The following is a 141,200-nucleotide window of genomic DNA, read 5'->3' on the forward strand; positions in this document are numbered from 1 at the left end:
TATGCTCAAACTCCTGAAATCTGGGTTTGTTTCCATCGTCCTCACTGCCCCAAGACACCACAAAGGTCCAGGACTCCACAATCTCTGGACAACTTCCACAGCCTCCTAAATGCTCTCCTGATTTCTTTCCATGCCCTCCTACCTCCAATGCAGTGTATTCTCCACACAGCAGCCACTTTTTAGGCAAAGAAACTGGGAGTCAGCAGGGGTAACTAACTTGGCTATGACTATCATGGTAAGCATCAGAGCCTCGACGGGAACCCAACCAGTCTGACCTTGAATTAGTCGGTCACTGGTAAGAACAGTGCTTTGGGATAGAACTGGCCTGTGGGTAGATACCAGTTCTGCCATGCACTAGTGTAAGCTTCAGCACATGACTACCTTCTGTATTTTCAGTTTTCCTGCCTGTAAAATGGGCCAATAATAACGCCACAGAGTTTTAATGAGGAGCTAAAGAGGTCAGTTGCAGCAGGGGCTGTCAGGGCCCCCATAGCCTTACTAATTCAGAGTGCGGGCCAGTGTCTGCATCTTATTGACAGAGGGCTTTCTCCCAACCACCGACCTCCATGCACAGGTGGCACAGAAGCACTGAGGAGTCCACACATGTAGGGGCATCTTTCCACCACGACTGCTAGTATATAACTACCCCAGCTTCTTCTCCTCTTGGGTGAAATAATCCTGAGGTATGTGTTTTACATGTTTCTCAGAGCTCCCCAACAGAATTAAGACCCAGGTGCCCATCATGGTAACTGACTTGATAACATACTCTTTACTGGTTGTCTCCCCTTCCCTGTCTTGTTCCCTGACTACTCCATCAGTGCTTCCTGAGATCAGCTGTGTGCACTCAAATCTGCATCTCAGGGTCTGCTTCTGTGGAACCCAAATGAAGACTTAAAGCCATCATTTATTCATTCAACAAATATTTATTAAGCCATTCTATGAGCCAGACTCTGGGCTAGAGCCTGGGGATATTGCAGTGAACAAGACAGAATGTGTCCCTGCTTGCAAGGAGTTAAGAGTCTGGGAATAGGCAATGGCAAATTAAAAAAAAAAACACATGCTACTATTCTACATAGTGACAAGTATTGTGAAGCAAATGATGTGATAGTGATGGGAGCAGTTTATATGGGATGGTCCAAAGAGGCCTCTCTGCAGAGATGATATTTAAGCTGAGACATGAGGAATGAGAAGGGTCCAGCCATGAAACAATTTGGGGGAACATTCCAGAGAGAGAATAGTTAAGTACAATGGCTCTGAGATAAACATGGTTGGGGTATTGAGGGAGTAAAATAAAATGACGTAGTTGCAGTGTAGTCAAGTAGAGAGCACATGCTAGAAGTAAGCAGTAAGAAGGAAGGGATTGGAGAAGTACAAGTAAGCATAGGCCAGATTATGCAGGTCCTAGGACATAGTAAGAAATCTGGATTTTATTGCAAAGGCAATGGTAAGGCACTGGGAGTTTTCAGCAGAGGAGTGATGTGATCTGAGTTAAAAAGACAAACACACTCTCTTCAGCTGTGTGGGAAATTATCCGTAGGAGAAGAGGGCAAGGACAGAAGTAAGGAGACCAGTTAGCAGGCTATTGCAATCATGGCTGAGCTGGTGGTGGCATGGGAAGAATGGGAAAATGGGAAGTGGACAGATGGGAGACATTTTGGAGATAGAGATGACAGGACTCGCTGACAGATCGAGTGTGGAAATTGAGGGGAAGGGAACAAAAATGACTCCCAGTTTCTCAAAGTGCAACTGAGAGGATGCTTGGGTCATTTCCTGAGATGGGTCCGACTGGGCAGGAACAGGTTTTGGGTGAGGATGCGTGTGTGGAAATGACGAGTTCTATATTAAGTTAGAGATGGTCATTAGACACCCAAGCGGAGGTGCCACTTAGGCAGCTGAACTATGCATGGATCTGTAACTCCAAAGGGAGTCCAGGCTGGAGATGTGAATCCGGAAGTCTTTAACCCATAGCGCAGCGCTGTCCAAAAGAATGTGAAATAGAATGTGAGCCACGTATGTAATTTAAAACTTCCCAGTAGCCACGTTAAAAAGTAAAAAGAAACTGGTGAAATTAATTTAAATAATATATTAACTTAATTCAATATATCCCAAATATTACTTCAATACGTAATCAATATAAAAATTATTGATGAGCCGTTTTGCATTGTTTCTTCGACATCCAGTGTGTATTTCACATTTAACTCGCACTCACCCACCGCATTTCAAGCGCTCAGTTGTCACATGCAGGATACAGGGTGTCGGTTCATTGAGCGGTTGGAGGTTTTCCAAAGCCAGGAGCCGGGACTCCCCCGAACCATACAGAGGAGGCACTTCCGTTGGATCCACCCGGACGGAAATAGCGGCGGAACGGAAGTCCCGTATGTGCGCGGTCGCTGAGAGGAGAGAGCTGGGTCGGTTGAGCGGAGCTGTCGCTGCGGGATGCTGGACAATCGGGTTTCGGAAGGTGAGCCGCGCGTGGGGTGGAGGTGCCCGCGCACCTGCCCAGGCCCGCGCCGGAGGCAGGAGGGGCGGCGGAGGCCCGGAAATGCACGGTGTTCAGGGGGAGGATGGCGCGGTGGTCACCCGGCGGACCCTGGAGTCAGACTGGTGGAGTTCGCATCCCTCTGCCCCTCTGCCTACTCGCTTGTGACCTTGGGCAAGTCACCTTTCTTCACCCCGAGCCTTAGCTTCATCACCTGTGAAGTGGGGATGATAGTAGAACCTGCCTCACCGAGTTGCTGTGACAATTAAGTACGGTAATCCATTGTGACTACCCAATAAAATGTTTGGGATGCTTCACTGTTTATGTTTATTTATATTGAGAAGAGGCTGTTGTCTCATGGTTATTGCCAACAACTACCAATTTCTGCGCTCCCAAGAGGCCCATACATTGTGCTGTGCAAATATTTGTATTGTCACATTTGATCCTCACAACAGACGTAGAGGTAGGTCCTGTGTTAGATACTTTCCTTTTGGAGGAATTCAAAGGAAGATGGCCTCAGATAGTAAGTGGTTTTCATAGTTTTGGGAGGCAGTGTAGCAAGGTGGCAAGCTCTGCTGCTTACTAGCTGTGGAGGATTAGGTGAGTTCCTCGGCTGCTCTGTGTCTATTTCCTCATCTCTGAATGGGATAGTAATAGTGTCTGTTGCCTATGCTACTCAGGGTTGCTGTGAAGATTAATAAGTTAATATACTTAAAGCCCTTGGAACTGTTCCTGGCACAAGGTGCTACTTTATTTTGTCAGGGCTTCTTATCTCTACCATGCCTGTATTTTGAAAACAGACTGCCTAAATTTGCATCTAGTCTCTGGCACTCCTTTGTGTGGATTTGGACAAGTTGCCTCAGTTTTTTTCACTTTGTAAAACAGGGATAATATTATTAAAAGTACCTTTTTCTTGGGTTTTTGTGAGAATTAAATGTATTAATACACTTGAAGGCCTTAGAACAGTGCCCCGTACATAGTGTTCAATAAATACTGGTGATGTCTCATTCTTTTGCAGACTTTGGGCTGTGTTAGTACCATGAATCATTTACAATGTATCCTCCGAGCACAGAGGAGGCTGAGGTGGGGGCCCTTGGCCTCTGTGTCCTGGCTGCTGCTCAGGAGCTGCAGGACACACAGCAGTTTCTCCGGCGCTGCATGTCCCAGTGCAGAGGGACCGCAGGAGGATGGAGCTCAGAAGGATTTCAGTTCCAGGCTGGCCACTGGACCGACTTTTCAGCATTTTTTAAGAAGTACTGCAGTTCCTCAAGAGAAGCTGTCTTCTCCAGATGAGGAGGACTCACCCCCCTATCTCACAGTGGATGAACTTTTAGGAAGGCAGAAAAAAGGTGGGTTTTCCTTTTTTTCTCTCTTTGGGCATTCTGCTTTGCTCTTTTCCAGCATCCATGGCCTGCCTCTTAATGGTTTTATTACAGACCTGGCTTTGGAGGGTGAACAGTGTGGGAAGGCTGCTAAGTTATGGAATCAGCAAACTTGACCAACTAACATTCGCATAAAGAAACTTAAGAGTGTTGGTACACGTGACTGGGGATAGAATCCTGGGTAGTCCTCTTTGGTTACCTTTGGAAACCCTAGAATTTCTGTTCTGATTTTTAGATTGTCTTAAGTTATAAGGCAGCTTTCACAATTGGTGATGTAGACATTCACTCTGTATGTTTAGGCAGAGGTTTTCTTAGAAACATTATGTGATCAGTTAAATGCCTTAAGAAAATATTTGAAGAGACATTAAGGGATAATCTGACATTTCCCCCTTTGCCGTGTTTCAAAAACTATTTCCTTTGGAATTCTTAAAGATTTGGTTGCAATCATATGGTGAAAATTATTTGTAACTTGCTATTTTCATTTAAGATTTTTTCCAAATACTACAGTCTTTATAATTAAAATAAAAAAAATTTATTGCATTGTCAAAAGAAAGGCAGACTGCCACATGCAGCACTTCATTTGGATGTGTCTGGGGTCTTGGAAGCTTGACTACCCTTTGTTCTTCTACAAATGGGCCTTAAGTTCTTCTTTGGAAGTTCTAGCAGGGGAGCGCAGCTACTCGTATACCCTTGACCAAAGAATGGTCCTCTGGTCCTCCCCTCCATTGGGGAAAGTTGTCCTCTTCTACCCAGCATGCAGCTTTGGGAAGGACGCGCATGGCGCTGTGAGGGAGGAAGGGGACACCCACCTACCCAGCCAAATCAGCCCAGTCAGTCCTGGTGATCTGTGGGGTGACATGTCGTGGTCAGATGTCCCTCACATCCAGTCCATTTTTAAAAATTGGTACAAAATATCACGTTGTGCTGTACTATGATGTTTTCCAATCTGTCCCCTATAGTTGGACATTAGGTTGTTTCAAAAATTTTTGTTATAAAAAATACTATAAATGTCTCATCTCTATCTCTATGTATAGAGAGGGATATAGATATAGATAGATATATATTGCTTCTGTTAAATTTCTTTTTCAGAATAAATTTCTGGGAGTTGAATTAGTAAATCATGGAGTATGTACACCTTGTGACTCCTGCTAGGTATTTTGCAGTCCTGTATAATTTGTGTCATTCAGTCCCTCTCTGACATAAATATTGCTGGTTTCTTTTTAGACAAGGAAAGTGAGTCAAGGAAGGTTTTTAAAAAATCCTGACCTCCCTCCCCTCCCCTCCACATTACTGCTGTTTTCTATTGGTTTTCATATGATTCTTTGTCATTCAATTTTTAACTCTATTTGTTAATTAAAGTGTGCTGGTGGGAGCAGAAGTTGATACAGGAATTTAGTTTGAAGGAGCTTGCCCAGATGTGAAATTGATGTTCTTAAACCTTTGTGAAGTATGTTTTACGTCATTATAACCAAACATTTAAAATGTTTGAAGTTACTTTAGGAAGTTGCCTGTTTTTATTTTGTGGCTTTATGTACCTTCTGGTCACTGCGCTACCTCCAGAGGCTGGAGAACCTCATTTTGAGAAGGAGTATAACATATGTTTTAAATTTATTTTCCCCCTGGATTGATAATCAGTGCTGTCAGCTAGTCTCCACTTTTCTAATTGTTTTTACAGCCATAGTTCCTTGATGTCTTAGGTGCATATTTTCCCCATATTTTTAGTGATACAGCTTATAATTGATGTGTGTATATAATGTAGTATTCCTTTTGTTCTGAAAGGCTCTCATTAATTTTGTGGTACATCTGGCAATTAATAGTGTCTTAGTATTGAGGCAACAGGGGACTTAGTGGATAACCAGTTGGGTCAAGTGTTTCTGGGGCATTTGGGACGGAGACCTTTGGAGACATGCGGTTCCTTTTTTTCTGCCTATATGAATTCCCCTCTCTTTGCAGTGTACCTTGAGACCTACGGCTGCCAGATGAATGTGAATGACACAGAGATAGCCTGGTCCATCTTACAGAAAAGTGGCTACTTACGGACCAATAACCTCCAAGAGGTACACATATTTCCTGTTTCCCCGTGTTTCCTGAGCCTGGGTAAGACTCTGCATTTGTGCCAGTTCTCAGATGCAGTTTCAGGAACAGGGTATGGCCTGATGAGAGTGAGTTCCTTTGAGGAAAGTGTGTAGCACGGGACTGAAGTGTACATTTGTTCCAGTTATTTTTGAAATTTTTATGGTGGTGCTTGCTCACCTTCAGGCAAGGAACTGAGTTAAAAATGGACTGCAAGGAGAGGAAGAATGGGGGTTAGTGTTTAATGGGTACAGAGTTTTAGTTGGGGAAGATGAAATAGTACTGGAAGATTGATGGTTGTGATGGTTGCACAACAATGTGAATATATTTAATGCTACTGAGCTGTACACTTAAAATTGGGTAAAATGGTAAATGTTATGTATGTTTTTCCACAATGAAAAAAAGGGGAGGGGTGTGGCAGTGATTCTACAAGGCTAATTTCAAAGATCATAATTTTCTTTTTTTTCCTTGCTCTCCACTCAGGCTGATGTGATTCTCCTTGTCACTTGTTCTATCAGGTGGGAACTTGTTCTTATCTAGAAAGTGAATGTATCTTATATAATAATGCCAGAGTTAACAGTGCCAGGCTGGCCTACCTGTGGAGATGAGCCAGTGGATTGGCAATTTTCCAGCAGTGGAGACAGTAATGAGAGAACTAGTGGACATTTTCTGAGTACGTACTGTTTGTCAGGTCCTGCTGGGCACTATACATGCACTAAGTAACTCTCACAACAACTCTATGAGGCAGGTGCTGTTATCAAACCCATTTTATAGATGAAGAAACTGAGCGTGTGCTGAGTCACCCACCTTTTCCTAAGGTTTTTCTTGTAGCTCATGGCACATTTTTATGACGTAGTTCACATCGTAAGGGCTAGCGTGCAGTCAGTGGCTAGGGGACAGAGTTCTTCTAAACAGAGATCGGTGGCATTCATCAGAGGTGAATGTACCGTTTGTCACTTTGTTTCTATGTATAAGTCATATTAATGTCTGTTTTCTCAGCTGGCTATACAACCAATTAATTAATCCAACATTTTTGTTCTGAGGGTCTCTGCTGCCAGACACTGAACTAGGTGCTTTGGGAGATTCAGAAATGAACCCTTCATGGAGCCTGTCTTCAGGGAGCCTCATTTGATATGGGAACTAAGATAGATGCACAAATAGCCCTAACATCTGGTGGAAGGCACTAGGTTGGAAAAAAAAAAAATCAAGCAATGAAAAGGGGAAATTGCTAAGTATGGGGAGAAGAATAGTTACAGTGATAGGGTAGTTAAAAGGAAGCAGAATAAACTCCAACAGAGTCGAGTTGGGGAAGGCTTTATGAAGGACATTGTTTTTGTTTGGCTTAAAGCAGGGGTGACAAAACTTTTTTCGACGTTTTTTACCAAGGGCCATATGCGGTAAAATACACAAACAGCTGGGCCACTCACTCGAGGTGAAGTACATATTGCCTCACCTGGTTTATTTAAGTAAACTAAATATATTTTTGGAATTTGCTGCGGGGCAATTAGCAATGGATTGCGGACCGCAGTTGGCCCGCGGGCCGCAGTTTGGACACCCCTGGCTTCAAGGCTTGTTAGGACTTGGAGATGTTCAGGAAGGGCGTCATTCTAGGAATGAGGACTTAAGCAAGTGCTGCTGCTTCAGTTGACTCCCTGCCTGCCTTCCCTAAGCCTAAAGGGTAGATATTCATTTAAAGGGTTGAAGGTGGTTTTTATTTTCTTCATTGTCCTACTTTTTTAGATTGCTTTGTAGTTTATTTGCAGGTTCAGGTCTATCTCTTTTTGTTCCCTGTAGGGAAAAGGCTGAACAGACCATCTGGAATCGTTTACATCAGCTTAAAGTCCTGAAGACAAAACGGCCCCGCTCCCGAGGGCCTCTGAAGATTGGAATTCTAGGTATCCGGTAATTTGCAGATTTTGTGAGTTTTGAGACTTGGGCTCCATGTGGCTTTATGTGCTAGGGAGTCCCTTCAAGGCTGGATTCCCGGTTGTGAAGAAATCTTACATTTTATACTTAATGTTAGAGGCTGTAGGATTAAATGAGATAAAGCTCATAAAAGGGCTTTTCATGGTGCCTTGAAGTAGTAAGTACAGAAAGTCGTCCATCATGGCTGGAGTCTTATGTGGCTCTTGGGGGCGCAGAGTTATGGATAGCAGAGAGTTTGGGGCCTGAGGGCGCAGCATGCATTTACAGTGTAGGCACGTTTCACCTTGACTCCTGCAGCATACCCAAGTGACAGTCTAGATCTGCACTGACCAGGATGGTAGCCAGTAGCCACACGTGGTCATTTCAGTTTAATTAAACTTAAATAATATTAAAAATTTACTTCTTTTCAGTCTCACTAGCTGCATAGTGACTGCTCAGTAGCCACACTTGACTAGTGGCTACCAGTTTGAACAACACAGATAAAGAGCATTTCCATCATCGTAGAAAGGCTTGTTGGACAGCTCTGATCTAGATAACTAGACATCATTTCAAAAACAAATATTCTGTACCCTCTTGTTTCCAGAATTTCATTACTGTATTTAACCTTAAAACAGACTGTATCCAGTATAGAATAAATTAATTCCTCTTGATGATGCGTCAAAACATAGTTGAAACATATCCTGTTACACAGATTAATGTACTAAGTGATACAGGAAGATGGAAGGGTTAGCTGAAATGTTTTGTTCCATTTCAGTTCCTTCATTATAGAAGTCCCTGGGTATATATTGGTTAGGAATTTCAGAAATCTCCAAAATAGTTTTTTTAAGTGGTAAAATATGTAATATAAAATTAAACGTTTTAACCCCTATCACTCCTGCCCCGTTTTAGCCCTTTTCAAACGTACAGCCCAGTGGCATTAAGTACATTCACATAATTGTACAACCATCACCGCCATCCTTCTCCAGAACCTTTCCATCTTCCCCAGCTGAAATTCTGTCCCCATTACACAGTAACTGCCTATTCTCTTCCCTGTACCCCTGGGCAGCCACCGCTCTATTTTCTCAGTATGAATTTGACTGCTCTGGCTGCCTCGTGTAAGTGGAGTCACACAGTATGTGTCCTTTTGTGTCTGGCTTATTTCATTTGGCATAGTGTCCTCAGGTTCATCCATGTCAGAATTTCCTTCCTTCTTAAGGCTGAATAATATTCCATTGTATGTAGATACCACATCCATTGACAGACACTTGGGTGGCTTCTATCTTTTGGCTGTTGTGAATGATGCTGCTATGAACATGGGTGTATAACCAAGAATAGTTCTTAAACAGAGGTTTTCAAAGGGTGTTTGTAATGAAGTGGACTTTTTATTAATTTGATAGCCTTATTAATAACTGGTTTTTTAGGATATGGAAAATGCCAGCATGGATGGTAAACTCATTTCTAATACGTTTTACCAAGTATTATGGGCAAGAAGAGGGATAAAGAGTGTAAGTGCAGTTATGTATAAGTAAGTTTTATTTTAAAAAATAAGTTCCTGAGGTAAAATATTTTTTATTTGTAGTAACAAGTAATTTTCAGTTGAAAAAAGAGGTGGTTTATGTCTAGAGAGGTTTTTGGATGGTTTAATTTTTCCGGGCGTTTAATTGAATTGCTCTTGAGCCCTTTCCCAGTGGTTTTCTTGTATAGGAAGATGCATGTTCCAGTGCTGTGGAAGTGTTGGGCAAATTGGAGGGATGATGCTAAACTCTTAGAGAAGTTTCTGTGTCTTGGTCTCTTGGTCTTTGATCCAGCTGGAGACAATGTGTACTGAGAAGCCATGAGACCAAATGAATTTGGGAACTGGTGCTTATTTCATTTCCCTCCCAGGTTGTATGGCTGAGAGACTGAAGGAAGAGATCCTCAATAGGGAGAAAATGGTGGATATTTTGGCCGGTCCAGATGCCTATCGGGACCTCCCTCGGCTGCTGGCTGTTGCCGAGTCAGGCCAGCAAGCTGCCAACGTGCTGCTGTCTTTGGATGAGACCTATGCAGATGTCATGCCAGTCCAGACGAACCCCAGTGCTACTTCTGCTTTTGTGTGAGTCACTGATCAAGAGACAGGGAGTAAACTTTTTTCTCACTTTTAAAATAACATGTTAATTTTATTACATTAAAAAATTAATACATGTATGTAGTACAAAAGACAAAAAATGATGTTTAAGACTCCCTCACAGCTGTCATCCGCCGTCTCCTAAGCCACCTCTCAGAGGCAGCTGTGTTAGTAGTTTCTTGTACAATCCTTTGAGAAGTGTTTTGTGCATATACATTCATATACATAAAATGGGGTCTTTCCTACCTTCCCTTCTACACTCTTATTTTTTCACTTAAGAGAATATCTTGGGCTTTTCTGATTCTTTTTTTCCCCTCCCCTGATTTTTTAAGTTAAAAAAAGAAGTAAAGATCTGGTGACAAAATAGTTTGTATTTATTGAAGAATTATGTGGAAAAGATAAAAATACGTAAGGAAGAAAGTATTAATTACTTATACTCCTACCACCTAATAATTACCACTGTTATCATTTTGACGTATATCATTGCTGTCCTTTGCTTTGTGCTTATGTGTGTATGCTTTGTGTTTGTGTTCATAAAAATTGTCTCTTGGTGTACTTGGTTTTATAACCTTTTCTTATTTAAAATGGTGACTGTTTCTTATGGCATTAAATTTTCAATTGGCAAATTGGCCTACAGCCTTTTTTAGTAAATAAAGTTTTATTGAAATACAGCCACGTCCATTTCTTTACATACATATTGTCTGTGTCTGCTTTCACCACTAAAATAGAGTTGAGTAGTTGTGACAGACATGGCATGGTCTGCAAACCTTAAAATACTTACTTTCTGGTATTTTACAGAAAAAGTTTGCCAACCTCTATCATTTTAATGGCTAGCCAATACTGTATTGTTAGAATGCTTAATTAAGATAATAGACAACTTTTATTTAACAATTCTTCAGTGAATATCTTTGATGCATATCTGTCCATTATGATTTCCTTAAGATAAATTGAAGCTTTCATATACAGGATGCAAATGAAAGAAAGTAATTTAAGTTAGATACCTAGTATTTGGACCAGAAGTGAGAAATGCAGACCCCTGTGTTTTAAATCCAAAATCTTAGCTCTTTATACATACTTTACAATATTTATTTCTTTTTCTGGTCTAGATGTGAAAAGTTCAAACAATATATAAATATAAACAGTAGAAAGCCCACGTGTGATATGTCTGCACCCCATTCCTTCAGCACTGGTCCCTCAGGGTAACCACTGTTATCCACCAGTTATGGTTTGGTTTATATCCTGGGGTTAGATACTAGTTTTTTTTGGTTTGTTTGTTTTGTGTTTTTTTTTAACAGGGAACTTCCACATTCTTTTTTTTGGGGGGGTGGGGTGGGGAGAAGGGAACAGGACTTTATTGGGGAACAGTGTATACTTCCAGGATTTTTTTCTTTCTAAGTCGTTGTTGTCCTTTCAGTCTTAGTTGTGGAGGGCGCAGCTCAGCTCCAGGTCCAGTTGCTGTTGCTAGTTGCAGGGGGCGCAGCCCACCATCCCTTGCGGGACTTGAGGAGTTGAACCATCAACCTTGTGGTTGAGAGCTCACTGGCCCATGTGGGAATCGAACCGGCAGCCTTCGGAGTTAGGAGCATGGAGCTCTAACCGCCTGAGCCACTGGGCCGGCCAGGATACTAGTTTTTAAAGATAAAAAAATGTCTGCCTTCATGCTTCTTAGATCTCAGACTGGTCCAGTGTTAGCATGTTGCCAAGAGAATTCAGAACCAAAGGATAATGCCAAGGGAACTGTGATCTGCTCCTTGGGTGGGACCAAGACATCCTGCTGCTGTTACTAAGTTCTGGTGATTTCCTCCCCAGGTCTATTATGCGAGGCTGTGACAACATGTGCAGCTACTGCATTGTTCCTTTCACGCGTGGCCGGGAGAGGAGTCGGCCTGTTGCCTCCATTCTAGAGGAAGTGAGGAAGCTTTCTGAGCAGGTGAAAAGTCCTCCAGGCTTTCTTACTGAGACTGTGTTTGTGGGAGGATGAGGACAACTTTCTGGTTTTGCAGCCTGTGCTGTCTCTAACTGTACAATCTTAGAACCATCCCTGGCCAGAAAGAAATACCTAGGTGTAAATCTTTGGTTTGCAGCTCACAAATTATAGGCAGATCTGCTGCGAAGTTTACTTAGGAGGAAGCACAGTAGAATGGAGAGAGCATCAGTTTAGAATCAGATGATTATGAATTCTGGCTCCACCATTCTCTCTGGTTTGGTGCCCTGGCACCGGTCATTTAACTACCTTCTTTAAAACACACTTTCCCACCTATGAAAGAGGGTAAAATAATATCTACCTTGCAAGGTTAATGGAAGGATAATGGTAGTTTAAATGTTTTTAAATTACCTGGCCCATAGTAATTTTCCAGCGAATTACTTATTACTCTGTCCATTCTAGGGAAATCTCCCACATCTCTTGTTCATTTTACCACTGGGCTAGCTCACTAGTTGAGGGACAGAGAACAGATGAGGGTAGTGAAACAGATCAGAGGCCAGAGCGGAGATATCTGCTGTCTTCCTCCTATTGGGAGCTGGTCCCTCAACCCTTTAGGAAGTCTTTCCCTAACCCTAGGCCTGAATCTCCAGCCCTGCAGAATAGGACAGTATGAATATGGAACTTTTCTTCCACTAGAGTCTTCCTGTTCTTGCTTGGCTCAGGAACTGTAAGAGGCTAGCTAGCCCTTGCTCTAGTTCTAAGTCAGCAGTTTGCCTTTTTTCTCCTCCCATCCCCAGATTCTTAGTTTTCTGATTTGGTCTCTGGCTGCTCACAAATACTGTGAGGTATTCTCCACACCTTACCTCTAAGTGCTTCCTGGTCTAAAGTTGTCTCCTTCCTCTCCCCTTCCAGCTCCCCCACAGTACTAAACTCACTCATTAAGCATGGAGACCTTCTGTTTAAGTAAATTGAGGTGATGACAAAAAACTCCCTAACCTTTCTAAGGTATTTGCATATAAAAGAAGGAACTTAATAACATTAAAGTGAATCTTCGTGAATTCAAAGTGTTGACTTTTGAAAAATTAAGATTCTATACTGTTTTAACGTATCTGTTAGTGACTTATTTATTTGGCTTATAAAATAACTTTTTAAAAGATGTTTATTGCATTTAGATTTTTAGACTACAGTTGCAAAGAATACACAGTATTGGTCCTTTAACAGAACATTGTTTATTCATTCAAACAATGGTTACTGATTGGAAGTTGTTTAAGCAGCCTTTTTTTAAGCCTCTTTATTATCTTTTTATATGAAAAAAATTTAAATGCACAGAAAAGAGAATAGTATTATGACCCCTCTTCCCCAGCTAATAATCACTTAAATTTGATAATTGTTAAATTTTTGCCATATTTGCTTTATCTATTTTTTGTTGATAAAGTATTTCAAAGTATAGCAGGACATTTCACCCTTGAGTAATTATGCGTCTCTAAAAAATAAGGATATTTTCAATAATTATCCTTTCAAAAATTCTAACAAGATAACAAAAATTGCTAAATATCTCAATCCTAGTCTACCCATATTCAAATTTTTCCAGTTATCTGGTAACTCTTCTGCATTTGGTTCTTATGTCTTTTATATGTGTGTGTATATTACTTAGTTTTATATTCTGCCTTTTTTTTTCAAATAAACTTTCTGTTTTGGAATAACTTTAAATTTACACAAAAGTTGCAAAGATAGAGTTACCGCTAAATAGCATCTTAACTTTGGTGCGTTTGTCAAAACTAAAAGATTAATATTGGTACATTACTATTAACTAACTTCAAACTTTATTTTGATTTTGCCAATTTCCCCATTAATGCCTTTTTTTCTTTTTCAGGATCCAATCCAGGATCCACATTGTATTTGGTGTACCCTTTCTTTAAATTTAACATTATGTCACAACTTGTAAAAATAGTCTTTATGGAGATTAGAGTCACGACGATTAAATGTTTAACAATGTCCTGGAATGGGATTCTGATCAGGCAAAAAAGAAGTTACAGAAAAAGTTTATGTAGTTGTGATCTCACTGTCTAAGCAATTTTGTATCCTGTCTTTAATAATCGTGTGAGCACTTTCCCATGTCGTTAACAGCTTTTAACTTTGTTTTTGTAGTAGCTGTGAGGCCTTTCTTGCCATGGATGCACTGTGATTTACTGATAGGACAACAGCTTTCAGATTGCTTTTAATTCCTCCCCTGTTAAAACAATGCTGTGTTTGAATAAACCAGTCTCTGCATTTATATTTGTCCATGTTCATGGTTATATCCATAAGATAAATTCCTAGACATGCCATTAATGAAAAAGATTAAAAAAAAGTTATAAAGGACATTATTTTGGACAATTGGTAAAAATTTGATTTATGGAATGTTGGATTAGATAATAGTACTGTATCAATATTTCTGATTTTGATAATTGTCCTGTGATTATACAGGACAACGTTCTTATTTTTAGGAAATACATACTGACATATTTAGGGGTAAAGAGTATGATGTTTGCAGCTTATTCTCAGATGGCTCGTAAAAATGTGTGCTTGCATGTGTGTGTGGAGAGTGTGCATATATGAATGTGTGAATGTGAATGATAGATAAATGGGGTACAATGTTAATGATCAGTGAATATGGGCAAGGACTATATGGGAATTCTTTGTACTATTAAATTTCTCTGATGTCAAAGTAAAGCTACAAAAAATAGTCTTTATAGTAACCATTCTTTTTCTTTCTGAAAATTTGTATTGTAAATTTTCAAACAACACAAGTTGAAACAATGGTACAATAAACAACGTTTATTAACATTTTGTCATGTTTTATATGTCTATCTCTATCTTCATTTTTTCTGAACCTTCTGAAAGTAACTTGTAAACATCAGGCCACTTAACCCTGGATACTTCAGTATGCATCTTCTCAGAATAAGAAATTTTCCTTTCTTAACTATAATATATTGTACGTAATCACATGTAGGAAACTTAACAATATTATCTAATATGCAATCCATATTCAAAATTTATTGTCCCCAAATATCTTTTTTTTTTTCCCTCATCCCCTTACACACACCCCCCCCCACACACACACCCCCACCCCACCCCCGTTCAAGCCAATGTTTCTCAGTCTAGTTGTGTAGGACACAGCTCCCTGGCTCATGCTGGTATGATGAGCCTGGCGCTCCACCCGGCTGAGGCAGTCGGTCGCTGGTCATTGGTCAGCCGCTCATACCAAATATCTTATTGCTGTTTGATTTTCAAACCAAGATCCAGTCAAGATTTGTGTAGTTTCATTTGGTTGTTATATTTCTTCAATCTCTTAATCGAAAACAGCTCTTTCACTTTTTTTGTTGTTGTTTGCTTTAAATGATGCATTTACATTTTGAAGAGATCAGACATGTCTGGATTTGTTTGATTGCTTCCTCATTTAAACTGTTCCCCTGAATTCTGATAAACTGGAAGTTAGGTGTAAAAGCTTCATTCGATTTAGGCTAAATATTTTTGGCAAGAATACTTCATAGGTGATTATATAACAATTGCTTGATAGAATGTTTTCCTAATTTGATTGATGGTGTTATAAATTAACCATTATTGAACACTGAGTTTGCATCCAGCTTTTTGCTGCTCTAAAAAATGTTTTGAAGATTAACGTTTACGTAGGTTTTATTTTGAAGTTCTTCACAACAAGATGCCCAAGCATGAAATTATTAGGTAAAGGCAGAACACCTTTATGGATGGTTCTTGGTAGGTTCAGGCTAATTTTAATTAGTGATTTGGTATGAAGCTACCAAACTAGTGTTTAAATTGCTTCCAATATTTTGTCCTCTTTTCAGGGGCTGAAAGAAGTGACACTACTTGGTCAGAATGTTAATAGTTTTCGGGACAATTCAGAAGTCCAGTTTAACAATGCAGTGTCCACCAACCTCAGCCGTGGCTTCTCCACCAACTATAAAACCAAGCAGGGGGGCCTTCGTTTTGCTCACCTCCTGGATCAGGTCTCCAGAATAGATCCTGAAATGAGGATCCGTTTCACCTCTCCCCACCCCAAGGACTTTCCTGATGAGGTGAGTATCAGTAGTTAACTGTGCCAAACTGGTAACAGTATACTCAAGCATGTCAATCTGGGATAGACAGAGCATGGTTTGGGCAAAAGTAAAGGATTTGGTTAATTCATGTGTTTGGTTTAATTAACCTCGTAATTACTTGAAAATTAACCTTGGTGGAGAACAGTGGGGGTGGTATGCCTTGATGCAAGATTCTTTGGTGAGACTTTGATGACGTTTAATGTATTCTTTTTGATCAGGTTCTGCAGCTGATTCGTGAGAGAGACAATATCTGTAAACAGATCCATCTACCAGCCCAGAGTGGAAGCAGCCGTGTATTGGAGGCCATGCGGAGGGGGTCAGACTTGGTTGGGGATGGGGTTTCCTGCACCTTTCCATATTTCCTTAAGGACTAAACAGTGTCTAAGAACCTAGCATAGTGTGTGGCACATAGTAACTGCTCAGTAAATATTGTGTGATTGAACCCCTGGACATTGTAATTTGCTTTTGTTCCCTCTGTTAAGTATAGACGGAGGACTGGATTTTATTTGTTTAGCATGTTTTTCATTAAGCATCTACTGTGTGGCATATTCTGAGATATTAATCCTTTAGCTTTTTTTTTTTTTAAATCTCGTGATTTTTTTTTTTTTTGACGGGGGGATACTAGGGGAACAGTGTGTTTTTCCAGGGCCCATCAACTCCAAGTTGTTGTCCTTCAATCTAGTTGTGGAGGGTGCAGTTTGGCTCCAAGTTCAGTCGCCACTTTCAGTCTTAGTTGCTGGGGGCGCAGCCCATCATCCCATGTGGGAATTGAACTGTCAACCTTGTTAAGAGCTCGCACTCTAACCAGCTGAGCCATCCGGCCGCCCCAGTCCTTTAGCTTTTAACATTAAAGATTTTTAGGTCTTGGAATTTAAGCGTAGCTCTATGTGTTCACTCACTTTGGGAATAATAAATATTGCAGAGATAAGACTGGAAGGAGAATATGACTGATGGCAAGCTGTATGGACCTCGTGTTTTGCCTTGTTTTTGGCATTGGCAAATTTTAGAGATCCTCTTAAATGCTTAATCTGTGTTGGTATATTAGTTAAATACAAAAGGCTATTTAAAATAATTTATGTCCTTGAACTAAAAATTCATAGGCCCTAGATTAGGTTACAGTACAGGATTTGAATCATAAGTGATCTTTCAGGTATTTTAACCTGCTCTTGTACTGTCTTGTGTGGGTGAGAAGCAATGATGTGATAATTCATAGTGTTATCTTTTTATAGCATTTATTTAAAGAAGATTGGTTCACCTAAGCCTTTTCTTTTTGTTCTTTATTGTAGCTATTCAAGAGAAGCATATGTGGAGTTAATTCATCATATCAGAGAGTTTATTCCAGGTACATTAAAGAAATGTATTCACTGAGTATGTTACTCTACCAGTGACCACAGTCTTCTTGGTCAGATACAGGCAACACGTGTGGCAATACCTTGTGACACCTTTATACTTCTTTTGCTTCTCTTCATTTCTGTCTCTTTCTCTTCATTTTTTCCTGATTTTTTAATGTCTTGGTCTTGCTAGATATACTCAGAGGTGTGGATCAGCTTGAGGCCTCAAGACTAAAGAGATTCTTTTTCAATAGTTTTTGTGTTTGAGAACATATGGGAGAGACCTTGTATTTTTTATTAGCTGGCAAAGTTTTAGATAGTCTAAATTAGTTCTCATTTGGGGGCAATTGATATCTTTAAAAATGTATACTTAGAGGTAATTTGTTTCTTATTCATTATAACCTATGCTCTCTTTTTTTTCCTTTTCTTCTAATAAAATTACTCCGTAGTCTTTTAGTTTAGAGTTGGTTGACGATGTCTACACAGTTTCCAAATTTCTAATTATGATAACTTGTATTGTGCACAAATACTTTCATTTTGATGGAGCAGGACAGTGTGGAGGTTCTCTGGGCTGTAGTTTCCTCATCCATAAAATACAGCTAATAGTACTCACCTTGTTGGATTATTGGGATAATTAAGTAAGTTAGATAGTAAAGTGTAGCACTTACTAAGTATTCAGTAACTAGTAGTTATTGTTACTATCTTAAAGGAACATTGTGTTAAACTAACTTCAGAAGTATATTTGTATGGGACACTGCAAGATTTTCACCAGTGAAAACAGGACCGTTTGGAACATGTGGACTCCTTCCGTGTCCCTAAATCCCACATTTGCAGTGAAAATACCTTTTCTAGTGCTGAGGGGAATGTAGACTGAGAAGCCAGGTTCTGGTGTGGGAACACTGTAGAAAAGCAGGCGCATCCTCTGCTCTGCAGGGACAGTTCTGTCACACTTGCACATAGGCTGAAGAGCTACAGAAAAGGCCTTAATTGCTGTCCCTACCTCTGTAGCCCACAAGTGGCAAAGGCTTCTCTTGAAAGTAAGCAGCAGTGACTACTGTTCTTTGTCCTTATTGTGTGTCATAGGTGTCAGCCTCAGCAGTGATTTCATTGCTGGCTTTTGTGGTGAGACGGAGGAAGATCACCTCCAGACGGTGTCGTTGCTTCAGGAAGTTCAGTACAACACGGGCTTCCTCTTTTCCTACAGTATGAGACAGGTGAGTTCTGGGGTGGGGGAGGAGCTACGTCTGTGCTGAGGATGACATCATTCCTGACCGGTTTATCGACCGACGATAACTGGGAAGAAAAAGTGGCAGCAAGGCAGTCTTTGGGAAGCCACAAGTATCTTACCATTTGTTTCTTTATTTTTTCTGATCAACCTGTCTATTATTTTACACAGTTCAGCTATTTGAGATGGAAAATAATGAACTATGCCAATATTTTCTCTTTATTAGAATATTTTAAATTAGGTTGTTTAGAATTTGAATGTGGAGGGAGGGGCATTATTGTCTTTACAAAAAACCTAAAATTGTTTCTCAACATGCAGAGTGATTTGTTTTACAGACACCCCTTGTCACTCTCCCAGCCATCCTCAGCCATTTTTAGTTTCTATTTTTCTAGGCCAAGTGAACTCACTGATACTCCCTTTAGAGTTTCTCCTATAATACAGATTCCCAGGTGGAAGATGCAGAAGGAGATGAGCAAGGAAAGGGAGAGTAATTCATATGTATTTCCTGCAGAGAGGGGATAATCCTAGTCTGCTGCCATTTTCTTGGTGGTAGGGATGAATTGCCTGGGTCATTTCTCATCCCTGCAGTCACGTTGGGGGCAGCTTGCCTTGTGTTTGGGCTGGAGGCTGAGGAGCCTCTCTGGCCATGGACTCAGGAAAGCTGACTGATGAATGAATGAACCCGTGACTTTAGCACTGCTAACTCAGCAGCTATCCATCAAGCAATTCATGTCTTTAAAGCCCACTGCCTAGTGCTCTGCAGTGTAGCCCACTGCAGTGTAACTGGGCGAGTGTGTATGTTCGTGTCTCTTACAGAATTATTTTCAGGGATGAAGCTTCAGAGGAGCTGTTGGGTTCCATTTTGCTCCTTTTCCATGGACATCACAAACATGCAAGAGAAATTCTTTATAATGCTAGATTTGGGAAATGGGTTTTCAGTGTGTTGTGGAAGCATATCCTATGGGCATTGAATATAAGTGTTTACTTTGGGATTTAATTACTTGGTAGGAGTTAAGGTTATAGAGACTTATCAAGTAGCTTAGTGGATGAGAGCAAGCACTTACATTGCTCCTGTCACTTAATGACTGTGTGACCTTGGGAAATGTCCTTTGTTTCTTCATCTGTGAAATGGGGGATAAGATTTGTACCAACCTCAGGTTGTTTTGATGATTAAATAAGATAATATGTATAAAGCATTTAGAACAGTGCTTCATGATGTAAGTGTACAATAGAGGTAAGTTGTTAATAATAAGACAGAATAGAGTAAACCCTGTGAGAGAATTCTGTTTTAGGATTCTCTACCCATTCTCATTTTCCTCTGTGGATTTGGTCATTCTCTCAAAGGTAGATTGATTTGAATATCCAGACTTTGGTGTATTGGTCTTTCTCTTATTCTATACTTCTGTCTAGCGTAGTGGGCCTCCAACTGTATTATGAGCTCATGTGCATAGGTAAAGATATACATATATATGTATATGTATATATGCATACTGTGGTTTTGGATGATGTAAAGGCTTTTCAAAGATTAGTTTTAGTTTTCTTTTTTTTTTTTGGACTAGATGATACATGCTCATGGTATAAAATTCAAAAGGTCAAAATCATATGAAGTAAGAAGTTGTTCTTCCTTCTTCCCAGGTTGCTTAGTTTTTCAGCTCCTTCCTTGACGGTACCCATTCTTACAAATTTCTTCTGCAACGTTCCAGAGATAGTTCATGTATTTATAAACATATTTATATGTATTCTTTCTATACCAAAATTATACATGTTCATGTGTACCTTATTTCTGTTAAAAGTATATTTGGGAGAGCAATATTATCAGTATATATAAAGCTATTACATTCTTTTTAACAGCTGTGTAATTTTTTGTTATGTAAATAAACCATAATTTATTTTACTAGTTACCTATTGATAAACATTTAGGTTGCTTTGCATCTTGTGTTTTTATAAACTGTGTGGCTGAATAATTTAGTACATGAGTTATTTAGTATATGTACAAATGTAACCTTTATCCTTAAGGTAAAGGCTGTAGTCTTAGGGTATCCTAAGGATAAAGGTTACATTTGTACCCTATAAAAATCTTAACAATTTTGAGTCTATGATTTTTATGTGCTAAATTTAGAATTTAACCCTTGCAAAAAAACAGTGACTCAACTGCAGAGTTACCTTTTTCTCTTAGAAGGTTCCCAGAGCTAGAGAACCCTCATGGCATGGTTTGGGTTTGCTGTACATATCTACAACTTGCAGGGGGCAATGACCATGGTCCTGCTCTGTGCCTCAAGAATGGATTCTACAAGGCCTTGGCGACCTCTATCTCTCTCTCTTTTTTTTTTATAGAAGACACGGGCATACCACAGGCTGAAGGATGATGTCCCACAAGAGGTAAAATTAAGACGTTTGGAGGAACTTATCACCGTCTTCCGAGAAGAAGCGACAAAAGCCAATAAGACTTTTGTGGGTCGTACCCAGCTGGTGCTTGTGGAGGGGGTGAGACCATATGTATATACATATATTGTGTATGTTTTTTGTTTTTTACAACAAAATATGTCTCCTTTTATTTAGATTTTTGATTTCTTTTATCGGTTTTTGTAGTTTTCAGCGTACAGATCCAGTACAAGTTTTGTTAGATTTACACCTAAGTATTCTGAGTTATTTTTTAAATAGGTGTTGTAATTGCTGTTGTGTTTCTAATTTCGGGTGTCCATGTGTTCATTGCTATTACATAGAAATAATTGAGTTTTGTATGTTTATCTTGTATCCTGTGACCTTGCTGAATTCACTTAATAGTTCTAGGAGGTTTTTTTTTGGCAATTTCCTTGGAATTTTCTATGTAGATAATCATATCTTTGTGTTTTTTTTCCCCTTCTCATGTTCCAGGGTTCCTTCTTTTATTGTTTCCTTTCTGTTTAGAGAACTTTCTTTAGACACTCTGGCAGTAGATTCTTTTTGTCTTCCTTCATCTTAGAATGTCTTGATTGCCCTGTTACTTAGTGAAAGAATTAGGGAAAAATATGTCTGCTCCATCTTTCTGGAAGCAGTATCATATGTATATTTTTAGAATCAATTTTATCGTTTGTCTTTAATCCTTTTTAAAATCATACTTTCTTAGAAATTTACTGCATTTCTGGAAGTTTGTGGTTCCTGTAGGCTTCTGTGGTCAAGTCTGGGAACCTAGCCATCATTTAGAGAGAGCACTAAATGGATGGGATAAGGGTGAGTTTGGGACCCTAACCTTTTGTGAGGCTGCATGCTGCAGCCTGTGGAGAGGAGGGGAAAGAGAGAGACAGGGCCCTTTCTGTGACTTCTTCCAAGTCCTGGTTTGGGAAAGGAGAGTCCTGCTCCATACTGTAGGATATGGCAGCATTAAAGCCACCAATTGCCTGGTATTTGTGTTTGTTAGGACTCTCTGGTACTGAGTAATAGTGGGAAATGTGTTCAAGCCATTCAGCCTAAGTCAAAAAGAGGTGTTTTTTTTTTGTGTGTGTATATAAACCTCTAGGGGTATCTTATGGATCCCAAGGGAAGGATATTGCCAGGTGTCTAGAAGGGACTCTGTGCAGCCTGGGAAGCCCTTGAGGCTCAGATGTGCTTGTCTCTCCTCAGACCAGACTTTCCTGCTTCTTCATCTGTGTGGCAGAATATGGCAGTCGTATAGTTCTTCTGTTTGCATGCTATAGTTCCAGCTGTTCACAGACCAAAATTTTGTCTCCCAGCCCCAACTGAAATTTCTGAGAGGGAACCTGATCAATTCAACTTGGGTTAGGAGTTTTCCTGTGATCTGATCCAGCAGTGGATGTTGGGTGGTGATGCTGAGCTGGTGAAATACTCCAAAAAGTGTTTGCCTCACTAAATGCTTTATAATTTAGGGTGTCAGCTGTGATTCTGGAGATCTGTACATTTACATGTCTTTTTCCTGTCTGATTGAGGTGGCCAGGACTTCCAGCACCGTGTGGAATAAAAGTGGTGAAAGTGGATATCCTCGTCTTGTTCCTGATCTTAAGGAACCATTGAGTGTGATGTTAGCTGTGGGTTGGTCATATATGGCCTCTATTATGTTGAGGTATATTTCCTCTATTCCCACTTTGCTGAGAGTTTTTATTATAAATGGATTCTGGGTTTTGTCGAATGTTTTTTCTGCCTCTATTGATATGATCATAGGATTTTTTTACTTCACTTTTAATTATGTGGTGCATCACGTCATTTGGGTGTGGGACCAGCCCGTTTTGCATCTCCACATCTCCTACTAGTCTCGATATGGCTTTGTTTTTATGTCTTTAGTTATGGGAATTATGTTCAGCTAGTGTTCAAGTGGTTCTCAAGGGTGGTTGTTCTATGATTTAGCTGTAATTTTGATGTGGTTGTGGGAGGAGGCGAGCACAGCGTTTACCTACTCTGCCATCTGGACTGGAACTCCCTTGGTCTGTTTCTATTTCCTGATTTTTCTCCTGATTATGGGTCACATTTTTCTGCTTCTGAGCATATGTAGTGATGTTTGATTGGATGTTGGATACCATGATGTACATTTTTGAGTGTTTGGATTTTGTGTTGGGCTTTGTTCTGATAGGCAGATGTTACTTACAGTTCATTTTGATCCTTTCAAGGCTTGTTTTTAAGCTTTGTTAGAAGAGTTTTCTATCCTAGGGGTAGGTTAGCCTCATTACTAAGGTATGGCTCTTCTGGAGTTGCTACTGCATGTGCCAAGGAATCAATGAGGACTATTTGGTGGTAGATGAAATGATTCCCAGCCCCATGTGGGCTCTGGGAACTCATCAGCTGACAGTTCCAAGTTTACTTTCTTTGCCTGACTTCATGGAGTTTCACTCTACGGGAGCATGTAGTAGTATTCAGCAAAGACTCAAGGGATCCCTGCACATTTCTATGGCTCTTTTTCTGCTAGCTCCCTCCTATTTAGAACTTGTTCCGTGATTTCTAGTTGTTGCAGGCTCCCTAAATTCTGATCCCTCTTTCCTTATTTCAGAGAGAATCACCATCCTCTGCTTTGAGATTTCCCTTCCTGCTTTCTTTGCATTCTCGTCTGGCTCGTGCCTTCTGGCAAAAACTCAGGGATGGTTGGAAGGCTCATCTCATTTGTTTTCCTTCTCTCACACAACCTCTGTTGTCCAATACCTGAAAATAGCTGTTTTAGACATTTTGTCCAGTTTCCTAGTTATTTAAGGCTGGAGGATAAACTTGATTCTTCATTATGGCTGGAAGGGAAAGACTGTGTATATTCTAGAAGTTAATTCCATCATTCTAGTTTTATTATTCTTCTGGCCTTGTCTTCTGCATGTTGCGATGGAAACTCTGGCCATGAGCCTGCCTATTCATTATGGGAAAGTAACTCAGCCAAACAACTCCAGAACATTCTTAAGTGATCACTATGAGACAGGGTAAAGTGAAAGTGGATTTGCTAAGTGCATCACCCATATGTCTTTGGCTTTAGGCCTGTTGGAGGTCCATTCCTTTTGAAGGTAATTCTGCAATCCAAGACTCATTGACTGAGTCATTCATTAGTGTAGAGTCAGCAAAACTTTATTGAGTTTCTGTTCTGTGCCATGTCCTGCCCTTGTTGGTTGAGCAGCGATAAACACTTAGTCTTCTTCAGTGATTCTTTGGTTAAGGAATGCGCTACGAGTAAGACCCTTGGGGATCTGAGACAAGAGAAGGCGTAATTTCTGTCTTCCAGGAACTGATGACTGACAGACTCATAGAGTCTCCTCTGTTCCTTCTGCAGCTCAGTAAACGCTCTGCCACTGACCTGTGTGGCCGGAATGATGGAAACCTGAAGGTGATATTCCCTGATGTAGAGATGGAGGATGTCACTAACTCTGGGCTCAGGGTCAGAGCTCAGCCTGGGGACTACGTGCTGGTGAAGGTAAGGTGTCCTTTTGGTTTTTTTGCGTTGCACCGTGAAATGGCTGTTGGATTGGATAATTTGGGGAAATGAATTTTTTCCTGGAGAAATTTTTTTTTTTTTTTAAGATTTCATTGGGGAAGGGGAATAGGACTTTATTGGGAACAGTGTGTACTTCCAGGATTTTTTTTTCTAAGTCAAGTCGTTGTCCTTTCAATCTTAGTTGTGGAGGGCGCAGCTCAGCTCCAGGTCCAGTTGCCATTGCTAATTGCAGGGGGCGCAGCCCACCATCCCTTGCGGGACTTGAGGAATTGAACTGGCAACCTTGTAGTTGAGAGCCCACTGGCCCATGTGGGAATCGAACCGGCAGCCTTCGGAGTTAGGAGCATGGAGCTCCAACCGCCTGAGCCACCGGGCCGGCCTGAGAAATTTTTTAATAAAATAAAAATCTCTTCTCAACCTGAGCAATGGAAGGGCACTTTGAATTGAATTTTAGACTATTTCTAACTATTGCCTTCTTGTTTTTCTTCTCTCTTGCCCTGGAACGGTTCTTTTTGGGAATGTGGTGAGGTTGGAGTACACAGTAGTTTCTTGCTGCAGAAAGGCCAGGAAGTACAAGTGATTTGGAGTGAGTTGATAGTTCTCTCTGTCAGAGAGCGGCATGCCCTTTAAAGTCTCTGATGAGCCAGCATCCCTAACTGACGTGTGCTCCTGTTTTCTGGGTCCCTCCCTGGACTAGCAGATCTAGCTGAATGGCTGTGGGAAGGTTTCCTCTTTCTTTTCCCTCTTTCATTGGGGCTAGTCCTCCTTTCTTCCCTCTTCCCTTTCCTTTCCTTTTTCCTCCTTTTCTCCTTACACTACTGCTATTGCCATGTCCCTTTCTTTCTGGTCCTAATGTCTACTTTGCCCCAGAGCCAGAGGCAGGCAGGACACATACTGATGAGGTAGGCAGGAGCAAAGCTGCTTCTCCAGCACTGAGTTCTGGAGCGCCTACAAAAGAGAGAGTCATTATTTTTCTGCTGTTGTTGATCAGTACTTCCGGTACATGTTCGTACTGTCACCTCCATCTTGAGTCATGGGAGCCATGGTCCATGGCTTGTAGCTGAGTGAGGCTCATTCCTCTGGCTCATAACTTCTTTGGACTGGCCTAGACATTTTACCAACACTTAGAACTTTTCTGTCCATCTGACAAAAACTTAAAAACTTACAACACAATCAGTTTGCTGGTTGGTGACTTTATGATGTCATTCCCTTCTGTCCTTGTCGTGACTGGGAATTGTCTTACTTAAACATTACCTAGGAATTTCCTAGGTAGAGTAATTCCTACCAGGCAGCAGTGTGATTGATTTAGAAACAACCTGGCATAGCTTTCGCCATTTGTTCTTTTTCAAAAGTTTTTTGACACTATCTTATTTTCTTATTTCTCTCTCTTCTGAATGTTTGTTTCTTTGATTTTTAGTTTCTTTCCCATACGTCCTCCTACTCTCTTTCCACTCTAGCTAAGTGTTACTTGAAAAAAAGGAGAGATGTTGGTGGGTTGGGTTGTAGTGTTAGTATGATATCTTTTGTCAAATGAAAAGATTCCAGTTAAGAAGGGTAGAAAGGTTATGCTGCACCATTGCTTGGTGCTCTCGTTTGTTCTCCAGTGACATAAACCCCATAAGTGAGATTTCGTGGAAGGATGAAAATGAAGGAAGAGCTATGGAGCCGGGGATCTGTTGGCTGTTTTCTGTGTTGCTCATGCTGCTTCATTTCTCTCCAGTCAGAGTCTCTGGGCTGTGCTAGAACCACTCCCTCATAAATTGCACTTTCTGTCTCCTTCTCTTCTGTGGTGCTTATTTGGCTGAAGTCCAGCTCTGGTAAAAGTGGTAATCTGCTTCCTTTGCATCTGTGCCCTGTCATCTGAACATTGCTGGGGAAAAGCAGACAGTTAATCTGTATTAGATAGATTAGGTCAGATGATGGTGATTGAAAACTCAAAAGACAGGTAGGAGTTCTCATAAAAATCTATATATGCGAGGTCCAGGACTGGTGATTGTGATGGCTCCATGGTCATCAAGGGTCCAGGCTTCTTCTGTTTTTATTCTCTGTGTGTGGCCTCCATTCTCAAGGTACCCTCATGATCCAAGATGATTGCTCCAGCTACTATGTCCATATTCTAGGTAGGAGGAAGGAGGAAGGAAAGATGGGAAAGGCCCTCTTCCTTTCAAGACACTTTGCAGACGTTCCACACACTGTTTCCACCATAGTAACATACCACACCAGACTGCAAAGAATCTGAGAAGCGTGGTCTTCATTCTGAATGAACATGTGCCCAGTTAAAAATTGGGAGTTCTGTTACTGAGGAAGAAGAGGAGAAATGTTGGGGGATAAGTAACAGTCTCTTCTACATAAACCATCTGTACTCAGTTCAAATTCATGACCGTGAAACTCAAATGAGTATTGAGCCTTGAAATCCTGATGCTGTGATTTCCCTAGTACACTGACTTTCCCATTCTTTCTTCTTAAATCTTCATCTGCCTCTCCGAATCCTAGTCTCAGCGAATGTCTGACTTATATTCATAGAGAAAATAGATCAAGTCGGACAAAACCTCATTGTCTCATCATTATTTCCACCGGCTTATTCACATCTCTCCCCGTACATGCTGTCTGCTCACATGAGAGAGTGTAGGAAGTGTCTGTGTCTTCCGTCATCAGGGTCCCTTATACCTTCACTTCCAGCCCTTCCTACCTTCTCAAGAGATTTGTATTTATCTGCCTTCTCTCTTGCATCTTAAACTTAATGTGGCCAAAATAGAATGGATTCTTCCCACTTTCCTGCAATTTTCTTCTTTCCAAGCCTTCCCCAATTTCCGTAAATGGCACCACTCAGTTGCTCAAGCCGAAAATCTAGGAATCATCTTACACACTTGCTTTCCTGTACTCCCCATCAGCAGTCCACCTCTTTCGGTTTTTCCTATGGAATGTATCGTGAACCTGACCATTTCTCTCCATTTCTAAGCCACCGTCATTTCTGACTGGGAGAGTGCAGTATCTTTTTCACTGGCCTGCTTTTATATTTGAAGATAAATTATTTTATTGACGTATATCATAAATGTAGAAAATTGCCCACATTATCAATGTGCTACTTGATGAATTAAAGTGAACCTACCATGTAACTACCACCTAGATCAAGAAATAGAATATTCTCAGAACACTAGAACCCCCACAATGTTCCTACCAGTTGGCCTGCATCCTGGTTTCTTTTTTTTTTTTAAGGTTTAAAGAGTTCTTTTTTTTAAAATTTTATTTTATTAAATTTATTGGGGTGACAATTGTTGCATCCTGGTTTCTGATACCATAGTTTAGTTTTGACTGTTTTTGATTGTTACACAGTTGAATCATACAATGTGTATTTTTGGTACCTATCTTCTTTCCCTCTAACTTATGTCGTGCAATTCATCCATGATTTTATTTATTCATATTATATGACTATACCACAATTTATTTATGCATTGTACTGTTGTTGGCCATTTTGGTTGTTTCTAGTTTGGAGCTATTACAAATGGAATTGCTATGAATATTCCTGTACATGTGTTATAGTGCACATGTGTGTTTATTTCTGGTGGATATATGACTTGGACTTGCTGGGTCATAGGGTGTGTGTAATACAAATAGCTGAAGTGACCATACTGTTTTACATTCCTAAAGAGAATGCCAGAGGCTTCATATTCCCTGCTTTCATTCTTGCCCTCCTCTAGAATGTCTGCCCCACAGCAAGCAGTGTGATGTTTCTAAATCCGGTCACTCACTCCTCTTCTTGAGCCCTCCAGTGGTTTCTCATTGGAGCCAGCATAAGATGCAAGGTGTCCAAGGCCTTATATGATCTGCCCCAGCTATCTCTCCAGCCTCCCATTCCCTCCACTCTTCTTCTTTTCTCTCCTCCAGCACTGGTGGCATCCTTTTTATCCCTCAGACCTGGTCTTTGCACATGCTGTGTTACTTGGGAGACTCTTGATCTTTGCCTGGCTGATTTCTTTAAAACCTTCATGTTCTCCCTAAAATATCACCTCCTTGAGAGGCCCTCTCTGGCCAGTGTCCTGCTAAAGCAGCTTCCCTCCGCTTTGTTCTTGCCACTGTTTACCACAGCCCATTTTATCTTCATAGCACTTCTCAGTGCGTGAAATGTCCTTGTTTGTTTCTTCACATGTTTATTGTCTGTTTTCTCTTGAAAGCTCCTTTGAGGTCAGAGAAAGTATCTGTTTTGTTCATCTCGGTATCTCCAGCACCTGGGACTATACTTAGAACAGAATAAGCACTCAGTATATATTTACTAATGCGCTGACTTATTCTCATGGTAAGAAATGAGACCACTGGTGCCTTCAGGGTCACATGCTTTTAGCTCTCAATTAAAGAGGAAGGAAACCCTTTCTCAGCAAATTTGGGCTGTAAATATCCTAAGGAAGGATTTGACTGGCTCAGCCTGGATCACAGCTTACCCCCGGGGTTGGGAGGGCAGGGTCTGTGATGGGCAGCGCACCCCTGAACCTTATGGTTGGTGCTGGGGAGGAGCCAACTCCCAAGAGAAAAGAAAGTGGCTATTTGGGATTGACCTGTTTTATATGCATTACCATTGCATCGGACCTCTCTTCTTCTCAGGATTGGGGGCATACAGGAACCATGCAGTCTCTGCTGGCCTGTCATCTCCATCAGGTCCCTTTTGGTGGCCTCTCCTCTGGTGGTTCCTTATTAAGTCCCTGTAGTACCTTCTTGGTTACCTTGTCTTCTCCCGACTGGTTGTCTTTCAGATCACCTCTGCCAGCTCTCAGACCCTTAAAGGACATGTGCTCTGCAGGACCACTCTGAAGGACTCTTCAGCATATTGCTGACCTGAGGGTTGGCCTCGAGCTGACGTGGGCAGTCCTTCCACGTCACTAATGAAAGAGGTAATGAAGCTTTGAAGACAAACCACAAGTGGTGAAGCAACTTTATGTCAAATGGAAAATGCATCTCTTTGCTGCTACATGAACAGGCTTTATAATCATTAAATTTATCTAAACTGAAGTCGTACCTCGGTCTCTCTACTTTTACTTCATTTTTACCTTGGTTAATGTTTCTGGGATTTTCCCTATTTTCCCTGTATTAAGTGTTTCCCAACCTAATTCTGCTGTGGACACTGCTAACCTCTCTGGTTTTTCTCCCCTGGACTCTGGGCATTAGAGACTAAAGGGGAGGGGAAAGTAGAGAGAACCATTTGCTTGGGAAAAACTGCTCTAGATCTGTGTTATCATTTTGTTATGATGACGTTGACTCAGCTGCTTGTCCCTTCACTTTATTCTCAGATTTTACCTGAGGTTTTCCTTCAGGGACTTCTTTTTTAGCCTGTCAATTTATTCTTGGCCTTCAGCTCTGACAGCACTTGGAGTTTTGGAAGACATCGTCCCTTACTGGTAGGCTTTGAACACTCATTCTTGGCCCATTCCCTACCAAGTTTATGTCATTCTGTGGGTACCATGAAAAAAAACCCCAAAGGATGGTAGCATGGCGTGCTTAGAATCAGAAGGACTTTTGTTCAAGTCCCCACTCCATTGCTTAAGAGTTGTGTATCGTAAGTAGTTACTCTGGTCTTCTCTGCTTGGGTTTTCTCATGTGACATGGGGATAATGATAATAAAATGTTTATCCCATGCGGAGTTCAGTGACATTATACTTGTAAGGAGGTTAGCACTATCATGTTTGCTTCGGCAGCACATACACTAAAATTGGAACAATACAGAGAAGATTAGTGGCCCCTGTGCGAGGAGGACACCCAAACAGAAAAGAGGTTAACACTATCCATGGCACAATAAGTTCTTAGCAAACGGGAGCAATCATTGAATGATTTTGCTTCTAAAACAGACAGCATGTGTTAGGATGTTCCGAGGCTTTTATTGTGTGTCTGCCCTTGATCTCCTTTAGACCCTTTCCACTGACCTCCAAGACCGCCTTTGGGAACCCCAGGCTGGGAACCTCTTCTTCAGGTGCTGGTCCCAGAAGATTGGTTTCTGCTATCAAGATCCATCTTCTGAGGAAAACATTTGTTATGGCTCTTCACCTTCATTCTTTATTCAAAAGGCATTTTAAAACAAGTTTTAAAATTTTATTTTACTTTTTATGAAAAAATATATTGTGGTAAATAATTCAAACAATACAATAGGTATCTGTAATTGGTCAGGTTCCTTCCTACCGCTTTCTCCTAGTCCCTCTTACGAAAGCTAGCACTTTTATCATTTTCTAATGTCGTTTCAGAGACAACCTTCTGTATGTACAGTGATTAGTATGTATATTTGTTTTACACAAATGGTTAAATACCATATACATTATTAATAGCTTTATTGAGGTATGTGTGATTGATGTGCAACTGACATGCACATATTTAAAGTGTACAATTTGATGTTTTGACATATGTAGATACCCATGAAACCATCACCAAATCAAGACAGTGAATATACCCATCACACCTGAAATTTTTCTCATGTCCCTTGGTGATCCCTCTTTGATTCCTGATCCCCAAGCGACCATGGAATTTCCTGTCACACATTTTGACATGATGTATTTTCATTTTCATTAATTTCAAAATACTTTCTAATGTCCCTTTTGATTTCTTCTTTGACTCATGGGTTATTGACAACTGAATTATTTAATTTCCACATATTTGGGGATTTTGCTGAGAGGTCTTTATGATATTGATTTCTAATATAATTCCATTGTGGTCAGAGAACATACTTGGTATGATTTTAATCATTTGAATTTATTGAGACTTGTTTAATGGCTCAGAACATGATGTATCTTGGCAAATATTTAGTGCATACTGGAAAAGAGTATGTATGCTGCTGTTATTGGGTGTAGTGTTCTATAAATGCCAGTCAATTCAGATTGTTGTTCAAGTCTATAATACCCTTGCTTACTATCTCTCAAATTCTTCTATCAAATATTGAGGAGCAGTATTGAAATTTTTGATAATTACGGATTTGTCTCTTGTTTCTTCGCAGTTCTATCATGTTTTGCTTCATGTGTTTTGAAGCTCTGTTACTAGGTGAATAAACATTTAGAATTTTTATGTTCCCTTGACTGATTTCTTTATCATTATGAAACGACCTTCTTTAAACCTGAATATCTTTTGCTTTGAAATCTACATTGTCTAATGTTACTATAACCACTTTGGCTGACTCCCTCCCTTTTTATTGAGATTATAATTCACATAGCATTAATTTCACCATTTTAAAGTGTACAATTTGGTGGTTTTTAGTATATGCACAAGGCTGTGCAACTATCACCACTGTTGAATTCTAGAACATTTTCTCCCAAGAGAAACCCTATGGTCACTCCTTATTTTTCCTTCCCTCTCTCCATTGGCCAACATTCTAAACCTTTCTGTCTCTTGATTTGCCTATTTTGGACATTGTATATAAATGTAATCATACAATACGTAGACTGTATCTGGCTTCTTTCACTTAGCATGATGGTTTCAAAATTCATCCATGTTGCATAATGTGTCAGTATTTCATTCCTTTTTTATGGTTGAATAATGTCAATCAATGTAATGTTCAATCTTAATAGAATGGACTGATTACTAATTCAGTCTCCTTACTAATTCTAGGTCTGTTTTTATTTTTCATTTCTTCTTGAGTCAGATTTGGTAGTTTGTGTGTTTTGAGGAATGTGTTTGTTTCAAGCAGATTATCCAATTTGTTGGCATACAATTGATCATAATAAACTTTTATAACCCTTTTATTTCTCTAAGATTGGTTGTAATATCCTCACTCTCATTTCTGATTTAGTATCTTGAGTCTTCTCCTTTTCTTTGTCAGTCTAGCGAAAATTTTGTGAATTTTGTTGATATTTTCAAGGAATCAACTTTTGTTTTCATTGATTGTTTTGATTTTCTGTTCTCTATTTCATTTGACTCTGCTCTGATCTTTACTATTTCGTTCCTTCTACTTGCTTTGGGTTTAATTAGCTCTTTCTCTAATCCTTAAAATGGAAAGGAGGTTATTGATTTGAGATCTTTCTTCTTTGTCTTTTTAAAACAGGGCTTTATTTTTTTTTGAGAATTTTTAAAAAGTTTATAGAGATATCTACAGAACAATACAATAATAAAAATCGTTCAGAAATTAAAACAGCAATTTAGTGCAGAAATCAAAAGGAAAAGAAAGTTTGGTAGGAAAAAATGATTACGACTTGTTAGCTCTTTAGATATATTTCATATGGTTCTGTGGTGTTTTTTTTTAATTTTTAAAATTTATTGGGGTGACAATTGTTAGTAAAATTACATAGATTTAAGGTGTACAATTCTGTATTACATCATCTATAAATCCCATTGTGTGTTCACCACCCAGAGTCAGTTCTCCTTCCATCACCATATATTTGATCCCCCTTACCTTCATCTCCCACCCACCCCCACCCACCCCCACCCTCCTTACCCTCTGGTAACCACTAAACTATTGTCTGTGTCTATGAGTTTTTGTTTCTCATTTGTTTGTCTTGTTCTTAGGGCTTTATTTTTTTAGAGCAGGTTTACAGCAAGATTGACTGGAGCACAGAGAATTCCGTATACCTCTTTCCCCAACAAATGCAGATTCCCTCACTGTCAACATCCCACACCCGAATGGCACATTTGCTACAATTGATGAACCTAACTTGACTCATTGTTATTACCCAAAGTCCATAGTTTACACTAGGGTTCTCTCTTGGTGTTATATACTCTGTGGGTTTGGACAAATGTATAGTGACTTGTATCCACCATTATAGTATCATATAGAGTGGTTTCATTGCCCTAAAATTCCTCTGTGCTCTGCCTATTCGTCTTTTCACTTCCTCGCAAGCTCTGGCAACCACTGAATTTTTTACTGTCTGTATATTTTTACCTTTTTCAGAATGTCATAGAGTTGGGATCACACATTATGAGGCTTTTTCAGATTGGCTTCTTCCACGTAGTAATATGCATTTAAAGTTCCTCCATGTCTTCATGGCTTTGTAGCTCATTTCTTTTTAGTGCTGAATATTCCATTGTATGTATGTACCATAATAGCTGAATGTATTTATCCATTCACTTAACGAAAGACATCTTTGTTGCTTCCAGTTTGGGCAGTTATGGGTAAAGCTGCTGTAAACATCTGTGTATGAGTATTTGTGTGAACATAAGTTTACAACTTATTTGGGTAAATATCAAGGAACGTGATTGTTGAATCATGATAAGAGTATATTTAGTTTTGGAAGAAACTGCGAAACTGTTCTCCAAGGTGGCTGTACCATTTTGCATTTCCACCAGCAATGAGTAAGAGTTCCTGGGGCCAGCCCAGTGGCTCAGGCGGTTAGAGCTCCATGCTCCTAACTCCAAAGGCTGCCAGTTCGATTCCCACATGGGCCAGTGGGCTCTTAACCACAAGGTTGCCAGTTCGATTCCTCGACTCCCACAAGGGATGGTGGGCAGCGCCCCCTGCAACTAAAATTGAACACGGCACCTTGAGCTGAGCTGCTGCTGAGCTCCTGGATGGCTCAGTTGGTTGAAATGCGTCCTCTCAGCCACAAGGTTGCCAGTTCGCCTCCCGCAAGGGATGATGGGCTGTGCCCCCTGCAACTAGAAAAAGGGCAACTGGACCTGGAGCTGAGCTGCGCGCTCCATAACTAAGACTGAAAGAACAACAACTTAAAGCTGAACGGCACCCTCCACAACTAAGATTGAAGGGACAACAACTTGACTTGGAAAAAAGGCCTGGAAGTACACACTGTTCCCCAATAAAGTCCTGTTCCCCTTCCCCAATAAAATCTTAAAAAAAAATTAAAAAATCCTATTGCTCCACATCCTCGTCAGCATTTGGTATTTTCAGTGTTCTGGAATTTAGCCATTCTAATAGGTGTTTAGTGGTATCTCATTGTTGTTTTATTTACAGTTCCTAATGCTGACTTTCATATGCTTATTTGTCGTCTATGTGTCTTTGGTGAGGTGTCTGTTTTGATCTTTTGTTCACTTTTTAATCAGGTTGTTAATTTTCTTATTGTTGGATTTTAAGAGTTCTTTGTATATTTTGAATACCAGACCTTTATGAGATAAGTGTTTTATAAATATTTTCAAAATATTTGAAAGACTGTAGCTTGTCTTCTCATTCTCTTAACTGCATCTTTCAAAGAGCTAAAGGTTTTAATGAAGTTCAACTTACTAATGGTTTTTTTCTTGGATTTTGCCTTCGGTGTTTTACCTCAAAAATCATTGCCAAAATCATCTAGATTTTTCTTATGCTATTTTCTAGGATTTTTATAGCTTTACGTTTTATATTTAGCTATTCAATCCATTTTGAGTTAAATTTTGTGATGAGTGTAAGGTCTGTTTCTAGATTCATTTTTTTTTTTTTTTTTTTGGCATGTAGATGTCCAGTTGTTCCAGCACTGTTTGTTGAAAAGATAATCTTTTCCCATTGTATTGCCTTTGATTCTTTGTCAGAGATCAGTTGATTGTATTTATGCGGATCTATTTTGGGGCTCTCTGTTCTGTTCCATTCATCTGTTTGTCTATTTTTTTTTTTTTTTTTTTTTTGCCAATACTACACTGTCTTGATTATTGTAGCCTTACAGTAAGTTTAGATGTTGACTAGTGTCAGTCTTTGTTCTCCTTCATATGTGTTGGCTATTCTAGGTCCTCTGTGTTTCCATGTAAACTTTAGAATCAATTTGTCAGTATTCACAAAACAACTTGCTGGAATAATGTTGGGATTTTGTTAACTCTGTAGATCAGGTTGGGGAGAACTGACAATATGTTGACAATATTGAGTCTTCCTATGCAATGAACTTGGACTCTCTCTCCATTTATTTAGTTCTTTGATTTCCTTCCTGAGAATTTTGTAGTTTTCCCCTTATAGATCTTGTATATATTTTGTTAGATTTATACCTAAGTAGTTCCTTTTTGGGGGTGCTAATGTAAATTTGTTTGTAATTTGAAATTCCCGTAGTTAATTGGTGGTATGTAGGAAAGCAGTTGACTTTTACATATTAGTTTTGTATCCTGCAATCTTGGTATAATTACTTATTATGTCTGGGTTGCTGTTGTTTTTTTTGTCCATTCTGTCAGATTTTCTACATAGACAATCATGTCATCTGTGAACAAATACAGTTTTATTTCTTCTCAATTTCTGTACCTTTTACTCACTTCTCTTGTTTTATTTGGTAGGGCTTCCAGTAGGATGTTGGGCATGCTGCTTTTGGTTTTGGAAGGTTGTTAATTACTGATTAATTCAATTTCTTTAATAGACACAGGCCTATCCAAATTGTGTATTTCTTGTGTGAGTTTTGACAAACTGTCTTTCAAGGAATTGGTCGCTTTCATCTAGGCTATTAAATTTGTGGTCATAGAGTTGTTCATAATATTCATTTATTATTATTTTGATGTTCATAGGCTCTGTAGTGGTATCTCTGTTTATTTTTGATATTAGTAACTTATACCTTCTCTTTTTTTTTTTTTTAAAGATTTTATTGGTGAAGGGGAGCAGGACTTTATTGGGGAACAGTGTGTACTTCCAGGACTTTTTTCCAAGTCAAGTTGTCCTTTCAGTCTTAGTTGTGGAGGGCGCAGCTCAGCTCCAGGTCCAGTTGCCGTTGCTAGGGCAGCCCACCATCCCTTGCGGGAGTCGAACCGGCATCCTTGTGGTTGAGAGGACGCACTCCAACCAAATGAGCCATCTGGGAGGCAGCTCAGCTCAAGGTGCCGTGTTCAATTTTAGTTGCAGGGGGCGCTGCCCACCATCCCTTGCGGGAGTCGAGGAATTGAATTGGCAACCTTGCGGTTGAGAGCTCGTGCTCCAACCAACTGAGCCATCTGCGAGGCAGCTCAGCTCAAGGTGCTGTATTGAATCTTAGTTGCAGGGGGCGGAGCTCACCATCCCTTGCAGGACTTGAGGAGTTGAACCGGTAAACTTGTGGTTGAGAGCCCACTGGCCCATGTGGGAATCTCACCGGCAGCCTTCCGGGTTAGGAGCACGGAGCTCCAACGCTGGAGCCACCGGGCCGGCCCCCTTTCTCTCTTTTTTTCTTAGCCTGCCTAGAGGCTTATTAGTGTTATTGATCTTTTAAATGGTTTTGATCTTTTCAAGCTTTTGGTTTCATTACTTTATTAGTTTCCTGTTTTTATTTTTTATTGATTTCTGCGCTAATTTTTATTCTTTTTATTTTGGAAGAGAAAAAAAATTGGATTACTTTGGACTAATTTGCTCTTCTTTTTCTAGTTTCCTAAGATGGAAGCTTAGATTATTGATTCTACATCTTTCATCTGTCCTAATAAATTCATGTAATACCATAAGTTTCCTTCTAAGGATGCTTTTGCTGCATCCCCAAAAGTTTGATCAGTAGTATATTTATTTTCATTAAGTTCAAGTATTTAAAAATTTCTCTTGAGATTTCATCTTTGCAATTTCTTTCTTTTTTTTTTAATGTAGGCTTTTGTAGCTATAAATTTCCCCTGAGCACTGTTTTTACTGTATCCCTTATGTTTTGGTATGTTGTATTTTTGTTTTCATTCACATCAAAGTATTCTCTAATTTTTCCTTCTGATTTCTTTGACCCAGTGCTCAAGAGTTTATTGTTTAATTTCTACATATTTTTGTATTTTCCAAATTTTTTTCTGTTACAGATTTCAAGTTTCATTCCACTGTGGTCATTGAAGATACCTTGTGTGATTTAAATCTTTTTAAATGATTGAAAAATTGTTTTGTCATCTGACATATGGTCTATCCTAGAGAATGTTCCGTGTGCACTTGAGAAGAGTGTGTTATTCTGCTGTTGGTGGTAGAATGTTCTATATATGTTTGCTATATTTAGTTGTTTTATGGTGTTGCCCATATCTTCTATTTTCTTGTTTATCTTTTGTCTAATTGTTCTTTCCACTACTGAAAATGGAGTGTTGTAGTCTCCAGCTATTATTGTTGAACTATTTCTCCCTTCAATTCTGTCAGAGTTTGCTCCATCAATGTTGGGGCTCTATTGTTAGGTACATATATGTTTATAATTGTTATATCATTTTGATGTGGATTGCCCCTTTATTTTTATATAATGTCCTTTGTGTCTTGTAACATTTTTTTTCAACTACAGTTGACATTCATTATTATGTATTAGTTTCAGGGGTACAGCATAGTGGTTAGACATTTATATAATTTATGAAGTGATCCCCCCAATTAGTCTTGTACCCACTTGGCACTATGCATAGTTATTACAATATTATTGACTATATTCCCTATGCTGTACTTTACATCCCTGTGACTATTTTGTAACTATCAATCTGTGCTTCTTAATACCTTCACCTTTTCCACCCAACCCTCTATTCCCCCTCCCATGTGGTAACGATTAGTTTGTTGTCTGTATCTATGAGTCTGTTTCTGTTTTCTTTTTGTAACAATTTTTGTTTTAAAGTTTATTTTGTCTAATTTAAGTATAGCCTCCTCAGTTCTCTTTTGGTTAGCATTTGAATGAAATGTTTTTTTCTGTCAGTTCATTTTCACATTATTTATTTTTTTGGTTCTAAAGCGAGTTTGTTGTAGATAGCATTTGATTGTATTATATGGTTTTAATCCATTCAGCCAGTCTCTGCCTTTTTTTAAAGCTGTAACCTAGATCCTTGGCTGCCCTGTTTATGGTACCACCAGCTCTGACCTGCTCTGTCCCATCCAGCTTTTAGCATTTGGTGGTGCCTCTCGATGTTTAACATATGATGATGGAGACATTGGATTCTAGCCCCTGTGTGATTTTCATGTTGGGCCATTGGGAAAAGAAATCATTTGGAGTTGGAGAGGGGAGGGCAGAGATATGGGAAGGGAAGTCTTAAGTATCGTCATGATTGTCCCTTAGTGCACTAGATAAATTAATCCTGGGTTTGTTGCCTCATCTTTCATATTATTAATTTTTATGTCCCTAATATGTAGTGCTTTTGCTAGTCATAAAAATACGACCAAACTCCTCTTGGTAGGAATTGAAGACAACTGAGTCATTTGCTGCATGAAAATAGGTTCATTATTAAAGAGATGATTACAGAATGCCAAAAGTCCGTAGTCTCTCTTTTCGTGCTTTTGTTAATTCAAAATAACGTTGGTGAAATTCCAAAGGACAGTTGGCATGTTCAGAACACTATTCTACTTGGCTCCTTAATCATGAGGATGTCCTTGGCTCATTATTTTTTAGAGACGCTTCGGAGGGCTTTCATCCTTAAAGTTCTCTGGCATCACGTGTGCTGGGTTTAATTTGCTGCCTGAAGGTCATTTTGTGGGGAGATAAAACACAACTAATTACACTCTTTTTTTCTGTTTTCACCTTTGTTAGCATTTATTTTATGCTAAATTTACTCTTGGGCCATAAGTTTTTGTTTCTTCCGTTTGTTCTGGGATATCTTTTTCTTCTGTGTAGCCTCCTTTTCTGCTTTAGGAACAATCGGCTATTTTTTAGTGAGGATCGCCTCCCTCTGGCAGGAGAGCTCCTAATGCGTTAATCTGCCCGTGAGCTCTGTAACTTCTGTGCCACTTCCTGGGAGCTTTGTTCCCCTGAATGTGCTCAATGACCAAAGTCTACATGTAAACCCTTAAGTTCAGAATCACTCTCTGCATTTTTAAATATATACAGCAAAAATCAGCACTCTTTTTGGGCCACCAATCCTGTGTCCAGCGCTACTGGTTGTCCTGGGCACACCCAACAACGCCACCTTTGTAACGACGGACGGGCTCACAACGCTTCTGTAAAGTCACATCCTTCAGATACTTGGTGGCTTTTCAGATATGCATACCCTTGACGGCCAGGGCAGTTTCATGAGTGTTCTCAAAGTGAACGTGAAGATTTGAAACTCTTGGTTTGTATGATTTTGAGGGATTTTCTGGGTCAAGTGAATGGAGAATCATTTTCAGAGGTCACGTGAGGCTGATTACAGGAAAAGCCAACTAATTACACTCCTAAGTACATAAGCTGGCAGCAGGCACAGACCGAGCCAGCCAGTGCACTCCATGACCCTGACCAGAGCGCTTGCATCAAGGATGGGGACGTGGACCAAGTCAGGCCAGTGGGAGCCCCAGGGGTTATTCCTGGGTGATTGTCATTTGAGCAGTTCCAGAAAGAAAGGGACGGTGAAGCTCCTAGTGATTGGGGCCTCCATGTAGAGCCAAAGTAGATCCCACCCAGAAGTGTAGAGGCAAGAGATGGATTCTGGTGTCATCACTTAGGCCTTAAATCAAGCCCGTACTGAAGCTAACGCCATCTCTGGAGTTCAGTACATACAATTTTATTGTACCTGCTTAAACCAGTTTGTATTGTGCTTTTTGTCACTTGCAGCTGAAAGACAGATGGCATTCCTCTGAGCTAGTCTCTTCACTTGAAGTCTCACTATGGAGACGAAGTGACATGTCCAAGGCATCTCAGACCTATGGAGTGTAAAAGCAGGAGGTAGAAAACCAACACTGAATCAAATGCTGATTTTGTCACACTCTCCAGTCGAGTAATTGATCTGGCCACAGATACAGGGACATTTGTGGGTTAAGTACGAATGGAAATGTACAGCTTCTGAGGTTTGAGCCAACATGGAGGATGTTGAAATTTTCCTCATCAGATACACTAATTAAGCATGTTTATCATGAATAAAACATCTAAGGGTAATAGAGATTTTAAACTGCTTTACTCTCTCATACATCTTCCCTATTTCTACCCTCATCATTTACTATTTTCCTGGTGACAAATTTAAATAAAAATCCTATTCTTTTAATGGTTTTTTAATAATCAAAGCCTCCAGGGGTAGGAAAAGGCTTGCTGGCCAGGCTCTGTTTCTTCTACTGTGGGACTTGGCAGATGTCACCAATCTCCTGCTCTGGCCCTCACGGTGGCTGTCCCACCAAGGCCTATCATCGCTGTCTCCCGAATATGTTTGGGGACATTGGAGGGAATTTCTACTTCTCCGCCTCCCTGGTGAGAGGACCTGGGACTGCTCCTTGCTCAGGCTCCACACACGTGCACTTTTTATTTTGTTTTATTGGGGAAGGGGAACAGGACTTAATTGGGGAAAAGTGTGTACTTCCAAGCCTTTTTTTCCAAGTCAAGTTGTTGTCCTTTCAGTCTTAGTTGTGGAGGGCGCAGCTCAGCTCCAGGTCCAGTTGCTGCTTTCGAGTTGCAGGGGGCACAGCCCACCATCCCTTGCGGGAGTTGAACCAGCAACCTTGTGGTTGAGAGGACGCGCTCCAACCAACTGAGCCATCCGGGAGCTCAGCGGCAGCTCAGCTCAAGGTGCCGTGTTCAATCTTTAGTTGCAGGGGGCGGAGCCCACCATCCCTTGTGGGACTCCAGGAATTGAACTGGCAACCTTGTGGTTGAGAGCCCACTGGCCCATGTGGGAATCGAACTGGCAGCCTTCAGAGTTAGGAGCTCGGAGCTCCAACCACCTGAGCCGCCAGCCCAGCCCCGGTTCCCCCTTTCTTATGGACCCCAACACTTCTTTTTCCTGCTTCCTTCCTCCCTCTCGATGAGGGAACTTTTCCCATGTGTGCAGATTTTCCATGTGTCCTTTCTACACCCATCCCCTCAGGGCCTGGACTTTTGAAACTCGGGCTCTTTCTCCATGTTCTGAGGAACCTCCCTTCTCTGAGTCACTGAACACTGAATTCACAATACCTCTCTGAGGGGCCAGGGGAAAACGGGAACTGCTAGAGAGAAAAAACCCCTCCTCTACATATTTCAAGACTGCCGTGCTGCCTCCCAGAACCCCTTAGCAAACTCTGAACCAGTTATTTTCAGTAACTATGAGATGCTGTATGGATCTTTTCTATTTCCTCTCCAGCTTTAGAATTATCCATTTTCCCACAGAGTTCTGATTACTTTTATGAAGAGTGGTATCAGAAACCGATATCCGGATGCTAGTTATACTTGTTGCTACTGTTGGTTGGAAGGAGTTTTGTTTTTCAAATGAAGGTGAAATTTACATAACAAACCATGGTCCTTAACGATTGTCAATGGAACGGATGTAGTGGCATTTAGTGCATCCAGAATATTGTGCCAGCAGCACCACATCTACCTTGTTCCAAAACATTTCCTTCCATCACTCCGAACAACACCCCATACCTATTACGCAATTTCTCCTCCGTACTCCTGACAATCACCGCTTTGTATGGTATTCTGTTTCTATGGATTTAGCTATTCTCAATATTTTATATAAGCTGAATTGTACAATATGTGTTGTTTTGTGTATTGCTTCGTGCACTGAGCATAATCCTGAGACAGGGGCACAGCGTTTATGGTACCACCAGGCTCTGACCCGCTCTGTTCCATCCAGCTTTTAGCACTGGCCAGTGCCTCTCGGTGTTTAATGTGATGATGGGGATGTTGGATTCTAGCCCCTTGTGATTTTCATGTTGGGCCTTTAGGATAAGAAATCATTTGGAGTCGGAGAGGGGAGGGCAGAGATATGGGAAGGGAAGTCTTAATCATTGTCATGATTGTCCCTTAGTGCACTAGATAAATTAATCTTGGGTTTTGTTGCCTCATCATTCATATCACTAATTTTTGTATCTAATATGTAGTGCTCTTATTAGTCATGAACATACGACCAAACTCTTATTTGTAGGAATTGAAGACAACTGAGTCATTTGCTGCATGAAAATAGGTTCATTATTAAAGAGATGATTACAGAATGCCAAAAGTCCATAGTCTCGCTTTTCGTGCTTTTGTTAATTCAGAGTAACGTTGGTGAAATTCCAAAGGACAGTTGGCATGTTCAGAACACTATTCTACTTGGCTCCTTAATCATAAGGATGTCCTTGGCTCAATATTTTTTCAGAGAAGTTTCGGAGTGCTTTCATCCTGAAAGTTCTCTGGCATCACGTGTGCTGGGTTTAGTTTTCTGCCCGAAGGTCATTCTGTGGGGAGATAAAACACAACTCATTACACTCCTAAGTACATAAGCTGGCAGCAGGCACAGACCGAGCCAGCCAGTGCACTCCATGACCCTGACCAGAGCGCTTGCATCAAGGATGGGGACATGGACCAAGTCAGGCCAGTGGGAGCCCCAGGGGCTATTCCTGGGTGATTGTCATTTGAGCAGTTCCAGAAAGAAAGGGACGGTGAAGCTCCTAGTGATTGGGGCCTCCATGTAGAGCCAAAGTAGATCCCACCTAGAAGTATAGAGGCAAGAGATGGATTCTGGTGTCATCGTTGGGCCTTGAATCAAGCCACTGCCGAGCCTAACACCTTGTCTGGATGTTCAGTACCTCCATACAATTTTGTTGTTGTTTCCTAATCCGGTTGTGTTATGCTTTCTATCACCTGTTGCTGAAAGACAGGTGGCATTCATCTGATCCAATCTCTTGACTCAGGCTGACTTGGAGAGGCTAAGTGACCTGTCCAAGGTCACTCAGAGCTATGAGAGTAAGAGCAGGAGGTAGAAAACCAACACTGAATGAAATGCTGATTTTATCACACTCTCCGCTCTAGTACTTGATCTGGCCACAGATAGAGAGATTTGGGGCTAAGTAAAAATGGGAACGTACAGCTTCTGCGGTTTGAGCCAACATGAAGGAAGCTGATATTTGCCTGGTCAAATATACTTATTAAGCATGTTTCTCAAGAATGGGCCATTTAAGGGTGATAGAGATTTTAAACTTCTTTACTGTTTCATTCATCATCCCTAGTTTCATCCTCATCATTTTCCTGGTGACAGATTAAAATAAAAATCCCATCCTTTTAACTGTTTATCAGGAAGCAAGTTCTCCTTCACATTTCCTTTGGGTATCGGTTAGGTAGACGGGAAGAAGGGGGATATTTGAGTCAGGGTGGCAGAGGATGAGAGGTTCCAGCAGACATAAAGCGACACTGTGGATGAGTCAGGCACTTAGAGTGGAGATGTTTCCAAAGAAATGATTGAGGCATATTTAAAGAAGGCTGAGAGTCCTCCTGGGGACAGTACACAGATTACTTGGTTATATATGACCAAGAGTGTCTCAGTGTTAGGAGTTGTATGGTGATGAAAGGAACAGTAGGTAGTGTGTCTGCTTAGGAAAGAGTTGGGACATGGGATGGAGCTGTTAGGGCCGCCGGGAGCCAGGGAGCTGGCCCCATTGAGTACTCTGAAGATCGAAGTGCAGAGTGGGTTTAGTGCAAAGGGAAATATTTGTATTTCTCTCTTACCGATTTAATCAGTTTAACTTCGGCATTATTTAGAGAACTTGAGGTTATTCCCGGTGGAATATTCACTTGATTGAAAAATTCTGAAATGAAAAAGGGTCATCTTATGATACAAGTTGAAGGAAACAATGACAGGGCTGGGTTGTGTTAGCTACAGTCAACTGGAGGGATCTCTGGGGCAGCGTATAGCTCTAGGAGAGACTCCCTCTGCCCATTCAGTGGAGATACTTGAGTTAAGGCATTGTCTCTCTCAGTCTTTTGTGTGTGTGTGAGGGTGAGTTTGCAAGGATCAGAAGAGATCCCAGAACTAACTGGAAACCTGGTGGATATTCTGTGCACAAAGAATCGATACCAAGAGATATGCTTGTGTCTGCCCTCACTCCATTAAAACCAGAAGAAGTAGGCTCTGCTGTTTTGGTACCATTTGCACAATATGGAACCCCATTAGAGTTCATCATAGATATGTAAAGATGGCGTTTGGCACTGTCATCTCTTGATGGTCCTAAGGGTTATGACCTCAGGCTTTTGAATTTCCCTAGGTATCTGCATGACTAGGTGACCGTGGTCCGTCTCTCCTCTAAGTGGCATGATGCTTTTGTTCTAAAAATACCTATGGGGCTGGATTTCATTTGGATCTGTAGAACAGACATTTTGACTTGCTTTTCAGGTTTTGCCATCTCAAGATACTGAAGTCCCTATCTGAAAACAAAGAAGTGGTTCCTTGATCCAGACAGTGACACTGTGCTCGCTGCCATGACACATTCTGCAGTGTGGCTTCACACCCTGTACGTGTCTTGCGACACTGGCTCTTCTAGGTGTTCACATTACTAATGCCACATACCAATAATGTTAGACAGGAATTTCTTCATAACTGCAGACATCAGCTCTTGCGCCTCATCAATCTGGAAGAGATGGGAGGAACATTTTCATCAGTATATCTCCTAGTCCCCCAGCCAGTCCTCACATCAGGGGAAGCAGTCATGGGTGCCTCTGGATATGTGGGGTTTTTTCTAATGGAAGAAGTCTGTTAATGGACAAGGTTATATAGGGAGATGGATCTCAGCCTATCTCTCAGGCCTCTGATTCTTTGGAGATTTTCAAAGGGCCTTCAGCAGGTTTGAGTTCCTTAGGTGGCTCCCAACAAAGGTTTATTGGGTACTTGTTACGTTTCAGACAGTGTTGTAGGCACAGCTACGCAGCGGCATGCTGTCAGGACAACACTAAATTCAGTAATGGGGGGTTTGATGTTGCTGAATGCTTCCTCCGTGGTGTCCCATCCACGTTCCTCCTTGATGTGGTCCTCCATGCCGGTGCTCTGTTTCCTTCCTTCCTTTGCATTCCTCCCCTCATCAGGCCTCTGATTCCATGCTGCCGACTACCCTCCTCACATCTGTCCCTTCCACCTGGTGCACACTTTGGGTCTGCGGGCAACTCCTGCTCCTCCTTCGAGGCTGAGTGCAGGCAACGTTTTCTCATGAACCCACTCTGCCTCCCAGTTGGTCCTCCTCTACTCTGTCTTCTTCAGTTGACAGCTGTTTGCATACGTGTCAGTGTCCCTGTCAGGTAGGTAGTTACAGGAGGTCAGAGACCTGGCCTTCTGTGTTCCTTCCGCTGCACAGAGCCTGGCATGTCCCAGAGCTCCCTGGTAAAGATGAGCTGAAGGAACTCTCGGTTTGCAGTGACTCCCACGTTCTGCCTCTTGACTGACTCTCCCTTATCTCAGGGCCGACAAATGGGACACAGACAGTTCATCCATAGTCATGAGGTGGTTCACCTCTGGCTGCCCATCGTCTGCCCCCACCAACGTGTCAATCAATCTCTTAATGATTTACCTTATTTATTGTTTTAATCTCTGTCTTTCCACTTAAACTAGAGGGTCTCTCCTGGAGTCAGGGAGTTATATTTTTAGAGCCGGGCACACGGGGTACTCACTAAATGTCTGCAGGATGAAGGTATGAGCATGTGCAATGTCACAGGTTCAATGTGGGGCTGGTTGGTGACCCTTCTGTGAGTTTCCAGCTCTGTGCCTGGAGCCAGGTCCCTGCGTGCTACCCTCCCCCTCCCCACTTCCCTATCTCCTAGGCTCTCCTCTGGTGACCCAGGTGCTAGCTCCGTAGAATGTGGGTTGAAAACCTCTGATGGAGAAGGTGAGGCCGTGGGAGACTGGGTATGTAGTTGAGCAACTCCCATGAGCTGAGGCAAGATTAGAGTCTGGATCATCTTTTTACCCTTCCTGGTCCCCAAGACTTTCTGGTCCATCAGAATCAGCCATGGCATTAGGAAAACACAGACTTCAGGCCTTCATTCAGGTTATTGACTGAGTGTGGGACTGCAGCCATGGGCTTGGGGAGCTGATTTTAGGAGTTCCCCGGGAGGGCCTAGGCTTGGCACTTGCAGGTCTATTCCACATTGCATCTGTGATCTAGTCTAGCCTGTGTGACCTTTTCCTTTCCAGAGTCACTGTGTCGCTGAGTGTTTCGGTTTAAAATAATTTCTTGCATATCATAAATAAATATTTTTGAAAATCTAATCAACTTACAGTGTCAGGGGGTGTCATGCTGTGTTCAAAGCTGTCAGGAAAGAAAGTACAAGGAAAAATTACTTTCAAATAAAAAAATATTAACTAATTCTAAAATAGAGTTTACGTATTAGCTCAGTTACTTATTAAAGTCACTTATAAAATGTCAAAGGCATTTTAGAAGTAGGCTCTGCTGAGAAAGAGCAAAGTTAAGGTGAATGCAGTATGTAAGTAAAACTTTGTTCTGAGTTCCCTGTAATTATCCAAGTATTTCCCAAGGGCCTTTGTTCATTATCTTCTCATGTGACTTAATTGGGTTCTAGGTATTACTTCCTATACTGACAGCTGTCAAGAGGAGTTTGTAGTGCAGACAGTACCTCTCAATCTTGACGTCTACTTTCAGTTTGCCTTTTAAAATCTTGCACGTATAGGAGACGATTAGATTCTGCAGTAATACAAAACAAACGAGTTAAAAACAATACCTTGACCAGGCTACTCAGTACACATCTCAGAGTGTGATATGACCAACGAGGTCACAGGTCAGAGCTAGACACCCTGTTTATCTATTTTCCCCTGGCGGCTGAGCCCACCGGCCTGGTTGGTTTCCCTTGTCTTAGGGTCACCCAGGACTTCGTCCCTCAGTGTTGTGGTAGTAGCTCCCCCTTATCGAACACGCTTTTCCCCATGTAACCTTTGATCCTACTAGTTCCTCCTCCCAACTAAACCCTGATTTGTTTGTTACTCAGATCTCACCGTTTGTCCTGTGGCAAAGCTCTCACCATCTTTAGTCACGTTAACCCAATAAGTGTTTTGGACTTTGTTGTCCGGCTGGCTGGAGTAGACTATTCTGGCGAATTGTGTACCCAGGTCATTCATCTATTATAAAGAAATCATCGTTTAGAATGTGGAGAGGAGAGGATGAAGGACTGCAGCATGTTGCATTATGAGATATCCACACATCATTCAATTCATTTATTCAAATATTTCTTGATCCTGCAGTATGGGCTGTTCCCCTAGCTGGGTGCTGGCATGGCTGATAGAACCACACAGACAAGGTCTAATTCCAGACCTTGCTGTTTATCTCATTTCCTTGCTCCGAAGAACAGTGGTGCACATAACAGGTAAACTTTTACTTTTCTATTCTCATCCAGTTTAAAGTCCATTTCTTTCTATGCTCTAGTGGCAGACAGCTCTGTACATGATTAATCATTTTGGAAGACTCTGTTAAGGAAACATTGTACATTGCTCAACCCAGAGCCTGGCACATAGAAAGTACTCAGTGATTATTATTTTGTTATAACTCCTGCTACTATACTGCTACCACTGGGAACAAATGAATACCTCACAGTAGAAAAACCCAGTCCCTTGCTCATGCTGTGTGACTGTTGGTAAGTTGCCTGTCTCCGTTTGGTTATCTGTAAAATGGGAATAAGAATCCCTACTTCCCACATCTGTTGTGAGGATGAAATGTCATTAATTATGCAAAGACAACTGGCTTGTACCTGGCACCTAGAAGGCAGTCAGAAGACACTTGTCCTCCGATGCCCTTGTTCTCTGCTTTCCCCGATGTAAACACAGACCTACTCACATGATCATTAAAGGAAAATGTGTTTCCCGTTTCCTCACATTTGTCTCCGGAAGAATGTTCTGGGACCCACTTGCATTTCCGCCTGCCACACTTCGAGGTTGACAGACTAGGCTAAAGCACAGAGGAGCGTGGTCCCGGGGCCCACGCGGAGGACGCTTACCTGGATGGAGCTCTGCTTGGCGCTGTGAATGACGACTGCCCTGACCATTGTGCGGGATAGAGTTATGGAAACGTTGGCATTTTTAGGAATTGGAGGAAGGGGACTTCCAGGCATCGGGACTGCTTCCTTAAAAAAGGCCTAGGGGGAGAAAAATAGAAAAATCCTGTCAGCATGTGACGCTAACATCGATTTCAGTGCCTTTGGAGGCCCGGCTGACACGCTGCGGACTGAGGTGGCCCCGTGTGAGCGCTGCTGTGGATGACGTGACATGTGAAGAAGGGAAGAGGGATTCATATTTCTCTGAACTTTTCAAATTTCCTGCCATGTGGAGTTTGAATTTTATAAGCAGAGGGGAAAACGCATGTGAAGGAAGAGCAATTATTCAATGGAGGCCAGAATATCTATGAAAAGGTTTCATGGACAAGATGGCCCTTGAGCTTGACCAGGAGGTCCTTCCAGGTTGGGAGAACGTGTTTAAAAAGGTGGGAACTATGAGTTCATTTGTATACACAAATGCATACACATACACACCTTACTTGAAGCAACACTTAAGTTGGGGGATTCCCCTGAAAAATGAGGATTTGTGGCATCTCTTGAAAAATCAGAGGACTGGGGCCTGAGCCTCACAGGATGGCAGCTAATCAGAGGAAGAAGCAGCAGTGCTTCCTCCTTCACAAGGGGCTTCTGCTCTCCAGTCTCCACAAACCCCGCGACTACCCACAGAGGCTAGGGAGGTCTCCTGCTATTTGTTTTTCACGCTCATCAGTGGCCACACTGATATTTCTCCTTTTTTGTTGGCATACCTAACATCATTTTTGTTTTACTTTAAAAAATCAATAGTACTTTCATAAGCATTTCTGTATGCCATTACAATTTTTGAAAAATTTCTAATGATCTCGTACGTGGGTGAGTTATTTTCTTTTTGTTACTTCCTTTTTCCCCCTCCCTTCTCTCAGTGTTAATTCCTGTATTTCTTTGTCCTTAAATATACGTGCACTTAGGAGGCTTGTGCAGATGGATTCCCACAAGTGGGACTCATTAAGTGGGTCCAAAAACCTTCCATTTCTTCAGTACTCATCGTAGCCTACGTTTTGCATTCCCTGGTGGCTGGGATGGATGGGAGGAGTGAGTTAGTCCTGTTTATTTTCTTGCATATTATCCATCGAATGTCTAAACCTGTGTTGGCCACATCCTACTGGTCAAAAAGTGGTTGTCATTGTTGGAAAGCCTCTCAGGCAATGTACATTGGACTTAAATGGAAGGGAAAACATGGCAGGTGCTCAGGTGTTGGGGTGGAAGCCTGGGAGAGTCACCCCAGCCTTGGGATCTGAGAAGGGAGGAAGGCTGGTTTGTCATGTTATTGAGTCTATTTTATGAGTTCGGGGAGGTTCTCGGGCTTCCTACAGAATTTTATCATAAGAATAATGAGCACTTACGCAGTAGAGGATGGAAAGACCTTGTGCAGATGTCCGGAAACTTTTAATATGGTACGTGAACAAGCCAGTAGCTGCAGGTGAGAAGAGAGGGAGAGCATGAAGCGATCCCTACAGACTCCCGATGGGTGTTGTGCCCGGGTTCTCTGCCTGCTCTGCCCTCCAGAGCGAGGACCAGTGCGGCCCCCTCCCTTTCCCTCCGTCCCAGGCAGAAAGCTGGTGCCACACTGGCTTCTTTTCATGCATCTGTGACGAGGCTGCTAGGAGGAAGGTGACATGAGGACTCAGCTCTGTCCCTGATGTGCCAAAACGTCCAGGGGTAGGAAAAGGCTTGCTGGCCAGGCTCTGTTTCTTCTACTCTGGGACTTGGCAGATGTCACCAAGCTCCTGCTCTGGCCCTCACGGCGGCTGTCCCACCAAGGCCTATCATCCCTGTCTCCCGGATATGTTTGGGGACATTGGAGGGAATTTCTGCTTGTCCGCCTCCCTGGTGAGAGGACCTGGGACTGCTCCTTGCTCAGGCTCCACGCACGTGTACACTTGGTAAAACAGTTGGCACTGGGAGCTACCACGGAACTCCTAAGGGGTTTTGTCCTATGAGGTCCTGCATAATGAGTCACAGCGATTTGGAGAGGCAGGTGAGTTGGCACATTTTCTGCCCTGAGTGTGGCGAGGGGAGTTTGTTGGGCACTTGGAGGTTCACAGTGTTGCAGCTCACAGCCCCATCCTCTTCTGTGTGTCACCCAGCGGGGTCCCAAAGGAGGCGTAACTATCTCCCTCCATTGACCTGGGCAGCCCCCAAGGGGGCAGGTGTTTGTACTCACAGCTCTTGCATTCGTTGAAATCGCTGAAATCAATGTCACATGATTTTGATTTTTTTATCTGTGAATTAAGCACGAGTTAGCTTTGCGGAGGAAATGGCAGCAGGGTCATCCACCTCCTCTTCTCCTTCCCTGTGCTCCTTCCCTTCCCCCGGTCCTATTTCCCGGCCTTCTTCTTGGCCGAACTCCTCTTCTCCCTCCCGCCTGCCTGAGGCATTCTCCTATCCTGCTGCTGGTGTCTTTTGGCTCAGAGGGGCTGCTGCTTCCCCTAGGTTCCTACTTCTGAAGGCTGATGTCTCCTTCCCAGGTCTCTCCCAGCGTCAGGCCCTATCTGAGGAAAGGCCTTCTTCCTCTCCTCCCCCAATGACATAGACTTCTGTGGTGGTGCAACCCCCTCTCCCTCGCCTTCCCGTGACTTACATTCTCATTCATGTCAACCGTCAACACTTCAGAAACGATGTCATCTAAGGGCAGAGAGACAGGCAAAGCATCTGTGACCCTGGGAAAGAATCGTGTGGAGAGCCGTGTTATCCTTGCATTTCCGGATTTTGCCCAGACATTGACAATAACCCATCCATTGACGATACAGCTTCAGTATGTCCTGCAGCTCAAATTTTGTAAACACCTGAGACCTTTCACCTTCAGTTTTAGTCATTAAGGAAGATGCAAGGATACCTGGGAAAATGACTAATACAGACATCTGACCCAGCAATCCCCCACGGAGGAATTTACCCTTCGGATACCGTGCACTTTGGTGATCAGACTAGTCTAGGACCTTCCTAATTGAAGTAGGGCACAAAAGTTAATAATTGGACAAAATATTATTCTTTGATAAGGACTATTAAAAAAATTGTACTACATCATCATAATGCAGTATTGGGCAGAATTAAAATAAGAAGAAGCTATTTACATACTGATGCAACAGATTCCAAGCAATGTTTTCTATGTGAAATAATAGGACTGCAGACAAGAGTACATATATCTGCCCGTTTCTGGATGTGTATTCGTACCTGCAAATTTGCATATGCATATGCAAGTAATATCTCTAGAAACCAACTGAAGGGTCTGGATTCATTGGTTGCTTCCAGGGATAATTAGCCAGCTGGTGTACATGGGTGGGAGGGAGACTCACTCTATGGCTTTTTGTATCTTTTGAATTTTGATCCAGGGGAATGTATTGCGTATACCAAAAACTAGGTCAAAGTACAAAAGTATGCTTAGCGGGCAGCATGCAGACAGGTGAAGGAAGGCTGTTCTGAAACACACTGGGCCGTTCCCAAGCAGAGACCCCTCTCTGGGCCTCAGTTTCTTGATCATTCAGACCACTGGGTTGGCTGCGCTCATCTCTGAGGGTATCCCTGTGTACCAGTGGGGACATCCTGGCACACAGGCAAGCTGGTGCAGAAGCGAGAAGAATGGTCTCACGTACGCCTTCACCAAAAGGAGGTTCACTTCCTTGACCCTGATGTCCTTGTCCTGGACTCGGAGGTTGACGCATTGGGCATTGTTTGTGGAAATTCCAATTTTCAGAGTCACATCCGAATTCACTTGAAATCCCAGTATGCTGAGTACAGCTCCTAGCAGGCTGTGGAGAGCAAGATACAGGTGAGACCAGACCTGGCTGCAAGAAGTTGCTCAGCCAATGCGATAGGTACTTTGTGAGTCAGCCTCAGGTATTTGTCCAGGTTATTGGAGAGACGGAAAGTGTGGTGCTTTCCAGTGAGCATACCCAAGGTTGGTGGTGCCCTGGACACAGGATTCAGAGCCTGGCTCACGGGAGGGAAGAATTCCATACACATTGGAAACTCACTCTCCTGACCAGGCTTCAGAGGAACTTGTCTTTTGTTGGTGGCACCAGGCCGACAAGAACTAGATGCCCATTACAGGTTCACTTTTGTGCCCAGGACCTCCAGCTTTCTGTTGTGGGTGAGATAGCATAAGAAAACCCACCGTTTGCCAGAGCATGGCCTTGTTAAGGGTGGATGTTCTGCAGAAGACAAAGTCTCTTTGTGACGCTGCTCATTGTAGTGGTCACAAACATGGGTTCTGGAGGCAAAATGCCTGGATTCAAATCCTATCCCTGCCATTTTCAGCTGTGTGACTCTGAGTAAGGCTTATAACCGGTTGCTAGTCTCATCTGATTTCCCAGTCGTGAACAGGACTGCTCTCCTGATGAGGCTGTCAGGAGGCTTCAGGGCGTTCACTGTCTGAGTGAAGCCCCTGGGGGAGCTTGGTCATGGGGTATCCGTGCTGTGTGTGTTAGTGCAAGAAGTGTTCTTCTCCCCAGTGTGGATTCCTGCCCCTCCCATGGCCTCCGTGTGCCCTGGGCTATACTGTTAGCCTGTTCCTCCCTGGCTGTTGACTCTCCCTGAGGACGGGGACCACCTTTCGTCCTGCCTCTGTGCCCAGCGAGGCATCTGGTACAGAGTGATATTCACTAATACCTGTTAGGTGGATGAATGAACGTGTGCATGCATGCGTGCTTAAATCTGTGGCTTCCTTAGGGCAGTTACTCATCTCTGCCTCCCCCCACTGCCCAGGACAGTGTTTGTAAAGAGTGGGATGATTCTCCTTGGAGGGTCCAGATTATTGGGAAGGTTCATTTCCCCTAACACCAGTGCCGACAGTACAAGATGCATTCTGTGTGGTTTCTCTCTCCACGGGCCATGTGCATAATGTGCATATTTCATGGAATCTGGCTTTCTGGCTTTGCTTACACTCCTTGTGGGTGGGTCATTGTCCTGCCTGCTCCTCTGGGCTGGGGGAGAAGGGCATCTGTCCTGCTGCCTAATTTACCCATCCTGACACATCCTGCCTTACTCTGTCTTGTCTCTGCCTGGCACTGGTCACTGGATATTAAGGGCCTGGTCCAGGCCCACACAGGTGACTGATTTGGAGACAGGCTCACCCTTTTCCAGCTACGAAGGCGGTAGTCGTGGCTTGGACGAGGATCCCATCACCGGTCATGGTCAACTTCATGTTCTCCACAGTTGCTTTTTGAACCTCTAATCTGCAAAGTGACAGCATCCAGGTTAGTCCTGGCTCAAGGAATCAGCCTGGGCAGCAGAGAGATGCCTTTGAAGCAGCCAATTACCAATCTACCAACCCACCCATCTCCTGGACTCCCCAGTCCCCTTACCCGCCCAGTTCTTTAAACTCAAGAAGTCTTGTTCCTATTTCCCCCGAAAGGGCAGAGTTTCAGCACAGAGCTGGAATACTGCTTTGTGAAAACATGGTGGTCCCTTTGCATGCGATTGTGGGAGGTTGAACTTTGGCGCTCCCCAAGCAGCAGCTTTCTCGGATGCCATACCTTAGGGTCAGGAAGCACTTACCCTATCAGGAGATCTTTCAGGTCAATATTTCCCAGCCCACCTAAGAGCCCATCCGTGGTGCCAGCTGGCACCACACTCTCCAGCACGCCCTTGGTGGACTCTATGAGCTCGCCGACTTTGTTGCCCACGGCGCTCAGGGGCTGGAGGAGACTGGAGCCACGAGAAGCGTTGTCGTCAGGGCCCTGTCCATCGTTGGGTGTTATGCTGTTCAGGATCCCTTGGGCCTGGGGTAGCAGGTTAGTGACACCAGTGGCTTCTGAGAGTGGCGACTGTGGGGAATTTGAGGACTTGCTGCTACTCCCCTTGCCCAGGATACCACCAAGGCCACCACCGCCGAGGATATCGAGGGAGGAAGTGATATCTAACAAAGACAGCAGGTCCAAGTCGGTCACTGTCTCCAGCACTGTCCCAAGCAAACCGGCCAGATCCACCTCCGCACACATTAGCATCTTCTCGATCTGTGGGGGCACGGTGGCATTTAGATCTGAAAAGTACAAGAGACACGTTCCTTGGGTAGCTGCCCAGCTGGTCCAGCCAGGGGAGCCTTCCCAGCTGGAGAGCCGGCCCCATGGAATTGTGGGGCCAATAGGCACTGTTTATCGTGCCTCCTGAAAATAGGAATCCCTGCTTTTGTCAACGCTGAAGACAGCCTGGCTTTACAGAAATATACCTGCCCCCTGTTAAGAGTTAACCCTTATTCACACCCACCTGAGACCAGTCTGATTTTGAGTATATGACTTGGGCATGGAATGAAAGGACCTTGGTTAGCTTTTGAGCCCAGTAGCCGAGAATATAATATAATCTAGACCGTGCCCTTTGAAGGCTGAGTCTGAGCCTCTGCACCTATCCAGGGGTGCGTGACAGGGTCTGCAGCATGGCTCATTGGTCACGATGAAGAAAGTGATTGGCGTTTTAAGTGCAGAGTAGGACAGAAGGCAGCTGCTGGATATGGTGGAGGAGCAGACATATGTGGACTTTCCTGTTCTCCATCCGTTTGATTCTGTGCAAATCCCTTCCTTTCTCTGGCCTCATTTTCCCCTCGTGGGTGCTTGGGAGGACCTGCCACCTTTGACAAGTGGCCTCTACTAGAACTACACCAGCTCTCATGCTCCTGCAGCGTTGTTATCATCAGGGTACAGGAGGTGCTCAGCGGGGCCTTACCCCACACTGGAGAGAAGCAAGTCCGGAGAAGTGGGACCCCAGAAGATAGGGTGGGGGGCGGGAAGGAGGCTGAAGGGCCAGGTAGCAGAGCTGTGCCATCACAGGGTCTTATGCTATCATGGCGCTTTTGACGTCCTGAGGAAGGAGCTCAGAAGAGGAGCTGTCACCTGTGGATGGTGGTCCGCCTTGGCTGCCTCAGCCGAGAAGTGAATTGGACCGTGGACAACATCCTGGCCCAGTAGAGCAGCAGGAGGAAAAGTCCACTGGTTCCAGCCCCTGTTGAGTCACGACTTTTGGAGCTTTGCTGCTTCTTCCCATGCCCAGGACTCTGTGCGCTGGGAGCCTTTGCCTGTGTAGGGCGGTGAGGACGCACCCCCCTCCCTGGCTTATGCCCTAGAGAATCCGTTGCACATGTGAGCCTGGAGACCCGCACAAGAGTGTTTAGTCAGCACTGTTCGGAGTAGCACACAGCTGGGCAGACAGAACATTGAGAGACGTGGAAATCGTGCAGGATTCATCAGGTTGACTATCACAGTGAAAACAAATGGACAAACACTTCCCATTACAATGTGGATGAAACACAGAAGTATGAGAGATAATGTAAGCAGGCCACCTGTTAGAAAGGAGTAGCCATATGGCATAAAATAGAAATAAATGGCAAGGGAGAAATACTCAGGCCAGAGGCGTCCCCTGGAGGGGAGGCAGAGAGGAAGGGGAAGGGATATGCAGCCCCGTAGGCGTCTAGGGGCCTTCAGCCCCATGGCAGGATATTAGTTTTTATTCTAGATGTTCGGTGCAAAGGTGTTTGCTGTAGATATCTTTTCAGTTTTTAAATAAACTGCCACCACCACCAAATCACCGCTTGATGGGTACGCAGCTTGCTGTAGTACCAGTGTCTGAACTTTTCTGTATATTTGAAGTGTTTTGTAATAAGGCGGGATGGTTAGAAAAGTGGAACACGTGTTCCAGAAGAGGTTAAACGTGGTGGGTGTGCTGTGGGGCTGGGAAGTATGGTCACTAGGCAGGCGCCGAGTCACCCTCTGTCACCTGTCCTGTCATCCTGGAGGCAGACCTAGGCCATGGCTGCAGAATGACTTTAAGGGGAGCTCTGAGGCCCTCCCTGCTGGTGTTTGTTTGCTGATGGGTCTGTTCCCTTTTTGTTCCCCATAGGGAGTCACTTCTCTGCCAAGACTTAGAAAACCTGACTCCTCTGCCCTTAGGCCTGGGAGATGGTGGAGGACAGAATTCCACATCTTAAAGAGGAAGCTGAGACTGAGGAAGGACTGAGAAGGAAGCTTGGACAGCCCGAATCTGATCAAGAGGTTTAGAGGTGGACTTGGGTTTATTATTCTGTGGCTCCTGGTCCACCAGGTTGATGCTTTAAGCACCTGTGGTTGTCTGGGATGAGCTCGGGGCCCAGACACCCACGGGTGCCTAAAGTGAGATGCTGTGAGGTGTCCTGGCACAGTGGACCGGTGATAAGAGACATCTAAAAGGCAGGTAACCAGAGAGGTTGCTGGACCCACGGGGTTGCTTTGACCAGCGTACCCAACGTGTGGTCCGTGGACAAGCAGCCTCTGCATCGTCTTGGCTGTTACTAGAGTCCAGGTTTTCTGGTGCTTTGTGGTCCTGCTGCACTGGAATGTGTGGGAGAGGGGGCCCGGCAGCTGGTTTGTTAACTAGCTCCCGAGGTGATGCCAATACCAACTCCTCTTTGAGACCACTTGTTCAGAAAGCATATCTAGCCTTGGCTTTGGCAATGAGAAGCAAGTGTGAGGAGGTGGGAAGTCAGAGGTGTACAGGTGAAACAGTTCTTACTTACAGTCACGGAGTTTGTCACCAGACATGAAATATCTTGCCATAGGGTAACACTCGCGCTTTTGAGGCTGAGGTCGGTTTTCTGCGGTACGGGCGGCTCTTCGAACTGTTGGATAGTTGTAGACATTTCTGCGTCTGACTGGTAGATTACCGACAGGAAGTTGTTGCAGCACTGGAGGAGGGCTCAGCAGGTCAAGCGCTTCCGCCTGGAGGGCCAGTATGGTGGCCAGGGCCCAGAGGGTTCGCATCTCGGCACCAATATCTGCAAAGGAAGGCTTCGTCAGATACCACGTTTCGAATGGACCATAGGGCTGCCAGTTGGTCTGTATTGGATGTACATACAAGATCCTAGGTTTGTAGGAGGGTGCCATTCTCATTGTAGGTATTCTGGTCTGCATAGTGTATTCATGAGACAAGGTTACAGAACGTGGTAGTCAAGGTCTGGAGGAAGGTCCTGTGTTTCACCTTTGCATAAAGGTGTCTGTGGGCTGGTGGCACCTTTGAGTGCAGGCCAAGCCCTGGCTGTCGGCCTTACCTGTAGGGTCCCACCTGCCTGCCAGAATTCTTGACTCAACAGCCTTGGAGCGGTGTGAGTCACCATCTGGGGAATCGGAGAGGTTTGAACGATTCAACTACCAGTGTTACGTGTCCTGTGGTGGTCAAGGTCTCTGCCTGCTTCCGGCCAGATTATATATAGCAATGTCCTTGTTGGCGTGAGCTTACCCCGTGCCCGTCCCTTTGTGGAGTATATCAGCTGCTTTAAGTTCTGCACAACCCTGGGAGGAAAGGCCTATGGGTCCTCATTGTTCAGGGGGAGAAACTCGGGGTACAGAGCTGCAGTGGTGTTCATCTGTGCCCATTGTTGAGCCCCCCCGCTAGTAGTTTTGCCTGGTCAGGACTACCACCTGATCACCCAGGCTCAGGCCTGGCATCCTCCACCCCTTTGGTCATTGGGCCGCCTGGCATTTTAGGTCAGTGTGGAGAGGCCAGAATCATCTCCCTGTGGCGTGACAGTCTCAGGGCTACTCTGTCCTTTTAGGCCCGTTCTCAGGTTCCGGGAGAGCGCTGGCCTGGTCCAATCGGCATCGATCGTTTTCACTACTGTATTAATAGTCGGCGTAAAGCAGACACCCTGTGTGTGGAGTCAATGATTGAGTTGACCAGGTCACCCTGTTCTGTGGCCCCTTCCGTGTGCAGTGCACTGGCTGGTCCACCTGACCAGAGAGGCCATATGGCCTCTTCCTTTGGCTGCGGCTGAGCAGCCATAGCTGATGTGATTGTGTAAGTTGTGTAAGTCTCAGCTCTACTTCTGTGAGTCGGGAAGTTTCCTTCCATGGCTACTTCTGGAGCACTGGTCAGTATTCATACTGGTTAGTGTACTACCCTGTGCGACCTCTCATCCACTCCTCCCGGCAGATCCAGGCCTACATAGTATTATTAGCCCTCTTTGCAGCTGGGGAGCCTCAGCCCCAGCAAGCAGGCAGAGAGCTGGGTTCACACCCGGGCAGGAAGGCCCCCTTTGACTCTGAGCTCAGCTGTGTGACTCAGTGGAGATCACTTCCTTTTCTGGTGTCAGGTTCCTCCCTTTTCACGATTCTCTAAGTCTTTCTGTCTCTAACATTTTGGGTAACATGGAGCTTTGTGTCTTAGGGCATTTTCCCTCAGTGAAGCAAGTGGACCCTGGAGTTCCTCTCTGTTTGCCCATCTTCCCCAGACACGTTTTATAAAAGCAGGCTTGTCGGCCTTTGTACTTGCCATGGGTTGGTGGGCACTGTCCACATCACCTGCCTGCCATTTACCAAGACCATGAGAAGAGCCACCATTGCGGAAATGTTGGGAGGAATGTAATCGGAAACCAAGGATAATTCCTCACATTAAATAAACTGAATACATTAGGCTTTATGAAGAGAAAATCATCACATTTCCATTATTTTTCTTCTGTTACCCTCATCTGTGAGAAATTGCATTTAGTGTCTCAGGTGACATGTAAGTGTCCTGTGAGGAAAACTAATGTGCTCTCTGTGCCTCTGTGCCTGTGACTGATTTGATGGCAATATCGTTAGACATTATCTTGTTGGGGCCCTTGGAGAATCCCAGCTACAAATGTTCGTTTCCTATTAATAAAAGCTGTTGCGTAACTGGCGATTGTCACACTTATCGTGCTCGGCAGCGTGCTGTGCGTTTCAGCAGGGGCAGTGCATGTCTGAAGCGATTCTAAAGGCAAAACCCTAGTTTTTCGTCCTTTGATGAACCGTCCTATGCCTGTTTTGAGCTCCGCATTTCGACCTGTTCTTTTGTGAGTTTGCTTCAGCGAGTTCTTACCTTGCGCAGTGTCGATGGGTCGGTGTTGATGGGCGAATGTTTTCGGAAGCTGTCTCTCCTCCTGCTCTTCCTCGGAACTGACCGAGGGCAAGCTGCGCCCCACTTTTATAGACCAGTGTCTCTGAGGAAAGTGATGAGACCTGAAGGGACGCGTTCAAGTGTGCTGATAAGGGTGGTGTGAGACAGGCTCGTGTCCAAGATCCACACCTGCTAACGGCTGTGACATTTGTTCAGTGTCTGATTTCTGAGAGACGTTCAGGGTGCCTGGGATTTTCCATAGGGGCAGCCAGGGCACGTGTCTGTCCCCTTCGTATCTTAAACCTGTACAGGCCTGTTATCTTTGAGCCATGTGAGTGCTGTGAATGGCAGAGGAGCGGGATCTGTGAGGCTCCAGGTGGCAAGCCTCTGAGAGCCCTTTAAGGTGCCAGCACTGTGCCCTGTTCATAGTGGGCACTCTGCACTGATGAGTAACACTAAGGTGGGGTCAGGGAGAAGCATGGAGTCCCTTTGGACAGGAGTTTAGGGATGTTCTCTCTGTGAAGTGACATTTTATATCAGATGCGTGTGATGTGAAGTATCCAAACATGCACAGATTCAGGAGTCAAGTGATGGCTGCAGGAGGATTGCAAAGTACAGTGTCAGGTGGGCGAGAGCACGAATGCAGGCCTGGGTTTTTTGTTTTGTTTTGTTTTTTGTTTTTAAAAATATTTTATTGGGGAAGGGGAATCGGACATTATTGGAGAACAGTGTGTACTTCCAGGACTTTTTTCCAAGTCAAGTTGTTGTTCTTTCAATCTTAGTTGTGGAGGGCGCAGCTCAGCTCCAGGTCCAGTTTCTGTTGCTAGTTGCAGGGGCCACAGTTCACCATCCCTTGTGGGACTCGAGGAATCGAACTGGCAACCTTGTTGTTGAGAGCCCACTGGTCCATGTGGGAATCGAATCGGGAGGCTTCGGAGTTAGGATCATGGAGCTCTAACAGCCTGAGCCTCCGGGCCGACCCCAGGCCTGGGGCTTTTAATCATGGTTGTTAGAAAGTGTGCTCAGCCCTCTTTCTTATTCCTGATTGCCTGTGGAATGAGACTTGGTTTCATATGTGCGCCATTTTTCAATTTATATTTTAGAAATTTCAATCTCTATGCCAGACTTTCTCTCAGCTGTCACTTATAGAATGACTCCCCAAATTCTAGAGCCTATTCTCTGCGCCTCAGGCTTTCCCCCTATTTAAGACCAGGATATTCCAACGTCATCTGTTCAGTTCCTAGCACTGGAAGGCTTATGATTTTATACGCCTGTCATGATCTTGCTGTGTGGTGTTCTCACAGCTTTACAAAGCAGGAGTGTGGGAGCAGGAGATGATTTTTACTAAGAGGGTGGTCATGTCTGCCTTTGCTCACCTGACATGGGGGAGATTTGGTGGGACCCTGCCTTCAGGAGGCTCAGCATGTAAGCTGCCGGGCCCTCTCCAACCCCAGTGCGGTTCTCATGCTGTGAACTCAAGTATAGTTCCAGCTGCCAAAGGGCTTTGCTGCCATGTCAGATGCATGGAATAAATGACAGTTGACCTTTTCTCTGAGGGCTGAACTGAGAGTTTTACACATGGTGATAAGTCGAAGACAAACCCAGTTTTCTTGGGCCTTGTTTTACTTGGACATTTGAAGAAAATTAAGTAATTGTTTAGTTGAAATTGTGATACCCATTAGTGGGTGTGGACCTTGATTTAAGTGCCGCTAATGGTTTCTCTGGACCCAAAGAACGAACCTAACTGGAAAATAGGGAAGGGGCATATCCGGGATGCAGACTTTGATGGCCCCTTCCAGCTTCCGGGTTTTTTGTCTGTCTCTTTTCTTCAACTTCAGGAGGTGGGGCGGCCATTGAATTCTGTTAATCCAGGACCCACGCAGGCAGTTTCTCAGAGGGTGGCTTAGCAGGCTGAGCAATATGGCTAGCTTGTTCTCATGCCCTAAGTGATTTCTCCTGCCGACTCTTGAAAGCGAGGGCCCTTTGAAGGCTGGCCAAGGCTTGGCTGGGATCACAGTTGCAGGTGATAAGGCAGATCATGATTCCTAATGGCCTCTGTGTGAAGATGTCACATTAGCCCCTGTGGGTATCCTAGTGACGGAAACACCAGGATTTTGCCCTTTCATGGGTGTTTCTTTAGTGACATACACACACGTGTGTACACATTTGTACTTTTATTTGTGTATATGCTTGTCTGTGTCTATCTAGTTTTCTCCCACCAACCCCGTTCTTCCCCTGCCATAGGGGAGGAAAGGCCAGAGGCAGCATCTGACACAGACTCACTCTCCCACCTGGAGCAGCTCCCTTAACAGGGGGAGGCTCTTCCCCGAGAGCAGGTCCCTGACCAGCGACAGGTCAAGCCCACTGTTCTTCTTGGAGAGGACTTTCCTTACGAAGGGCAGATGGTCCAGGATGGCGACACCTTCACTTGTGGCACCCGGAACAGGTATCCTGGCCCTGCGGTCCAGAATGTGTGCTTCGAAAACAAGTCTGAAATGTCTGCAGACACAAGCCCTTCCTCAGCGTGGGGCTGACTCTCCATTCAGTCGTGCAACAAATGCCCGCTAGCACCTGCTCTGAATCAGCAAGTTAGGCAGTCACTTAGCAACAAGTCTTAAGTGCTTCTCTCCTCTGGGCTCCTGCCCTCAGAGTGTACCTTCTAGTGGGGGAGACAGGCAACAACTGAGCACTCAGATAAGCAAACATGACAATTTTTGAAAGGGACGAGTGCTACAAAGAAAATAAAGTGGCCAGGGAGACCCTCTCTGAGAAAGAGGCATTTGAGCTGAGACCTGAATAAAGTGAAGAAATCCACTATTGTAAGATCTGGGGAGACAGCAATGTAGGGAGAGGAAACAGCATGTGCAAAGGCCCTGAGGTGGTAATGAGTCCAATGAGTTTATGAAACAGACCAATGAGGTAGGACTATGGTACATGGGGCACAACAGGGAGCTCACAGCCAAAGGTTAAGAAGAGGGACAGATAAATAGATAGAACAAGTACAATACACTTGGATAAGGCCAGAGACAAGGCTTCGCCAAAGGGTTGTGGGAGTCCAGAGGAAGGAGATTCCTTTTACTTGGGGAAATTGGGAGGGATTCCCATCAGAGACACTATTAGAGCTTTGCCTTAAAGAATGACTCAGAATTCACCATGTTGAGAAGAAGGGAAAGAGCACAGTAGGCAGAAGGAACAACACAAGCAACGGAAGGAGGCTGGGAAGTCTGTGGGGGTGGTCAGGGCAGGTGGTGGTGGAAGAGTCTGGAGATAGAGGGCCTGAATGCCAGTAGGAGGAGCTTGGAGGTTCTTCTGAGGGTACTGGGGAGCCATAGCAAATGTTAGAGCAGGGGAAGGGTGGGGTCAGCGTGGGAAGGAAGGCAAATTCTGCAGGTGGTGAGGGGGAGGCCAGAAAGAAGCTTTGAGCATGGAGGTGATGCCATCTCCCACCCTTGCCACTCCCTGAATTCCTATCTCCCTTGTTGTACCCCTTAAATTTTACCAGTTTTCAGGTGTTCCTTGCTGACCTACAGGAAAAGCAGGTGCTGGACCTCCCCTTGGGCCTGGGGCAGCAGCCCCCAGCATAGCAATAACCCTTAGAACAGCAGCCTCCTGCTGGCCAGGACCTGTGGACACAGAGCTGGGAATCCCAGTGGCCACCTCCATGTCTTCACTGGGGACCCACGGCCTAGCACCTCCCAGCTCTGCCTCTCCTAGAACCATCTCTAGCTTTCCTTCCCTTGCTTCTCCCTCTAGTTCCAGCTCCACAGCCTGCACTGCTCACCGCCTCGCATTCCTGCTGTGGGTTCCCTCTGCCTGGAGTGCCCTTCCCCATTGTGTGGGCTGGCTTCAACTCTGGACTCTGCCTCTTCCTGACTGTGTGACCCTGATCAAGTTATTTGACCTCTCCGTGCCCCCGACTTCTTATCTGTAAAATGGGGATAAACATAGTTTGTTGTGAGGAATACATTCCACAATACGCAGCGAGCATTTGACAAGCAGTGGGCCTAACAGCTGCTAATGTGGCTGGGCTACATTGGGAGATGTTTATAAAGATGTAGTACTCCCTTTTAACCATGGAGGTTTTGGATCTTGAGAAGGATGGGTTGGCAGTCCTGGGGGAGGCATCACAGTGGGTGGGCTAGGCCCTGGGAGACTTGAAGCCTTGGCTCTTTACCAACTAGTAGGGAAATATTTCAATTAATACATTAGTACTGGTTCCTGCCAGATGAACTCCAGCCCTGAACAGGTGGCCAAAAGATCATAGTGAAGATCCGGGAGCCTGCAGGTGGGGGGCTCTCTAAGTGGGCAAAAGGGTACCACCAGGAGATGCAGCCTCTGATGCAGCAAGGCAGGGACCAGCTGGGATGCAGCCATCTCCAAGGCAGATGCTGGCATAAGCAGGGCCCACCGAGGGCCCACCACTGTACCCTCCCATGCCACACCCAGAAAGAAGCCACCCAGATGGTAAATGCTTCCCCTGAGCAAGAACAGGAGACCCCCAAAGGGGCTGAGCCTACTCTGCAGTGCCTGAGAAAATTCTGGCACTGCCTTGGATCAGCAACATCCAGGTATTTTGCTGCTTGGTGGCACAGGAGCTCAAAACCGTGATTAAATTGGGTAATAGAAAGAAAGGTTTGTTTGCTTATGCAGATTTTGTACTGGGAAATGTATACTCTTAGCATTAGCTATTCATATTTTGCTTCCAGGCTGATATAAAATTCACTCACCGTTTATCCAACCAGTGTTTAGTCAGTCACTATGTCAGGCACCTTTCTCAAGTCAGGTCTCTTGTCCCTTCCTGCCCTCAGTCAGGTTCACTCAAGTCAGGTCTCTCGTCCCTTCCTGCCCTCAGTACTTCACACCATCTTCCCACCCTCTCCATCTCTTGCTTTAAATCACCCACACTAGCCCCGACTTCTCCTTGAGTGCTTAGTATGTGGCAGACACCACACTAAGAGCTTTACAAGTTTCATCACATCCCTAAGTCCTCACAGAACAGTCAGGAGTCATTAGTAGCAGGCCCATTTTGTAGGTGACAAAACTGAAGCTCGGAGAGCAGAAATGAATTGCCCAAGGTCACACAGATAGTAGGTGGGAGAGCCTGGATTTGAATCCAGGTTGGCCTGGCACTAAGAGTGTATGCACCACTTCACCACATTTTTGTAGGCACTCGAGAAACATTGAGAAATGCTCTTGTTAGTCTCCTGGTCCTTAACGTCTCCAAGAATAGGGCTGTCTGGAATCTTTCTCTGACCTCTGCCTCTAGCTTCTAAGAAGGACAGCTTTTAGAACCAGAACTCTGAAGCCCGGGTGGGTGGGCTCAGGGCAGGAAATTCAACCCTTTGGGCGGGGCTGTGGTCAGAGGAGCTCTTCAGTGGGGGAGGGTCCTCTTGGCAAAGGGGCTTCTGGCCAAAACTGATAGGACCTGTCACTGAGGCTCTAAGGGCCAACATACCCCAGGGAGGACGAGACTCAGAGAGAAGCAGAAGACTTTTCCCTCCCCTAGCCCAGGAGGGGGGTGGGGTCTTGGCATTCCGGGTCTGGGGGCTCCTGCCTCAGGGATGCATGGATGGTGGTTGTGTTTCAGGGCTCAAATGGAAGGAGGGCGGCACAGAAGACACATTCTCCTTTATGGGGGAGGTGGAGAACCAAGGGCGAGTGGTGAAGTTGCAGAGAGTAGAGGGAGGCAGTGTGGATTAATGGTTAGGGGCTGCTTGGTAGTCGTGTTGTCAGAGCCTTAGTTTCCGTTTGTCAACTTGGGGTGCCATAGGCTGTGGGGAAGGCTGAGTGACTGAAGGCCCATAAGACCCTAAGCATGGTACCTGCAGAGCAAGTGCTTGTCTCGGTTTGGGTTCTCCAGAAGGATCTGAGTGCGGGTAGCTGATTTGGAAGGTGATCCCAGGAGACACTGGTCGGGGAGGGGGAAAGTGAGGGAAGAGACAGCTTGGAGAGGTGTGTTATCAGGCAAGTGACCCCAGGGCACCTGGGGTGCTGTGGGAGCCAGTCTGGAGTTGTTCCCTGCCCCCATGGGGTGAGCAAGGAGGGTTATATATTCACTGACCTCCAGGCAGTCCCAGAGGTTGTGGGTAGTTTGAAACCAGGAGCCATGGTCATGGCTATTTGGGGAAGTGCTCCCTCGTGGCCGGTTTGGGAGCTGCTCGTGGAGCCGCGCCCCTCTGACAGGATCATGTGGGCTGGGACAGAGATCCCTTCATCAGCACCAGATGGGACCCAAGATCATAGGTTCTGCCCATCTTTCAGGCTCCTCAGGAGCCCCCCAAAAGATCCTTGTATGACCCTACCCCAGACAAGATGGTGATTGACTTTCTCATCTTCCTTGTGAGTGGGGGTTCACACCCAAATTTAACAAGATTTAGAAAAGTGATGGAATGTGATGTGTGGGGACGCAGACCACCAAGTATGGCTGGGTGTCGGAGATGCCTGGGGAGCTGCAGCCCAGGGCTTAGAGCTCAGGAACTGCCCAGTAAGTGTTCGCTGACCGTGGTGTAAATGTCTCGTGCAGGGTCTCATCCTGGTCCCTCCGTGTCTCTCTTGGCCTAGCCCGTGTCTTGTAGATAGAGGCTCCTTCTGAGCTGCCTGTCCAGGCTGTAAGCTGTTCTTATGTCTGTTTAGGCCCTGAAGTTGGGTAACACCTTTTTCCGAAATGCCCCCGCATCCCTTCCCGCAAGGTCCCTTGTGTAACTGAAGGGCTCTGTGTGCTGGGCCAGGCCTGGAGTCTGGAAACAGGGGCCCTATTATCTGTCATGAACCTGCTGGCATCAGGGAGGCCAGAGAGACAATGGCAGTCATGGCAGTGTCCAAACAGGAAGGGCCTTCAGTGATAAGGCCCCAACATCCTGGAGTCTAGGTAACAACAGTGACGATGACATCACCCACGGATGACATTGCTTGAGTACCTCCCCTGTGCCAGGAACCATTCTCTCGTTTCATCCTCACTACAGCCCACCAAGGTGGGGACTATGATTCTCCCAATTTTATAAGAGAAGGAAACTGAGAACCAATGAGGGGAGGCCACCTCCCAGAGTTAGACACCATTGAAGGGGGCCAGGCCAGAACTCAAAACCTGCCTCCAGAGTCACACTGTTCAGAGAGCTGTCTACTCACCACACTGCCAAGATCAACAAGGCACCATAAGTGGAGGCCAACACAGAAGGCAGGAGGACACAACTGGCTTTCTTATTCTTGACGCCCAGGGAGGCGGCCAAGACCCTGCACGTTATCCACATGTGGTCCGATGTGGCCCAAACATAGCTCGGACGTGGCTCAGATTGGCTCAGAAGGGCCTGAACATGGCCCAGATGTGGCTTGGATGTCCAGCCCCCAAGACTTCCAGGGCCTGAGTTCGGACAAAGATACACTCCAGACTTCAGGAGTCACAGACAAGGGTTTATTGCAGAGAGAGACACCTACAGAGCCAGTTCCCACATTCCCACTGGGACCCCGTGTGCCCTGGATGGCCACTGTGCAAGTCTTCACTGGGAGAGAGGAGAGAGGTCCAAAGTTCTACGAGGACGCTGGGGTGACCACGAGGGCATCCTGGAATTGGAGGAGAAAGTCAAACGGGTTTTTTTTTTACCTCCTGCCTTGTGATTTATGCTGACTTGTCCTCCTCAAGGTGACCACTGCCATTGGGGGTCATGACCCTGAAGTCACTCATACAGAATTCTTGAAAGGATCAGAGGGGTAGGTTTGTGTGTGAACAGTGATGCCACGCGGGGGCTTGGGGCACAGGTAAAGTATCTGTGTGCAGAGTGTGATACTGTGCAGGCTTGTTGTCCCCAGTCCCAGCTGGTCACCAAAACTCCACCAAAAGTGTCATCAAATGCAGATTACTGGTCGTATCCATTGTGTCCCAGGCAGCTAAATTTTTAACAAGGCTCTTGCTTTTTTAAAAAAAGAAAACTAAATGTGATATGAGGAACTTAACCTATTAGATTTCCCCCAATATTGTATTGTGATCATTTTCAAACGTATAGCAAAGTTGAAAGAATTTTACAGTGAGCACTTGTATACTCATCCCTTAGATGTTACTATTAATTTTTGTAAAAAACCATACTTGCTTTATCTCATATCTATCCATTTACTCCTTAGACTACATTTTATTAGGTTGGTGCAAAAGTAACTGTGGTTTAAAAGGTTAAAAATAATTGTAAAAACCACAATTACTTTTGCACCAACCTAACAAAACATATTATAAAGCTATAAAAAGGAAATCCATGTGCTACTAGTCCAAAACAAATGAACAGAGCAAAACAGGAAATTTGGAAACAGATCCAAAGAATGAAATGATACCTTTCCAACCCAAACTGCAAATGATGGATTATGTGATGAAAGTTGATTAAAAAAAAAAAAAAAAAAAAAAAAAGGACAGTTGCTAAATTCCCCCTAATAAGAGATACGTGAAATAAACCAAGCTCTAGACATCCAGTTATATGGACACCAGTTGTCCACCCAACATGAATCAAATGCAGTATGTGTCTTAGATAAACTGCTTATATTAGAATTGGATCATTGCATTATAGTCCATTAATGCATGACCTGTGCGTTAAGATATCTGTTGGGTTTTACAGTTGAGGAAGCTGGGCTCAGAGAGGCCAGAGGACCTGCCTGAGGTTCCCTGGCTAGACAGAGGCAGCGCCGGGATTTGAACCAGTCCTCACATGCCTGAGTCTAGACTCTCAGCCTCCTTCGGTACCATTCACAGTATGTTCCCATTATTCTCCATCAAAGCCAGCTGCAGGGTGGACACGGTTTTTGAGATGGGCAGCTGATAATAAGTCACATGTCAACTTGCCTTTGAAGCCAGTTAACAAAGCCTCTTACCCTCCCCCTAAATTCAACCCTAGTGGGATAGGGGACATTTTTGAGACTTTGTTTCCTCTGGGGATTTCTCTGGAACTAAACAGCTCAGAAATTCAGTGGTGCCAGGCCACAGCTTTAGGCAAATCAGGACTAATAAGAGTTATAGGTTTGGTCCGAAGTGCCTCCTTGGCCTTTGGTTAGACACCCTGGCCATGGAAGAAAGGGCAGTTACTTGTGGGTTTTCTTAATTGTTTATCTGCTTTCAATGTCTCTCCCCCTCTAGAGTGGACTAGAAACTCCAAGAGGGCAGGAGTTTCTGTCTGTTTTGTTCATGGTAGTGATCAGTGACTGGCACACAGTAGGTGCTTAGTAAATGTCTGCTGGCCAGCTAACTGAGATAGAACCACCTCACTGTCTTTGGCTTGTGCGAGGTTGGGGTCCAAAGCAGGGGATTATCATGGCAGGAGCTGAATGCAAATCTCAACTGTGCCACCTACTGGGTGTATATCCTTGGAAATGGACTTGCCATCTTTGAGCCTCAGTTTCCCCATCTGTAAAATGGGGATGAAACAGGATCTACCACATGGGGTGGGTGTGAAGACTGAGTGAGATACTACCTATTACCCAGTGCCTGGCACAGAATGATTATGGACTGTTACTATTAATGATAATATTTGCAAATGGGGGTGATGCTGCTACATCTCCCCTCTCCAGAAGCTACCAAGGAAAGTCATATGCTCAATGAGCATTTATTGAGCATCTATTATATGCTGGGCTTTAGTGAATGAAAGAACAAATGAATGAGTGAATGACAGATAAAAGCTGGAGGTGTGTTGACCCCAGGCAAGGACAGTTACATTCTCCCACTTACAGATGAGGAACTGAGGCCCTGAGAGAAGAATGGACTTGCCCTAGGTCTCCCATGAATGACCAGAGGGGCCAGGGTTGGAGCACAGCCCCCCACCTCCCAGCCCAGGGCTCTCTCAGCGACTGTGCCTTCCCCGTGGCAGGATGTTTAACCCCACTCACCTTGGTCAGAGACCATGAAGCTTCCTCGAATCCCAAGGCATTCACCATCGACATCATGATCCCGGATCTTAATTTGCCTGAAATAACAAATGTGGTCAGAGACCGGTGGGGCCCGGGTGGGCCTGTGCGGCCGTGGGCAACCTCACAGTTTCCAGAGGGGAACATAGGACCTGGCACACCCGATTCAGACTGTCCCTTTTGCCTCCTCTCATCTGTTCTCCGGCCCAGCATCTACCCAGGCTCATCTCCCCAACCTTTGCCTCCAGCACTGGCTTCTGTCTGTTCCAAAGGGCATTCCTCACATCCTCTCCCACTCCTGCTCAGGAACCATCAGGGGCTCCCATCATCCACAGCAGCACTGTCTATACTTTGAAATTTCTCAGGCTAATAAAATAAAGACATGAAAAACGTGGGGCTGGCATAAGTTACCAATTTCCCCCACCCCCATGACCTGGGGCTTAATTAGAGTAATTTCACCTTTACCCTTGACTTCCTCCACTACTAACACAAATGACAATGCCAACAGCAGCAATGGCTAAGGAATGTTGAGCACTGACTGCGCCGGCACCTCCTCTCTGCCCCTATAAACATCATCTCTCTACTTCTGAGGAAGGTGCTTTTATTTCCCCATTGTACAGATGGAGAAACTGAGGCTCAGTATGATGAGGTAGCTTCTCTAAGGCTAGGCAGCCAGCAAGAGGGGAAATCAGGACTTGAACCCACGTTTAAGGCACATCAAGTGTGCTCTACAAGTAGTTGTCTATTTACACCTCTGTCTCTCCTGTTGTCAGCCCGGTAAGGCTGGGCATTACCTAGTTCATCTTTGCATGTCTAGGCTCTGGTACCAGGAAAGGAATTGGGTTGGGAATTTGGAGATGGGAGAGCTTATTTCCAGCTGGATGACCGGGAAGGCTTCCTGGAGGAGGTGGAATTTGAACAAGGCTCTGAGGATGGGTGGGAAATGATTGAGAGGGGCCCCAAATGGAGACTCAGGCAGGAGAAGTAAAGCTCCCACCCTCAAAACCTCGGGGAGTGGGAGGATGGATAGCAAAGAGACCCACCATTTTCATTTGGCAGCAGGACGGACATGAGGATCTCGGTGACGCTGTCTTTCAGAAGTTCAGGCTGTGAGACAGAAGGGACATCGTTACCTGGGCTGAGAAGCCAAAGTCCTCCTAGACATTCCTCGGATGGATACAGTCCAGCCCCACGGTGAGGGCAGCTGGTAGAGATACTGGAATCCCAAGTCCCCTGGCAATCAAAGCTACAAGGGAGGGTTCCTGAGAGTGGCACAAACCCAGCTGGCCCTGGGGCCTGGCAAGTGGGGGGGCTGGGGTGCATTGGAAGGATACACCCTTTTCCCCCCATTCTCAGGGGCTCTACTGGTCTGTTCCAGCAGAATTGCCCTGAGGAAATTTTGCCCTGTATATCCTGAGATTTTGACTTCTCGAGGGAAACCAGAAGTCCTGGTTTTCATGTGGAAACCTCCCCATTTAAAAATATTTGTGGGGGTGGGGTGGGAGATGAGGGTAAGGGGGATCGAATATGTGGTGATGGAAGGAGAACTGACTCTGGGTGATGAACACACAATGGGATTTATAGATGATGTAATACAGAATTGTACACCTGAAATCTATGTAATTTTACTAACAATTGTCACCCCAATAAATTTAATAAAAAGAAAAATAAAAAAATTAAAATAAAAAAATAAAATAAATAAAAAAAAATATTTGTAAACAAAACAAAAGAGAAACATAAGGAGCTCCCCCCCACCAAAAAAAACCCCCTAAAACCCACACCATGGCAGAAGACAGGATTCAACCAATTTGAGATGTCTGATTTCATCTGACTCAGATGGGGAAACTAAGGTCAAGAGGGAAGGGGTTGTGCAGTGTCACTGAGATGAGTCTACACGAGCAAAATGAGATTGTGATCAGAAGGGATTGGATTTCTAACGTGGGGTCAAAACTTCACAGAAGGAAAGTGAGTGTGTGTCTGTGTGTCTGTGAGTATGTGTGTGTTCTCAGCTGTGTTCGGCATACAGTAGCTGCTCAGTAAATGCCTGAACCAGGAGGTTGGATTCTGGCTGATAATGGGGAGGCCAACCAGCTCACCATGGGGCTGCCCACGGGGACCTTGGTCAAAGCACATTCTGGGCAGTGTCTGCTTTCGAAATGGATCATCCTGAGCTGTCCCGTGTCCCCAGGGACAAAGTGTTAATACTCACGTTGAACAGGCCAATGCCTGAGTTCATCAGGTGGATTCGATTAGTGCTGCAACAGAAGATACCCATGAGAGTGGTCCCTCAGAGTCTCATTCATTCATTCAACAACTATTTATTGAGCACCTACTGTGTACCAGACACAGTACCGGCTCTGCAGAAACAGCAGTGAACCAAATCAAATCCTTGCTTCATGCGGCTTACACTATAACTGGAGGTGGGGGAAGTGGGGAGACAGACAACAAATAGCTGCCTGAAGAACAGGAAAATCATCCTCTGGAGTAAGGACTGTGGCAAACAGGGCATCTCGGTTTCCTTCTAATGGGGGTACCTGATTCCATGTAGGCGTGCAGGCACACACAGCAGCCAGATACTCTGATTTTTATATTTTGGTAACTCATTTATATTAAAAAATACCTAACCCTATGTGAGCTGATAAAAAATACATCCATGCACTTGAGTTGTCCTAGAAGGGTCTAGTTTGCAGCCCCTGAGCTCTCTGGGGCAGCAGGAGGGTGGTGGGATCTGGGGAGAACAGGCAGGGACGCAGAGAGCTGGCGGTCTGAGCTTCGGGGCTGGGCTCCGTGGGTGCTCAGCGTCTGGGTATGAGTGTCATTGCCACTGTCTTGGAGGGGCCCAGAAGAGGCCACCCACGGCCAAGGGAATGGTGCTGGACAGGTTTTTCCCATCCCAGGGTCAGCTTGCCCAAGGGCTGCTACAAGGCCACTTCCCTTTCCTTCTCTGTCTCATACTTGGTCCTCGACAGCAGGACAGTTCAGGTAAGGCAGCGTTTCTGCCTGTCCTGGAGTAGCCTGCCCTGGATGCTCACACCCTAGAGATTCAAAACACTAGGTTTTTAAAGAAACCCAGTGGTCGCCAGGCAGGACTCATTTTCATCACCAGAATCTTCACAATGATTTGTTTACATGTTACCTGATGTCATTTAAGTTGAGCATAAGTCCGTCACCTTCGGTGTAAAACTGAGCTTCTAAGCTGGCTTCCTGCAACAAGAGAAGCCCAGGCACCATTTCTTTCAGAGGATGCATCAGGTGTGGGGTGTGGGGTTACGCAAGGAGGGTCTGGGGTCAAGCTGACACTTGAATCTCAGCTACTGGCTCTGTGACCTTGGAAAAGGGTTTGACCTCTGGCCTCACTTTCCTCATCTATTAAATGGGACATACCTGTACGCACTTCCCATTGAACAGATAGGATTGTTATGGGGAATGATGATGAGGAGGAGGATGACAGCAGCCGATATGCATGGAGCCCTCACTGGGTGTCAGGTAGTGTTTTAAGGAGTTTATATGATTTATATGATTATTTGATCCTCACAACCCAACGAAGTAGCTCCTATTATTACCCCATTATAGAGGTGAGGAAACTGAGGGACAAAGATCGGTAACCCCCTAGTAATATTAACCATTATTATCGGAAAGGTCAGAAGTGAAGCCAAGTCTCAAATACGGGTGCTAAACGTATGCATCAACTTGACCTGTGGGCTGGGGTGAGCCTGAGGGCAGAGTGTCAGGCTCCAGCTCCAGGTCGGTTGCACCCAGAAAACAAAGCGGTCCTGCAGACTTGGTGCAGGGACCTTTTGAAGAGTGCCTGCCATTCGCCATGGCAGGGCCAGATCTCCAGGGAGTGAGGCTGGCCCGGGCAGTCCATTCCCGTTGCTGGTTGGGGGATCAGAATATCCCTCAATACAGGAAGCCAGGGCACTGTGTATCCTGTCGTCTTTGTGAATGGCACCCCTGAAATTGTGTGTGGATAACCCGCACAGATGCACGCAGAGACTCTACTGGAAGGATAGTGTCAACATTAGCTTAACAACCAGGTACTGTCCAGACTCCTTGGTGAGGCATCCAGGGCCCAACCATGAATACTGCCATGTCTTTCTCTCTCCTTTGCCCTCTGTAGAGGGTGCGGTTGGTGCCCCACTCAGATCCTCTCTCTAGGGCCGGGCATCCATCCCTCTGTTGCTGAGCACTGCAGCTAACAGTCCACAGCCACCCCTTCTCTGGAGAAATGCTGTTGCTTGAACAGAGCTGGTTTGCTGGGAGGTTATGGCCTTCCTACCCCAGGGACCGTTGGTGGCCAGTAACTGACTAACAGGGGGGTACAAGAGGACTGAATGACTAGAAAAGTCACAGAGTCAGAGCTGGGCCCCCAAAGCTCCCGATTCTTGGTTTAGAGCTCCCCCTACTCCAATCCTACGGGGTAACAAGAGTGGAGGAAGTGTTTAGCAAAGCAAGAGAGGTGAATAGGAACAGCAAATGGGAGGGTCCCCCAGATTGCTGCCAATGTCACAGGCAATTGAACTTACCACGCCCAGGGTGAAGAGGGGGCGGCGAGCTTCATTGGTGGCAAATATTTCCAGCACGATCAGTTGGGCCACCTTGGCACTGCCCTTGTCCAGAAGAAGCTCTGGGCGCTCCTGGGTTAGAATCTTCGCTATCTGTGTGCGTCCCAGCTGATTCGCAGCCTGGAAGGACATCAGCCCTGCATGTGGCCTCCCAGGTGCCCCACCGTGGCCCACAGGTCCCATGTGGCCATATGGCACGGCCTGTGCCCAACTTCCTGGCCTCCCTGCTTTCTCTCTGCCCCAGCCACACGTCCTCTCAGATCCTGGATGGATTGTTGCCCTCCCCACCTCATAGCCTTTGGTTGTGCTTCTCCCTCTCTGGAATAGCCTTCCCTCCAGGGAAGCACTCCCTAGTTTCCCCAACTCTGTCAGGTACCCTGTAATGCTCTCATAATCCTTAGAGTCTGTGCTTTGTAACTGAAATATTATCTGTGTGATTGTATGCAGGTCAACCTGTCCTGTTAGACTGAAATCTCTGTGAGGACAGGGACCCGGTCTGTAAAAGTCACCAGTGCTGGAAAGAAAGAGCATGTTCCCACGGTATTTTATTCCCCGGAGGCCAGTGGACAGACCACAGCACACATCCGTCAAGCTGCAGATGGCCAGACTAACCTGTTCATTGATCACCTTGATGCTGGACTTCAGCCGACGGGCCAGCTCAGGAAGCTGAGGATGAGAGGAAGCCAGAGCAGGTCAGCTGGAGGGGACAGGGGAGACACACCTCCAGCAGCTCCACTGCTGAGATCCCAAGCACCCCAGAAAAGCTGAGGGGGTTGGTGGTCCAGGCTATGTGTTTGTCACTGGTGGAAAAGAGCTCTGTCAGCTGCTGTGGGGCACGGGGATTCCTGCTGGCCTGGACTTTTACTGTGTCTAGTGGTGGTTGTGGGTCTGTGGGCTGCTCTCTGCTCCCAGAGGACACAGAGAAATGATCCAATTCTTACTATAGTCATGAATGTGGTTGCCAGTGACCACTCCTCTTTTCTCACCATCTCAGCCCCTTACCCTGAGTTCTAATCCTCACAAGCTTGGTTATCTGTTGTCTGTCAGCTGACCTGAAGTCCTGACACCCTCCCATAACTTTGAGCCAACTCTTTCCCCCTGTGGGCCTCAGTTTCCCTACAAGTCACGCTGGAGGAGGAAGCACACTTTGGTTGACTGGTGGTGGTTGCCTGCTGTGCTGTGTTGATAAGGATTCCAAGGCTGTCTCGGCATCTGGGCTCAATAAGAAGGAGGGCCCTGATCAATTAGTGATGTCTGCTGCCGGCCCCATAGTGGGCAGCAGGAGCACAGCTGACATCCCCGGACCACTCAGTATCTAAGATGCCCTTTGGCTCGACAGTTCTGTTATTTGGCAGAGGAAGCAGGTTCCGGAGGGCAGAACTAAGACTGGGACCGGGTGTTACAGGGAAAGTTTCAGCTTTAGAGCCATATGTCAGAGGCAGAGACTGTTAAGGAAGAGTGAAAACTCTTCATTACTAGAGGGGTTTAAACTGAGCCTGATGAGATTCGTGCTGGCGGCTTCGGGGTCCTTGCACCCCCTTTGATACAGGAAATTCTCACGATACAGTAGCGATGGCTCCATCCTCTGTCCCACGTCAAGGCTTACCACATAGTCCAACAGGACCATGAGTTCTTCTGGAGGGAGCAAGGCAGCGATGGCAGCATTCATCACATCCTGCCTCACGGTGAGGCTGAAAGGGGCACTGCCCAGGGACGGTGTTGTCAGGGAAACTGCAGACTTATTGAACCAGTTGGTCACATTTCCCTGTGAGTCCAACAACTTGGCCTAAGGAGACACAGAGCAGAGAGTTGGCTGGGATCTTTAATTCCTCAGCTTACCCAATAACAACCTAGAAGGAAATGACATCACTCAGCCTGTTTCCCTTTTTGCACTTGCTTCCAGGATGCTTAGCTTGGAGGTCAGTGCCTTGCTGTAGGTAATGAGTTATCTCCGGTGCCTAGCAACATATACTCTCCCTGCACACCTCAGATAATCTCTGATTTTTAAAAAACCTTAGATATCTTATTTGGCATTTGCGTTTCAACTTCTCAGATACCTCACAAACACTTTGGATGAGGGGAAAATTCAAAACTGCAACAAAATCAATGGAAATGTTTGATGCTGCAGTTTTCCAAGGGACCCATGAAAACTGGTCTGAGATTCAAGCTGCCCAGGTTGGCATGCTCCTTTAGGGAGTCCAGCCCCCGTGGGAGTGTGTGGCTCCACATTTTACAGAGCATTGACAGTTACTGGGCTCCTCCTGCCTGCCAGACCCTATGCAGTCTCATTTCTTCCTCTCTTTGGTGATTATTATTATCTGCATTTTACACATGAGGCCACTGAGGCTCAGAGAGGTGAGGAAACTTGCCCAAAGTCACACAGCCAGGGAGTTGTGGAGCTGGGAGAGAAACTTAGGTCTGTGTAATCCTTGATGTGTTTTGATCCTGAGCTCTTGTTTCAAGGTAACCAGATATTTGGGGATTGGCAGGGGCTTGCCTGAGAGAAAGGCCAAGAGCCCCAGTGCACACACTCTGGCCCCTGACTGGGGAAATTAGGGTCAGAGGACAGATCACCAGGGTCTATGTTCTGTATGTGGCCCTTAGATTCCACCTGCTATTTTTTCTCCCTTAGAAGTGTTTACATGGGACATGTTCAGCTTGTGGAGATTTTTCTAAATCAGCCTGTGTGTCCTAATCATGACTGATGTTTTCTCCCCTGAAACAGAACCACGGTGTCTGACCTTGGTGGTCAGAGAAGGGCGGTGGTGTCCCCATTTTACTGTCAAGGTCCCATGACACTCACCCTCAGGTTGAGCTGGATGCCATTACCCTTGATGTGAGGAGACAGGAGGTCAAACTCCAGGTGGTCAGAGCTGAGGGAAACGGGCACTGCTCAGGAACGAGAAGAAAGTTCTGTGAGGATGGAGGGCAGTGCTGGCTGGGGTGGTTTGGGGGCTGCTTTTGGCTGGAGCTGCACGATTGCACGGTAAGTGTAATATCATTATCACGGGGCTAGTGGGGAGGAGCAGTAGGAATGATGATGTTGATAATGACGATGATGAAAATGATACTGACTGACATTTATTGAGCATCTATCAAGCGCCAGGTGCTGTGCTAAACCTTTACATGTGTCAGCTCACTTAACCCTCATAGTAACCTTAGGAGGTGGGTCCTAGTATTACCCCCATTTGACAGATGGGGGTACCAAGGCTCAGAAAAGTGGAATGATTGCTCATACTGTGAAAAGAATTGAACCCAGTGGGTCCTCTGCCATCGTCTTGGTTTGGAACGAAACTGACCTATTGCTTATAACTCGCCACCTCCCCGACTAGACTGTGATCTGCACCTGAGCAGCGTCTGGATCTGTCCACTGGATGCTCGTATTTGCCTCGTGATTCCCCACTTGGGCACCAAATTGTTGGGCGGAGAATGGGGAGGGCAGCAGAGGGGGCGCAGGGGCGGGCGGGGTGTTGGTCTTTGGCCCGACTATTCCCTCACCCTCCCTACCCCCCCACCTCCCACCCTGCTCTTGGGGAGCAGAGAAGCCAGAGAGATTTTGATGCTAGCCTTAGTAGCCTTGGGTAGTCTCTTCCCGCTTCAGCCTCAGTTTTCTCATCTCAAAATGGGAGTGTAATAGTAATACCTGCCTTGTAGGTTGTACACCTACTAAAGTTGGCTCAAATCTGAGCTACACCAGACTTGGAACTTGAAGAATTGGGTTTAAGCCTTCCCCTATCACTGACTTCCTCTGTGAATTTGGACAAATGACTTAATTTCTCTGAGTCTCAGTTTCCTCATCTGTGAAGTGAGGTAATGATCCCTGCTTCACGGAGTTGCCTGAGGAGTCAGCCAGACGGTGTATATAAAACACCCAATATTTGCTCTATGCGTGCACTGATTCCATTCTCTTCTACCCACTCCTCTTTGGTCACCCCTTTGAATGAGCCTCTTCAGATCCCAAAACAGTAGATGGTAGAATTTTCTTCTTCCCATCAATTCCCACTCCAAGGAGTCTGAGCACAGCAGAATTCTGAGGTGGGGGCAGAAACCTATGTTCTCCTATCTCTACTCTCAGGGAGGGAGAAATGTCCACCTTCCTAAGCACATATCTGGTCTCTTACCTGTTCCCTCTCTTCTAATAGCCCACAGTGGTTGCCGTATCATTCATTCATTTATCCATACAGCACACACTTGAAAACACTTCTCTGTGCCAGGCAGAGCACCTGCTAGGTGCCTGGAACTTTCCTGTAAATTTTTAATCCTCACTAACAATCCTGTGAGGTAGGATGTGTAAGTCCCATTTTACAGATGAGGAAACTGAGGATGAGGAGGTAGAATTGGCTTTCCCATAGTCACAGAACAAGGCAATGGGAGAGCTGGGGTTTGAACTCGGGTTTATCTGGGGCACCCGCTGGCTCACATGGAAACTTGCACATAGCAGGTACTGGTGAAGTCACAGTTGTGTTCAATTCCTATCTCATCCCAGGCAGGGATCGAATGATGCCCTTCCTATCTGCTGCTGGGCCGAGTTGCTGCTCAGGCCTGACTGGAGAGGTGCTGCCTGGGCAGAGCCAAGGCCTGGAGGCCGGCCCAGCAGTACAGGAAAAAGGTGAGAGAGAGCAGTGCACTTACCCCTCACCAGGCGCAGGAGGTCTGCATACATATCCTCAAAAGCCGCCTCGATCACGGGACACAGCTGTAACAGCACAAATGCAGGGGCTCCATCAGGGGCCAGCAAGACAGACCCAAGCAGACTCATGAACAATCTCTCTGTGCCTTTGGTGGGTTTCTAGCCCCAACGCATCCCTTTGCCCACTGAACTCTTCCTTTCCCAACCCCAATCGCCAGCAGTTCTTATCAGGAAGCAATTTTGTCCCCCAGGAGACATTTGGAAATTTCTGGAGACATTTTAATTATCACAGCTTGGGAGGTGATGTTACTGGCATCTGGTGGATACAGGCCAAGGATGCCTAAACACCCCACAGCACACAGGACAGCCCCACAGCAAAGAATTATCCACATGGGCTTTGGGCGATTATTAAGTAAAGTAAGGGTGACTTGAGCAGAAGCTCTATGATACCGTGACAATCTGATAACCAAGATGGCTACTAAATGACTAACGGGTGGGCAGCATATACAGCACGAAGATACTGGACAGAGGGATGATTCACATCCCGGGTGGGATGGAGCAGGACAGCTGGAGATTTCATCACGCTACTCAGAACAGCGCATAATTTAAAACTTATGAATTATTTATTTCCAGAATTTTCCATTTAATATTTTTGGACTACAATTGACCATGGGTAACTGAAACCTTGGAAAGTGAAACTGCAGATAAGGGGAGGACTACTGCATTTTAAAAGTCTTCCCAGGGGGTTCTGCTGTGGGAACTCAGGTTGGGACCCATGCGTTTATACTGACAGGGCTTCTGCATTTTCTAGATGGGCTCCTGCCAGATTTCAACATGCTGTAACTTTTCCCTTCACGTCAAGTAAAATATTCATATGACCATCGTATTAAATCCACTGAGTCGTGTTGGGAAACCATGATGACTAACGGAAAGCCAGTTCTCCCATTTTATTTACTATAGGTGGCTTTTCACCCTTAAAAGCAGATATTATGCAAAGAGCATTTTGTAATCCCAAGTTCGTACCATCTTTTCTAGTAAAAGTAAAATGTAGTAAATGTAAAAATACAGTTTTAGCTATTAAAGTATGATGACAGTTAGTGTGATTTTGCTGGAGGCTGGGAAGAAATTTCCAGCTGGGCCCTACTTTAAGAAACTCCCACTGTTAAATAGAAAAACATTTTTTCTTAAAAGAAAAATTATCTTATGTAAGAAAAGCCAAATTTTACAAAATATTCACTTTCAGATTCCTTTAAGAAGGCTCTCTGGACTGGTTTAGTAAAATATTAAATATGATGCTATTATAATAATTATGAATATTATACAGTGGCATAGAAAATAGACATAACTTAAAGAATATCAAATAGTATTGACACTGAGTGCAGCCACATAAAAATTTGAGTGCATGTGGATGGAGACTGGAAGGCAACATGCAAGAGAAAATGGCTGCCAAGTTGGAAACAACCAAAATGCCCATCAATAGACAATTGGAGGGCCGGCCCGGTGGCTCAGGCAGTTAGAGCTCCATGCTCCTAACTCTGAAGGCTGCCGGTTCGATTCCCACATGGGCCAGTGGGCTCTCAACTACAAGGCTGCCAGTTCGACTCCCGCAAGGGATGGTGGGCTGTGCCCCCTGCAACTAGCAATGGCAACTGGACCTGGAGCTGAGCTGCGCCCTCCACAACTAAGACTGAAAGGACAACAACTTGAAGCTGAACGGCACCCTCCACAACTAATATTGAAAGGACAACAACTTGACTTGGAAAAAAGGCCTGGAAGTACACACTGTTCCCCAGTAAAGTCCTGTTACCTTTCCCCAATAAAATCTTAAAAAAAAAAAAATAGACAATTGGAGAAAGAAATTGTTGTACATTGATACAATGGAGTATTACTCTGCCATAAAAAAGAATGAAATCTTACCATTTGCAACAACATGGATGGACCTAGAGGGTATTATTCTAAGTGAAATAAGTCAGACTGAGAAAGACAAATACCATTTATCTCACTTATATATGGAATCTAAAGAAAACATGCAAACAAAACAGAAGTCGACTCATAGATACAGAGAAAAAACTGATGGTTGCTAGATGGGAGGGGGATTGGGGGATGGGGAGAAGGCGAAGGGATTAGAAAGTACAAATTGGTAGTCACACAGATGTGAAATACAGTATGGGGAATATAATCAATAATGTTGTAAAGATTATGTAGGGTGTCAGATGAGACTGGATTTACTGTGGAGATCACTTCATAGATTATATAAATGCCTAATCACTGCACTATATACCTGAAACTAATATAAAATAATATTGAATGTCAATTATAATTAAATATATATATTTAACTATATATAATTATATATTTTTTATATATATATATATATATATATATATATATATATATATATAGTCACAGGATGTAAAGTACCGCATAGGGAATACAGTCAATGGTATTGTAATAACTATGTACGGTGTCAGAGGGGTAGTAGACTTGGGGGGTTATCACTTTGTGCGGGGTGTAAATGTCTAATCCAAATGTCTAATTCCATTATGTTGTTTTGTACACCTGAAACTAATAAAAAACAAGTAGCTGCCAAGTTAAGGTACAGGGATTATAAGTATTTCCCCCCCAAAGTTGTTTAGTTATTAGATCATCTTTTCATTTCAAAAAGTTTTATTGTAAAAAACATTTGCGTTATCTGACAAGGTGTTTTGAACTCCAGGAGGCCCACTGTTGTGAACACATCTTGGAATTTATAGTGGAAATCAATGGTCAAAGTGGATAAATTCAACTTGCACTTTTAGTTTACCTGTGGCATATAAGGAGCATATAAAATGAGATAGACCCATGTGTACTGATTCAAAAAATAAACCCAACAGGACCTGTGAGTGACAGACCCCTAAAACTGGCCTTGGAGGGAGGGTTTACACCAGAGAAATCAGCAAATGGTACAAATCTGGGCTCCCTCCCCTCGACCACTCAGAGTCCACTGTTAACGATGCATCACTGTTTACAGTCTCCGGGTTGACTTTTGGCACTTTCTTTACTCGGACCTCAATGATCCATTGCTGAAAGAATGATTCGGGCCCAGTTTCCCACTGAGGAGACACAAATTCCTTAGCACTGGTTTGCAGTTCCACCCAAGCCCCACAAGGGGAACAATCTTTGCAGGCCAGGGAGGCACTGATTCCACTCACCTGGCTTTTCACCAGTTTGGGCAGGGCTGGCACCAGGAGGTTCATGACCTTGTTGGCTAAGGAGTTGACCATGAAGGAGAGCCTTCCAGAGAGGAGAAGGGGAGAGAGATTAGGAAAGGTCAGAGAGGATCTCCTCTCCCCTGTTTTATAGAAGGGGAGTCTGAGTCCAGGGGAGGGAGGAACTTGCCCAAGATTACAGGCCTGTAAGAGACAGAGCTGGGAGTAGACCCTGAGCTAGGTGTAGGTGGTGGCAGAGCGTTCTCTGGGATTGGGCTGGGGGTTGTCACAGAAATTTGTGCTGGACTCCGGAGTGATGGCATTTGGCATTTCTCCCCATTGTCCCGGTAAGGAGAAGTGGAGAGAAGTGCTATGTTTTTGAGCCCCTGCTGTGTGCAGTGCACTCTGCCCAGCGCTTGCTTATGGCTGTGGCCTGAGCGAATCCTCTCCTTGCAGTTTGGCAGGTGAGGCACAGGGTGGCGACTTGCCCAGCAACACCCAGAGAGTAAATGGGGAGATGCATTTGTCTGAGACTCCAAAGCATGTTTTTACACATGGCTCCATGCAAGCCTGCCTGGGGTGGTGTGAGGGCCCTAGGAAGGGGGCTCCTCGCCACCTGTAAACGTTTGCCCCACTTCCTGGCGTGATGCCTGAAATCCCATCATTGTGGCTTCTACCCTTGATGTCTTGAACTTTCTTGGCATCACAAGTTCCCTGAAAGGAGCCCCAGATCTAGAGTCAGGAGAGATAGTCTCTTTCTGCCTCTGAGCGTCAGTGTTCTCCATCTGTAAAATGGGGCAAGGCCACCACCCCGCTTCCCTCCCAGGCACGGTGGGAGCCCAGTGGGAGGTGGCCACACTCACTTATGCAGCAGGCTGATGCGCAGGCTCCCATGACTGCTGGAGCATTTGTCGAGGACAAGACGGGCATCGCCCCCCTTGCTGGTGTCCACTCGGATGATGGCTTGGGCCTCCGTCTGCATGTGCATCTCCACAATGGTCTTGACCAGGGGCCTGGGAGTGGTGCCCGAAGCTGTGAGCACCATCCTAGCCCCCGGCTAGAGCACACCTCCTGTCCCTCTGCCTTCTGGCACCCTCACCTCCCTTCTCAAACTTTTGCTGGGTGCGCCTCGTCTCCCCAATTTTTTTTTTTACCCCAGCATGTCCTAGGCTCAGTTTTTTGATTCTTCTCCTGGTTTAAATCCACTGCATATGACAACAGCTTCCAAATTTATACCCAACCCCCTACTCAGATGTCTAACAGGCGTCTCAAATTTAACATGTCCAAAACATACAGTGGATCCTCCCCAAACCTGCTCTTCTCATGATCTTCCCCATCTTGATTGCTGGCCACTCCATCCTGCCCGTTGCACAGGCAGTCACCTTGGAGTCAGCCTTGACGCCTCCGTCTCTCCTTCTCTCTCTTCCGTCACATTCAATCATTAGGAAATCCTATTGTCTCTACCTCCCTCCAAAACATATCCAGAACCTGACCGCTTCTCACCACCTTCCTGACCCCAGGCCCTGGTCCAAGCTGTCATTGTCTCCTCTGAATTATTTCAATAGTTTCTGGATGGCCTCTCCGCCTCCACTCTTACCCTTATACACAGCATCCAGAAGATTATTCAAAATGTTAAAGCATGCCATGTCCCTCCTCTGCTCAGAACCCTCCATGGCTCCCATCTTCCCAGTAAAAGCCAGTCCTCACCTTGGTCCACAGGCCCTATGATCTGGCCTCGGCTGCCTGCTGGCCTCACCTCCCACCGTTCTCCCTCTCTTCTCCCCACCCCTTGCTATTCTTTGAACAGAGCACGTGTACTCTTGGCTCGGGGCCTTTGCACTTTCTCTTCCCTCTGCTTAGAACTCTTTTCCGTGCATGGAGGAAAGGGGGGAATGAGTGCATGAACGTGTCAGTCCTGCCGTACCTGACTGAAGGGATACTCACGTGTTGAATCCGGCCACCATGTCCAGGGGGACTTTGACCACCAGCTCCTGGTCATCAGCTGAGGGTTGCACCTGCAGCTGGAGGATGCTGGCTGAGGTGACTTTCAGCCTGGATGAGATGTGAGAGAGATGAGATTCATCTGACCATCATCCCCAAACTTAATCCTCTCTGTTGTTCCTGTCTCCCCTGGTGCCCAGCCAGCAGCTGGACCCAAGCCCAGTCCACTGACCCTCCCCAGCATGGTCTTGCCCTATCCCTCCCCCTGCCCCCTGCTCACAATACTCCGATGGTGCCCCCCTCACTAAGGAGATGAATCCCAGCTGCTTGGGCTGGGACCTTCTATGACCTGGCCTCACTGACCTCCCACTTGTCACCTTGGGCTTTGAGCGTCAGCCATGCCGACTGACTCCCACTCCTCTATGCCTTCGCCCAGGTCCCTCTACCTGGAATGCCATTTTCTTCTTGTCTCCTGGTGAGTCATTGGCTCCACTGAGAAGCGTCACCTTACCTCTTCACCCTCTCACCCCAGGTGACCTTCCTCTGGGGTCTCCCTGTTAGGGCTCCTGTGTGACTCTCTTATGGTTCTTGTTAACTCCTCTGGGAACTTCTGAGGAAGGAACTTCATTTGTTCTATTCTCTGTGGTCAGGCACAGAGCTGACACCAACTGATGCTTGTTGACTGGCTGGGTGTGCAAAGTGTGTCCTGGGCAGAGGTGTGGGCACGGAGCTCCCCGTTTGGTCCTGTTCCACTTACCAGATAATAACGTTCAGGACAGAGTTCACCAGGCTGCCCAGTATGCGGATGCCCCTGGCTGGCTCCTCCCTCACAGCGTTGAGCAGAGGCAGCTGCTGGAGGATGTTGACAGCATCGTGATTCTTCAGCTCCTGTGTCAGCCCTGGGAGCGGATTCCAGGGATTAGGGGACAGCAGGAGGAGCAAGAAGGATGGTTGGTGGGGCTTCCAGGCTGGGACAAGGCGTCCCTCAGGGCTACTCAGACCTGGACACACGGCAAGTATATGGATGGCTCTGTCCGAACCATCTCCTCTGTGGAGATGTGGCTTCGAGGACGATGGCCCAGATGGGTCATTTTCACATGACGACTGAAGCTGGGGCATGAGTGGGACCATTCACACCCCTGAGGATTGCCAGCCTCTGCCAGGAGCACTGGCCAGGACACTTGGCACATGGACATGCATCCCTCCCTCAGCCAGCGGCAAACAATTCCAGAGCCAACAGACAGAGAACCCATAAGGCCCTCTTTGGGGCTGTGTTGCTGCTAGAACACCCTTGCTAACAATTCTCTGGCACCTACATCCTATGGGCCTGTTGTTCAAAGAGCCTCAGGTGCTGAGCAGAGAAAGGAGGAGGCAAGATCAGGGGACCGTGATCCGGGAACCCTGCCGGACTCTTTCCCTGGCAGCCTGAGTCCGTCTGGCTGTGTGCAGAGCAGGTCAGAAGTGCTGGACAGCTGCTGCTTAGGAAGCAGCCCTCAGCCAATGACTGATGGGAATTGGTGTACAAACACCCCAGCACCCTCCACCCTCGGACAGGATGACCCACGTGTGTGTGCCCCACTGCGTCCCGGTGTCCCTGTGTGTCATTACCTCTCAGCAACAAAAGCACTCTTTTTGCCTGCTCTGTGATAATGGAGATGGGCCCTGTAAATATTCCTCCTTCGCCAGCTTGGTGCAATGTTAAGGTGAGCCCTGTCAGTAGGGGCTCTGGAGGGACATGGAGGCGGAGTGGGCTTCCCTTTCTGGCTCTGGTGTGCTCTTCTCGCCAGGATGCTTGTGGTGTCACCATCCATGGCTGTGAATTCCACAGCACTCCCGAGGGCAGCTAATGATACTGTGGACACCCCAGCTAGGCCCCAGGTAGTTTCCAGGAAACGGCTTCTCAGTGAGTCAACGGCAACCCCCTTCCTCAGGGGCAGCTTTCCAGAGGATTCCATTGACTCCCCGAAGGCAGTTTTCTACTCTCTGGCCTCAGCCTGCCAACTGTGGACCAGCTCTGACCTGTGACAACTCGGTGTGGAGTGGGCTTCAACCGCACTCCTCCCAGGAAGTCTGGGGAGGAGTCTCCCCCTCCAGGTTCATTCTGTCCTTGGATTAGCCTCCCAACCTCCTCAATTCCTGGGGAATTTTTGGAGTTCTTTTTTCCCTCCATCTTAGCCAATTCCCCATGGCTCCAATCCCTTGCTCATAATTCTTTGCACAAAACACCTATTGGGTTTATCGTGCGATTTCTGTCTCCTGACTGGCCCTAACTAACATAGTGATCCAGTAGGAGGGCTGGCTCCAGCTCCCAGCAGTAACTGGCCTGCCCTCACCTGACTTGCTTCCCACTCTCCTGCAGGTGTTTTCTGCGACCACTTCTAAAACCAACCACTTGCAAACAGCTCCTCAACTCAGATTCTGCTGCTGGGGAACCTAAACCATGTTTGTTCCTTCTGTCTGACATTCCATGTGCTTGCAGTCCACAGGATGGGCCCAGGGCACCTGTGCCCAGAACTCTCTGCTCCCTGTCCCTACTTGGGGATCCCTTCCCTGGCTACAGTGCCTGTGTGGCCCTGCGAGACCTGGCCCCGCTCCCCGCCCATCCAGCCCTGGCCCAGGCCCACTGCACGCAAAAGGCGGGTCTCTAAGTGCTTTAGATGGACCTCCAAGCCAGCTGGTTACCGTCCTTTCAAGGGACAACACTTCGGAGCAGTGGCTCTCAGCCAGGCTGATTCTAGCCCCGAGGAGACATCTGGCAATGTCTGGAGAGTTTGGGTTGTCACAGCTGGGCGGAGGCTGCCGCTAAACATCCTAGAATGCACAGGACAAGCTCCCCCAACAAAGTGATTTGGGCCACAAGGTCAGAAGTGCTGGGGTTAAGAAGCCCGACCATAGAGTTCTTGAAGCCCGACCATAGAGTTCTTAAAGCTCTTGTTCCTCCCTGTCCTATTGGAGAGTCCCAGCAACGGCGAGGCAGGCCCTCTTGTTTCTTTCCAGAGGAGGACCGGAGGCTCAGGGAATTGCCCAGGGCCAGAGCTGGAGGGTGAAAAAGCTGGGCCTGGGACCCAGGCTGCCAGACTCCCAGCCGAGGTTCTTTGCTCTGGGGACGGCTTGCGCACTGACGCTAATTCCAAGGAGGTGCTCTGCCCTCGGGGTTCTAGGCATGGATAAGTAGGAGAGGCAGGTGCATCACTGCACAGCGTCACACAGTCCTTCTGCTGGCTATGGAACCTCAGAGTAGTGGGGTTTTGGAATCATGGAATTTGAGATTGCATGGGGATCTTGGAATCATGGACTCTTGGGATCACAGACACTCCCAACCTTTAATAACTCACCCGCTTGAGTCTCACCCTAGACCTGGGGTCCCAGCCGTGCCTTGTACACCCCCAGTGTTGGGGAACTCCCTCTCTCATTCGAACAACTTCACCTGCTTGCCCCCTTTGCCTTGCGGTGCTGAGGCCTGGTGACCAAGACTTACTTTCTTTGATGACTTCTGAGCTGAGGCTGAGAGCCGCAGGGGGGCTGAGGGTGGCTCTGACCAAGGTGGCTGCCAGCAAACCACAGAGGAGAGTGAAGGTCCTTGAGCCGGCCATCTTCCTAGGGCTCAGTGAGCAGCAGGTGGCAGGCGCCTGAACCTGGGGTGAACACAAAGGGCCCTGTTAGCCAGGCAGAGGCCAAGGGCAGGCCCACCATACCTGGTGACTTGGGGCGTGGAGTCCAGGAGAGGCTGCTGAGTGAAGTGGTTAAGAGAGTGGGCTCTGGAGCCCGACTGTTTGCGTCTGTGTTCTGCCTCTGCTGACAGGTGCTAATTGTATGTCCTAGACAATCAATTTAACCTCTGTGCCTCAGTTTACTCACCTGGCAACTGGGTGTAATGAAGTAGTGCCCTACTTCATAGCGTTTGGCACTTAAAATACTCGATGGCCCAACCTCAGCCAACTCCACCTCCTGCTTACTCCCCTTTTGCTCTATGAAGTTCCAGTCATTCCAAGCTGCTTGAAGGTCCCAGAACATATCCCGTTCTCTCTTGTGTGCACCTTTGCCCTTGCTCATCCTTCTTCCTGTAATGCTTTCCCCTTTCTCAGCTCCCTGCTGAACTCCTATTCATCCTTTAGAACTTTGTTCACATGTCCCTTTTCCTCCATAAAGATTTCCCTCTCCAGTAGCGAGCGACCCTAGACCACACTTGGAGAAATATTGCCTTAGGGTTCCTGTGTGCCCAGGACAGGAAGTTTGAAGGCAGAAAGGACATGAGAATTCAGGTAAGACTCAAAGTGGCAGGAAAGCTGTTTGTTTAATCTGCAATTCTAAGGGGCCTGAGGAAGTAATTGGTGGCTGCTTGGAATGAGGAAGAGAAAGGCAGAGAGTGAGGGATAAGCCTATGGGTCTCTTGGGAGAGGAGCTGAGGGTATTCTGGCCCTTTTGCTGCACTGTCTTCTTCATGGAGTAGCTATAACTTGGTCCTGAGCTCCCCAGCTTGCGCTCGGGCTCAGCCTCTAACCCCCTATGGAAGCTTCTGCCTCCTGTCGACTGTTCTGCTTGAAGGGAAGGAAGATACTGACCCAGAGACCCAGGCCCTTGCTTGGCTCAGCATGTGGGTTTCTTGTTGCCAAAGACAAATGTGGCATCTGGATGACATGTGTCTTCTGTGAACTGGAACAGCGTGAGCTATTAGAGACACTTGTAATAATGAGTCAACATCCACCTTCCTGAACAGGCCATGAGCTCTGGGAGGGAGCGTTGGTTCTACCTGCTCCCCATAATGTCCGCAGTACCCAGCATAGTGCCTGAGACACAGTGGGCGTCTAATAAGTAAATTGTTGCTGAGTGAATGAATGGCCTCAAGGAGCCACAGAAGAATGGGGAACCCGAGCCTGCTTAACTGACAAGGTGTAAGCCATGGGGACCCCTGTTGAGTCACAGGACCCCCATTCCTGTGTGTCAGGAGGCCTGGGGGTGGAGGAGAAATATCATGGGACTCAGAATCAGACAGACCCAAGTTGGAGGACTGCCTCTACTACTTGCTGTGTGATCTTGGGCAAGTGACTTACCCACTCTGAGCCTTAGTTTTCTCATCTGTAAAATAAGGGGTAATAATAATACTTACATCACAGGTTTGTTGGGAGGATTAAATGAGACAATCCATTTGTGGCCTGGATGCCATAAGAGCTCAATGAATATTAGCTGTTATTATGATTATGACAGTTATTTTTACTAATACTGGGGTCAGAAAGAATCACCTTGCAGTCAAAGCCAGAAACAGAGATGACACCCTGCATCCTGCTCTTTTGCCCAGTAAGCCCCCCAACCCCCTCTGTAATCTTTTTCTTTCAAGCCCTATGGCCCTGTTTTCTCTCCACTCTGCACTCTATTCTCCTCTGCTCAGAGGTGCTCAGGGAACCAAGAGGATGATTTCCATTCCTGTGGAAAAGTATCTCCTCTCCAAATTCCAGCACCGTACACACACCCCTCACATTGTATCTTGCCGACTGGCCTTTGCTTATGCTCTTCCCTTCCCATGGGATGCCTTCTCTCCTTCTTTAACCAGCCTACTTCTACTCGCCTTCTCAACTGACATGTCACTTCTTTCAGGAAGCCTTCCCTGACTGCCCTCCACCACCATGTCCCTGGGCTTTCCTTAGGCACAGCACATACCACACTGGCCCATATTGGGAGTTCCCTGAGGGCCAAGACTGTCTGATACTTCTTGTCCCCTGAATCACCCCAGCACAGGGCTGAGCACAGAGGAATTGCTATGTGCAGAGTGGGTTTTAGTCATCAGGATGAAGTCAAGGTAAAGACTCAGCCAGTCTGACTCCTTATCACCACTCTTTGGTCTTCTGGATAACGGAGCTGGGCAGCTCTCTACCCCCTGGTCCTGACCCTCGGAGGGTCCTTAGCTCAGGGCCAAGCCTACCCTCTGCTCCTGACCTGACCCCAGCAGGTGTCTCCAATTCAGAACCTTCCTGGTGCCCTAGGCTTTCAGCCCCTTCCCTAAACCTTTACCTGGACACGCCACAGTCCTCAGCCTACTTCTCTCCTCACCTGGGCAGTGGGTCTGGAAGTCCTTATATCCTGCACACTCTGGGCTAGGCAGTCAACCTTTGCATTTGGGCCAAGACCTCAGACCGGGCCAAGGTCTCCAAGGAAAATATTTGTGGCTTCTGTTGAACCACGTCTTTGCCCAGAGGCAGCTCAGGACTCCAGCTTCCTGAGGTTTGGAGAAAGGAGGTCGTAGACTGGCATGAAGGGTGGGCGGGGTGCTGGGGCATGTGGCGGGCAGCTGGACTAGACATGTGTTGGCCCGTGCAGGGGGCTCCCTGCCCCCTGGGCAGTCCTTTCCATAGGGACAAGGATGAAAACAGTAGCTATGATGATGTATGAAGCACCTATGACGTGGCTGCTGCCTCACCAGGCTTTACATCGGTTGTCAGTGGAGTCTCAACCCCACCAGGGTCATCATTATTAGCCTGACTTTACCACAGAGGAACCAGCCACACACAGTCAGCAAATAGCAGGACCATTTGAATCAGGCTCTGACTTCAAAGCCCATCTAGGGATGTCTCCGCTGCTTGGTGGACACGGGAGTATCCTGGGGACAGACTGGGTTTGAATCCCGGCTCCACTGTATTCACGCTGTGTGACGAGGCACATTCCTTAACCTGTCCCAGTCTTGGTTTTACATCTATGAAATGGGAATAACGCTGACACTTACGACCTAGGCTGATGACAGGAACACAGTGAATGTGACTTGGAGCACAGGTCCTTGCACAGAGTCAGTGCTCAGTAAACGCGAGCGGTTGTTGCTGTTGTTATAAGTGCTCATAATAGGGTGAGCCTCTGTAGAGAAGTTATTATTATAGTTTAATTCAGATAATGAACTTGGGGGAAGGAAATTCTAGCCTTGCCCCATCTCTTATTCCTAAATGTACCCAAGGATTTAGGAATACACATCTCCATTAATTAATTCACTCAAGAAAATAGACTTGAATCCCATTTTTGCTACATCTTTGCTGTGTGACTCTGGACAAGGTACGTAAGCTCTGAGCCTCAATGTCCTCATCTGTAAAATGGGCTTAAGAGTATTACCTCCCTCACAGGTTGCTGAGAGCCTGAACTAAGGTACATGCTCACACAGCACTTAGCACACGCTTTTATTCCTTTCTTCTGCAGTGGTTAGCGCCCATTTCACCTTGCCTGTCTGTGCCTTCCAGAATCTCAGCGAATATCTGTGGAGTGAATGAATAATGAGACCTGACTATGAACCAAAAGGACAAATGAACAGCCCTCCAGGAACACCATCATCCATCGCCCAGGCACAGGCAGTGGCTCACTTAACCTGCACAGTCACCCGAGGGGCGGGGGGTGGTCAGCAGCCCTGACCCAGAGGAACCTGAGGGCATCTGAGGCTCAGAGAGGTGAGTGACTTGCTCCAGGTTCCATAGCCAGGAGTGCCAGAGCTGGGACTTGAACTCAGTCATTTAGTCCAGACCGCACGTTCTTTACTACCGTGCTCTGCTCTCCCAGTGACTCCAGCAGGGTGGGAGGCAAACATGGCCTTTTGGCATACTCTGGGGGAACATCCTTGCTGCCCGACTTCAGTCTAGAAGCCAGGTTGTGATTCAGAGCTGGGGGGGCCACTGCTGAACCTGTGTCCATGTGCAGGGGGACAAGAGAGGGGCAGAGAGCGCCCTGGAGCCATACAGTGTATGACTGGGTCCTGGCTGGTCTCCCCTTTCCGGAGTTTTGCAGGGGAATAAGGAAAGAGTGTTTGCCATTCTGCCATGTTCACATGCGCTGAAGTCCCTGAACTCCTAAGGGTGAGGCCTGCTGGGAAGGACCCCACCCATCCCTTGGGCACATCTCCAGAGAGGCAAATGTCCCCTCCTGGGCTTCCCGTCCTGGGCTGCTCAGCTGGCCACGCCTGCTGCCCATGGACAATGCCTCTCTGTGGGAGGCCTGAGCCCAGTGCCAGTGCTTGGGTCACCTCAGCTGCTGCATCCTGCCTCTCAGCCCCCGCACTCACTGGGGTCAGCAAGCACGACTGTGCCTCTATAGGTATGGCACATCATGGAACCCACGGGTCACTACAGTCCTGCCCTCAATGTGCTCAGCCACCCCTCAGATTCCCCAGGGCCTCTTTGTCCTGGCCTCACTCCTCCCCAGCTTCCAGGCCTTTGTGCTGTGTCCTCTTCCTGGAGTGCCTTGTCCACCTCCTGGCAACTGTGCCTTGGCCTGTGTGGGCAACAGAGCAGGGAAAGCCTCTGGAGTCCAACACACATGGCTCAGTCACTGCCCCTGGGCTGGGCAGCTGTGCTGTGCGGCTGGGAAAATGGCTTCTTCCCTCTGAGCATGTTTCCTCAATTGTAAAATGCGACTCAATTGTTTTGAGGGTGAAATGCTTAGAACATCTAAGAATTCAGTAAATGGTAAATATTGTTGTTATTATTATTATTGTTATTGAAATATTAACATCACTGAGCTTCAAGACACAATTCAGAAGGCAGGATCTGCATAAAGCTGCCTGACCACTGCCCCATCTGGACCTGATATCCTCTTGCCCTCCTGGGAGCCCCCAAAGTACTAACTACTTACTCTTTTGGAGCTTGGATCCCCCTCTGCCTTGAGGGATGTCCATTTTATCCATCCATCCATCCATCCATCCATCCATCCATCCATCCATCCATCCATCCATCCATTATTCATTATTCATTTACTCATCCCAGTCTCCTCTCCAGTCTCCCTCTTTCCACCCTTAGTCTCCACAACCAAAATCCAATTTCCACCCAACAGCCTTAGTTAACTTTTAAAAACATTACTCAGACCTTGTCACCCTCCTGCATATTAAAACCCTCTAAAAGCTTCTGCCGCACTTGCATAAAAATCCAAGCTCTACAAGGTCCCCACGTGGTTGGCTGCTGCCCACCTCTCAGAACCTCATCTATCATCACTTTGCCCCTCTCTCCATTCATACCTCAGGGCCTTTGCTTGTGCTGAGCCTTCTCCTAAGTGTGCTCTTCTCCCAGCCCTTCCTCCAGCTGGCTCTTTCTCATTCACCAAGTCTGTTAGTGTCCCTTCCTTGGAAAAGCCTTTCCTGGCTACCCTTTCTGAAGTAGGGCTCTTCCTCCTCTTTTCTCTGCCCACTGATGGGTGTCCTCACTAGCCCTTACTCAAATCTGAAAACTCAAGTGTCATCTGAAGCACCACAGTTCCACGGATGCTATATAGCAAGGAGAGTGGTCAGACCATAGGGCAAGCAGGTGGCCACGAACTGGCTGCAAAGCTCTGGGGTCCCTCATGTGAGGGTCCTGACCTAGCTTGAGGTGATAAAATGGTCAAGAGGGCAAAGGAGGAAGATCTGGGAAGATATTTCTTAGGAGAGCTATGGTCCCTCCTCTGACTCTTCCAGTGAGGAGAGCAGGGGTGCCTGCCCCTACTGCATGCCTAGACGGAGGGGGCTATCCAGGACCACTTAGGGGCATGAGGGTCTGTTCCCTGGAGTTAGGACATGAAATGTACTGGATTCTCTCTTGTCTGAGAGAAATAAACTGATGAGCTGAAGTCATGGTGGGGAGAGTGGCTTCTATGAGTGGAAAATTATTGCTCTCTGCTCCCTCTGGATGGGGCCAAAGCTTGCGTGTGTGTTTCCAAGGGCCTGGTGTGGACCCTACAGGAGAGAGAGCTGGTCTGGGGCTGGTTTAAGTCCTTCCCAATATCATCTCCTGAGCAGGTGAGGAAAGGGGTTGGGGGTGGCATGCAGGAGGTCAGTTGGAAAAGCGCTGTCCTTATCAGTGGTTACAGCCTGAGAGGCCTGGCAGAGAGGTTTGAAAATACTCCCACAAAGGTGTTCATGAGATTCAGCTCTAAACATTTTTGGGTCCCTAAGAGTAGGGAGCTAGTTATCAATGAGGGGAAACTTCCCCTGCCCTCTTTCCTCTCCTTCCTGCCAGAGAGAAAGGAAAAAGGTGTGTGTGTGTGTGTGTGTGTGTGTGTGTGTGTGTGTGTGTGAGAGAGAGAGAGAGAGAGAGAGAGAGAGAGAGAGAGAGAGAGAGAGAGAGACTCCTCTCTCCTGCCTCATAGAAACCTCAGTTAGGGGTTGGGGGAGAGAGTTTGATGTCCAGTTAAAGCTGGACACTCTGACACAGCGAAGTGGCAGAGTGGAGAAGGCCATCTCTATTCTATAGATCACCAAACTGAGGCCCAGATTGGAGAAAGTAGAGGTGTTATCATCCCCGTTTTCCACTTAAGGAAGATTCTTGGAGAAGGGAAGTGACTTGCCCAAAGTCCCACAGCCCTAAAATGTGGAGCCAGGATTTGGATCTAGTTCTGGCTGACTCTGGAGCGTGTGCTCTGCCCTCCATCCCAGCCCACCCCATCACCTCCAGCTGCGACTAGGGGCATCCACTTCTGGGAAGTCTGTGGTGCTGCAGAAAGACAGAAAGGGTCTCTGAGGACATGATAGGGTTGGACAAATGGAAATCAGGAGGACTTGTGGACTGTTACTGTCTCAGAAGGCAAGAAGGAAGCCATCTTGAAGAATTCACTTGAGTGGGCTCAAATCCACAATTTACAAAGTCTCTTAGTTGGCATCAGAGATGCCACAGAATGGCAGAAATACTTCACCTCTTGTGCCAATTCTCGTTGCCTGGTACTGGCTGTTGGACAAGTCTTCAGGGTCTGGACTCTGCAGAGGAGAGTGTGATGATTGACTAGCAATGTCTGCCATGAGCAGTACAGATGCTACATCCTTGCTGAAACCGCCTGCCTCCGTGTTGAAGATTTTGCATTCCTTTGCAAAGTATCAAAGAGGTAACAGAATGGGGGAGAAAAATCTCTAGACAACGCGGAGTAACGCGGAGTTTCCTAGTGCCTTTGGCAAGTCAGTTCTTATCTCTGGGTCTCAGTCTCCTCAACTGTGAGATGAGGATATGGGGGGTTCCTTGATGCTGTGGGTCAGGTTGGCTCTGATAACCTTTGCTTATAGTAAAGGGAACTCGGTAAATGTGCGTGAGGAATGGCCTGTTCCCAAGGACAAATTTGTTCTTAGGAAGACTCATACCCATTGACCCAGGGTCTGTGTAGTTTCTGTGTGCACTGGGAATTGCCCAGTGGTGCAGGCAAAATGATCATTACAGCGTTAGGTACAATAACCCTAAAGTAGGACCAGCTTAAATGTCCAGCAACAGGGGATTTATTAAATAAATTGTAGGCCACCCAACAACCATCACAAAACAATATAGACTAACGTATTGAAGGGTCTTAGCAAATGAAAACAGAAAACATTTTCTATTTTTTATTATATGAAAATAGAAAAATTGTATTATATGAAAAAAATATTTTTTTTCATAGCGAAAAAATACTGGAAGGAAATGTACCAAAACAATGCTTATTTCTTGGTGATGTCATCACAGGTGACTCGTACCATCTTCTTTGTATTTTTTAAATTAAAAAAAATTTTTACACTGAATGCATTTTTTTGATCAGCAAACAACCCCACAAACTAGCTTGAAAGTGAATAAATAATGGTTGGAAAGAGGACAAAGGAGTGGAAGAAGCCCCATTTCTTTCCCAGAGCCAACCCACAGACTCAGGATTCCAGAGAAACTCTGAGATGACGTGGCTGATAGCTGCAACAAAAGCCCAGTCACACTAGTCCCGGAACCACCAGGAAAGAAAGATCAAAATGCGAACTGGATACTCAGAGACATAATCCCTCTTTTGTAGCACAGGAATAAATAAGATTCAGTGCAAACACACCCTGGCTAAACCAGACTCCTAGCTCTTCCCCGCCCTTGTAGGGCTCACAGTCAAGGGGTGGGGGTTTGTCAGACAGGGACAGAAAGGTCAGGCGTTAAGTCATGATCAGGTTCAATGTAGGCAGAAGGCTAAGCGCTGTAATTCCCATGAATTCGGACAACATGTGACCTGGTGGAGGTCAGCTGGCCATTGGTAAGTGCCCAAAGAAAGGGAAACCCAGACAGAGTGATACATGCTCCCCATTCTTTTTAGTCACTCAAGACTGGGGGGACAGACACAGGCCAGTTGGACAGTCAGCTAATGGACCCAGTTCTGAGTGCCTTGGACATAACAGGGAGCAAACAAACCACCCCCTGCCCTCCCCAGGCTCACATTCTCCTGGGGAGACAGAGGGTGAACCAGAAATGGACAAAAAAATATGAAAACACAGAGGTCACAATTGTGTCAGTCGAGGGGACAAAGAACAAAAATAAATAACATGTATGGAAGGCTGGAGCTCTACCATCACAGCATTATGAGGGTTTAAGCAACTTTAGCCCCCTGGGAACTGGATGCCCTCCCCCAATATCCAATACACACACACACACACACACACACACACACACACATCCCCTGTGTAAAAGTCTTCTTGTTCAACTTTCACATGTAATGTGTTTGACTTTGGGAGTACAACTTAGGGGACTAATTATATATAAGAAAGGAGGGGCTGCCTAAAGTAAAGAATAGAAACAGTGCTACCATTTCTGAGAGCGCGGTACCTGCGTGCCAGGTGAAGCCCAGCCCGCAAGTTCACTTCTATTACCCACATTGTACAGATAAGGAAATGCAGGTGCAGAAAGGCCATATGACCTGCTCAAGGTCACACAGCCACCTGGACAAGAAGCCAGGATTGAAACTCTGGTCCGTCTGACTCTGGAACTTGCGTTCTTAATCTTTCAGCCATCGTCTCCCAAACACCTGTTGTCTGTGTACGGCCTTCACCTACTGGCCACGTCTTCCTTCACATTTTGCAACATCTGCCAACCCTGGGGGGTTGCTGCTGATTCACCATGCATTTTGGTAAATGGAATCATGTTTGAAAGCCTAACTATAGTTCGTTTTCTGTTTCTCACAGGAAAATGTATAACCCTACCAAAAGTGAAAAAGCAACATTGCTTCCCATGAATAGGTGACAACACAGCTATGGTGATGACAATAATGTCTATAGTTCAGCTTAAGAAGCGTTCGCACACCCTTTCCTTGCATTAACCCATCTGACTTCACACTGATGCCTAGAAGTGGGCACTGTTTTACTCTCATTTCACAGATGAGGTTTGGAGGAGCCCCCTTCGGAGAGGTGAAATATTTTTTTTAGTGTCACAGTGAAAACAAACAGAAACATGTTGCTGAGCTCTGGCTAGCTATATTGCCTGCTCGAGGTGCCTGGAGAGAACAGCCAATGGTTAGAGAGGTGTTGAAGACACACTAGCATTCCACCCAGCCTTTCATATTGGGAGGATTGAGGAAGAATAGGAAGGCCAATCACTTTCTCACTCCTGCCAGTGGGTGGGAGGCAGAGCCCTGCTTCTGGAAAACTCTGCACCAAGTTATCGATCATGCATCAAAAAATGTTTTAGGGGGCTGGCCCGGTGGCTCAGGCAGTTAGAGCTCCATGCTCCTAACTCGGAAGGCTGCCAGTTCGATTCCCACATGGGCTAGTGGGCTCTCAACCACAAGGTTGCCAGTTCAATTCCTCAAGTCCCTCAAGGGATGGTGGGCTCCGCACCCTGCAACTAAGATTGAACATGGCACCTTGAGTTGAGCTGCCGCTGAGCTCCCAGATGGCTCAGTTTGTTGGAGCGCGCCCTCTCAACCACAAGGTTGCCGGTTCGACTCCCACAAGGGATGGTGAACTGTGCCCCCTGCAACTAGAAAAACGGCAACTGGACCTGGAGCTGAGCTGCGCCCTCCACAACTAAGATTGAAAGGACAACAACTTGACTTGGAAAAAAGGTCTGGAAGTACACACTGTTCCCCAATAAAGTCATGTAACCTTTCCCCAATTAAAAAAAAAAATGTTTTAGAGCTCTTTCTGAGTGTGTGCGAGTCAGATTACAAATCTCTTACCTTGTGGGCAGTTGTGTCCAGTGGCACCAGTAAGGCTCTGAAATCCTAACGGAGTGAGTTCTCGAAACTCTGTACCTTATCTGGACTCACGACCTCCCTGGATTACGAATGTCTTGCTCTTTGCTTACTGGACTTCCTGGGGGCTGGGAAAGTAGGAGGGGGACCCATCGGGCACCTCCCTGGAAGTTACCCACGCGGAATTAGGTTTCTGTGCTAACATTTACTTACTTAGTCACACAGGCATCCAGGAGAGGAGAAAGAGGTAATTGGTGGGCAAACCAGGAGATGTATCTGAATGTAGGGGCACCTCAGGAACTCTTTTATGTCTTCCTTTGAGTTGGACAGGGACATTCAGGACTCCCCTCCCCCATCCTACTCTGCTTCTCTGTACTTTCAGTGTCTGCTGATCCTGAGAGAGGCCTCCTTGCACAGACAGCCTGACTTCTAGCCTCTTTCCACTCATTCTTCGCCTCCCCCTCACCTTTTACCTCTGCCACAATCATCCCGGCTCTCAAGGAGCCACACAGAGACAAAAAGAAGCAGAAAAACATTAAGCACAGTGCAACTATCAATTTTGATAGGATCATTAGCACTGCCAGGCAGATGCAGCACTGATCTTTAACCAGAGAACTCTCTGGAACCATTAAAGTGATCCTGGGGACTGTCCAGCCTATAGGCTGCAATGGAAAACATTTCAATATACGAGGTGTGATCAAACAATATGGTGAATGTTTAAATAAAAAAAAATATTACCATAAAAGACACATTGCCATTAACCCCACTCAAAATACTCTCCCTGGCTTTGAACACACATCCCATTGTTCTTGCCACTTTCTGAATCAGTTCTAGAAGTCCTCTTTTGTGAGTGTCTTTAGTTGCGCTGTTGTGGCTGCCTCAATGTCCTGAATTGATTCAAAACATTCATCTTTCATGGTCATTTTGACTTTGGGGAAGAGTCAGAAGTCATCACACGGTGCCAGATCCGGTGAATAGGTGGATGAGGACACACTGTAATGTTTTTGACAAAAATTTTGGTAGGCTAAAATGATGTGTGACAGGGAGCATTGTCACAATGGAGGGTGATTTATGGCACACTTTAAAACACACACTTTCAACTGTAGCTCACACCCGACTGATTGCAATGAACAAGTTGAAACTTGTCACACACCATTACTAAGGTTCGATGCACCACTTCCCATATTGAAGATCTTGCCTTTTTGTTGGATGGCACTCGGCTGCAGCATTCACCGTAATTTGTGATTGCAACGAAAAGGCTCTGTGTCACCCATTGCTTCTGATACACGGTAATTTCGGTCAAATAAAAACACTATGGTGTGTCCTCAACCACCTTGTTCACCAGATCTGGCACCGTGTGACTTCTTTCTTTACCTGAAGATAAACGAAATATTGAAAGGAAGATATTTTGTTGACATTCAGGACATCAAGGGTAATACAATGACAGCTCTGATGGCCACTCCAGAAAAGGAGTTCCAAAATTGCTTTGAAGGGTGGACTAGGCGCTGGGGTCAGTGCATAGCTTCCCAAGGGGAGTACTTCGACGGTGACCGGTGACCGTAGTGATGTTCAGCAATGAGGTATGTAGCACTTTTTCTAGGATGAGTTCAATTGTCAGATCTCATAAGCCTTTATGATAGACTCTGAAAAGAAGGGAACTAAACTGATAGTTCAGAGAAAAGGGGACTCCACCCATCTCCTAATCCACTTATAACCAGGAATGCCTGAGGCTGAGGTAATTGAAGGAAAAGAAAAAAAAAGACACTTTTAAAACCAAGCTGCTAATTCTCAAACCAGGCCCCCCACTCCTTGTTCCAGCCTCTTTGAAATTGTAGGGGCAATTTTAAGATCTTAGGACCTCTCTGCAATTGTTAATAATTCTGTTTATATGTATATGATTTCTGATACCTGTGCTTGTCTGTGTTTTATATAATAGTGCTTTTCCCTCTGGATGGTATTACCAGATTATATTTGATTGGCTTAAAGAAAAAAAGATTAAGTGCTTATATAAATATAAATAATAAAAATGAACTTAAATACTTTTCAGGATCATGTGATCTAAGAAAATATTTGATACTAAGGCTGGTTTAAATTTTGGTTAAATAGATATATTTTATATTTTAAGGTTATATTTTAAGGTTATTAACATCAAATATGGTATCTTTCGTTTTACCTGGGTTTACAAAAATAAATTCATGTTATCTCTGTTATAAAATTTGTCAAGAAAATAGCTTGGGTAATAATTACTATTGAAATCTCATAAAGTTAAGAGCTAATAAAATGTTAACTAAAAGAAGGGTTTAGATGAACTTTTCAGTAATAATTATATATAGTGTGGATGCTTGGATGTATTTTCCCAGCTTCTGTTGCTAACTTAAGATTTCAGTTTTACTAAGTTGTGTTAAATGATAAAAATTATTGAATAGGTATTTCAAAATAACAAAATGCTGAAATATTAATTATTGTATGAGTCTGAGTTCACCTACGTTTTGGTTTCTTGTCACAGGAAATCTGAAAAATAAACTATGATCTGTCAGTAAATGTGTTTTGTATTTTTTTGAAAATATAATTTAAAAAATTGGTAGCTATATTGCTAACAAAAACCTATACGTCTAGAGGATGCAAAATGGGTTTATGGATTTGCTAATAGAAATATTAGACACTTGCTTTTAGTTGTCAGTAAAAGTTAAGGTTCTGAAGGTTATGGATTCTAATTAATATTAAAGGAAATGATGTGTGTTTTCAAGGAAGGCATAGGCGTGTAAATGAAGTTGTGAAGGAACTGAAAGAAAGTAGTTTGTCCTAAGGATGTTTATTTCTGAATGTGTGAGAGGAGACAAACTAAGAGGTACTGTGAGAGTTATATTAGGTTGGTACAAAAGTAATAGCTGTTTAAAAGGTTAAAAATAATTGCAAATACCGCAATTACTTTTGCAACAACCTAGTAGAAGGCTTGTGAAGAAAAACCTTGAGAGAATTTTATATATGGTTAAGCTAAATGCGATTAAGTAAATAAATTTAAATATCAAAAGTAAGTTGGTACAAATTTAGTTAAATTTTCTCTCTCTGCTAAGTAAGACAACGTTTGTTAGACTATTGGTCTGCTACTGATATGAAAGAGTTTTCTGCCTGAAAAGCAAAGATTATATGTGTCATCAAAATAATTTTCTATGTTTTATATTGTATTAATTTGGTTACTCAAGAAAGCTAAATCTAAGAGTTTTGCTAATAGTTATGTAAACTTCTGCATTTTAGGATTGCTAGAGTTCATGTGTTCTCCTCCATTTCAGATATAGGCCAACGTAACGAAGCTTGTTTTCCCTAACCTAACAGGATATTATAATGGTTCTGGCCCACTGTTACACCCCTGATAAAGAGGCTCAGATCCTAAAAGAAGGCCAGGAAATTTGTTTAAATGTCTTTAATAACCAAGACAGGGAAAACGAGGAAAGAAAGGAACAGTGAGACTGTAGATGAGGCCAGAGGCAGGCCAGATTTTTGGCAGCAGTTAATAGACAGACGAAAGCCAGGGCCACCTCAGGGCCATCTCAGCAGCTCCAGAAGAGGAAACGGAGGCTGCTTTGGATGTGGAAGCCCAGGCCACTGGAATAAGGAATGTCCTAATCCTCCAAAGCAGCTGTGTTCCCTGTGCAAACTAAAGGGCACTGGAAGAGGGATTGTTCCCTGTTCTGAAGGGAGCGAGGATCAACTCCTTCCCTGCAAATGGCTGTAATTGACTGATGGACCTAAAGTGCCCAGTGGCTCCTGAGAAGAAAGAGGACATACTCATCACATGGGAGAAACTGCAGGTGACCCTTGACGTGGCAGGTAAGCCTGTTAATTTCCTGATTCATATGGGAGCCATTTATTCCGTCTTGACTGCTTACTCTGGGCCTGTTTCCTCTGAGACCTGCTCACTTGTGTGGAAAAATAAAGCCCCTAAATTTGGACTCATAATCGAGCCTGTTCCTTACCATTTGCCTATACCTTAGAGGAAGTGTAAAATGAGTAAATCAGACTCAAACAGGACTCTGGAAAAGTTTTGTCAGGAGGCCTCTAAAACCCCGGCTCTAATTGCTGCCCACTGCTTTGAATTCTGACCTCAATTCTGTTATGTCCTATGTTGTTAACTTGGGGGAGAGGTTCAGCAGTCAGTTAGGAAACATGGGGAACCAGCACCTCCCCCAGGCTGACCTGTCTACACATTATAGCCCCAGAAAGCCAGGGGACAAAGTACTATTAGAAGCCTAGAGGGGGAGGGGTCTCTAACAGATCAGTCAGCTCCTAAATGGAAGGGACCCTTTGCAGTTTTGCCGAACACCCCAGCTGTTCTTGGGCTTTAGAGAGTCAGTGGCTGGGTCCACTTCCCTCGAATCAAACTTACTTCATTTAAGTCTCCACAGGACTCCCCCCGAAGGAAGGCTGTCACTCCTGTCCCTGGGAGCCAACTGAAGACCTGAAGCTCCTCTTCAAACAGAACAGTGGGAGCTTCTCATTATTGCTTCTCTACCTGTGTTTCACCTGGGACGCCCATTGAATGCCTTTTGGCTCTCCTCTTCCCAGAGCGCCTCTGGGGAGAATAAGCTAACATAAGAGCTAGGTTCAATAGCCTTTCTGACTATTGGATATGCCATAAACAGCTTCCTTCCCACTATGACAGATTAGCAAGAAACTCTAGTGCCCATAGGCAGGGACGTCGCCCACTCTCAGCAGGAAGCAGCCAAGAATGGTCATTGTCGCCTACCCTTGCAACCATACTAATTTTATAGGAATAAAATGAACATAAGATGGGGGGCATTGAGGCAGAGCCCGGTCGGGACCCCCGTAGTAGAGGCCTCACTGCATCCCTGGCCTCACCTTTCCTTGATCTAATGCTTAGTAATAGATTATCTCCCTGCAGTTTGAGCTTGGCATGTCCCCTGTCCCAGTTCCTGAGTTTAGAATGTCCCCTGTCCCAGTTTCCTGCTTTAGATAATTACCCTGAAACTCATGCTTGCTTACTGCTCACAATACCCCACGCTTACTGCTCACAATACCCCATGCTTACTGGTTGCAATCCTTATGGCCTAGCATTCTTTCCAGGTTACTGTCATCACTACTCCAGGGTTGATGACCACGAAGGGGAGCCACATCGCCAGAGGGAAGGCTCCATGCGGACCCCCAGAACCATCACGTAGCCTCTGGAAGAACACCCAGATTTTCCTTTAAATACCCCAAGCTGCACTGAAAAGGTGAAGGCAGTTTTTGAAGGTGTTAACCTGCTGCCTTCTCAGACCACTGGTGCACTGATAATAAATGCTTATTCTATGACCCAGCTTCTGTGTTGATCTATGGGCTGAAGTGGCACAGGCAGCATGAGCCCCGGACTCATTTGGCCTCTGGTTTCATATTGGCCCAAGCTTTTTTTCCCCTCAACATTTAACAGGTCAGTTCATTTTTTCTCTGCTTTTACATGGGCTGGTTTTCTAGCCTGGAATGTGCTCTTGCCCTTACTCATCTGATGGCATCCCAATTGTCTTTTTAGGCTCATCTAAGGTGTTACCTGCTCCAGGAAGTCTTGCTGGACATCTCACTCATAGGAAGTCATTCCGTCCTTAGTGACATGAGGGTACCTTCCAGCTATTTCTCTTGCAGCTCTGATCACCCTGTTCTATAACTGTCTCACCTTCTAGACTGTGCGCTCTATGAGGGAAGACACCCATATGACTCACCCTGTGTCCTCAGCACCCAGCACTGGGTCTGCACATAGTAGAAGCTCAGGCTGCATTTAACAGCATTGGCAGCAGCAGCAGTGGCAATTAGAATAGCTGCTGATATTTGCTACATGCTCACGTGTGCTGGGCCCTGTGTGAAGCTCATCAACTCCTTTATTTAATGTTCACCACAACCCTGTGAGGCAGAGCTGTTACCATCCCTGTAACACAGATGACGAAACAGGCTGTGAGAGGTGAAGAGGCTTGTTCCAGGGAACAGTCAGGACTTGTCAAAGCTGGGATGTGTCTGGCCATCTTCTTACCGTTCAGGCATCTGCTCAAATGTCCTCTCCTTGGAGGGAACTTCTTACATTTCCTTCCTGCTCTCCCTGCCCTCAGCCTTATAATCCCTCTCCATTACATCTGCCCTCTTTTTGACCTGCATAGTCCCCATCGGCAGCCACCAATGATAATTTTTACTTACGCGTTCATGCTTATGTGCTTACCATCGGCACCCCATCCCCAACAGTAATCTCATGAGAACTGCAACTTTGTCATGTCCACTGTATTGCTCCAGCACACCGCCACACTGTGTGGCACACAGTAGGGGCTTAATAAGTGCTGGCTGAAAGTGGAGCAATGGACACCAGTACCGGCACTCTTTTAAAAAAAGTTTAAGAAAAGCAGGTATAAAAAAGAAACATAGATAGACTTGAAGATTTATGAATTTTATTCTATCTAAATTTTTCTTAAAGTTAAAGAACATAAACAGATACTGAACTCTAGTTAATGAAATGCATCCTGAAGTGTTTAAAGATAAAGTGAGCTGCTATCTGCAATTGACTTTGAAATGCATCAAAAAATAAGATGGTGGGATAGACAGAAGGACGGCTAGACAGGGCAAGCATAGCAAACTGTTAATTATAGAATCTAGGTTATGGGTATATGAGTGCTTATTATGCAATTATTTCAAACTTCCTGTATGTATGAATATTTTTATAATAAAATGTTGGGGGAAATGTCATACATGTACATGATAAAATTCCACCAGTACGGAAGGATGTTGAGTGAAACACAGACATACATTCTCCTCACCCCCAACCCACTCTACTCCCAGGAGTCTCCATCACTGCTAACACTTCCTTGCCTGTCCTTCCAGAAAGGACTTCTCCTTTTACAATAATCATAGAAGGATCAAACTACATCATGGTTTGCACCTTGTTCCCCCTTCTCTTATTAACATGTCTTGGAGATTTTTCCACATCAGCACATATAGTTTTAGTGTTTCATTTCACAGGATGTGTCATATCATGACTTTTCCCCTTGTCTCCAATAGTGGACATCTCACTCACGTGAGTTCACCCCCCCCCCCCAGAGCCCCAGTGGTATCTTCCAGCTATATCTACTGCAGTTCTCTTATGAGAGGGAGCCTAAGAACACACCACGGAGTTGTTTCACCTTGAGGCACAGGGGCTGGCATTTTTTTCCCCTTGGAAAGTTAGTCATTGGCTGTGGACTGTCCCTCAAGGTGGTGAGAGGCTCCTGTCGGTTGCAGGCAATTCTCTAGAGAAGGGGGAGGCTGGGAGTTGTTCGTGGCCACACTGACGCTCCTGGGGGTGAGTGCCCAGGAAAGGGGATCTGGGTGGGGCAATGCCAGTGTCTACAGTCTACCCATTGCACTGCTGGAATCCACTTACTTTTCAGCGTAATTTCACTCTATCCAAGCATGGCTGCTCCAGGATTCTGGTTCGTCATTGTTCTGGACTGAATTGTGTCCTGCCAAATTCATATGCCCTAATCCGCAGTACCTCAAAATGTGACTATATCTGGAGATAAGGCCTTTAGATAGGGAATTAAATTCAAATAGGGCCGTCAGAATGGGCCCTACTCCAATCTGACTGGTATCCTTATGAGAAGAGGTAATTAGCTATACTCAGAGAGATATCAGGGGCTGAGGGACGACCTTGTGAAGAGGCAGCGAGAGGGCAGCCATCCACCAGCCAAGGAGAGAGGCCTCAGAGGAAACCAACCCTGCCAGCACCTTGATCTTAGACTCCCAGCCTCCAGAACTGTGAGAAAATAGAGTTCTCTATTTTAAGGCACCCACAGTATTTTGTTATAGCCGCCCTAGCAAACTGATACACTCGTAATTGATGGGAAACTTATAATGCTAACTAGAGTCCCTGATGTTGCAATTGATCACAAGGCCTTAAGTCACTCATGATGTCCCTCCTCATTGTTCTACTCCTCAACACTTCCGCTGGTCCAAGTGGAGGGCTGGTCACCTGAATGGATGACACCATGTCAGAAACTCAGCATTGGTCTCTGCTGTTGGCAGGTCACACATTCAGTGGTAGTTACTACATCAGCCTCAGTGATCCCAGTCTTTAAATCTTATTTCTCCCAGGTCTTTGATTAAACTGGTAAGCCATTTGCCTCAGGCTATGAGACTATAAATAGTTGGCCATTTCTCTCTTTTCTCAAAGTGGATGACCAAGTGTGCAGCCTGAAGTTTTGCTCACGGGGAGGTTTTCTCTTATTCCTGTCTTTCAGAGTCACTCCAAGTGGGACTATAGTGAAACATCATCCACTTTCAGCTTATACCAACATGTGGAGCTGACCCATTCATGAACCAAGCTCAGGTTTCTTTCTCTCCTTCATCAGCTGATTGTGGGGAATACCTCATGTGGCCCTAGGTGTGAACTGTGGGAGAAGTGTCAGTGCAACACGAGGCTATGATACAGGTGACATGGTGGTGGGGGGGGATCTGGATCACCTATTCATGCTGTTTACTTATGCCCACTGGCCCTTCTTGAGCCTAAATTAGATGTACAATTTCTCCCTGGTAATGAATGGCTGTTGGTCCTGCCTGACCTTATGTCTTGGTGGATAATAGTGCTTAGTGCATAACAGAAAGTTCTGGTCTCATGATCACTTGATGGCCTGTGGCCCCACTCAAAACTAGCACAGAAGAGATGCTCAATAAATACTCCCCTCTGCGGGGAGATGGAGTACAGAGCAGGTGTTATAAATGCAAATACCTGTAGGGTAAGGTTGCCAGAAATAAATATAGGAAACCTGTTTAAATTTGAATATGAGATAAAGGTGAATAATCTTTTAGTTTAAGGCTGTGCCATGCAATATTTGGGACATTCTTACCCTAAAATTTACTCATTACTTATCTGAAATTCAAACTTAACTGGGTTTCTTGTGTGTTTATTGGTAAATCTGGCAACCCTACTTTAAGCACCAAGTGTTTAATAGCATATGACAATTTCATGTGGTGGGGGTTGGGGGAAATGGTGAAGGCATTTGTAATCATCACCCAGTTGGAGAATAATCAGCATTTAAATTGATTTAAAGTAAAAATGAAAAACAATTTGCCAGATTTGGCTTGAGGCTCTTGAATTTGCAACCTGTGGCAAAGAACTTGGTCTCTAGAGTTTGACTTTCAGGATTCGAATCCTGCATCTTACAAGTTGTATGACCTTGAGCCTAGCATCCTTATCTCTGTGAGGATTAAATAAAATCCTACATTTTAAAAAAGATTTTTATTAAAATAGAGCTAATGTACAATGTTATATTAGTTTCAGGTGTGCATCATAGCTATTCAACAGTACCCACATGGCACTATACATAGCTATTATCGTATTATTGATTATATTCCCTATGCTAAAGAAGTGATCCTCATGATAAGTTCAGCAACCATCTGACACTGTACTGCACTATCACACTATTTTTGAGTATATTTCTATGCTGTATATTATATCCCCAAGACTTATTGTTATCTATAAGTCTGTTTCTGTGTTGTTTGTTTATTTTGTTCTTTAGGTTCAACTTATAAGTGAAATCATATGACATTTGTCTTTTGCTGTCTGACTTATTCCACTCAGCACAATACCCTCTAGGTCCATCCATGTTGTCACAGATGGCAAGATTTCATTCTTTTTTACAGCTGAGTAATATTCCATTGTGTATATGTACCACCTCTTTATCCATTTATCCATTGATGGGCACCCAGGTTGCTTCCATATCTTGGCCATTGTAAATAATGCTTCAATAAACATATGGATGAGCACATTCCCTTGGAGTAGCATTTTGGGTTTTTTTGGATAAATACCCAGAAGTGGGATTACTAGGTCCGTCTTTGTCTCTTTGTTTTAAAGTCTATTTTGTATGGTATAAGTATTGCTACCCCAGGTTTTTTGTTTGTTTTTGTTTCCATTTTGATGAAATATCTTTTTTCATTCCTTTATTTTCAGTCTGTGTCTCTTTCGATCTGAAGTGAGTCTCTTGTAAGCAGCACGTGTAAGGGTCTTGTTTTCTTATCCATTCAGTTCCCCTATCTTTTGATTGGAGCATTTAATCCATTTCCATTGAAAGTAATTGTTAATAGGTATGTAATTATTGCCATTTTATTATTCATGTTATCTATCTATCTATCTATCTATCTATCTATCTATCTATATCTATCTATCTATCTATCTATCTATTTTTGTCTTAAAGAAGTCCAAGATTCCTCGTAATACTGGTTTGGTGGTGATGAACTCCTTTAGCTTTTTCTTGTCTGGGAAATTCTTTATCTGTCCTTTGATTTTAAATGATAGCCTTGCTGGGTAGAGTTATCTTCGTTGTAGATCCTTGCTTTTTATCATGTTGAATATTTTGTGCAAATCCCTTCTGGCCTGCAAATTTTCTGTTGAGAAATCAGCTGATTGTCTTATGGGAGCTCCCTTGTAGATAACTAACTGCTTTTCTCTTGCTGCTTTTAAGATTCTCTCTTTGTCTTTAACGTTTGGCATTTTAATTATGATATGTCTTGGTGTCGGCCTGTTTGGGTTCATCTTGATTGGGACTCTCTGTGCTTCCTGGGCTTGTATATTTATTTCCTTCACTAGGTTAGGGAAATTTTCTGTCATTATTTCTTCAAATAGGTTTTCAATTCCTTGCTCTCTCTCTTCTCCTTCTGGTACTCCTATAATGCAAATATTGGTACACTTGAGGTTGTCTCAGAGGCCCCTTAAACTCTCCTCAATTTTTTGGATTCTTTTTTCTTTTTGCTGTTCTGATTGGGTGTTTTCTGCTACCTTATCTTCTAAATTGCTGGTTCGATCCTCTGCTGCATCCATCATCTAATCTACTGTTGATTCCCTGTAATGTATTCTTCATTTCCGTTATTGTATTCCTTACTTCTGACTGGTTCTTTTTTATGTTTTCTATCTTCATTTTTATATTTCCTATCTCTTTGTTGAGGTTCTCCCTGAGATCGTTGAGCAGCCTTATAACAGTGTTTGGAACTCTGCATCTGGTAGATTGCTTGTCACCATTTTGTTTAGTTCTTTTTTCTGGAGCTTTGTTGTGTTCTTTTATTTGGGACATATTTCTTTGTCTCCCCAATTTAGCTGCCTCTCTGTGTTTCTATGTATTAGGTAGGGCTGCTATGTCTCCCAGTCTTAGCAGAGTGGCCTTATGTAGTAGGTGTGCTGTGGGGTTCGGAAGCGCAGTCTTCTGGTCACCTGAGCCATGCACTCCAGGTGTGTCCTGTGTGTGGGTTGTGTATACCCTCCTTTTGTAGTTGAGCCTTGGTTGCTATTTGCACATCAGTGGGAGGGATTGACCCTTGGGCTCCTTTGTTGCGAGGACTGAGCTTGACTACAGTGGAGGAGTTGTGGTGCAGGGGCTGACCCTACAGAGCAGGATCTGCCTCAGCAGGGCTCTAGTGCTTGCCCAATCTGTCCCTTGGGTGTATTGTTCTTGGAGGCAGTTGGGTGATGCTCCAGCTTGTTTAGAAGCTGGCCGCTGGGGGTGCCAGCCTGGGATGGGACCCTCTGCAGGTCAAATTCAGCCACAGCCCATGCCAACCCGGGGCCACCCAGCAGGAGTCACAAAAAAATCTGTAGATGGCTATCACCTATGCCATGCTTGGAAGCGCCTTGAGAGACCAAGCTGAGAACCAAGGCCAGCTGCCACTACTGCCAGCTTAGGGCTGCTCAGCCAGAGGTACAGGACATGCTCAAGCCAGGTGCTGCTCGTCTGGGTTCTGTGAACCTTTGAGAGGCGCTAGGAAAGTCTGCAGCATGAGTCAAAACAAGTGTTTTGTATGAAAAAGCCACCGGAAGCGGCTTCGGTGTGCCCGAAAGTTGGACAGGGCGGGGTCTTGAATCACCTGGTATAGCCAGCTTGATGGAGACTCAGATATGGTGGCTACCTGAGTCTGCATGCCAAGAAGGGACAGGGCTCAGCAAAGAAACAATGGCCTCCGCCAGCTCCTCCATTTAGGAGACAGCTGCCCTTCCAGCCCTCATCCTGAAGCCAGACAACTCAGTTCCCCACCATGTGTTCCTGCCACCTCTCCAGCTGCTGCCCCCAGTGTTGGGACTCAGAGCCAGTGATTCCAATGGTGGGTAAGTACGTGCATGGTCTCTTTAAGAGGAGTGGCTGGGAGTGAAGCCACTCTCTGTCTCACTCAGTCACAATCTCTGCTGGTTTTCATAGCCAGAAATTATGGGAATTTCTCTCCCCAGCACTGGAACCCTGGGCCGGAGAGAGGCTGGGACCCCTCGTTCTTCTGGGAGGACCTCCACAGCCAAGATATCCCTCCCAATTTTTAATGGTCACACGCGAGTGTGGGACCAACCCGTTCCACCTCTCTGCCTCTCCTACCAGTCTCAAGGTGGCTTCTTCTGCCTGTCCTTAGTTATATGACTTTGGATCAGCAAGACTTGGGGTGATTCTCAATGATGGTTATTTTGTAGTTTAGTTGTAATTTTGATGTGGTTGTGAGAGAAGGTAATTCCAGCGTTTAGCTACTGCTCCATCTTGACCGGAAATCCCCTAATATCCTACATATAAAGGGCTTAGCAAAGTTCTGGGTCCACCATTAAGGCTAAATAAATGTTAATCTTCAAGATGACTGTGGGGTTGCTATGCAACAGCTCCCTCTAGTGGTGATAGGAAATAAATGCAGGCACTGGTGCAAGGCTAGGATCCTGGTCTTGGTTCAGGATATCCATTAGCCACGCTAGTCAGGCATTGGAGGACAGGTCCCCAAGCTCCCTAGATAACAGTCATTTACATATCATCTCCATGATTTCTGCCACACACTAGCCACCATTACCTTTATTTACTAACAACTCTCCCTTTATTTACTAAAAACTCTCCCTATCTTTAAAGAAATCTGTAATAGGAAATGTTTACAATTTTCAGTTAAAAGCCCCAGCATAATTTTCAGAAATAGAAGGTAACCACAAGTAGATACAAATGAAACAGAAAAGTGTTGTTTTCCTGAATAATGTGGTGAGAAGAATTGGAAGCTCTCTCTCTCTCTCTCTCTCTCTCTCTCTCTCTCTCTCTCTCTCTCCTCTCTGATGATGAAACAAGGCTCAAATAATTTGCTTGAGATGCTATTCTGGGAAATAGTTGGCATGAATGATAATAACGGCTATGTTTCTTGAGCCCTGACTACGTGCCAGGCACTGTGATAGGCACACGTTTTGTCTGCATTAGCTGATTGAATCCCCACAAAATCCCTCTGAGATGGGGATTTTTGCAGATGAAGGGACTGGGGCTCAGCATCCCTGATCAATGAAATGTGAAGGAAGTGGTGCGTGCCACGTTCAGCCTGGCTCTTCATGACGTCCTGCCTGTCTTCTAGTCATCATTGCCCTGTCTTGCTGACCGTGGAGGCCATGCATTCCAGATGGTGTAGCTCCAAGATGAAACAGGGAGTGAATGTGTGACTGAAGAATTAAACTTTATTGTGTTAGGCCACTGAGGTTTCAGGGCTCCTTTGTTACTGCAGCACAGCCTTATTCTGTCCTAACTACTATTGTGGAAATTTAGATTCCAATTTTTTAAAACTGAGCAAATTCTGAGATGTTACTATTGATGATAATTAGAAGAAGGAAATAGGGAGTTGGGAATAGAAAAGAGAATGAAAGCAGATGGCAGAGAAACTGCTGAGGTTTTATGATGGTGACTTGGGATAGAAGGAGTCTGAGAGACAGTAGACCCAGTCCCTTGTGGGTAAGATGGTTGGGGGAGGAGGTGAGCAAGAGAGAGAAAACAAATCAAGTTGTTGAAGTTTGAAATTAATGATCAAATAGAGACGTGAAGCATGTTGTAAGGGCAAGAACTCAAGCACATTTCCTCCTCCCCACTGGCTGTCATTGAAGGCAGGTGTGACTCTGAATGGCTGGTCATTGTGAACGACCTGCCTGCCTCCTTTCCTCCTGAGGACATCTCTGTTAGCCATAGGTAGAATCCTGGGCTTGATAGAGCCAGTGCCTGCCCCCTAGTGGTCCAGAGCGTTCATGGTTATGGTGAGAACTGCAGTGACTTTACGCCCCCTGGTGGATCAATTCCAGCTCACTGAAGAGCTTTGACACTTGCCATGGGTGTCACACAGTCTTTAGTGGACTCGGTAGAGTATGAGAGGAAATGTCACTGGATAAGGCAGGCTCACAGAGGCCAGAATGATTTATTTATTGAATAAATAACTTCCAGATTGCAGCAAACCTTTGGTTAATTTCAAGAATTCTGAGAAAAGTTAGTTCTGACTTTTTGTCGTTGTTGTTGTTGTTGCTATTTTTCTCATTGCTTTTATGTAGGAGAGAATTTTCAAAGGCCTTTAACCTGCTGTTGTCACTGACATCCTTCTAAAGAGTTTTCAAAAATGTGAAAATGTCACTATTTAAAAGTCATAAATGTGTTCTGATTAACCTGGCCAACTCTCAGATTGTTTTGTACCCAGGGGAGTCTTACACTAGTTAGTTAGGAATTGAAATTGTTAGGGGAGGGGAAAGACTCGTCTGTGGGCTGCAGGAAGAAGTCCAGGGGAGCAGTGAGAAAATAGTATCCAGAGATGGGCAGTAGATGTGTGTCTAGGCAGGAATGAAGTTTGGTGCCATAGTAATGGGACAGTAGGATAAATGCTGATGCTCCCAGGTGCGTGTACCTGTCCTTATCTACCTTGATTTGGGGGGGGGGGGGGCTCAGCCAAGGACACTGTTTTTAAAAAATTTTTATTGAGGAATATTGGGGAACAGTGTGTTTCTCCAGGGCCAATCAGCTCCAAGTCATTGTCCTTCAATCTAGTTGTGGAGGGCGCAGCTCAGCTCCAAGTCCAGTCACTGTTTTCGATCTTAGTTGCAGGGGGTGCAGCAGAAATTGAACTGGCAACCTTGTTGTTGAGAGCTCGCGCTCTAACCAACTGAGCCATCCAGCTACCCCTCTGGCAGCTCAGCAGCAGCTCGTTGTCTTCAATCTAGTTGTGGAGGGCGCAGCTCACTGGCCCATGTGGGAATTGAACCGGCAACTCTGTTGTTCAGTGATCATACTCTAACAAACTGAGCCATCTGGCCACCCTGCCAAGGGCACTCTTACTCAACACTAATACCTGTCCAGAAAGGGCATGAAGGTAACTAATTCCTGGATTCTCCCCAAGCCCAATCAGATCCTGATTGCTTGTTCTGTCTGGAAGGTCCTTTTGTACTTCAGGTCACTGACTAGGTAGACATTCTCCACAATCACGCAGCTGTTTATGGAATTTAACTACTCATCCTGAGCTCAAAGATCTGCGGTTTCTGTGAGTGTGGAAGATGCTTCCTCCCTTTAATCCTCACCAGAAGACCCATGCTGATTTCCTACAATAAACCTTCCTGCAGTTCTGAACTCCAGGACTGTCTTCCCATGATACCATGTTGGGTAGTAGCAACAACAGGTGGAGACAGTGGTGGGTCTGGACGTGATGACAGATGTTTGGCAGGGGTTGAAAAACACCAACTTGAATCAGTCAGTGCATTTTCACAAGGTCGATGAGGTCTCCCAAAGAGCAAGGGACAAGGTTTTCTGTGAGGTCTGGGATGTTTCAGTCCTCGATTTGCCTTTTGGCCCTCTGTGACCTTGTGCAAGTCAATCACATACACCCCAATGCCTCAGTACCCTTATGTGTGGAATGAAAGGGTTGGACTAGTCCTCTAGATCTCAAAAAAAGCAAGAGTATATTTATTTTTTGTTTGAGAGGACCACCTTTCCCTACCTGGGCAGCTCTGTTCTTCTTCCTTCTCGCATCTAATTTTTTATAAATATTTGCGTTCAACTTCCTTACGTCCCTTCCTTTTCTCAGCTCCTTAAAATCAGCCTTTTTCCTCCAAAAATATGACTTTCACCCCGGGCATCAATAATCTTTTCATTTGCAACTCCAATGACCCTTTTCTATGGCCGTATATTTCAAGCCTTTCAGCAATGAACACTCTGGTCCAGTTTCTCCATCCTCCTACACCTCCGCTTTGTCATTTTAACTTCCTCTCACTGTGAGAACAGAAAAGAGGCCAATATTACTGGATACAAGTAAGCAAAGAGGAGAGGGAGATGACTTGTGTATCCGTCAGTGTTCTTGACTTTCTTGGGGTTCCCCAGGCACTTCCATGCAGTGTGGCCACAGCTGAAGGAGTAATCTTCCTTCTGGAATCAACTCATCCTCCCACATTTCTAGTTACTTTTGAGCTCCCCAACCTGAGACATCCATGTGAGTTTCACTTGCTCCCTCACCTACACTGTTCCAGGTCCACCTCCTGGACGTCTCTCAAGTCTGTCATTTTTACTTCTTGTGTATTAACCTGTGTGTCATCATCTCTGCCTGATGTGTTACATCTACCCCCAACCTCCTGTCCACCAGTCCTAAGGACCCAGAGTAGTCACTCTGAAATCCACACTAATCGACACATCTCTTTGTCCTGCTAAAGACCATTAAAGTCTCTGATATAAGGTCCAAACTCTGTTCTATGGCTCCAACCACCCAGGCCAGGACTCTTTCCAAGCTATGAGTCCTCAAGTGATGGTGAAGAATGACAAGGCCACTGTGCAGAGAAAGAGCAATTTTATTTGGTGAGGAACACGGAGCGTAACACAGGCCTGGTGGGAAAGGAGCGGGAGCAGTTTCCTTGGAGAGAAGGCTGCTCTGGTCCCCAAACAATGGCTGTGTCATTGTCCAGAACATGGGCAGCCTTCTGGGAGTCCTCAGAAGCTGGGAAGGGGGTGGATTGAGCAGCAGGAAATGGTTCTGTTGGGAGAAGACCCCAATAAGAATGGAGACTTGAGGTCACTGACTCTTATTGGTAATGGCACATAATCAGACCCACCCTCCAGAGGGAGGGAAGGAGGCTGAGGCCCTGGGCGATGAGCCTTGTCTCAGACATAGGCTGGGGGACAGGGGCTCCTTGTGCATGTGTTTTCAGTGAACGTGTGTCTGTGTATCCATGGATGATTGTGTGAGTTTGCTGGTGTGCACATGTGTGTATGTGCGTGAGTGTGCATGTCTCTGTATGTCTGCCTGAGTGACCATGTGTTGGGCATTTGTGTGTGTGTGTGTGTGTGTGTGTGTGTGTGTGTGTGTCCCTGACCATGTGTTTCTATTTGGGACTGTTGCAGTGCCACCTGTGTCTCTTTGGATGTCACTGTCCCAAGCCCCCTCCTCCCCTGTAGCAGGAGAAGAACAGCAGCCCCCAAGCACTGACCAACTCAGCAGAGGACAGGTCCCTTCCTGGAAGGCTTAGACCGTGATGACAACGTCTGACTTTTGGATTAGTTTATCTGGAAAATTAAAAAAACATCCACCACAGACCTGAGTGATAGTCTCAATGTGAAGGAGTTTGGGGATACCCCACGTTCTCCGCAAGGCCTGGAAATTCAACCAAGTTCAGGCAGGGCTTGGCAGGGGCAATGCCTCCTCCCATCCATCAGCCCAGCTGTTCTCAGTGTCGGGGGTGATGGGAGGAGACAGGGTCTATACCTCAACATTGTCTGGATAATTCAAGGCAAAAAGAAACCTGAAATGGGGTGAGGTAAGGCTGGAGGGATCCAGCTGTCCCATGGTGTGCAGGGACAGAGCTCTGATTCTGCAGAGGAGGAGAGCGGGCTCGGAAACGGGTACTTACTGGCAAGGTTATGCGCCAGGGTGATGTCCAACTGCCCAAGCAGCGTATTGACCAGAGGGCACACCTGACGCAGGGGCAGAGAGAGGAGTTAGGCAAAGTGGCACCTGTAGGGAGACCCTTGGAGCAGCATCAGCCTTGGGTGCATTATCTGGGGCAATTTTCTATCATTTTTCTGGGTCTGGGAGTGTTTGATTGTATACCACCCCACAGGTGATGGTATAGGGTGGGCCATATGGTATAGGGTGGAAGTAGAGTAGACTGCTCTTGGAGGGGTGAGTTTCTGGTTAGCACCCAAGTATAGGCTGGCACAGTGCTTATCTGCAGCCGCAGTGGGGGTGCACTCGGAGCTTCTCTGGGCAAGGCTAATCCATTTCAGCTGTAGGGTGGACACACACAGGGCCTGGCCCAAAGTAGTAACCAATCAAAGCATTTTGAAGGATGGAAAAAGAAACATGGAGAGATGGATCAATGGACAGATATGGATGGAATTTACTTATCAAACCATGGGGCTCAGAAAAGCTCACCCCAGTGGTCTCTTTCAGCATGAGAAGCTCTAAGGCCCAAGGTCCAGTAGCCCCCACTTTTACCTACTTACCTGGCTCTGCACCAGTGCAGGAAGGACACTAGAGAAGATACCGGTCAAGGAGTTCAGAAAGGCTTGAGTGAAGCGGAAGGCTTTTCTGAAAGAGAAAAGCCATGGGGTGGTACAGAGGCCTGGGGGGGGGCCTTCAGGGGGGCCACTGGGCCCATCACAGTCTCAGAACTAAGTAGCTGAAACTAGGCCTTGTCCATCCACACCCACATGCAGGCAAATACAAAGGGGCCTATCCAAAGGGAGTGACACCTGCATAGCAGTGCACACAGGAGGTACATGGAGAATAGACACACAGTTCCCGTGTACAGCAGATATTCTGTGAGACTTTGTACAATCCATAAATGAATGAACAGTGCTTAGTGTGTAGTTGTCATGAGGATTCAATGAGATGATACACGTGAATCACAATACATGTGTTCAGTAAATGTGAGGCATGATGGGAACAAGTTCTGTTTATTATGCATGACTCAGTATCCCTAGAGACCAGTAACTGAAATAAGTAACCCAGGTAGTCTCCATAGCTATTTTACCCCGTACGGGGACAAAGCACATTCACACCTATTATCTTAATGGATTCAATCAATAACCCCAAATGCAGCGACATGTTATAGTTAGCTGAGTAAGTTGAGACTCAAGTTGGGGAAGGATTGCCCAAGTTCACACTGGAAGCCCTCCATCTCTCCCCATACCTCTCTGGTAGATGGGACTTAAAGTCAGATTTCTTATTGCCTAATTCAGCTTAAAGTTGGTCAGCCCAATTTAAGAAGGAATAAGTAACTATTTGCCCAGCCATTTATCCATCCATCCATCCATCCACCCATCTTCCCACCTTTCCATCCTCCCCCTCATCCATTCTCCCATTGTTCCGTCTTCTCAACCATCCATCCTTCATCCCATCCTATTGTCTCTGGGCAGGAGAAGTCACCCCTCTGGTCTCACCCATTGAGCAGGGTGATTTTCAGGCCGCCAGGGGAGTGACTGCAGTCACCAACGACCAGGCGGGCCTTCCCTGCGTCATCTGTTACAGCCATGATTTCTGCAGTGATGTTTAGATCCATATTCACCTCAAGCAGATTTCCGATCAGGGGCCTGCAAAGGAGAGAGTCTGCTGCATCTGGGCCCACCACATTCCAAGGTAAAGGAGGTTTTTCTCTTTGCCAGAAATACCAACCTCACCTCATCCCGTCTTGCCCACAGCTGTACTCACCTCATTTCCCAGGAGGGGAAACCAAGCCCCAAAGAGGTCAAGTGAATTTTCCAAGTGTCCCCAGGTCATTCAGTATAGCGGCAAATGAATTGAACTTGGAGGCTCATATCTGTTAGACTCCAATAGGCTCTTTTTGGCTACCCATAGTCATCAGGGTTTCCTTTGGTGAGCCATCCTCCCATCCCCCCTTGGGATCCACTCACAGTTTCATATTGAAGACCAGGTTCAGAGGGAATGTGGCATAAAGACGACGGCCATCAGGGCTCGGCACAATGCCGAATTCCATCAGTCGAGCATCAATGATTTCTAAACTGCCCAGGAAGCAACATTGAAGGGAGAAACATTAGCTCTTCTAAACCTAAACCTAGAAACTACATTTAACCCAATCGAACCCATCCCAGAGGTGGAGCTACCCTTGAGGTGGGATGGAAGAGACAGGAGGGGGGTCTTGCAGCAAAAACCATGTGGGTTCTGAGTTGTACATCAGTCTTTCCCAACCTCGGCACCTGGCCAGATCCTGACACACTCATGGCCCTCTCCTCAACTTAACTCTATGAGGTATTCCAGGATAGAGGCTATGTATGCATTTTGTTTGCATTCTGTGTCTGGATTGTATTTATATTCTGTATGTCAGCTCAGAGCCTTACAAAGAAATGGGCTATTATACCACATTGGTTGACTTTGTGGATTGATGAGCAGGTGAGTAGATGAATACGTGAGTGGGTTCATAGAAGGGTAAGTGGTCAGGTAGAAGGAAGGATGGATGAATGGATGGATGGGTAAGTGGATGAGTGGATGATGTATGGACAAGTGGAGTAAGTTTCTCACAAACATTTATGGGTAGGAATCACTTATCCTGCCATGACCTTCAATGGCAGGTCAATCAACAATGTTTATCATGGAGACTAAGGAGCAGAAAGTAAGGGAGAATGGAGAGAGGATGGAAGTAAGCCTCTTCTCTGAGCCAGTCACTGTGCCAGGTCTCCCAACAGTTTTTCAGATCTTCCAACAGTTTTTCTCTGTGGGTACCATAATCTTCATTTTACAGATAGAGAAACTGAGTGGGACTGAGAAACCCAGACGGGCTGAGTGCCCAGTCCCAGGTCACCCAGCAAGTACATGGTGCATTTGGAAATCAAAGTCAAGGCTATCTGTCTGTCTTCAAGTCAGGGGCAAGCACCTGGGCAGGTAAGAATCTTGGAAATGACTTTGATCCAGCCCTATCAAGGACCCAGGCTTTGCCTGCATCAAACTTTCCATTATTGCTCTTTGCTTAGAGAGCTCTCTAATGGGAAATATCATATTAGATCATTCCATGGACATACGTTGGTGGTGTAATCGAGGAGAGTAGTTTACACTTTCTTGCTTACATCAAAGGTCGCCTGCATTCTAAGGGATTCCACAGATGAGGAGGACAAAATTGCCACGGATGGGGGGAAAACCTTGACTTTGGACTTAGGTAAATTAGAGTTAGATCCTTCACTCTGCCTCAGTCTAGTTGTGTGAGCCCAGGCATCTTTCTGTGCTTGTTTTTCCAACTGCAAACTGGGGATTATTAAGTCAACCTCACAGGGCTGTTGTGAGGATTATAGCTGATTCTGGGGACTCAGGACTGGGGGGCAATTGCTGGTTTCAAGAGGGCTGGTGTTTCCTGCCAGACTGTGAGAAGGGTCTCAGACAGAGTCCTGGCCTCACGTTCAGACCACCCCTCTCTCTCCTTCAGGGACACTGCCTGGGGCAGACAGATCTCCAGTGGAGGTTCTCTGGGGGATCAAGGCCCTACTTTAGGACTTACTCAACAATGTTCAGGAAAGAAGGCAGGTTCCCAAACAGGCTTGATTGATTCTGCAGTAAGTTCACGAGCGGAAGTTCTTTGATAGAGTTTAACACATCCTCAGAGACCAGGCCATTGCCGAGAGCTGGAAATGGATATAGAGGTCCTCAGGGGTCAGACATGACAATTCCAGATCCTCAGCCTCTCTTCCCCATTCATCCCTGTCCCCCGTCCCGGGATGGTTGGAGACACACACACACCTGAAAGAGGGTGTCACAGACTCTCACTTACCACTCTTCAAGCTTCCAAGAAGACCTTTGGAATCCTGGGCTACGGCTGGAGTCACGGACGGGGTCTGGTCCTGGGCCGTGGTCTGGGCCAGCAGCCCACAGAAGACAATGAGGCCCCCAATGTGAAACATCTTCTGTCTTGGTATCTGTAGACAAATGGCAGGCTCAACGTGGCATGGATATCAGAGAGGAATTCATCCACCACCTGCCCCCGGACCCCAGAACACCAGGAAGTGCATAGCAATAGCTAACACTACTCAGCATTTCCTTTGGGCCAGGCATCAGGCTGAGCACTCCACACTCGGTAACTGATTTCATCTGAACCACATCCTAAGATGTGGGCCTTTATCATCTGCATTGCTCAGGTGAGGAAACGGGGGTCTAGTGAGATTAGGTAGTTTTCCCCAAGATTACAAGTACATAGGGGAATAAGATTTAAAGCCAGGTCTGTCTGACCCAGAGGTCTGGCTGTTTAAATTAAGTGACCATCAGATTTACTCTAATCGGCCTGGCTTGCAATGGCTTGCATCATTGCTCCTAGTTCCTGCTCTTCAGACAAAGTAAAGAAAAGGCTTAAACACGTTAGTGGCTAAGGACCTGGACGACTTGCCCACCATCCCCGTTAAGTCTTTTGGTCCGGGGCTAGCTTGTGAGGGTTTGTGGAAGCCCTTGAAGTCACAGACTATCAGAGGTCACATGGCCATAGCCACCATCTCATCCAGACCAGTGATGGGGAAATCCCGAGCCATTCAAAGCCCTCATTGCATAAGGAGAATCAGGGGACCAGAGAAGGGTAGAAGGGTAGTAACTTTTTAAAGGTCACACAGCAAATTGATGGCAGAGCTGTGGTTCGAGATAGATCTCTGAACCCGCCCCTCACCCTACATGCAAATGGGCGCACACACATGCATATTTTTTCTCCACCTTTCTCTTTATCCTCAAGCTGACCTGGATGAACTTCTGGAGGAATCCTTAGCTGCCTTTTGCACCAGTCCCCTCCCAGATATCACCACCCTCTCATAGGCCTATATGGCAACTGGCAAAGGTGTCCAAACCTGGGGTTGGTACCTACACTTTGGAGACACCTGGCTATTGGGGTGAAATTTTGTCAACTGGTTGATTCAGTCAAAGCAACATCATTGTTAAGACCAACTGGAATCAAAAGGGATTTGGGGACCAATGAGACAGTTGTGACCTGCCCGGGGATTGGGCCTTGGGAATCTCTTGGGAAACAGACCTTTTATGAATCCAGTAGCAGCTAAGGACCCTAGTCCCAGAACAATGCATCAAAATGTACAAAACTGGGAGGATTTTAGGAGGATTGTGGATGATGGTCTGAATCCACAATGGCACCCTCAGGGTGAAACTTGTGCCATGGAGACTTTGGTTTAGGGGATGAAGAGCACGCACATGAAAGAAGCCCAGTGTGGAATTTCAGCAGCATTCACCTGCAGCCACATGCATCCCATCACCATTACATTCCCATTTCTACACTGAAATATTTCTACACTGATGTTCTTGGTCTCTTAGGGAAGCAGAGTGAATGGCCATCCCCATGCCTCTGAAAATAGCCAGCCCTGTTTCTCTCGGAAGGCACCCAGTGAGTGACCCTAAGTGCAGTCAGCCAGTGCCCGCCCCACAGTGAGGAGCCTGCCACCGCTGCCACCCAGGGCCGCAGAGTCAGAGCAGAACAGGCAGATCTTACCTGGGCTTCTCGGAGGTTCTGGTGGCTGTTCTGGTTCTCCACTCCTGCTTGCTTCTGTCGAGAATGCAGCCTCTTTTATAGAGTGAGAATGAGGAAGGATGCAATCGGATGATGGCTTCTAGAAAATTCAGAATTCTGCAATCTGATGGTATCTTTCAGGGCTCTCCAAAGTAAATAATTGCCCATTGCATTAGTAGGTAAGACAGTTAAGCCATTTAATTGACAAGTTAAACAGAGGAAAACTTGAGATGAGGATGTTACTCAAGATTTCATGGTTTCATGAGCAGGGCTGAGACTAGGGACCCATGCTCCAAGGTGGCCTAAAAGATCAAAATTGGAACACCAGAAGAGGGAGCCACCTGGAGGCCAGGATGGGACCTCAGTCTCCTATCTGTGCCCTTTTCCATTTCTAGTCCAATTCTTGTTCCCAAAATATCAAAAAGAGTCAAACTGCCTTTGATTTCCCTATATCTGGGGTCTCCCATTTTCTGAGCCCCTATTGCAGGACAGTCATGTGCTAGGGGCTATATAGTCTCACCAGAACCTGGGAGGGGTTGCTGTTCCTCCCTTGCACAGGAGGAAACTGAGGCCTAGTGGGGACAAGTGCCCAAAGACACAGAGAGCTCAACTCAGTACATAATAATAACAATAAAAACGGTGCCCGCAGCTAACACTTGCCAAGCCCTTGCTGTATGCTAGACCTGCCATTGTTTTTCACATGCAGCATCTCATGAATCCGCACAGCCCTGTGTGATGTAGGAATGAGTAGCCCCATTTTACAAGGAGGAAACTGAGGCTCTGAGCTCTAGTTGGCACATCTAGAGCTGCATAATGGGGCTGAGGCATTCACACTCCAGTCCTTTTTCTGAATTACTTGGCTGAATACTCACTGACTGTTTTGCTTTTCTACATCTGTAAATTTCATGCTGTCATGAAATTTCACTTTTATATCCTAGAAAAGTCTTTCCAGGTTTCCAAGCCCGAGGGATGCTGTGACATTCTGGTTTCTTTCTTTACCCTTTCTTCTTCCTTTCCCCAAGTAAAGTAAATAAGGCATTTGTCCCCACCACTTGGGCCTTGGGAATCTATTTTATAAATGAAAAAACTGAGGCATGGAGAGATTAAGGTCTTAGACCAGTGAGAGCAGCTCTTGCCTTGCAAAACTTAGCACCTTATAAGACACAGAGAGCAAAAGAGGAAATGCACATTTCTTGAGCACCTACTACATGCCAGGTGCTATCCATATTTGAACCTAATCTTCATCAGGAGTTGTTGGTATTGTCCCTCAAATGTCAGATAAGGGGGCCAAGGTTCAGAGAGGGTGACTACTTCCCAGGGACACACAGCCAGCAAGGAGTGGAGTCAGAACTCATCGCTGTGTCTTGTTGTTCCAGTAGTCTGTGAGCCACGCTGCCTTCCCTCATGCGAGGCCTGCCCTGGGACTGCTTCCACTTTCTGTGAGAGTCCGGCTGTTGCCTCCAAGGGGTCAGGGCGGTGGCTTTGAACTCAATTATCCATTCAAGCACTTGCTAGACTTTTCCCAGAGCTTGTATGTTGTCAGTCACTCTCAAAGGGGTAGGGGTCCTAGTTTTTGTTATGTCAGTTCAGCTCTCATGGGTTGGGTCAGGTTGTTACTATCTTTGTGGGAAAACTGGGGCAGATAAGTCAAAGAACTGATTGAAATTTGTGTAGCTAGTTACCGGAGAGCTAACAGCCTTTGGTTTGAAGCCAGAGTGAATTGGGGCACAGATTGCCCTGGTTCAAATCCTGTGACTCTGGGAAAGTCACTCCAATCCCGTGAACTTCACTTTTCCTCAATTGTCGCATTGTAATCTCTCCCTCACAGGAATCATGCCCGGGAGCTGGTATGAATCTTAGTTCATAAACTCATGTGTCTACACATTTTTCTTTCTAATGTATCTATAGTTTAGTTATAATACCATTTCAAGTGCCCTTTGCTGGGTAACAGAAACTTGCCCATTGCCCCTGGGGTTTTATTGCTGTTCCAGGGTCTTCGTTTGTGCCCTGGCATCCGGAGGAAGCTGTCCTGTCCCGGTTTTGACTGGAAATACAGAGACATCCGCATGCCATCTGGCCCCTGACTGCTGAGACTCTGTGTGTCCCTCCTGTCGAAAGGCCCCTTTGGATGTAACAGTTACTTCTTACTCCCTTGTTAAGACAGCCCAGATTGTTCTGCTGTTTCTCGATTCCTTGGGCCTCAGGCAGGACCAGGAGGCGCTACCCCAGCCCATCTGCCTGGACCCACCTAAACCCTCCAGTCACCTTCCTTCCCTGGGGTCTTCTCATCTCTCCTGGCTCAAAAGGGCACAGATGCCCTCTGTTCTTGAATCCTGCGCATCTCCTTGGTTTCTGTCGTCCCTCCTCCCATGCCAAGTTTTGCATGGAGAATAACAAAGGAATGAGACACTTTCGAGAACCCACCAGAACTATGTTCTCCTCAATTTCTCTTGGACTCTCACACTCTACCAACCCAACATGGGGAAGGGAATTTTCTAGTCTTGGGGCAGGAAACCTTGCTTCAGTTCAGTATATGCTTGTATGTGCTATTCTTGACGTCCCCTGTGCCCCAAGTTTTCAAATTGAAAAACCCAGACTTAATTTTTTTTTTAATTATCCCACAGTAAAATGGGCCTTTTATCTTTAGGTGTGTAGTGCAATGAATGTTAACGCGCCTACAGGTTTAGGTTAGCACCCTAATAATCGGGATGGCTCCCCAAACCCCTCCCTGCTGCCCTTTTAGAGCCACACCCTCCCACACCCACGGGCGAGTGCTGATCTGTTCTCTGTCACCACAGTTTTGTCAAAGACCCTGGCGTTGGAAACTCAAAAACCTTTCCTTGAAGCCACAGGTGCTGCATGACCCCATGCCCCGAGTAGGGCAAAGGTCATGGGGCATCAGGAAATGCAAAAGGACACACCACTAATATTCCAAGACAGTGTTTTACACATTGGTGATGTGAAGGCCTTCCAACCATGTTTCTCAGAAACTGTGGGTGGCGCCCTTTCCTCCCTCAGCATCTGATTGTGATTGTGGTTGGGAACCTTTATGGGCGGTGTTCTGTGAATCAAGAGATCCATTCTTAAGTGACAGAGTTAATTTTTCCAAGAGACTCTGACTTATGCAAGGTTTATTCTCCAGAACCCAGGAGTGGGACATTGGTTCTGTTCCCTGGGAGCAAGATCAAGAGGGCGCTGGATTTGAGGGGGGATCTTCAGATGGTCTTGGAAACCCCAGTGGTTTTGTTGAGGGGCAGAGGGCAAAAAGGGTTCACAGAGAGCTAGGCTCCCCAGCTTCGATGAGAAAATATATTTTTTTAAAGCAGAGTTTGCTTAACCTAAGTCCCACTTACCTTGGAGATTAATCTTCCCGCCTACATTTACAGCTACTACTAATGAAAGCTTTTTATGAGCCATTAGAACTTTATACCACTTCCAACAACACTGTGGGGACACTGACGCGCAGGAAGGACAGTCACCTGGCCAGGTTCATCTCAGCTAGGAAGAGGTGAAGTCAAGACTGTCGTCTGGGGCTGTCTGGCTTCAGTGCCCTTAACTTCAAGAGCAAGTTGACGTCACAGAATCTTCAGTTCAGAAAGTGCCTGCTCACGTCCTCTGCAGGCTTCCCATTCCTGAGAAATCAGACAGCCCTGCGTTTCAAACCTGGCTCAGCCGACGACTCTGGGCAAGATGCTTCCCTCTCTCCCAGACTCAGTTCCCTCACCTATAAAATGGAGTTGACTGCACCTACCTCCTAGGGCTGTGGAGAGAGTTAAATGGGGAAATAAATGTAGCTTGCCTCCCAACACCTGGCAGAATCAGATGCCTTCTAACAGAAGGGCATGGAAGTTACAAGGGATAGACAGGCAGGGTCTGGAGCAAGCTTCTGAGCATTTGGGGCTGAATTTCTGCTTAAATTACCTCCCACCCAGGTCCCCAGTGTCATAATAGGGGTCCAGTCAACAACAAGATCTCCCAGGAGAAAACGATGAGTCCACGGCTCCATGAACCTTAAAATGAAAACGAGAGAAACCTGAGGAGGCCCCTTGAGGAAGGAGGTCCCTGAGCCACCCGGAGGAGTCTGGGGGAAGACAGACAAAAGCTGCCTTCCCCAAGGGACCAGGCGACCTCTCTGGAGGATGGGGCCAGCCCTCCTGTGTTTACTCTTTGAGCCATGAGCAGGAAAAACCCCATAACCTCAATGCCGTCAGGGGGAATCATCCATGTGAACATGGGCGTGTAGGGTTGCAAATCCCCAGAAAAGGATACCGGATTAGGTAGTCTGAATTGAAAGATGGAGACATGAGCCTCTCTCGCCCTGTTCTCCGCTCTGAGCTGTTGACACTTCCTTGTTTGAGTTTTTCAATCCAGCTGAACACATATTTCATCATTTTCCCCTCTGTGTGTGTGTGTGTGTGTGTGTGTGTGTGTGTGTGTGTGTGTGTTGGAGTAGTGAGGGGTGTTAGAAGGAAGGGAGGAAAGACTGAAGGGAGGGTGGTCAAGTGTGTGCATCTATCTTCCTGAGTGCAGTCAACTTGGTCATTTCCAAGGTTGCTGTGTGACCTTGGGCAAGTAGCTTTCTCTCTCTGGGCCTCCGTGTCCTCATGGGTAAAACAGGATAGCAGTTCTGTACTTCATGGAGTTGCTGTGAGGATTTGATGAGCTGCTGCATGTGAGCATTGAGCACCAAGTTTGGCACATGCCAAGGGCTTAACGTGTGTGCTACTATTACTAATATGTGTGTTATTTCCCACTGATTTCTCAGTAGGCTCTCTCTAACCTGGGGTGGAGGAGGGCAGGAATTAATAGTTAAGAATTGAATAGTCATTAATCAAATAATTAACAATGAGTTAAGTGACATTTAATAAGCATACCCCATGGACTTAGCATACGCTAAACATATTGCAAGTGGTTTTCCTGCATGGTAAACATTTTTTATTTAAAAATTTTTTGTTCAAGTATAACATACCTAAGAAAAATGCTCAGAAGTGAATAGCTCAATGAATTTTCACAAACTAAACATCCTCCCCAGAACCAGCATCCAGATCCAGAACCAGAACATTGCCCCCCTCGTACCCCTCCCAGTCACTAACCCGCTCCCCAGGAATAACCAGCATCTTGACCTCTAACAGCATAGTTTAGTTTTGCTGTTTTGAGCTTCATATAAATGGGAGACGCAACATGAGCTCTTTTGTGTCTGGCGTTGTTAGTGGTGTGAGATTCATCTATGTGGTTGTGTGTAGTTGTAGTTCATTTTCGTTACTCTAGAGCATTCCGCTGGGTGACTGTCCCAACAAGACCTTCTATTTATCCATTCTTTTGATGGGCATTTCGGGAGTTTTCACTTTGGGGCCATTATGACCACTGCTGCTATGAGCAGTCTTGTCCACGTCTCGTGGTGCCCATATGCACGTATTTCTGTTGTGCATACACCTAGTAGTGGAATTGCTGGGTCATAAGGCAGGCGTATGTGGCACGTTAGGAGATGCTTTTACTCACTTTTATCAAGTGGTGACACAACTTCCCTCCCATCAGCCGTGCGAAGGCTCCAGTTACTCCACATCTTGTAAGCTTTCTATTCCCATTTTGCAGCTGGGAAAGGTCAAGGGGTAAAGTGCCTGGTCCCAAACACAGCTAGTGAGTCATAAGACCAGGATTCATCCACTCATTAAACCTCAGATATTAGCTGAGCTCGAACTCTGTGCCAGCCCTATGCTGTGGGCTGAGGGGACAGTGTCACCTGATGCACATGGTCCACACCCTCATGGAACTTCTCATTGGGCTGAATTGAATTTGAACTCAGCTTGGTTTGAAGCCAACATTTGGGCTTTTCCACTTTGTTGCCCTTTCTCTATATTCTCCTGGAGCTCAGAAAAGTGCTTGACACATAGCATGTATTCAATAAATGTGGGTTAAATGAATGAGGGAATGGGAAATCTCCATAGGACCCCCCTACGTTGATGAGCACATCTCTATGGATAGGTGTCTGGCTGCAAAATCCAGGAAAAGTGTTTTCTCTGGTGTGTCTGGGTATATTTCATCTCAGGATGGGCTTTCATCAGGCTTGACATCAGGAACCCAAACTCAGAGCCCAGGCAGGGAGCCCTCTGTACCCTTCAGAGCTAGAATTAGTTATGGAGGAGGACGGGTCATCCAGAGGGCCTGTGGTATAGGTTTTCGGGACAGTAGAAAGAAACCATGCTCTGAGAGAGACTTAAGGTCCCCAGATGTGGAATCTCCTTCTGATCGTCAGCAGGCAGCTGGAAGACCCTCAAGGGTTGGCTGGACTCACAGTTGGCCGAGTTCATGAGCAGCAGCTTGCCCTGTAAGGAGAGGTGGCAGCGTCCGTCACCAGTATGCCTCTCCCTCCAACCCCCAGGTTTGCACTGAAGGGGATTCTCAACCATTCATGCTGAACGAGGGCCCATGCCCAGAGCGGTCACACTACCGCTCTTTCCAAATGATACCTAAGTATTCGCTTCTTGTTGCCTTCTATTCACTAGACTGTGAGCTCCATGAAGGTGGGGACTGTATCTGTTTATCTGCAATTAGATTGGGGTGGTCTCAGACTTGGGGTGGGGCCAGTGCTCCCCAAAGGTCTGAGTGGAGATCTTGGGAGAAGCTACAGTCTCTGGTAACCTGGAGGTTTGGGTGACGTGGCGGGGCCCAGCCTGCTTATAGGGGTGCTCTCTGCTGCCCCAGCGCTCTTGGGGGACAGTAAAGGTCATCATAATGTGGTCACTTCTAAGTGTTCTCAGAACACATGCAGGCCTCACTGGGAGCCCCAGTCAGGGGGCCTCTTCCAGCCATTTGCCCTTCCCGAGTCCTCCTTCGTGGATGGATGCAGACACTCACCCATGAGGCTTTTCAACAGTTTCACATCCAGCTGCCTGAGGATTTCACTGATCAGAGGACATACCTGGACCACAAGCACGGAGAGAAAGGTCAGATCAGGGGCTGGGAAAAGGAAACTACAGGGCCTGTGGCTGGAAACTTAGACACCACTGGATTTCCGTACGGAATCATGGCAAGAGTGGTTTAGCTTTCTTGTACTGAGCACCAACTGCATGCTAGGGGCCACACACAACACTTCCATATTTTACCTCCCTGAATCCTCATGACATCTCCATGAAATAGGGATCGTGATGGGTTCCATGCTACAGATGGAAAAACCGAGGTGCCAGCGGTCTAAGTCACTTGCCTAAGGACACACAGCCAGTAGATGGCAAAACTGAAAATTTTCATTGAAATCTTTCAAGTTCTAAAGCCCAAAGTTTGAAACTCTTTGCTAAATGGCCAATATATATGCCCTGACCCTCAGACTAAAGGATGCCCAAGGCAAAAATATTTTTCTCAAACTTACCTGACTTTCTAACAGGTGTGGGATAACTTTTCCCAGGTTTTCTCTAAAATTGTGGAGAAAATGTTTCATATTTGGTGAGATATCTCTAGAAAGGAAGGTAGATATACGGAACAAATAAATACAGGCTAGGTGCTATGTGTTGAGCACACCTCACACAGTCATTTAATCCTCAGCCAGCCCTATATACCGTGTTTCCCTGAAAATAAGACCTTGTCGGACCATCAGCTCTAATGCGTCTTTTGGAACAAAAATTAATATAAGACCTGGTCTTATTTTACTATAATATAAGACTGGGTCTTCAATATAATATAATATAATATAATATAATATAATATAATATAATAGTATAATATACCAGGTCTTATATAATATAATATAACATAATGTAATATAATACAATATAATACCAGGTCTTATATTAATTTTTGCTCCAAAAGACAAATTAGAGCTGATTGTCTGGCTAGGACTTATTTTCAGGGAAACACAGTAAGAGGTATTATTGTCAGCAGTAGTCAAAGGAGCAATTTAGAGAGTGGTGTGATTTGCCCAAGGTCACACAGCTAGTTACTAAGCGCTGATTAGATTAGAACCAGGTCAGCAGAGCTCCAGAATCCAGTCTTTCCCCTGCACTGTCTTCTCCGTGAATGTCTGGCAAGATTGAGGCACCCAGTGAACATCTGATGAATAAATAAATGGACATCCACTGAGGTCTTAGTTGCTTTCAGCGTTCTGGAATTACTGAGAGAAATCAGACACAAATCAATCCACAGTCTGTTGGAGTTGACAGACTTGGTCAGCCAGAGTCTAGATCTTCATTTAGCTCTATTTTTTTCTCTCTTGTTCACTACTGTATCTCTAGCGTGAAGCATGCTGTGCCTAGCACCTAGCAAGTTCCCAGTAAATGTTTGTTGAATGAATGAGTGATGAGGAGGAGCTTAGAGAAGAAGGGAAGGGCATGCCAGGCAAAAGGAGCCACATATGCAAAGGCACAGTGGTGTAAAACGCACGGTGTGTTGATGGAGAGGTGGATCCTTCAGAGACTACAGGGCAAAGGGCTGCAGAGTCGGGCAGGGGAGAGGGGAAGTAGGACCTTGAGTGACATCCAGGAATTCGCTCTTCATCTAGAGCGAGAGAGAACCATTGGGAGATTCGGAGCAGGGGCTGGGGGACATGACTAGATTCCCGCGCTAGAAAGTTAATTCTGCTGCAGGAGGAGAATGGAGTAAAGGAGGTGAGGTTCAGTCAGGGAAAGCTGGAGGAGGCTCCCTCAATGGTCCAGGAAGTGGACCATAAGCCCGGAAAGTGGTTGTGGGGATGAAGAGAAGGGAGCAAGCGGGGGCTTCCAGGAAGTCACTGATGGGAGCCAGTGAAGATGGGCTGCGGGAAGTGAGGAGGAGGAAGAGTCTGGTTTCTGGGAGGGTGGCAGGGCCATCACTGGGAAGGGATGCAGGAGGAGGAGCAGATCCTGGGGAAAAGGTGAGATCTCTTTGGAGCTCCTCCAGGAGGAGGTGGAGACATGTAGTCACAGCGAGGGCAGGGCAGGAAGGGGCAGCTGGGACCTTACTCAGTGAGGACCGTCGTGTGGATGCTGCTGGGCTCCACGAGGCAAGTGCCTATCACCAGATCCCTCCGGCAGAACTCGTCTTTCTCCAGCCAGGACTCCACAGCAAGGTTCATGCGTGCATGTGTCTTTGCGATCTTGTTATTGAAGAGCCTTCTGGGGATGAGAGAGAGGCGAAGGAGGGGAAAGGGCAGGAGACAGAGAGAGGTAGGAGGTGGAAGCGGCCAGTGTGAAGAGTGGCTCCCCGTGTGGACAGCAATGTCCACACTCTGAGACCTTTCAACAAACCAGCCCAGTGTTGCCTGCAGTCAGCGATTAAGGAGAAAACTGCTCTGAGCCAGAGTGGCTTCTGAAAATCCTTGAAATAGACCAGATTAGGGTCCTTTACAAATTCAAACGTTGAGAATTCATCTTATTTTTAATATTTTTGCCTTTTAGCTGCAGCCTCTCTTTCCTTGGGGGGCAGTGGATGTTGAGGATAGTTTGAACAAGAGAAGGGAAGGGTGATAAGACGCAGCATTTCTCTTTTTTAAATAACTGTAGTGAGCTCACAGGGGTTGAAATGAGCAAATGACCTGCCTCCACTGATCAATCATTGCCATTCACATTTTAGCTGAAGGAACCAAGGCTCAGTGATGTAAGTGACTTTACCAAGTTCACATAGCGAGTGAATTCGGAAACGAGGATTTGAAATCAGGTTGGCGTCAGAACGATCTGGGTTCTCCAGGTTGCCAAATTCACCCCCAGCTGCCAGGTTCCCAGTGAGGAGGAAGAGCCCCTCTCAGACCTCACTTCTGTAGGACTCACAGGCTCAAGTCAATGTCAAATTCAAGTGAGATGTGTGCCAAGAACCACTCCTTATGGGAAGATATCTGGATTCCGCCATCATCCAGCTGAATGTTGGTGATGTTGATGCTACACAAGGAAAGAGCAGAGGGGCAGAGGGGTGAGGGACCTCAGACGTCAAGGCCTCAGGCTGACAAACAAGGCTAGCTCCCCTATAAAGAGGGCTTGGCCGTGGGTTGGAGTCAGAGCCTTTCATAGATGCTCTGAAGGCAAGAACGACCTGCAGGAGCCCTGGGCTGCAAGCTGTACCTGAGTGTCCCTAACAGTTCCACACACCTGATTTGTGTAACCCACAGCCGACAGCAGACCCAGACCCTGACCTGTTCTCACACCAAGCCTCTCCTGTTCAGTAGATAGCCCCACCATCTGCCTCGGTGCCCAGGCCCAAACCCCAGGGCTGTCTTTGATTTCTCTCCATCCTTCACCGCCCCCCTCCGCCATTCAACCCATCAGCAAATCATGTTGTTGACTCTGCTTGCAAAATGTATCCTGAGTTTGGCCACTTCCCACCAGCTCCACCATTTTCACCGGATCCAGGTCGCCATCACTTTCTGTCTAGAGATGCTCTAGCTTCTCTGGGCTCCCAGCAATGGTCTTGGTGTCTCTATCGATGGTTCTCCAGGTGGCAGCCAGAGGGGCCTAGCTCCCCTCTCACTCAGCACTCTCCCCTGGTTTCTTACTGCTCTCGGAATAATATCCAAACTCTATACTCTGGCCCCTTAGAACTGCAGGGTCTGGCCCCACCTGCCACCTTGCTCACCCAGCCACACAGGACTTTTTCTCTTCCTCAAACACACCAATCTCTTTCCTACCTCAGGGCCTTTCCACTCACTGCTTCCCATGGCCCTCACTTCTTCGTTCAAGTTTCTACCTAAGGGCTACCTCTTTAGAAAGGTCCTCCTGATCTGATCAGTCCCCTCACTCTTACCCTTTACCTTGACAGATTTGTCTTCATGAAATTAGTTATTTACTTTCGTGGTCTAGCTCACTAACTAGGCTTAAGATTCCAAAAGACAGTATGTCTTGTTTACAGCTGTATTCCCAGTACCCCGCCCAGGTCCTGGTACATACTAGGTACTCAATGAATAGTTGTAACTGTTGTTTAAGGCATGAATGAAGGGAGGTGATTGTGGCTGCACCCACCAAGGGATACCCTGCTGGTGAGCATCAGTGTTCATTAAAATGGGGAGAACGGGGGATTCGAGTCAGAGAGAAGGGAGCCCTAGGGCACAACCAGCTGGAATAATGGTGGTGTGGTTGAGTAGCTTTGAGACTGGGAAGCTGGAGAAGGCTACATCCGTCAAGAGCAGGGAGTGGAAATCAAGGTGAGCAGGACAGGCCCAGTTCTGTGAGGTTGATCATAGCTACCGATGGCTACGCATCCTCTATGTGCAGCAGAGAAAGTTCCCAACCACTCCGGAGGCAGGGACAATTACTATGCCCATTTTACTGATGAGGACTCAAGCTTGAAGCTTAGACAGCTCAAATGCTGTGCCCAGAGTCACACAGCCCTCAAACAAGAGGGAGGGATTCAAATGTGTGCCTCTCGTCCTGGGTTCCTTTGGCACTGCAGATGGTTATCCAGGCTGTGCTCTTGGTACTCATGTTATATATCAGGCCAGCATGGTCCGGCAATTTCCCCAAGGTTGGTGGCAGTGCCAGCATTTAAATGAAGAAGCTCTTACTCCCAAGCCTTCACTTTTAATTACTCTGTTATGTTGCCTCCCCAAACCACCCCTTGTATTGGGCCTCACATCTCCTCCTTCCAATCTTCCTTCCTTCCCCCTGCCCAGGCCTTGCACCTTCATTCCCCAGCTCTGCTCTCTGACCCAGAGCTCTAGAAAGAATCCCAGGGCCAGGGATGGGGTTCGGGGTCTCACCTGCCTTCTTGCTGCTGCTGGAGGTTCATGCCGCTGATTAGCCAGCCTACCATCCATGGGGCCACCTGCCCCGAGGCATTCATGCTGTCCAGGAGGCGGATGTTCTGGATTTGGTCCTCTATGTTATGCTTCAAGAGGCCCTGTGCAATAACTAGAAATGGACCGGGGACATTGCATCATGTCATGGCGACAGTGGGGATTTGGAGTCAGGAGGCCTAGGTTATCGGCTGCTTCATCCACCTCTTGCTGAATGCTTGGTGCATTCAAACTCTACCCTCAACACTGAGATCCATATTCTTCACCTGAAATTACGCTCTACAGTGGTGATGTGACATTCCTGCAGAGGGTCTGGCAGGTAATAGCTGTTCTAAGGAGATATTATGGTTGAAAGTTCCCCCAGTGCTGTATCTCTGAGTCTGGGGCGTAGAGTCTAACATACAGGATATAGGTTACAATAAATGTTGGTTGAAGATTAAAATAGGTGGGAAAATAAGGAAAGAATAAATGTAAGTCCTCTCACTCCGTGCCCAGAAATAAACTGCAGGACTGAGTAGAGCTCCCAGAAGAAAAGAATGAATTTCAAAAGGGAAGGGAATTTTAAAAGCCATGGACATGCTTAATTCCTGCTTCGCTTGGCTTCAGATTCTCCTGCCCAGGATGGGGGCCCAGTTCTGACAAACCTCAGAGCTCACCACAGGGCACATTTATTTTACTGACTCGACCCTTTCTATGGTCAAGACTTGCACTGAGAAGTATGGGTTACTGCAGGCCAGCAGAGATCATGTTACACCTCGCCCTCCTTCCTCCAGGGCCAGCTCCCAGACCCCTTTAAAGTACCCCATGCTTCTGCTGCCTGCAAACAAGAAAGTGTGTCTGGAGTCACAGATCTAGGTTCAAATCCTAGCTTTGTCACCTCCTCAGTCTTGGTATCCTCATCTATATAATAGGGGCAGTATTCATACCAAGCTGATAGAATTCTCGTGAAGAATATTGAAAGCATTTATCCAAAGAATATTGAATATCTCGTGGGTGTCAGGCCCTGTTCTGGGCACTGAAGACACAAACCAGTTTTCTGTCTCGTAGGAAAGACATACATACATTAACCACATATTTTCAAAGATAGAGTGAAACTATAAGTATGTCTAGAACTCTTAGTAACTCTTGATTAATGGTAAGAGTAGCACTTGGCTATTTGTGAGCAGCAGACATTAGTAGTCGACAGTCCGATAGCCATCCATCCATCTATCTATCCATCCATCCATTCATTCATTCATCCATTCTCCATCTATCTGTCTATCCAATATCCATCCATCCATCCACCCTTTCATCTATTAATTCATACATCCATCCACCTATCCATCTGTCCAATATCCATTCATCCATCTATCCATCCAACCTTCCATCCATCTATCCATCATCCATTTCACCCACTCATCCATTCATCCATCCATCCTCCCACCCTTCCTTTCATTCACCCACCCTATCGTTCCCATCTGAACCCTCTTTTGATTCTGGCACTCTCTCCAATTCCACATGAAGCTGTTGAGTATTTGAGCTATTATTGCATGGTGACTCTTTCAGGTTCAAAGTTGGCATGTGATTCAAGTTGGTCCTGTCAGACTAAAGAGAAGATCTTATATTTCATGTTTGAGAAGGTTTCTTTGTCTTTCTTCTACTGGAAAGGAGCAAGACAGCTTATAGCTCAATGGCTACTGGCTACCGTTTTCCTACCATAATGGGAATCAGCAGGCTGAGGATAAAACCGTGATGATAGCAGAGCTAAAATATGGGCAGAATGTAATTCTGAATGGCAGCTTTGAGCTGCTGATTGATTCAAACCTGGAGCTTGCCCTACCTATGACTTTCAATTACGTGAAATAGCTTGAGTTGGGTTTTCTGTTACTTGTGGCTAAACACCCTGATACATGAGAGATGGTTGTAGTGATATTCACAGTTGGAAAAAGCACTTTGTACATATTTTCCTTCATTTAAGACTCAAAAGCAGCCCCACGAAATAGCACTCTGACTGCACTCATTGTACAGTTGAGGATACCTGGACCCACAACTGCACATCAATGTATTTGATAAACTAAATGACAAGTTGTGATGAGGGAAAATGAGAAACATTGATTATCTAAAAGCATTTGATATAGAAATAGTAATTGAAGATTTCATTCCCCAAAAGTTGTTTTTTTAAAATATTCTCCCCCATTGGAGTTTCTATTTCATATATTTTTTTTAATTGGTGAAGGGGAACAGGACTTTATTGGGGAAGAGTGTGTACTTCCAGGACTTTTTTCCAAGTCAAGTTGTTGTCCTTTCAGTCTTAGTTGTGGAAGGCGCAGCTCAGCTCCAGGTCCAGTTGCCGTTGCTAGTTGCAGGGGGCGGAGCCCACCATCCCTTGTGGGACTCGAGGAGTTGAACCGGCAACCTTGTGGTTGAGAGCCCACTGGCCCATGTGGGAATCGAACCATCAGCCTTTGGAGTTAGGAGCATTGAGCTCTAACCGCCTGTGCCACCGGGCCAGCCCTCCCCAAAAGTTTTTGGTCTAGATGGTTTTATGGAAGAGTTTTACCAAACTTTTATGATGAGGGAATTATAAAAGAAAATAGAAAAAGAAGATGCCAAATTTGTTTTACGAGGCTAGGACAACTTGCCTGGCTTCAAGAGCAGTATGAGGAAAGAAAGTTACACATCAATTTTATGTATGAAAACTTTGCTAAAGTCCTAAATAAATCATTAGCTAACAAATCTAATAGCTAATAGTACATTATAAAAAATATCAGATTATATTATAAAATATATATTTTAGTACGATATATATATAAAATATATATTTAGTACGATACATTATAAACACATTATAAAATAGTGCTTTATAAATATATCATTATAGTACAATATAAAATGTACATTATTAAAAATCTTATTTATTCCAGAAATGTTAGGATAGGTTCAACATCAGATAATCTACTAATAGAATTTGCCACATTAGAAGAAAAAAATAGATTAATTTTTAGAAGCAAAAAAACATTTGTTAAAGACCAATGCTGATTTATTATTAAGAAAAATTCAGAAAACTAGGGATATAAAGGGACTTCCTCAATGTGATAAAAACTATATTCCAAAAACCTACAGAAAATATCTTGCACAGCTGAGAATTCTAGAGACATTCCCCTTCCTATCAGAAACCTTTGCTATACTGCCAGATATGAAAAAGGCACAAGAAGTGTAACGTTTAGAGGAGAAGAGATAAAACAGTTACTATTTGCAGCTGATGTAATCTCCAGGTAGAAAATCCAAAAGAATAAATAAGACAAACTATTAGAACTAATAAGAGGTCAGTAAGACTTTTGGATAGCAGATTAATTTTAAAAAATCAACAGCTTTCCTCTCATTTTCACCACCAATACCACGTAGAGAATATAATAGGAAATTAGGTAATATTTACTATGACAACAAAAACTATAAATTCTCTAGGAATTTGACAAAGCATGCTAAAACAGTTATAGGGCTTTAAAAGTCTATTAAGTGATATAAAGTAAAATTTGAATAAATTGAAAGATGTACTAAGTTTGTGATTGGGTGACCTAACACTGCAAAAATCTTAATTCTCTTTAACAAACAAATGCAGTGTAATCCCAATCAAATTTCCAGATTTTTTTTTTTTTAGGAACTCAACATACTCTAAAATTTCATTTGGAAGAATAAAGGTCTATCAGCTAAACCGCATTCTACAAAGATGTCGTATTTAAAATATGCTATCGATACAGAAACAGTTACACAGGCACAGAATACAGAGCTCAAAAGGGAATCCATATGTTAGGGAACTTGATAATTTAGTAGAATGGAGTGAAAAAACAGACTCATTATATGGGGAGAAGTGAGGCTGATCTCTAACTTATATACGTAAACGTACATAACGATGGCCTCCAAATGGATTAAAATTCTGCATGTTACAAAAAAAAAAGCAGTCTGGGGTAAGGACAAGGCTTAAGATTGATCAAATACGAACCATAAGTTGCAATCTGGTGAGTTTGAAAATATTCGTGTTCCCTGAAGGACCTACCAACAATGTCGATAGATGACAGTTTGGGAGAAATGTTAGCAATGTTTACATCTGACAAGGGACTAATGTCAAGAATAAATTAACATCTCCTCAAATCAAAGAGGACAAAACAACAATAACAGATAAACAAGGAAAGCAAGTAATAAAATGTACAAAAAACAAAAGCAGTGAATTCAAAAAAGTCGAAATGGTTGACAAAATCATTATGAGATGCTCAAACTTCCCACTAACCAGATAAAGTCAAGCTAAAACCATTAGATATCACTCAACTGCACATCGGATTGGCAAAAATTACAAAGATAGTGTCATGTACTACATTGTGCCCCCAACCCGCAATTAATATATTGAAACCGTAACCTCCAATGTGATTGTATTTGGAGAAAGAGCCTTGAAGGAGGCAATTAAGGTTGAATAAAATAATAAGGGTGGGGCCCTAATCCAATGGGACTGGTGTCCTTAGAAGAAGAGAGCCTCCAGAGTGCATCCTGTCTGTGTGCACATAGAGAGGAAAGGCGGTTGTTAGGACACCAGCCAGAAGGTGGTCACCTGTAAGAAGAGGGGTTTCACCAGAAACCAACCTTGTGGGCACCTTGATCTTGGACTTCCGGCCTCCAGAATTGTGAGAAAATATCTATTATTTAAGCCACCTAGTCAGTGGAATCTTGCTATGGCAGCCCAAATAGACTGAGACAAACGGATACCCTCCAGTTTTGGGAAACATGGGCAAACAGATATGCTTGTTTATTACTAGTGCAGTTATTGATTGCAGACTGGTGCAGGCATTCTAGAGTGCAATCTGGCAGTCTTTAATTAAATTGAGTTTGCATCTGTCCTAGGGCCCAGCCATCTCCCCTCTAGGTAGCTATATCCCAGAGAAATTCTCTCATAGGTCCTAACAGGGACACATGCACGGATGTTCACCTCAGTGTAGTTTATAATGGAGGAGGGGAGGGAGTTATAGTCAATTGAAGCATCCATCCCTAGGGAAATGGCCAAGTGGTGATGAAGTAGATGAAATCTCATGGACTTCTCTGCACCAGTCTGAAGACCCAGATGTCAATAGCATAGTGTCCAGTGAAACCAGCCCCAAACAATGAGATCTATATGGCAATACCATTTATGTAAATCAAAGCACTGCATATTTTGATTTACAAGGATATGGGCTTATTTAAACACATATATTAAACACACTGTAGTGCAGGGCCTTCCAAGAGGAGGGGAATGGAATGAGAACAAGGAACATAACATAAAATCAAATAAAAGAGGGGCATTGTCATGATTCTTGATAATGATGATGTGCTATAAATTGGTGTATGATCAACTGAACCTTGATTGTCTGTACTTGAGGTCTAAGAAAAAAGGAAGTGAGTAAGTGATTGACCCGAGGTCACCCAGCAAGTCAGTAGTGAGGCACAGATGATGCCTTTCACACACCCCTGGTGACAGCGGGCAGAGCATGGGCTTAACTTACTTCTTGCCAGGGTGGACTTGCTGTCCGTGTGGGCCTTGGTCAGGCCAGGCCAGGGCTGCTTGTGCAGGTCCAAGGACAAGAAAAGCAAGCTGAGGAGGACCAGGAGCCTCCAGAGTGGATGCATCTTGGGTTCTGGGACTTGCGGTTGTCAAGAAGAGTCAGACAGAATCCAGGCAGATGGCTGTGGGGGTGGCCTGTGGGATGGATGGACTCATGGTTTTCTATAGGAAGATGACACGAGAGTTACGCCCAGCATGCTGTGGTTCGGTGTTGTGATGGGCTTTGGAAGCTGCTCACATGATGAAGGCAGCAGGTGGAACCCTGGGGGAGACCAGGGCTCCAGCAGGAGGCCTTGTTGCTTGGAGATGCCCAATAGAGCCCACTGTTGTGTCATCGATCAGGAATCCTCTCCAAGACCCAGCACAGGCTAGATGTTGGTGACTCTTCAGTGAATGAATGAATGAAGGAATGAATGGGTGAGGATGGCTAATCCCAGGCTCTCCAATTGGACGAGGACTTTCTTAAGGGCAAGATCATCCTCAAAGCCTACTACAATGCTTGTTTGCCAGAAACTAAGTGCTAGTGAATGTTTGTTGGGTGACTAAATGACAATATATGAATGAGTGAGGATGGCTTACCTCTGAATCTCCCACCAAATTATCAATTTCTTTAGGCAGATATGAGTCTAATTAATCCTCATATGTCCAGTGCCTCCCATGTTTACCCCATGGCAATTACTAATGAATGCTTGTTAAATGAAACAAATGAATGAATGAATGAATGATTGGCTGGCCGGCTTATGGTTTGTGAATCAGATTTTTAGGAGGGGGACGGAGAATCTTAAAGCCAAAGCATTAGGTTTACCTTGTACATGCGCTAGTGTTGGGGGTCAGAGAGAATTCAGTTCAAACCTCCCTGTCTTTACCATCTCTAGAAATGCCACTGCGATCCATCCAGTTGCTCCATGCCCAGCCCTTGGAAGCCCCTCGACTCCTCTTTCCTCATCTCCCACAACCCATCTGCCAACACATCCAGAACCTGACCACATGTAACAAATCCTTTTCAGCCATTTTGTCCTGAACTATTGCAGGGATGTCCCATGTGGTCTCCTGGCTTCTTTCCTTGCCCACCTACAATCTCTTCCACACAGCAGACTGAGCAATCATTTTAAGACATAAGGCATGTAGATCATGTAGTGGGTGGCCATGTAGGGTGCTCAATAGCCACAACCTGCAGCTGGGAAGAACAACTTTGAACCACATCCCCTGGCCAATAAGCAACAATGAGCGGACAGAACCACAATCAAAGGAGAAATAAGCCGGCCCAAGGAAAGTTTCTAAAGTCCTACATGCATATTAGTTAAAAGAGTTGTCTTATAAGTAATTTCTCCTCATTATCATAATAAAAACTCCCCTAGTGGATATTTAAAATGCTAAGGAGACATGTGATACATGATTTAGCAAGTAGGTGCACTGCTCAGACAGACGCAGTGTAGGACCCCCCTCAACATACTTTGGGGAGTGAAAAAGGAAAGAGGGAGGGGTGGCCACCAACCCCAAGAGATATAAAACCATGGTACCTGTAAACCTGGGGAGCCACATCCATTCTCTTTTGGAGTGTGCTCCCTTGTTGCATCAAGATTTTGCTTTAATAAACCTTTCTCTCTGTAAAACTGTTTCACCCACTCTTGTTTTCTGCCCTGAGAGGGATAAAGACTCCTGTGCCAGTAACAGTCAGACCTTGGCAGTCCTCTGCTCAAAACCTTGCAAAGTTTCCCACTGCACACAGAGCAAAAGCCAAACTCTACACAAGGCCTCCCTGGCCCTGGAAGGTCCAGGTGTTCTCTCTCACATCACCTGTTACCATTCTGTCCCTTGTCTGCTTCCCTGCAGTTGCCTAGGCCCCAGGCATCTGGGTGCCTCAAATCAGCTGCTGTGAACTCTGAGACAAAGGCGCTTTTCACTTTGTGCTTTCCCCCCAGGGTGTGGAGGAGATGCAGGGACCTCTGCAAACTTCACAGAAGCCTGGGAGCCAGCCATCTTTGGCCACTTGGCTTCTGATTTTGTAAGAGATCCTCCTGGAGGATTACTTCAGTAGGATGACTTTTCCGATTTGAAATCCTCTTTCAGGGTTCATGCTCCCCTCAGGGATATTTGTAGACTATCAATTACTTTGAAATTTACTTTTCGAGTCTTCCTGGTCTTGTGTAACCAGTTGGGATTTTGTTATTTTTTTTGTAAAGAAAATTGGAGAAGAATGGGCACTGTTGGGAGGAACGAACCTGTCGTCCTTGACTCTTTGGAGGTCTGGAGGTAGGGGTAAGGTGTGGGCTGTCAGTTCCACCCCATCACAGGTTGTGGTTTTCAGGGCCACCAGAAATGGCGACAACGAAGAAGGTATAGACTTTCGGAGTCTGGTGTCTGACAAGGTTGCAGGAAGGCCCTGCTCCGGGGAGAGCCCTGGATTTAGAACCAGCTTGATGCATGCTCACTTGGGAGTTAAGAGTGTGGGCTTCTGAGTCACAGAGACCAGGCTGGAACCCTGGCTGTCTCTCTTGGCAGACTCAGTTTCCAGGTCTGTAGAAGGAGGGAGCTAGTAGTGCAGAGCTCAGGGCTGTAGTGAGGATTAAAGGGAATCACACTCAGGGCAATGCTCACAATCCATGTTGCTATGACCACCGTTGTCCTCATCCTCACCTCTCTGAGCCCCCAGCTCCCTCAGCTGTAAACGAGGGAAGCTGGCGGAGTGAATGACGCCAAGTACGAAGAACCCAGAGATGGTGCCTAGGACACCAGAAGTGCACAGCGCATCAAGGAGTCACCTCTGGAGTACATTTGCAAGTGAGAGCACCGCTGTTTTGGCAAATCCAGCAGGCAGGAATTACTACTGGGGGTCTGAATGGCAGCCATGGCCATGATGGTCCAGAGCCTGTAGGGAGCTTGTAGACTTCTGATCAGATGGCGGGCTTTGCTCTTGTTCGTACAACAAACAAAGCAACTAAAGTCATTTTGTGCTGATTAAGTGCCAGGTGCCACGGGCTCTGTGGATCCAACAGAGAGTGGCCAGGCAGCTCCCTCGTCCTCACGGAGCTCACATACCCATGGGGAGACTGATGGTCTTCCACTGTCCCTGCCATGAGCATATGGTTATGAAATGTGGCCCTGCATGAGGGTTTGCGGTGGGAGGTGCTAGGTAAGGGCACAGTGAAGGGAGACCAGGTCAGTGGGGAAGGGGGTCATCAGAGAAAAGACCTCCCTGAAGAGGTGGAGCTTGGGCTGACATTTCGGGAAAAGGCTACAAGTTAGCTGGGTGCCCTCCCCACCCAGAGAGGACAGTGGAGCAATGAGCAGCACTACTCCCTAAGCAGCTACCTACAAAACTACGTACAAGGACGGTGGCACTGACATCCATTAGATAGGCCTCATTCACTGGGCCTGCTCTGTGTGTGATCTCATTCCACCTTCATGCCGCACATGAGGAGACAGGGAGCTAGAGAAACCCAGCAGCCTGTGGAGCTCCCAGCCTGGACGAGGCCGAGTTGCCATCCCAGCTGGCTGTCTTGCTGTCCCCAGAGTGGGGAGATGCTGTTTCCTTAGGAAGATAGAGATACCAGATATCCCAAACCTCATTCATTACCAATCCCCTTTGCTGTTTCAAATAATTTTCCTTAAAACAAGCTTCTTTACCTTTGGGGAGGGGGCATTTTGAAAATGAGATGAAAACTTTGGTTTGTCTGTTCAGAAAAAAAAAAGGTCCTTAGTTAAAAAATGTTTCTCACAGTAGCAGGGTTTCCATAGTTCTCCTAAGGTGTGCCCACTGACACAGGGTAAGACCCCTGCTCTTCTAGTGAATTGGCTTCCAAGAAGTGTGACTTGGCTGAATATGTATTAACCATTTATTCAACCATTCTTTCCCAAGGGCCTGCTGTGTGCCAGGCACTGTGCTTGGCTCTAGACACTAACAGATGCCCTGCATCTCTAGCAGCTTACAGTCTGGTGAGAGGATCAGAGCAAGATGAAATAAACAATGCAAG

At 45.5% G+C, this 141,200-nt stretch overlaps 5 protein-coding genes and 1 non-coding gene across 9 annotated transcripts; 2 read left to right on the forward strand and 4 right to left on the reverse strand.

Annotated features, from left to right (window-relative positions):
• Positions 1 to 2,305: 2,305 nt before the first annotated feature.
• Positions 2,306 to 31,449, forward strand: CDK5RAP1 (CDK5RAP1 mitochondrial tRNA methylthiotransferase). 3 transcript variants are annotated; one of them, XR_012491044.2, is made up of 16 exons: positions 2,306 to 2,461; positions 3,498 to 3,828; positions 5,815 to 5,918; positions 6,418 to 6,452; positions 7,729 to 7,829; positions 9,724 to 9,934; positions 11,756 to 11,876; positions 15,716 to 15,946; positions 16,186 to 16,283; positions 17,254 to 17,309; positions 18,382 to 18,512; positions 20,858 to 21,007; positions 24,255 to 24,395; positions 29,162 to 29,299; positions 29,696 to 29,803; positions 30,311 to 30,449. XR_012491044.2 is itself a non-coding variant. In XM_074317228.2 (14 exons), the coding sequence occupies exons 1-14, from the start codon at positions 2,378 to 2,380 to the stop codon at positions 29,240 to 29,242; spliced, it is 1,875 nt and encodes a 624-aa protein (XP_074173329.2). In that variant the 5' UTR covers positions 2,306 to 2,377; the 3' UTR covers positions 29,243 to 29,417. The 3 variants fall into 3 exon arrangements, 1 of the variants encoding a protein (XP_074173329.2); XR_012491043.2 differs by lacking the exon at positions 29,696 to 29,803 and having other exon boundaries at positions 30,311 to 31,449; XM_074317228.2 differs by lacking the exons at positions 29,696 to 29,803; positions 30,311 to 30,449 and having other exon boundaries at positions 29,162 to 29,417.
• On the forward strand, positions 30,085 to 30,191 carry LOC141568334 (U6 spliceosomal RNA). The gene has a single exon (XR_012491485.2). It is a non-coding gene; the product is annotated as a U6 spliceosomal RNA (small nuclear RNA).
• Positions 31,450 to 41,997: 10,548 nt separating the features above from the next.
• Positions 41,998 to 60,780, reverse strand: LOC109436992 (vomeromodulin-like). Its single transcript, XM_019715875.3, has 15 exons — positions 58,670 to 60,780; positions 56,352 to 56,609; positions 53,369 to 53,852; positions 52,945 to 53,046; positions 51,466 to 51,621; positions 50,457 to 50,535; positions 50,040 to 50,097; positions 49,219 to 49,289; positions 47,783 to 47,920; positions 46,788 to 46,910; positions 46,412 to 46,479; positions 46,056 to 46,086; positions 44,358 to 44,418; positions 43,520 to 43,599; positions 41,998 to 42,252 (listed from the first exon to the last, which is right to left on the reverse strand). Exons 2-15 carry the CDS (start codon positions 56,593 to 56,595, stop codon positions 42,229 to 42,231), a joined length of 1,719 nt encoding a protein of 572 aa, XP_019571434.3. The 5' UTR covers positions 56,596 to 56,609; positions 58,670 to 60,780; the 3' UTR covers positions 41,998 to 42,228.
• Positions 60,781 to 66,081: 5,301 nt separating this feature from the next.
• On the reverse strand, positions 66,082 to 86,648 carry BPIFB1 (BPI fold containing family B member 1). Of its 2 annotated transcripts, XM_019715876.3 has the most exons (15): positions 86,360 to 86,648; positions 83,639 to 83,780; positions 82,885 to 82,992; positions 81,804 to 81,953; positions 80,944 to 81,025; positions 77,755 to 77,818; positions 75,926 to 76,011; positions 74,729 to 74,908; positions 73,735 to 73,788; positions 73,084 to 73,242; positions 71,694 to 71,761; positions 70,767 to 70,812; positions 69,601 to 69,664; positions 68,540 to 68,616; positions 66,082 to 66,244 (listed from the first exon to the last, which is right to left on the reverse strand). In XM_019715876.3, exons 1-15 carry the CDS (start codon positions 86,472 to 86,474, stop codon positions 66,212 to 66,214), a joined length of 1,428 nt encoding a protein of 475 aa, XP_019571435.3. In that variant the 5' UTR covers positions 86,475 to 86,648; the 3' UTR covers positions 66,082 to 66,211. The 2 variants fall into 2 exon arrangements, with proteins under 2 accessions (XP_019571435.3, XP_088645325.1); XM_088789199.1 differs by lacking the exon at positions 86,360 to 86,648 and having other exon boundaries at positions 83,639 to 84,228.
• Positions 86,649 to 113,314: 26,666 nt separating this feature from the next.
• On the reverse strand, positions 113,315 to 120,015 carry BPIFA1 (BPI fold containing family A member 1). The gene is made up of 9 exons (XM_074317925.2): positions 119,960 to 120,015; positions 118,256 to 118,400; positions 117,986 to 118,109; positions 116,394 to 116,501; positions 115,923 to 116,072; positions 114,984 to 115,068; positions 114,389 to 114,452; positions 113,969 to 114,044; positions 113,315 to 113,514 (listed from the first exon to the last, which is right to left on the reverse strand). The coding sequence occupies exons 2-8, from the start codon at positions 118,383 to 118,385 to the stop codon at positions 114,004 to 114,006; spliced, it is 702 nt and encodes a 233-aa protein (XP_074174026.2). The 5' UTR covers positions 118,386 to 118,400; positions 119,960 to 120,015; the 3' UTR covers positions 113,315 to 113,514; positions 113,969 to 114,003.
• Positions 120,016 to 126,126: 6,111 nt separating this feature from the next.
• BPIFA3 (BPI fold containing family A member 3) lies at positions 126,127 to 137,291 on the reverse strand. The gene is made up of 7 exons (XM_074317344.2): positions 137,168 to 137,291; positions 131,628 to 131,778; positions 129,709 to 129,816; positions 128,905 to 129,054; positions 127,341 to 127,425; positions 126,792 to 126,896; positions 126,127 to 126,300 (listed from the first exon to the last, which is right to left on the reverse strand). Exons 1-7 carry the CDS (start codon positions 137,289 to 137,291, stop codon positions 126,127 to 126,129), a joined length of 897 nt encoding a protein of 298 aa, XP_074173445.1.
• Between the last annotated feature and the right edge of the window lie 3,909 nt (positions 137,292 to 141,200).

The sequence above is a fragment of the Rhinolophus sinicus genome, chromosome 13, assembly GCF_057876585.1.
Source record: "Rhinolophus sinicus isolate RSI-liver-muscle chromosome 13, RSI-T2T, whole genome shotgun sequence".
NCBI classification, from domain to species: Eukaryota; Metazoa; Chordata; class Mammalia; order Chiroptera; family Rhinolophidae; genus Rhinolophus; species Rhinolophus sinicus.

What these genes read in the sequence shown, in the direction of transcription:
- LOC109436992 (XM_019715875.3), bottom strand. Translation starts at nt 56,595, where the DNA reads ATGCGAACCCTCTGGGCCCTGGCCACCATACTGGCCCTCCAGGCGGAA. An exon ending in GCCTTCGTAGCTGGAAAAGG is followed by an intron (nt 51,622 to 52,944) that starts GTGAGCCTGTCT and finishes TGCTCTCCACAG; the next exon opens with CCTGCTAGGAGCTGTACTCA. An exon ending in AAGTTAAACTGATTAAATCG is followed by an intron (nt 42,253 to 43,519) that starts GTAAGAGAGAAA and finishes ATCTCCCCACAG; the next exon opens with AATGACCTTCGGGCAGAAAA.
- BPIFA1 (XM_074317925.2), bottom strand. Translation starts at nt 118,385, where the DNA reads ATGTTTCACATTGGGGGCCTCATTGTCTTCTGTGGGCTGCTGGCCCAG. An exon ending in TCTTGGAAGCTTGAAGAGTG is followed by an intron (nt 118,110 to 118,255) that starts GTAAGTGAGAGT and finishes ATCCATTTCCAG; the next exon opens with CTCTCGGCAATGGCCTGGTC. An exon ending in CCTGGCGCATAACCTTGCCA is followed by an intron (nt 114,045 to 114,388) that starts GTAAGTACCCGT and finishes TTAATTTTCCAG; the next exon opens with ATAAACTAATCCAAAAGTCA.
- BPIFA3 (XM_074317344.2), bottom strand. Translation starts at nt 137,291, where the DNA reads ATGCATCCACTCTGGAGGCTCCTGGTCCTCCTCAGCTTGCTTTTCTTG. An exon ending in CAGCAGCAGCAAGAAGGCAG is followed by an intron (nt 129,817 to 131,627) that starts GTGAGACCCCGA and finishes TTCCTTGTGTAG; the next exon opens with CATCAACATCACCAACATTC. An exon ending in CGAAGGAGGACTCGGGAAGG is followed by an intron (nt 126,301 to 126,791) that starts GCAAATGGCTGG and finishes CTCTCCTTACAG; the next exon opens with GGCAAGCTGCTGCTCATGAA.
- BPIFB1 (XM_088789199.1), bottom strand. Translation starts at nt 84,012, where the DNA reads ATGGTCCCACTCATGCCCCAGCTTCAGTCGTCATGTGAAAATGACCCA. An exon ending in CCCTCTTCACCCTGGGCGTG is followed by an intron (nt 71,762 to 73,083) that starts GTAAGTTCAATT and finishes CTCTTGTTGCAG; the next exon opens with GAAGCCAGCTTAGAAGCTCA. An exon ending in CTCAACTTAAATGACATCAG is followed by an intron (nt 70,813 to 71,693) that starts GTAACATGTAAA and finishes CTTCTGTTGCAG; the next exon opens with CACTAATCGAATCCACCTGA.
- CDK5RAP1 (XM_074317228.2), top strand. Translation starts at nt 2,378, where the DNA reads ATGTGCGCGGTCGCTGAGAGGAGAGAGCTGGGTCGGTTGAGCGGAGCT. An exon ending in CCAAGGACTTTCCTGATGAG is followed by an intron (nt 15,947 to 16,185) that starts GTGAGTATCAGT and finishes CTTTTTGATCAG; the next exon opens with GTTCTGCAGCTGATTCGTGA. An exon ending in TATCAGAGAGTTTATTCCAG is followed by an intron (nt 17,310 to 18,381) that starts GTACATTAAAGA and finishes TGTGTGTCATAG; the next exon opens with GTGTCAGCCTCAGCAGTGAT.